A 143,677-nucleotide genomic window follows, 5' to 3' on the forward strand; every position below is an offset into this window, starting at 1 on the left:
ATTAGTATGCATAGATGGTATACTCCATCGATGCATGAATAACAGAGGGGATAATGTGCCTTTTGCTGCTATCTTCTTTTGCTGCTCCATTTTGCTTGCTTTGTTCTTGCTTTCTGTCAAAGAAATGCTAGCAAAAGCCCTCCTTAAGTCTTGCTGTGAAGACAGACTGCCAGAAAGGTAGAGAAACTTCAGACATTTCCAACACCCATGTAGCATGTGTCTTGGTCAATTTCTAGGCAGATCCTTTCTTCCAGCAGGAATTTTTTGCACCATTAGCGAACACTGAACTGAATCCAATACAAAAGCAGTGGCTAGAGGAACCGTTCTCTTCTCATTTGAATGGTGATAAAAATGCCTATCAAATAAAAGAAAGCATTTTAGAGCAGCAGGAAGATTTTCTATGCAGCTAGCAAATCATAACAAGATGCCTTGTTGGGTTCCTTTCGGAATTTACAAGAATTCCCAACAGAAAACACAGCTTAGTAAACTACCAATCTAAATCACAATATCTAGAAAGGTGACATGAAAAAGAGCAAGAGGAAGAAAACCAAAAAGGAAACCAAAGGAAGCCAGAAATAAGGCACAACCTTTCCTCCTTTTCTGCTTACTACAGTACCTTAGAAGTACCTTCAAGTTTCCTAACAGTCACATCAGTAGAAAACTGTGCCAAGAACAATTGTGGAAAACTGTGGAAAACCCTTCTATCACAAGAGAAACATAGGGTTTGCTTTCACGACCATTAAATCTGCATGCAATGCCTACGGTAAGGGTATGTTTTGTATATTCAAGAACAATTGAAAACTATTTCTGAATTGAAGGGACTGCTTTTTGTTTGTTATGAATGACTTGGCTAAATATGGCGCATGTTAAAATGCTGCAGACATGTGGTTCATTTTAGAGATGCCAACTGCAAAGGAGGGAAGCATTTTGTATGCTTAAGAAAGTCAAGTATTGGAGAGTGCTTTTGTTACTTCTTTAGAAGGTTAGAATATACCGAAAAGATGCTAGCTGGGGACTTGCAATTAATGAATTATTTGCTGTAAGTAGGTCAAATGACATGAGCTTTCGAAAAGGAAAAGTAGTCTTATTCCACCTGCCAATTCTAAAGTAGATTAATAACCCTTAAGCAGAAGATGGATATGAAGAGGGATATGACATGAAAGGTTAAGCAACACTGCTGTCAGCAAAAGGCTTACCTGCTGCAGATACAAGAGACAAAATACTATTCTGATGTAGATTTCATGTTTTTCTTTGCTGATTTACGTCCTGAGATATTTCAGGGACTCCGCTTGTAGATTTTCGGCGTTTCTCTTTTCTCTTTGCTCGGCTGATTTATGTCCTGGTGATAGCTCAGGGAATGCCACTTGCTCGGTTTCTCAGCTGTTTAGGCTTCTAAGTTTTCTGCTGCTGTTTTAGGCTGTTTAGGTCCAGGGACGCCACTTGTAAGGTTTTCTGGCTGTTTAGGTTTGTAAGGTTTTCTGTGAGCTGTTTAGGTGGCCTAGAAAGGCCCAGGGATGGCCTTGAAGAGCCGACGCTTCAAAGGACGAGGAGAGACTTCTGATCTTGTCTCGGTCTTGGTGTTTATTAATTGTTTATCTAAAAGATTTTCTTTCAGCCCGACAGAGGTCTGCACAGCAAGTCAGCCATGGGCACACTGCGAGCCCCCGGGGCGGTCACTTATCTTTATACCCGAAGTTACGTGTACAATATTTATCATTTTTCCCCAATACCTTCTACCCTTATTAACCGGTGCACTTCTAGTAATAACCAATCCCAAAGTGCCACCACCACCACAGAAGATGGAGGCCAAGAAGAAGAAGAAGAAGGACAGGACATGCCCCAATTCCTCCATCTTACTTCTTTAGACCGCCCTGTACCAAAATCCTAAACCCTGTGTTTTACACTTTAACTAACTTATCCCTTCACCATACACCCAGTGAATTCCTCCCAGTCCTCATACAGGTCTCGTCTCCTGTGTAGGATCAAAGCCCTGCCACCAGACACTTCTGGCAGCATTCCAGGACTCCCGAGCCCCCCAAGGGTGGTCTCGGCCTCTCTGCACCTCCATCCTGAGGTGCTGAGATCCCACATTCTGACACAAACATTGCTATTCAGACGACAGTAAAATTCTGAGTGACAGCAAAATTTACTCACTCATGACAGTAAAATTTGCTCACATCAAAATATGCTTAATCAATTCTTAGTGTAAGCTAAGCACCTTAAGCAAAGGGTAGTTCAAGCCTAACTGGTATTTGATGGCAAAAAAGGCAACTTGGCCTGCGTTTCTCACTTCTACTCCATTCAAAAGCTTACTCTGTCTCAGATTCCTTTGGAGGGATACCAATGCAAGCCGTGAAACTGCACGAAAATGATGATTGAAAGAAAGATAGATTAGAAAAATGGAATAAGGGTTCATGTTCTTTTCCTTCCAACTGCTTTGTTTGCCCTTTTAAATTTTTGAAGTCCTTTCTGGTGTCACCATGGTTGAAATGCAGCAAGTGTTGGGCTGTAAGCTGTCCATATTGCCAGCTTCTGGACTGCCTTCAGAAAACTTCCCACTGGTTTTGTCTAGAAATCACAAGCAGTAGAGATGACAAAGACTGCAGAAACCTTCTCATCTCCTTCTAGAGCAAGACCATGTCTTTCAGCCACTCTTAACTAGACAACTTGCATCAGTCATGAGGGAGTCTCATGTTCAAGAGCTAAGCAGTGACAGCTGTAAATGACAAAAAGCAGACTGAAATTCTCTTGGGACTCCAGCAGAGAACAATGAAGGAGGTTGAATTCACCTTCTTGGGAAGTTCTAAAATGCACGTTCACTTGAGCACAGGAGCTAAGCCATCGTAACCTTTGTTGAGTATGTCTGCGTAGACAGAGTTTCCATCACTGCAGAAGCAATGTTATTTAAGCCACGTTATCATCTCTAGCTGCTAAGCTGCACTTATTGCAAAGTATCTGCAACGTATTTTACAGGGTGGGCTTTGATGTGTAATCCCTGAGTAATATTGCAAAGAGAAGTACTTGGGCTGTGGGGTGGGGGGGGAACCGCAACTCTTAGGTTTTTCAAATCATGGTTCCATTTGAAAGTCAAAAAAGATGTCAAACCTTTCTTTCCTAGACCTATTACCAGCACAAACTGTACCAGAATTTATGACCCGTAACTGTACCGTGGATGCTCTTTCTCTGGACTATTCCTTAAGAAACAAAGTCCTCACTAGAAATAAAACAAAATTAGCCAAGTATTGGCCTGGATTAGTTCCAAGGCTCTGTACTAAAGGCCAAACACGTGTAATAATAGTAACCAGTGGACTAAAAGATAAATCAGTAGAGCATTACTCAGTTCAAAGACATCTTGTGTCCTAATGTTCTCACAGAAGACTGTCAAAACCTGGTTTTCTTTGTGGGTTTGTTTTATCCATTTAGCTGTACCTTCTACTTCTCTCCACTGTCTGAGAACATTGATGATAAGGTTGGATGACCTCATGTCAACTTGTAGAAGTAAAGAAAGAGAAGCCAGTAAAGAAAGGCAAATTTGTTAATTGCAGGTGGAAAGAGGGAGGCCAACAAAAGAAAACAAAAGAACAGTACTAATGAAATGCTCCCCTGTCTTCTGTGAAAAGTAAAGGCACAGACAAGAAAGAACAAGTGCAAAATTCTCACTAGAGAAACGCACTTGATCTGACTCAAGTATTTTGCAGTACATTTCTTGCTGTTTTCTCATGCCAAACATAATAACCATTGAAGGTGTCCCTTTCGCCGTTCTGGAATCCAGCTAGGAAGATGGCTGTGTCATTGCTGACAAGCTGCTATTCTCAGAGGTGTCCAGCTGAAAGTCCTAGATCAATTGATTTGCTCTGTCACTTTGCTATGGCATGACTTACAGTTTCAGCACCTGAACTTGCCAGCCCTACAATTCTTTGCCCCTTGAATGGTTAGATAGGCTCCTTGGCAACTGGCATTTGTAAGGACTTGAAACTATGCAGAATTTGCACCGTGAGATGATGCCAAATGAGTCACGCTGGTAGATTAACTAGGGCATGCAAGGCAGAGAGAGGGAAATGAGAGCACAAGAAGAGAGTACACAAGAAGAGAGTACAATCTCCTTTTTTCTGAAACACTGTAGAGATCAAACTGAACACAAATCCTCCTAGGGGTAGTTCTTGCAAAAGACTAAGAGTTCTTTTTGTGTTCACAGGCCTGGAATATTTAGCTTTGGATGACGGCAAAATGCAGATGACAAAACGAGGCCTTGAAGTCACATCCAGTATGAAGCAGTAGGAAAGAGGAAAGCAGCTGAGAGCGTCAACCCTGCTAAGTAGTCTCAGTATTCTTCTTGACATTAGGAGAAATTTGAAATGAGTCTCTGAAAATGACAAAGGAGGCAGCAGAAAAGGGAGCGATGACTCCTCTGGCATAGTGTTTCCTAACAGGGATCTTCAAAATGTCAAGGTTGTATCATCCTTTCAACTGAAGGAAGGTATGAAAACAACAGGAAGGAAATGGCATCAAATACTCTGGGCAGTGTACTTCTAGACAGAAAGGCCACTGATGGAAAACCAACTAAACTGGCACCAGTGCAGCAGCATTGTACTAAAGCCAGAAATGTCCAGCGCTTCGTTCTCTGCCATTCCATTCGGATGCACACAGCAGCTCTGCAACATTCCTACTGATCATCTCCTTGGCAAAGTGGCAGTGAGGGTCCGTGGTGATGCAGAGTCCCCAGGCAGATGCAAAGGAGAGCTGCTTTCTTGCAAAAACCAGGCTTTTGAAACACTCAGGCCTTTCTCATTTCCATAGCTTTAAGCCATAACAAACACAATTCAACCAACCACCATGCACCACGCTGTGAACACACGACGCTTCTAGAACTTGTTGATCTACCTCGAAGTCAGCTGCCTCACCTTCCCACAGTCCTTTTCTACTTAGCCAAAGTAACGGGCCTCAGCCCAAGGCCTTCCTTTTGTAAGCTTCTAGCTCTATGCAGCAGCAAACCACTACTTTCTTCTGTGCCAAGACTTTAGGTAGACGATTTGCATCTGCCCTCCTTCCAGTGAAACCTAATGGGGAGAGAAAAGCCTCTCAGAGATGTTCAGTCATTCCATTTTCTAGACAGGCCAAATCCAAAGAAAAGCAAGCTATGGCATTGTGTACTTGCTCTTACAAAACACCTGCTGCCCTCTGACAATCAACTAGCAGAAAACCAGCCAAACTGAGACTTGAGGAAAACAACCCTTGGAAGGGAATAACGATGTGATCAATCAAGACAACACTTTTCCAGGCTACCGAGATATTGGAAATGTCAGCAAAGGCTTGAGAGCAAAGGCTGAACTAATGGGGAAGGGGTAAAAGAATCCCAAGAAAAACATGACCAAAGGTTAAAACAATTCCAAGAAAAACATAGGCAACACACCTGTTGAAGCCTTCAGGAAATCAGTGGCCGCTGATTTACATAGGCCATTCAAGTTAATTGACCCGTGCACCGTCCACTCCTTTTTCGGCACCTTTCGGCACCATAGGGGGAATTGAGACCATGGAGTCACAATTCCTTGGATTCTGTTCTTAACTTCAGGAGAGAAGTACAGCAGCTGAAGTACCTGTTACTGATGTGATACCCAGGAACACCGAGTTGACACATTTCTATCTTGGCAAATCACAACAAGCAAGACTAAGAGGATAAGGCTGGCTTATTTTCATGACACTTTTCTTGTTTTACAGCCTGCTCTGATTCCGGTGAAACTTTTTCATTAGCTTCTCGCTAAAAGGAGAAAGTCCAGTCAATGTCCCACCCTACTGCTGCAAGTATACCATTTGGTTTGTCGATCCTAAAAATTGAATTGGAAAGTACGGAACCCCCCAGAGCTAGGAGCCGCTCCGGGGAGTCTTTCAGCAGAAGCCGCGCTCCGGAGAGCACTGTGAGTGGCACAATCGTCTTTGCGCGAAGAAGCCGCTTCTTCGCCTGCGCGAGCCGGAGACAGCGGCAGCTTCGGAAAGGTGAAGAAGGAAGCTGTACAACACTGGGATTGTGTGCGCAGCTTGCCAAATGATAGAAAACAGTACCTTTGCACTCTCCTGACTTTTCCAAACACATGAATATTCGATTGGAAGGTGTTTTGGACAACTTTCTTTCTCTTCTTCCAAAACACACGGTAGACCTTCCTGCAATTTCAGGAACACGATGGGAGATGTTTTCCGTGCTGGCACAGTTTCTCCCTGCCAGACATAGTGGAAAAGCTTTTTGCTAAGATGTAGACCACAAGAGAGGCTAAAGACTGGATGAAAGCAAATGACACCCATCTTCAATATAGACAAGTAGGAGGACTCGGAAAAGTACAAACCAGCCAGCCTTTTTTTTATCCCCAGGAAGTTGATGATGCAGCTCTTCCTGGAAAACCTTGCCAGGCACATGCAAGACGACAAAATAATGTAGTTAGCATTATTTTCCAGGGGAATTTCATGCTGAATATCTCTTTAAACTCCACTGATGAATCAACTTGACTGGTAGATGAAGGGAATATGGTCTGCCTGGGCTTCAGGGAGGTTTTTGACATTTCTCTACATGGCAGCACGCATACATACCGGAAGCAAAAGTGCAAAGGGGAGGGAACCAGTGTCTTTTCAGTGATGCTGAGTGAAAAAACAAGAGGCAGTGGGCACACACTGAAATACAGGAGATTGCCTTTGAACATCAGCAAATGATTCTTTACTGTGAGGGTTACTGAACCACGGCACAGACTGCCCAGAAAGATTGTGGAGCCTGGATCTTTGAAGACATTAAAAGTACACCCAGATAGACTCCTGGGCAAGAGGCTCTAGGTATCCTTGTTTGAGCAGGGGTGTTGGGCCTGGTGATCCCCACCAACCCCTTCGACTCTCATTCTTTCTGTGCTAGTGAATTCTCTTCGAGATGCATTTCAAGCACTTGCATGACAGAGTTCTGTGCTGACAGAGATCCAAATGGACATGGGATCTAAGTTCCTTCAGCAGTGTTCAAGAAGAATGTAAAACTCTGGGACGAGTGTCTCTTCCCTAACTGAATCCCTTTCACGGGAAAATTCCCAGCTATAGAAAGATCTTCTGATATGCATGCTTAAGACTGACACTGGCTGAGCAAATTTCTCCCTATGTGTATCTAAGACCAGTTAGGATCTTCACCCAAAGTGCTGTCAACATAGTCACAGAATGTCTATTGTTAAGAAGTGACAACTTCCATCAGAATGGCAACTATTGGTCCACAAAATGGATGAATGGATGGGAATTATCTACTTGGGTTAAAAACAAAAAGAAAGAGTTAGTCTTTATTTATCAATTTCATTGCAATATTGATAAGGGAAGAAAAAGACCTAAGTCCTTGACTTTCTTAACTCGAGGAAAGATTTTAAAAATTCCTTGTAAAAATGTATGATCACGATCAGACTTTTGAAACCGTTTTAGTTGGGAAAAAAGTTCCAAAATTGTCTAGATAGTGGCAAAGAAGCCAAGAAAATAGGAAAGAAACAAAAAGAGAGCAAAAGAGTCAGCTTCAGTGTACAAGCTCGTTCTAGAAGTGGTCTGCTGGGAAAAGGAGGCCCCAGTTGAATTTCCAATCTATTCCTGCGCTTGATTCAGTAACCGGTCAATGTAAAAACCAATCCTTTTGTACAACTTCTCCCAGCAACAAAAACTCCCACAGGCTGACACTACCATCATGCCTGTTCCAGACATATTTCCAAGAGAAATGATGATTTTCTTGAAAACCTACTTGCATAAAAGTTGCAAGATGGTGGAGGGATTCCCACATCCTCCTTCCTCCATCTGGCTTGAAAGTAGATTTGATAAAATATGCAACAAAGCACATGATTTATAAGGTAGTGTCAAATGGATGATTTGGGAATTGATCTCTTGTTGATAGTAAACTTCATATCCACTCTGTGTGACCTTTCCAAAACAAAATGTGGAGCTGAGGCATGAATCTGCCACAACAATTGTAAAGCAAACATACACACTCCCCTTCACATGCCCCCCCTTCCACACACACCTAGGCACACACAGAGATCAGCATAGCAGATCATGAACACCTTGGAAAAGACTGAAATGCTCAATGCCACTCTTGATGGGCAAAAGAGCTGGTGCAGTAATTCAAAAATGCCTGGTACAGAAATTCTGTTTAATATTTAGCTCCTATTTAAAACACAGCTTTTCATTTCATTCTATTTACAGAATATTTTCATTTCATTTGTTTCTTTAAAATTACTTAGTTCTCACCTGTTGTACGTCTAGGAATATTTTCTTCGAAAAATAGAAAAAAATAGATGATATCTCTTCAGCAGAAAACATTGGTTGATACAATTTTAAACCATCATGATATGGAAGAATTGTTCTGGTCCTCTCGAAGGTGGAAGAAGCATTTGGATCACAGATCATCTACAATGAAATACTTGACATGTTTAAGATGCTTTCAATCAATTTTGATTGTCAATTGCTTCTTCGTTGTAAACAGTAATTTTTCAGTGAAGGGAAAGTGTGTGTGGTATATCTACATGATGTGTTCAAACCCAGTTCCTACTAATGGCCAGGCTGAACTCCAGTAAATAATGTCCCGAATGATATTTTGCCGCCTTCTTTGGCACTTCATGAAATCTTACCATGATGAAGTGCTGAAACACAGAGATTTTCTCTTAGAGAGTGTCTCATGTTGTAACCCGTCCCATGGATTTTATGCTGTAATTCTTATCTCTTTTAAAATTTGCTATCTTCTGTACAGTTTTCATGAACCTTTCTGTTACAGTAGTGAAAATCACAGATAAATGTCATTTTGTACAACTTTGAATTTACCCCAAGAGCTGAGAGAAAACTTGCTCCTATACTTCAATCCCAGTTTCTTCTATAGTCCAACTTCGTTTCTCTACCATCAAGCTTCTCCTTTGTTGCTGCTCCAAGCCCCGTCCAAGCTGACCTGGAATACTTGCAGGGATGGGACAGCCACAACTTCTCTGGGCAACCTGTTCCAGTGTTCCAGCACTCCCACAGTAAAAAAGGCCTTCCTTTCATCTAATATGTGTAGGAAATCATAAATCTAGGCATAGAAACTTGGAGGAAAAGTTTTAAATTCACAATGCTGTGAATGTAGGACATTGAAATTTATCTCTTCCATTGAAAACCACAAGTGGGTTTGCGTCATTGTCTTCAAAATTCTATATTTCCTTGCAAACTCGTAAAATCATGAAAAATAAAGTGTTCTGTTCATACAGTTTAAATCTAACAACATTCAAAATGAAAAAAAATTCATTCATAAATGGTCTGCAATAATACGGCAGAGAGAAGATGAACCAGTCTGGCCTACAAAATAAAGTCAAGCATAATTTGGGAATTTGGAACACCTTACGGTGTAATACTTAAAGAAAAAAGAAATAAAATGTAACCTTTGCAAACTCAATTAGTGATGCACAGACAGAGAAAAAGAAGAAATTACTACTAGAATTTCTTTCATTCTCAGAGAAGAAGCTAAATGAATGCGTGGAAGATTGTTAGGAAAGACAGCAACCTTCTTCTTTACAACATATTCTTCAGAACTCCAGGAGACAAATCATTCAATCTATGAGGATCTTTCTCTCTGTAAAACTCCCAGAGCATAGCCAATATTCTATTCCTTTAGGGATCCTTACTGCTTTGGGCCTGTCCTAGATGTATGTAAAGGAGAAATGGCAATTTTCTTGAAAATTCATTTGCATAAAAGTTGGAGGGATTCTCCACATTCTCATTCCTCCATGTGGCTTTAAAGTATACTTGATAAAATACGCAAGAAAGCACATGATTTATAAGGCAGAGTCAAATGGATGATGTGGGACTTGATCTCCTGTTCATATTAAACTTCATATCCACTCTCTGTGAAGTTTCTAAAACAAATGATGGAGCTGAGGCAGGAATCTGCCACAACAATTGTTAAGCAAACATAAACACTCCCCTTCACATGCCCCCTGTTCCACACACACCTAGGCACACACAGAGATCAGCATAGCAGATCATGAACACCTTGGAAAAGACTGAAATGCTGAATACCTCTCTTTGTGGGCAAAACAGCTGGTGCAATAATTCAAATGCCCGGTACAAAAATTCTGCTTAATATTTAGCTCCTATTTAAAACACAGCTTTTCATTTAATTTTATTTACGGAATATTTTCATTTCATTTGTTTCATTAAATTAATTACTTAATTCCCATGTGCTGTATGGCTAGGAATATTTTCTTCAAAAAATAGAAAAAAATTAGATGATATCTTTTCAAATTAAAACATTGGTTTATACCATTTTAAATCATCACAATATGGAAGATTTTTTTTGTCCCTCTCGAAGGTGGAAGAAGTATTTGGACCACAGATAATTTACAATAAAATACTTGAAATTTTATAGATGCTTCTAATCAATTTTGAGCCTCATTCCTTATTCATTTTAAACAATAATTTTGCAGTGAAGGGAAAGTGTGTGTGGTATATCTACATGATGTTCAAACCAAATTCCTACTAATGGCCAGGCTGAACTCCAGTAAATAATATCCTGAATGATATTTTGCCGCCTTCTTTGGCACTTCATGAAATCCTAATATGATGAAGTGTTGAAATACAGAGATTTTCACTTAGAGAGTGTCCCATGTTGAAACCCATCTCATGTATTTTATGCTGTAATTCTTATCTCTTTTAAAATTTGCTATCTTCTGTACAGTTTTCACTAATGACACTACTGTAACAGTAGTGAAAATCACAGATAAATGTCATTTTGCACAACTTTGAATTTACCCCAAGAGCTGAGAGAAAACTTGCTCCTATACTTCAATCCCAGTTTCTTCTATAGTCCAACTTTGTTTCTCTACCATCAAGAGTCTCCTTTGTTGCTGCTCCAAGCCTCATCCAAGCTGACCTTGAATACTTTCAGGGATGGGACACCCACAACTTCTCTGAGCAGCCTGTTCCAGTGTTCCAGCACTCCCACAGGAAAAAAGGCCTTCTTTTCATCTAATATGTGTAGGAAATCATAAATCTAGGCATAGAAACTTGGAGGAAAAGTCTTAAATTCTTTTGATTTGAAGCACATTTTATATGAATACTGACTTAGAGATGACTAAAAGATCTTGATGGGCATTTGTGCTTGCCACTTTCTGAAAAAGTACATAGAACTTTACCAGTAAAATTATAACCAGTAAAATTAAAAATTTCATGCCGTTTTCTTTTTCCTCTGATATTCAAAATTGCATCTGTCAAATATCTGTGGTTCATACAAACCTCTCAGACACTCTCAGAAAAAGCTTTTATTTCAGACTAAGTTGTGGTTGGCATAGAACACTAGTACTAGCGAAGGTTTTTCTGGGCATCGGGGCAGCACCTTCTCATTTGATTTGTGTGCAGATTGCATTTTATCCAAACTGGAAAATTTATCCCAGCTGTGTTCCATTCATCATTCTTACTGCATCAGGCCTCAAGATTCTGTGAAACGCAGCCTGTGGACCTTAACATAGCTCATGTGAAACAGATGAGAGGTGATGGAGAAGTTGAGGGAGAGAAGAAAGAGCATATGGCCCAGTACACACACCAGAAAGTACTTCTTCATGTGATCTACAGTCTGAACAATTGTTTAGTAAATGAGCATTAATTGGTCTTATCTTAGGGCAAGCTATGACAGATCCAGAGCTCAGCTCCCAGGGGGACTGAGTGTCAGAGGCCAGCTCGCTCTCAGACCAAGGCCGCGGGTCAGCCCCGAGCAAGCAGGGAATATTCAGCTATTAGTGATTAGGCAGCTCTTATGATTTCAGCTTTGCTTGCTAGTTAGCTTTCTCCCTTGGCTTAAGGCTCCAGCAGACGGTAGAGAGAGGAGAAGCAGCAGATGCCGGCTGTTCCACAAGTATGGCTTTATTGTAGGGGTTCCGTGAAGGGTCTCGGCACTTCTTCTTCCGAGTTAGTAGGGGTACAGTATGCTACTTTTATACCCTTGGCCCGGATCCAATCCTGACCAATGGCAAAGGTGTTAGAATGACCATAAGTGACCAATAGTAGGGTTAATAAGATATTGCCTTACATGGCTATAGGGATAGGGTATAGGGCGGATGTCCCTGGAATCAGGATGCTTCTTTGTCGCTGTGTCAGCATTCAGATTCTCCAAGGGGCCCTGGACAAACCTGATTGTTTCATTATAGTTTAGCAACCTTGAAAAGCTGTGTTTGACAAGCAGGTCCAAAGCAGGTCTTCAAAATATCTGGGAGATCAAAATCCATTGAAGCAAATTCCTCTAGCCAGTCACCTTGCTGCTGCTGCTAATTCACCCTCCATACCAGCTGATCAGGCCTAACAATGCTGCTGCAAAATTATTGTGAAAAAGTTAGGCACATGTTTACAGATGCAGGGGAAAATCGCCTTGGATGATGATTCCAAGGCATAACTTGATGGAGCAAGTTATGTACCCTTATCTACTGCACGATTTCTAAGTTGGTGAGTTCACTGTCAGCATCACTTTAGAAAATAAATGTTTGATCCACAAAAAATATTTCATATATCCTGTCTACCTGCTTCGTTTCAACCAATGAATAGGCTACATTCCATCAGCAAAGGGTTTATGATCCTATGTTTCTTTAAACTGTGATCATTCTATATTTTTTTCTAAATCAGACACTGTCTATTCATAAGATTCAGATGCCCATGGTAGGGGTGTAATTAAATTCACATGTTAAAAACTGTCCTTCTTATTATCTTTTTTTAAAACTACCCACAAGTAACATCAGTCCGAGAGCTGAAGAAAACCCCTTCATTTGCTGTTTGCTAAGTATCATCTATGTGATACAAATTTTACTTGAGAAATCACACACATACATTGCCATGTAACACATCTAGTAATGCTTTCCCAACCTTTTCTTCATCATTAAATATTTTGGTGAAGTGAATGAATAGAACATAAGCAAGGGCATTTCAAGATGCTCCACAAAGAGCTGTGCTCTCTTCTCTTCTTTGCTGCTTACACTAGCACTGCGCTGCAAAAAATGAAAGATTACTAGGAAGAGTGTGACTCTAAAGAGTCTAAATTCGTAAATGATGCTTGGAATACCCTGTTAAATGACAAGATGCTCTTTTAAAATACGGCATCTTAAGGGAAAAAGTCAGGTCCGGAAAGAGCGGTGGTCCATTCTCTTCTTTGCTGCCTGTGTTAGCACTGAGCTGTAAAAAAGAAAGATTACTAGGAAGAATGTAACTCTAAAGAGTCTAAATTTGTAAATGATGTTTGGAATACCCTGTTAAATGACAAGATGCTCTTTTAAAATATGGCATCTTAAGGGAAAAATCAGCTTTAAAGATGTGTTTCCAGAAAAATAAAAATTAGAGGCATCTAAGGTCTTTAGCCATACCATTTTGAACATTGATTCAAAACTCAGTTCCTTCATATAGGAAGAAGAACAGAGGACCATAGATGCAACCCATTTGAAAATGGAGTTCTATTTGTTTCTGGTTGGGATTACTGGACAGCATTCCTTGTCAAGTCGAGGGGCTGCAGTTAGCTCTCCACTAATTTCCTTCCCTGAAATTCATCTGCATTTGCTCCTTTGTCCAGAGTCCCCATTTCTTAGTGATGGTATACTCCATCTATGCATTAGAATATTCAACTAGAGTGTGTGACTCACACTAGGTTAAATTAGCTGGAACAGGATGGATAGTTACAGTTGCTTGTATTCAATAGTCTTATTTTGACAAGTTTTCTTTAGACAATGTTGAAGCAGCACTAGTAAATAGGAAGTACAGCTTGCAGCAGGGAAAGACACTCTTCTGCTTTCTCAAGTTCCCTGTAGTTAAATAGACACCAAAAGGCTTTTTGTAGTACTGCTACTGTCTTGTAGGAATATTTGATCTAATCCTACCTTTGATAAAATTACTAATGGACTTCTTTTCCACAAGGCAGAACATTTTTCTTTTAATAATATGCTTTTTGTAAGTTGGAAAGATGAACTTGTGCACCAGTCACGTGGAATGTATTCCTACTTGTTAATAAGTTTCACAACCTTCTTTAGAAAATTTGGACTCTGTAACTTCAAGATAAGAATTCTGGGCATCTTCATTCTATTGCAATTTTTTTTTACTCAATACTGCAGCATCAGTACATGGTTTAGAATTCTTTCAACATGGTCCCAATCATATCTGAGAGCTAGACAGCAGTGGTTAGCAAGAGTGAATGGGAATAACGTCTGAACCATTTCAGTAGATTTCCCAGGAAGGGCTTGCTTTTTGCCACTGCAACTTTTCCCAGAGATATTGTCTGGTTAAGAGTTGCATCAAAGGAGCTGGAGAGAACAGCAGCTTCCGAAAGGCGAAGAACGAAGCTGCACAACATTGGGATTGTGTGCGCAGCTTGCAAACTCATAGAAAACAGTACTTTACCACTCTCCTGCCTTTTCCATTAACATTAACATTTGAATCTCACGCGTTTTGGACAACTTTCTTTTGCTTCTTGCAAAGCACTCTGCAGACCTCCGTGCAACTTCTAGAACAACATCAGAGATATTTTCTGTACTGCCACAGTTTCTCCTTGCTAGACATAGTGGAAAAGCTTTTTGCTAAGATGCAGGTGACAAGAGACGCTAAAGACGAAGCTACGGAGCTCTCCGAAAGTAAGCGCCGGTCCTGGGCATCTTTTGGCAGAAGCTGCGTTCTGGAGCACACCGTGACCAGCACAATGCTCTGTGCTCAAAGAAGCCTCTTCTTTGCCTCCGGGAGACGGAGAGAACGGCAGCTTCCAAAAGGTGAACGACGAATTTTATCTTTTATTGTCTACTTTTACCTACCACTGTGCTTATATCTACTAGAGCCAATATCAGCTTGAAAGAGCGTATTGTCATGACCTGCTCATACAAACGATGGCTCCCGATGGTTTGTTAACTGATCTCGGAGTGCAAAACACAACACGGAATGGGGATTGCAGTATTCATCCAAACAAATGCACCTTTACAGAATGACTACGGCAAATGCCTTAAAGGAATTAGTGACAGGAAAAAAATATAAAAGAGAGGGAGGAAGAGAGAGGGAGTATAGCTACCAAACATAGAAGGACAGAGTCCTGGTATTACAGCCAATGGAGTTTGCCTGGTCACATCGGGAAGATCTCCAATCCTGGTTGACTCAAGGTTCTGTTATAGTCCATTGCTGAGGGGGAAAAAGAACAGGTACAATCAAGAAGAAGTCTTTTGAAACGGGTGAGGGGGAAAAAGGTTTTGAAGACAGGTACAGATAGTCCATGTTCTCAGCAGGATAAGTCAATATCAGGAGTGAGTGGGACCCACTCTTTCAGGACTGCTTTCTATGGGAAACCAGTCTAGGTCCAGTGAACACATCCGCAGGCAACACTTAGCAGGCATCCTGCTTCAGTCAGGCCAGCACCCCTGGATCAGAATTAGGGGCATCTTTGTCTCAGTCCTTGGCAGAGGGGCTTCAATCTCCGTCCCTCATGGTGGTAGTGAAGCAGATGAAGGATTTTCCATGAGGGGGCTACCAAAGCTGCCCCAGCAAGTTCTTCTGGCCAAGAGGTGGGAAAACACCTGGGTGTTTGTCATGAAGCCGGTGCATGCATTTAGGGCGCGTTGCCCCTTGGCAGGCTCTGCTAGAAGCAGTCACTGTAGACACAGCTGTGAACAATCACTTGGCAGGCCCAAATGCTGCTCAAGGGCCTCAGGATTTTTGGTGTTCATCCACCACCGGCAGGCCAGAATTCCAATCAGGGTCCTCAGGGTCCTGGTGTCTGTCCTCGGGATGGTTGTGAGGCAAATGAGGGGAACTTCAGACCGTCTTTCACATGTATCAGGAAATCTATTTACTAAAATGGCCAAAAAGAATGTATAACATTTAAAACTGAGAAAATAAAAACCAAAAAAACCAACACCAAAACTTTGGAGCAATGCCATTCTAGAGGATGCCATGTATTTATGAGAAGTACAAAAAGCTTCTATTTTCAAATGCACTTACTAATCATCTGTTTTTCTGTTTGAAAGCTCTGGAACTTACCTGGTTCCTTTTTGAGCTAGTTCAGCTCATTAATCTGGTAAGAAAGCAGTCAAAAATAAACAGAAAAACCTATGGGGAACAGGATGTCACTTCAGCCATGTTGTTTTGAAGTGTTAGGTCAGCCTTCTGTGTTGTAGAAATATGTCTGTCATGTATGAAAAGCAACGCATAGCACTATCTTATTTTAAACTTTCTCATTGCTTCTGGTGACCTGAATGATCAAGATGGTTTAAAAACAAACAACACCCAGCCCTCTAAGATACTCCCCAAACTATTCCAATGGAATAACCTTATCAGATGAAGAGCTCACTATGCAAAAGCTGAATATGATGTCAAGAATGCGTTGTTGTGGATTACCATTGTTTGGGATCGTTTATCCCTTACCCTTCCATGTAGGTATAGGAAAAAAATTAAATTGTCACAAGGTTTTTATAGATGTTCTTGCATTTTGGGATATTAAGGATTTAGGGTAGTGAACAAATCTATGGTGAGTTTTACTATTGACTTTATTGTTTTTTCACTTTGAATTAACTGCTTTGCATTCCAGCTTACCCATCAGTATAATGAGAAGAATAGTATCTTCCTTCCTGCCCAAAAGATGTTTAATTATGCCTAAGTGATGTCATGGACTTAGACACAAAAAACATTGTGATTGAAAGGAGGTATTGGCATGCCACAAGGTAACTGTAATGAGCTATGTTTCCTCCTCAGCTTCACTCTTCTACTCTGATTGTAGAATTTTAATTAGCAGTTCCAAAACTTTGTTTTAGCATCAGCTGGTGACATATCTCAATAGAGCAGTGTCCTAGGGTGACTCTATGATGCTTGTATCCCCAGCCATCTGTTCTGTTAATGCAGGATATTATATGCTGTGCCTTCAAGACTGGTCCTGAGAGCCAAGGTGGGGAGAAGAAGAAGCACGGAGTTTGTTATCAGAGGCTGCAGTCACTTCTCTAAAAGCAACACTCCTCCACATTCTGTCCTGGACTGTGTTGTCTGGGCACGGATGGAGCAGAACAGAGTGTTCCTTTGCTTTGTAGTTGGTTTAGCTAGCTGAGGAAGAGTTTTCCCTGGACTGTTTTTTTTCTTTCCCTTTTCTTGGAAGTGTTCCAACCTGCTCCGGACTGGGGACCTGGGGAGCAGTGAGAGCTTGCACTTTGTGGCCTGCCAGGGCCTGTTCTGGTCAGCAGCCTTTCCCAGTGCTGGAGGAAATGATCACAGAGCAACCACCCACTGGAGAGACTTTCTGAATTTGTCATCTCTTCAGAGTAGCAAATGAGTTTTGTCATCTGATATTGTTCATTTTTTGTGCTGGGGTGTGCTTTGCCTGTCAAATAAACAAGTTTTTTCCACTTCTTTGAGCAAATTTTTCCCAAACTGGTTGGGGGTACGAGCCGTGTGGGTGGGCTTTCTGGAGGGGCCCCTTTTGGAGGTTTTCTGCCAAATTTGCCCTAAACCAGGACAAGTAGGATGTGCGACTTGGAGAATGATGGAATCACTTTGGTTGGAAAAGACCAAGAACATTGAGTCTAAATGTAATTAGCAGATGTAACCATCAAGAAATGTTTTGCTGTTTGAAGAGAAGACGGTTTATGTGGTAAGCTTTGCAAGTATTTGTGCCATCACAAGCACACATGTCCAATGCATTAGATGGGAATATAATAAGAAACCTCTGTAAATCAACAGAATGATTCTCAGAGTAAGATATTTGCATGTTTCATCCTTCTTCCTGACTTCTTCAGATGAATTATTTTTATAAAGTAATGATTGTAATTGTTACTCTTTTGACAGTTCTTAGTGAATTACTGACATTTTTGGCATAGGAATACCAAATGGGTTGATTCACCTAGTTTTTCAGATAAAAAGCAAGATTTAGTGTTGCTTAAGCTGGAGGCAGAAATATTTAAATCCTCCAGCCTCCTTCTTAGTACCTAATTTCTATTACAAAATCAGTGCACAATCTTGTCCCTTAAGGTCCAGCTGTCAGCCAGCTGAGCTAGCTCAGTTTATACCAACAGGGTGACATTAGTACGGCTCATGTGATGCTGCGCACAGAAGCCCTCAGTGTGCAGCTACAGCATGCAGTAATTCCATGCAGTTGGGCAATCCCAGGGTTGACTTTGGATCACCCTGATCCAAAGATCAGAACTAGCAAGATTTAATGGAGAGGTCTCTGGAGGAAGTGGCCTAAAGAAGACAGCAGAAATCCCATTTGTGTGTTTGTACATATAATTTAAATGCCATTTACAGAAAAAGATCTTCAAATCTATCTAACATTTTCTGCAAATTATTTGTCAACTATATGCATTACATGGACAGTTTCACTGAACATCTAAAATACAGCTGTGTTTAAGTGGATTGAATCAGGGTTGGGAAGCTTTTCAGGAATAGCTGACAACCAAGTCCTGCAGAAATTTATCTATTTTTTATGTCCAGATGCTTTTTAAAAGAATGGGTGACCATTTACCCACCTAATATTTTTAATTGGAAATACAAATAAAATTTTAAACTCACATCTTTTATAGCTTGATTTTTTTTTTGTTTATTTCCTGGTTTCCTGTTCAGTTATACAAATCAGATGATTTGGTAATGAGAACTCATGCTGTATAAAAATACTTAAAGTATACTTCCAAGTTTAGGCTATTTTTTTCCTGGAACTGTTTAAACAAACAAAAAAAAAAACCCTATCTGGTTTCTCTCTTCCCCACACTCATTATTTTAAATAGTATATGAAATTATATAATATGAAATTATTTTAAATAGTATATTTTGACTTTACATGGTGCAATTATATTCATAAATTCAAGGCTCTATTGTTAGATTGTTTACATAGTTTTCTGGCTCTTCTAACTTCCCACAACCGCTCTTTGCAGCTGTATATTTTTGCAGTAAGGCATCACAGGGGTCTGTGAGAAGTTTTAATGTGAAGCAGAACTAACATGCAAAATACACATACTCAATACAGAAAGTTACAGTAATGCTTAGACAGGATGAAATAGGAAATAAATAAACTTAACACAACGTTTCTAAATCTTGGAAATCTATTACCTGAACTTTGAGTCAGTTTGCAGGACTCCATAGAAATGCAAATGTGAAGTCCAAGGAATAGAGCAGAAGGTGTAGTGGGCAGGGGTACAGAAGATTGCTCTGAAGGGTGATGTAAGAAAGATTGTATCCCATAAAGACAGCAGCTGCTTCTGCTGGTGCCAACTTAGAGAATCTGTGCCACCAACCTAGTTTTCTGGGGGCATTTGACCTGTACACTCTTGAGGGCTTGCAGATGTGAATGAATCCATCCTTTGATCTTTATTTTCTTTTGAATGTCTATGACCTGATCTGGTATTTTGTACTGTACCGTATTGTTTTATAAACAGATATGTTTCAACTCTTTGAAAGCAGTAGTTGAAAGGGAGGTTGCAATTATGAGTTGGCTGTCAAAAGAATGTTCTGGTTTAAGCAAAATATCAATCGAAACATTCAATCCATTCCTATGATACAGATTCATTTTGAATTTACTGGGATATTTGCACTAGTGGTTGTACCGCATGTGCAATAAATATGACTTGCTTGGTTTCTAATGATGATAATGGTCCTCTTTGTATAACTATAAGGATCGTATCTACCATCATTATTTTTCTATTACTATTGTGCTGTAAAGGAAAAATGGTTTTGTGTTAACTAAGGAGTAAAATGCATGTATTTAGCATCATTCTTGCAGGTAGTCCTCAGTTCTGAAAATACCTCTCAGGAACTGTATCAAATGGGAAAGCTAGACAGATGGCAGAATGCAGAACCTGCCATTTAGGACCGACTACAAAATAACACCCAAGAAATTCTTCATGGATGCTGCATAAGTACAAAGACGCCATTATTTAAAGTTGAAAAATAGGCAATGTGAAATTTGTTTGGTGAATAAAAAACTATGCTAATCAAAATACTACAGTGCCAAGTGTGTTACAAGGCATTTTTCATTCCCAGCATGAAAAAATACTATTTTTATTGCAGTGCTTTTCTTTTTCTGTTAATAAGAACAGTATATCATGCTTAATAAGAACAGTATATCATTCTAAGAGAAACTGTAAACAGATTTTTGAAAACAATGTTATTTTAAAGGTTAATTCTATTCATAAATACTTGACATGAAAAAATTTGATTTGCTGTTTATCCTGAAGACTCTTAAAGGAAAACATCTTTGTTGCATTCTCTTCTCACTAGTACAGGAGCTCAGTCTTACCTGCATTCTAATGCTTTTTTATGTTCCTGATGGCACAGCTTAGACATCCTTGTCTCCATTACCATCATGATTTCCATATCAAGTGATGAGAATATTTGTTCATGACTGGTGAAGTTAAGTGTCATAACATTTATGTCACACCAATTTGAAGTCTCTTTTTCAAAAGGAATCCCTTCCTAATGAAAACCATTGGCAATAGCAAACCTACTCAACTTTTCAGGAAGTGAAATAATACACCTGCACTGTACAATTTCCTCAGGTATTTTTTCACCAGAAGAAGAAAACTTTTTTCACCAGAAGAAGAAAACTGCTGCTTTCTTCTGCTTCTGTCACCTTACGCTTACTTTATTCAAAATCGTTTTAAACCTTTGAATTTCTGTTTATAGTTAGTTCCTTTCACAGTGTGCTATAGCATATGATTTTAAAAGGCTATTTGTACATATTCAAATGGCTTACTTCTATTAAGAAATGGCTGTACCTATATTAAGAAAACAAAAAGGTGCAGTAATATTTTATCTTATACAAAATTAAAAAAAAACCCCAACTATTAAAAATTATACCAGCAAATGATGTCTGTATGGCTGTGGCAAGAGGTGTTTTCCAGAACAATGTGCAGTTCTTCCCAATTCTGTTTTTCCTTCTGATTACTTTGTACACAAATATTTTTACACAGTCTTCTAATAGTGGCATGTTATTACTGGAGTAGAGTATTGCCCTGCGAGCATTAGAATTCACTCAATTGTAGTTGTGTTCAAATTTGCTGATGGGACAAGGTTTTTTTGCTGAACATACTTCAGCAAGCAAGACAGCTTTTAAGTCATTAGATGCTGTGAGTCCCAGAAGAAGATCAATGAGGTGATGACATGCATTGTGTTCTGAAGAGAGATCGAACACTTATTTCTGAGGTCACCCCCTCTTAGTAGAGAAAGCACACAGAGGGCTTTGAAGCAGCACTTTCACCCTCTTTGCATTCACTAGTAAATCTGAGACAGAGCATGCCCCAAGGTTTGTGCAAAAATATTATTTTAGTGAAACTCTTAACCACACAATACCTCTGGGAAGATTTGCAGTGGCAGAAAGCAAGCCCTTCCTGGGAAATCTACTGAAATGGTTCAGACGTTATTCCCATTCACTGTTGCTAACCACTGCTGTCTAGCTCTCAGATAGGTTTAGGATATGTTGAAATAATTCTAAACAATGTATTGATGCTGCAATATTGAGCAAACATAGGTATTTTCCATAGGTGTAAGGGAAAAATATTTCTATTGGTAAAAATGACTGTAATTTTAAAAAACTAACAGCATGGTAGAAAAAAAATTACATCAATAGATGCCCAGAATTCTTATTCTGAAATTACACAGAGTGAATATTTTCTAAAGAAGGTTGTGAAACTTATTAACAAGTAGGAATACATTCCACGTGACTGGTGCACAAGTTCATCTTTCCAACTTACAAAAAGCATATTATTAAAAGAAAAATGTTCTGCCTTGTGGAAAAGAAGTCCATTAGTAATTTTATCAAAGGTAGGATTAGATCAAATATTCCTACAAGACAGTAGCAGTACTACAAAAAGCCTTTTGGTGTCTATTTAACTACAGGGAACTTGAGAAAGCAGAAGAGTGTCTTTCCCTGCTGCAAGCTGTACTTCCTATTTACTAGTGCTGCTTCAACATTGTCTAAAGAAAACTTGTCAAAATAAGACTATTGAATACAAGCAACTGTAACTATCCATCCTGTTCCAGCTAATTTAACCTAGTGTGAGTCACACACTCTAGTTGAATATTCTAATGCATAGATGGAGTATACCATCACTAAGAAATGGGGACTCTGGACAAAGGAGCAAATGCAGATGAATTTCAGGGAAGGAAATTAGTGGAGAGCTAACTGCAGCCCCTCGACTTGACAAGGAATGCTGTCCAGTAATCCCAACCAGAAACAAATAGAACTCCATTTTCAAATGGGTTGCATCTATGGTCCTCTGTTCTTCTTCCTATATGAAGGAACTGAGTTTTGAATCAATGTTCAAAATGGTATGGCTAAAGACCTTAGATGCCTCTAATTTTTATTTTCTGGAAACAACTGTCTCAACACGTCTTTAAAGCTGATTTTTCCCTTAAGATGCCATATTTTAAAAGAGCATCTTGTCATTTAACAGGGTATTCCAAACATCATTTACAAATTTAGACTCTTTAGAGTTACATTCTTCCTAGTAATCTTTCCTTTTTTACAGCTCAGTGCTAGTGTAAGCAGCAAAGAAGAGAAGAGAGCACAGCTCTTTCTGGAGCACCTTGAACAAATGCCCTTGCTTATGTTCTATTCATTCACTTCACCAAAATACCTAATGATGAAGAAAAGGTTTGAAAGCATTACTAGATGTGTTACATGGCAATGTATGTGTGTGATTTCTCAAGTAAAATTTGTATCACGTAGATGATACTTGGCAAACAGCAAATGAAGGGGTTTTCTTCAGCTCTCGGACTGATGTTACATGTGGGTAATTAACAGAAAAGATAACAAGAAGGATAGTTTTTAACATGTGAATTTAATTACACCCCTACCATGGGCATCTGAATCTTATGAATAGACAGTGTCTGATTTAGAAAAAAATATAGAATGATCACAGTTTAAAGAAACATAGGATCATAAACCCTTTGCTGATGGAATGTAGCCTATTCATTGGTTGAAACGAAGCAGGTAGACAGGATATATGAAATATTTTTTGTGGATCAAACATTTATTTTCTAAAGTGATGCTGACAGTGAACTCACCAACTTAGAAATCGCGCAGTAGATAAGGGTACATAACTTGCTCCATCAAGTTATGCCTTGGAATCATCATCCAAGGCGATTTTCCCCTGCATCTGTAAACATGTGCCTAACTCTTTCACAATAATTTTGCAGCAGCATTGTCAGGCCTGATCAGCTGGTATGGAGGGTGAATTAGCAGCAGCAGCAAGGTGACTGGCTAGAGGAATTTGCTTCAATGGATTTTGATCTCCCAGATATTTTGAAGACCTGCTTTGGACCTGCTTGTCAAACACAGCTTTTCAAGGTTGCTAAAAAATTGTTCAGGCTGTGGATCACGTGAATAAATACTTTCTGGTGTCCGTACTGGGCCATATGCTCTTTCTTCTCTCCCTCAACTTCTCCATCACCTCTCATCTGTTTCACATGAGCTATGTTAAGGTCCGCAGGCTGCGTTTCACAGAATCTTGAGCCTGATGCAGTAAGAATGATGAATGGAACACAGCTGGGATAAATTTTCCAGTTTGGATAAAATGCAATCTGCACACAAATCAAATGAGAAGGTGTTCCCCCTACGCCCAGAAAAACCTTCGCTAGTACTAGTGTTCTACGCCAACCACAACTTAGTCTGAAATAAAAGCTTTTTCTGAGAGTGTCTGAGAGGTTTGTATGAACCACAGATATTTGACAGATGCAATTTTGAATATCAGAGGAAAAAGAAAACGGCAAGAAGTTTTTAATTTTACTGGTTATAATTTTACTGGTAAAGTTCCATGCACTTTTTCAGAAAGTGGCAAGCTCAAATGCCCATCAAGTCATCTGTAAGTCAGTATTCATATAAAATGTGCTTCAAATCAAAAGAATTTAAAACTTTTCCTCCAAGTTTCTATGCCTAGATTTATTATTTCTGACACATATTAGATGAACGGAACACATTTTTTTCTGTGGGAGTGCTGGAACACTGGAACAGGTTGCCCAGAGAAGTTGTGGCTGTCCCATCCCTGAAAGTATTCAAGGTCAGGTTGAGCAGCAACAAAGGAGACTCTTGATGGTAGAGAGACAAAGTTGGACTATAGAAGAAACTGGGATTGAAGTATAGGAGCAAGTTTTCTCTCAGCTCTTGGGGTAAATTCAAAGTTGTACAAAATTGCATTTATCTGTGATTTTCACTACTGTAACAGAGAGGTTAATGAAAACTATGCCTAAGATATCAAATTTTAAAATACATGGGATGGGTTTCAACGTGAGACACTCTCTAAGTGAAAATCTCTGTATTTCAACACTTCATCATATTAGGATTTCATGAAGTGCCAAAGAAGGTGGCAAAATATCATTCAGGACATTATTTACTGGAGTTCAGCCTGGCCATTACCACACACACTTTCCATTAACTGAAAAATTACTCTTTACAACCAATAAGCAATGAGGATCAAAATTGATTGAAAGCATCTTAAAAAGTAAAGTATTTAGTTGTGATTGATCTGTGATTAAAATTCTTCTTCCACCTTAGTGAGGGACAAATCTATTCTTCCATGTCATGTGGTTTAAAATGGTATAAACCAATGTCTTCTTCTGAAAAGATATTATCTAATTTTTTTCTATTTTAAGAAGAAAATATTCCTAGCCATACAGCACACAGGAATTAAGTAATTTTAAAGAAACAAATGAAATTAAAATCTTCTGCAAACATAATTAAATGAAAAGCTGTGTTTTGAATAGGAGGTAGATATTCAATGGTATTTTTGTACCAGATGTTTGAATTATTATACCAGCTATTTTGCCCATGAAGAGAGGTATTCAGTGTTTCAGTCTTTTCCAAAGTGTTCATGATGTGCTAGGCTGATCTCTGTGTGTGCCTAGGTGTGTGTGGAATGGGGTAAAGGGGAGCGTGCATGTTTGCTTAACGCTTGTTGTGGCAGATTCCTGCCTCAGCTCCATCATTTGTTTTAGAAACTTCACAGAGAGTGGATATGAAGTCTAATATGAACATGAGATCAAGTCCCAAGGAGATCAATTCCCAAATCATCCATTTTACTCTACCTTATAAATCATATGCTTTGTTGCATATTTTATCAAGTATACTTTAAAGCCACATGGAGGAATGAGAATGTGGAGAATCCCTCCAACTTTTATGCAAATGAATTTTCAAGAAAATTGCCATTTTTCCTTTACATACATCTGGGACAGGCATGATGGCGGTGTCAACCTGTGGGAGTTTTTGCTGCTGGGAGAAGTTGTACAAAAGGATTGGTTTTTACATTGACCAGTTACGGAATCAAGAGCATGAATACATTTGAAATTCAACTGGGGGTTCCTTTTTCTAGCAGACTACTTCTAGAATGAGCTTTCAGATTGAAGCTGACTCTTTTGCACTGGTTTTGATTCTTTCCTATTTTCTTGGCTTCTTTGCTACTATCTAGACAAATCTGGAACTTTTTTCCCAACCAAAATTGTTTCATAGTCTGATAATTATGATCCATTTTTTACAAGGAATTTTTAAAATCTTTGTTAGAGTTAAGAAAGTTAAGGACTTAGGTCTTTTTCTTCCCTTATCAATATTGCAATGAAATTGATAAATAAAGACCAACTCTTTATTTTTATTTTTTATTTTTATTTTTATTTTGAACCCAAGTAGATAATTCCCATCCGTTAATCCATTTTGTGGACCAATAAGTTGTCACTTCTTAACAATAGACATTCTGTGACTATGTTGACAACACTTTTGGTGAAGATCCTGACTGGTCTTAGATACACATAGGGAGAAATTTGCTCAGCCAGTGTCAGTCTTAAGCATGCATATCAGAAGATCTTTCTATAGCTGGGAATTTTCCCATGAAAGGGATTCAGTTAGGGAAGAGACACTTGTCCCAGAGGTTTAAATTCCTCTTGAACACTGCTGAAGGAACTTAGATCCCATGTCCATTTGGATCTCTGTCTGCACAGAACTTTGTCATGCCAGTGCTTGAAATGCATCTCGAAGAGAATTCACTAGCACAGAATGAATGAGAGTGGAAGGGGTTGGTGGGGATCACCAGGCCCAACACCCCTGCTTAAACAAGGATACCTAGAGCCTCTTGCCCAGGAGTCTATCTGGGCATCCTTTTAATGTCTTCAAAGGTCCAGGCTCCACAATCTTTCTGGGCAGTCTGTGCCGTGGTTCAGTCGCCCTCACAGTAAAGAATCATTTGGTGATGTTCGGAGGCAATCTCCTGTATTTCAGTGTGTGCCCACTGCCTCTTGTCTTTTCACTCAGCATCATTGAAAAGACACTGGTTCCCTCCCCTTTGCACTATTCCTTCTGGTATGCATGTGTGCTTCCATGTAGCAAAATGTCAAAAACCTCCCTGAAGGCCAGGCAGACAATATTCCCTTCATCTACCATGCAAGTTGATTCACCAGAGGAGTTTAAAAAGTTGTGCAGCATAAAGTTCCCCTGGTAAATCCATGCTGATGACATTCTTTTGTGTGCCTGGCAATGCTTTCCAGCAACAGCTTCTCCATCAGCTTCCTCAGGATAAAGATGAGGCTGGCTGGTTTGTGCTTTTCTGAGTCCTCCTAGTTGCCTTTTTTGAAGATGGGTGACATTTGCTTTCATCCAGTCTTTGGGCACTTTCCTCAGTCACCATGATCGATCAAACATGATTAGGAGTGGCCTCAGAATAACATCTGCTAACACCCTTGAGACCTGTGGCTCCATCTCAACGGGGCCTGTGGACTTCATGGAATACGTACCAATTCAGTGACTGTGCCCATAAAAGTTTGCAAATTGGAATATGAATCCCAATATTACCAGGTAGATTGTGCCTGGGCCAAAGGCGGCAACTGTGGTATTTCACCTCAGAGACACCTTTAGCTGGCTGGATGCTGCAGCTGGGTGCTGAAACAAGTCCAGACTTGTAGAAACTCAGTTTACCTCAGGTGGGAAGGCTTCAGGCGATGGTGAATAGAAAGGAGACAGATGCTGCCGAAGGGTTAATATCCAGAGTTTTATTCCATGGTCACAGAGGTCTGAATCTTAGGTAAGAGCTCCAACAGAATACCGACCACATGGCCTGATTGGCCTTTTAAGCTCCAGGGCAGGGGGAGGAGAAGGGACAGGTGAGCACCAACCAGGTGGGAGGGGCAGAGTCTCAAGGGACGAGGGACACCTAGACAGGCCAATGACCCCAGGCCTGGATTGCATCCTTTGAAAGTGACCAACCACTCGAGGCCTCGCTGGAATGTTAAGCCTGATTGACAGAACTCACTCAGCAAGGGGGCAAGGGGGAAGGGAGGGAGGTAGTGCCACACCTGGGGAAGGGACTGGGAAGTTTAAAACAGGATATTGCAACACACTGCAACATTGCATGGGAGAACAGGACATATTAACAGCTACCTGAAGAGTGAGTGAAAATCTACGGAAGCAATACAAAACGACAAAGACTAGAGTTCTCTTTTAAGACAAAGCATCCTATCACGGAGCTGAGCAGCTTTAGATCTAGGGAAGCTTCCCTTCTGAAAGGATACAGAAGACATTCTTTTACCTTATTCAGTAATAAAATGGATTGACCATTCACTTGCAATACAAAATTGAAATTATTTCTAAAATTGTTGCCGCCTAACTAGACAATCATGTACTGGCTGGGTATTTCCCTAACATACAACAGCACCTCCTTGATGTCTCTTATGCATACAGACTATTCAAATTAGGTCATTTGAGTGGGGATTACTGGTCTTTGAACTTTCTTTCTGATGAATTTGGAATATTTACGGAAGCAAGGACCTGAAGATGAAAACTTCATTTCCCATCAGTGCACTTTAACATCCATGGCTGTAATGCCATTGTTTCTCACCAACTGAGTCAAGAATTTATGACTACAATGTGGATCAGCTCCAAAAGGTAAGATAAAGGCTGCATAATATTCTCTCTTGGTAAAGCTATTTATCTCAAATGAAGTGATCAAATTCTAATCACTCACTGGCCTAAAGCTACAAGGAGGGGAAGATGGACCAGATTGTCCTTCCACTGCTGTTCTCTTTGTCACCACAGTGTTTAATATGGGTATGAAGACATTCAAAAAGATAGCTTTGCTGAATTCATAAAATTCAGTCTTAAAAAGTAACTTTTTAGCAGCTGAAATGAAAAGAACAAATAAAATGCAATTAATTCCACAGAAGATTGAAATTATTATTTCTTCATTTTGCAATTGAGGATGTATATTGTTTAAGCTTGTCTTGTGTTGTTCTACAGGTTTTCTAAGTGGCACACCTTTCTTTATGAATGGACTGTCCTTTCCTAAATACTGTCATATGGAGGAACCTGCTTCTGATAAGAGCACTAGGATGTCTTTACTTGACCTTTTATTTTTACTGATGCTTGGTCCTCTGAAATGAATGTTTTTTTAAAATTGAAATGTGTTATTATTGTTCCCACGGGGTAATCCTCAGACTCTTCCTGTCAGAGCTGTCACTAGTCAGCTATTCTCCTATCTGTCTAAGTAGTTGAATGTTCTGGTGTAAAAGCAGCACCTTCTATGTAGCCATGCTCTTAGTTGCCAGTGTCATCTTGAATCCAAACACCCTCCTGCAAGGAACCGCTGGTTCTGTATTCAACTAAGGGGAAAAATCGGTCCATCCATGCTTCCTGATTTAAAAGATAAAGGTATATAAAGGTATGGTGTCCCTAAACGATACTCTGCAGTTGAACACTAATCTTTGCCGTGTTTCTTCAACTCACTTGCAAGTCATTAATGAGTTAGGGTTTTGTGAGAATTGCTTAGTTTGAAGATGATTTAAGAAGGTATGAGAACACTTTTCTGCCTCTGGTATAAGGATACTTTTCAAATCCATACAAACTTGCTGCAAATGCAAAAATCTGCATCTTGTATTGTCCTAAGTCACAATATAAAGATGTATTCTGTTCCCATCCTCAAGAGCTGCTGAAACCAGGAGGGGCATCTTTTTTCCTGTTAAGGGGCCCATCAACGCCTTGCCTCATGACTCAGAGATAACTCCCTCTGGAAGCCATTTCTGTTTAACGGGTATTCAAGGATCCACCGCATGACTCAGAATGATATTAGCCTATTGTGAGATGCTCTGCCTAGCGGGGAGGAGCGGTGTTTTCTTTTGTATTTTTGCATGTATTTGGGGTTTTCCCCCTTTTCCTAATAAATTGTATTTCTGCCTTGGAGTCTCTCACTGGTTTTACTTTCAAACCCGAACAAAAAATTTGTTGCCCAACGTGAGGCCAGAGGTACTGAGGAAATTTAGAGTTACAATTTTGTATTGTAGAAGCCACCTATTCACTGTGATGTTCAACATGCTTATATGGGCCCTATACCTAGCTCTCTATATTTTTCTCTAATTTTGGGGATTTTTCTGCCGATTATAATGCTCCTGTATAAACCAGGATATGGTGTAAAAATTGTTTTATTGGTCTGTTATGTCTATTGCATGATAACCTCCTAGGCAATGAACATCATTTGGAATACGTACTCAATTTTGTTTGCTTGTCCTAATCTAGGCTGCTATGTCTGGGGCCTCAACAATCACACCCAGCCCCTGGAGGGAGGTGTAAAGAATTCCTTTTTCCAGTCTTTCAGGCTTGACACAGCAGTTTTTGAAAATGTTGAGTTCTCTCTGGATGCCATGGGCAGTATAGTGTTGTTGTTGGTTCCTCTTTGTCTTCCCTGCACAGCCTGCAACATGCTTAGAAACAAAGCTCTACATGGTGTGGTTCAGCGTTTTATTGAGGAAGAGGAAAGGAGAAGCAAAGCAACAGCGTCCATGTCTGCACAGAATGCCAGAGGAGGAAAGAACCAAATGATGCACAACAGCATCCATGTCTACACAGACTGTCAGAGAGGAGGAAGAAACAAAAAGCAAAACAGTGTCTGTGTCTATGCAGACTGTCACAGAGGAGGAAGAAATTAAAAGTATCATCAGCATCTCCACACAGATCGTCACCGAACCAGAACAGCCTGAACCAGTAGCAGTTGTCCCCGTTGAGAAGAAGAAATCAAAGAGCAAATCAGTCTGCATCATGACTGATGAGGATGTGGCAGGACCCTTGCACCCAGTGGAAGTGTCAGAGCCAGAAATCATCACTTGCTCTCTATCCCTGGGTGAGCTGCATGACCTAAGGAGGGAATTCACCTGCCAGACGAACAAGTCTGTCCTGACCTGGCTGCTACCCATCTGAGATGCTGCAGCCAAAAGCACTTTGAAATACACAAAATATCCCAAGTGGAAGCAGGACCTTATGTTGGTTTATGAAAGAGAATGAGAACTTCAAAGAATGAGTACGGATTGATACCAACCACACACAAAAGAAGAAATGTGTGGCGCCATGAGGCATTTTCCAAAGTAGGTCATGCATCAATGACAAGCACATATTTTGCCTTCCAAAATGTGCTCTGCCACTGTGTATCTTGGCCAGTGATGCATGAAAACCACTCTAGTGCTTGCCCTGCACTTGTATTGGACACAGGGAGAGCTTGGAAGCAGCAGTAGTGAACTGTACAGCAAGCTGGGAGTTCTTCCAAGCACAGGCTCTTTTGCACAAGGAACACCCTCTGGAGAAATGGAGCCAAGGGAATAGCAGAGCTCACTTCCATTCCAAGTTTGAAATGGGCAAGAGAGCCAAAATATCAAACCACTGCAGAAAACAAAAAGAAACAAACAAACAGAAAGAAATACAACTTTTATTAAGCATTAATGAAGCTTATAGTCCTGCTTCATTAGGAGCATGTTAGCTGGTGCTCAAAATAAAAAGTAAACTAATTAGAAGCATAGCCAAGGTTGTCTTTCAGTTTGTAAAACCTTCTACAGCAAACAAATAAAACTCTAACAAGTAAAACCAATGTTGTATGGTGACTCTGAGACAAAGAGAAACCTTCAGCCCCGTGAAGAAAAGCATGGCAAAGGAAAAAGCAACAGCTCAGTGCATGATTTCCCACAGTTGACGGCAGAGGCGATAGGAACAAAAAAAATCACTTCCGACTGAAAGATTGAGAAGGAAAAAAAATTACCTCCATCTTCATTATGAATTACCAGAACAGATATGTGTTTTAGATGTTTGAATATTCTTAGTTCTGGAATTTAAAATACTTTAAAGTTGAGAACAAGGTGGAGAGTTAATCATCTTCCACAGAGAGAAATAATTTTTCTTTTTCTGGACAGACAAGTTGTGTTCCCCTTAAAATCCTGTGATCCTCTGCTGCATTAAGTTTGCACATTCTATTTGACATTAAAACTATCTTTAGGATTATTTTGTAAAAATTTCTTGGGTAAAATGAAGAAATATCAATGCAGCTGTACTTTAGACAGCAAAATATCTTTAACCTTAGTACTTGAAAGAATGATAGAGAAGGTTATTCTGGATGCAATTTAAAGACATTTAAAAATAATGCAATCATCAGTCACAGTCAATGTGTTTTCTTCAAAAGTAAAGCTTCTTTGTCTAGGTATAAGACTATTTTAAAAATCCCTACAAAATAATGATTATAGTTGCTGCTTTTAGGATTAACCAGAGGCAGCTTTGAATCTCTGGCCACACATTCATTGAAACAGATGTTAAATTTACATCATAAACTATTATCCTAGACACAATAATTTTCACACAGGGTACTTTTACTTGAAGGCAGTACGTGGAAAGCATTAGGTACTATGTTCCTTCCTTGTTTCTTTGCAAGGTAGTTCATACAGTCCTGCTCTGCTGTTGACTGATGCATATTTTAAGGAGAGAAAGAGGAGCTTTGTAAGCAAAGGTCGTATGTGTTCAGAAGAATTGACCTGTAGTCCATAACTTTTGAGTTTAAGAATATTAATTTAAAAGGTGTAGGGTTATATTGGGAAACTTGCTTCAGTTTCATGTATGACAACTTTCCCTGCAACAGTAGTGTTTATTTGCCTTTTTTCTGTTGATAGGCTTTTATGTTGTTGAGATAGCTGTCTCCAAGTACAGAGCTGCTGTGCTGCTTCTTCCACAGTAAAAATCTTACTGTCATCTTTCTTCCTGTTGCTTCTTTCAACTACACTGTGTGTGGTCAAAACATAATATGACTTAAATTATGAAGAGATCAGATGTAGCAAAGGTCATTTATAAAGATTTTTTGCCTGTTCTTCAGTTTCATGAAGTTTGTCAAAGGAGAATATTTATTTCCTATGTACTAGGTATTTCACTGAATTCAGTACAGTTACTGAATAGGGGAGTTCAGCAATTTCAGCAGCAGAAAGCTCTTCTGGCAATCCTTACCCTGCAAAAGAGAAAGATTTGCAAGCGATTGCTGCTGAACAAAACATGTCCCAGCAAATGAAATTAAAATATGCTAATGATTAAAAAAGTACAATATAGTAAATAAAACATGGTACTGAATAAAGTATGGTGAATAAAATAAAAAAAAATAGCAGTCTCTTTTCATTGGAACTAAAAATTCAGCCTTTAGCTGTGATATTCATCATTGCATTTTGTGTTTAGAACATTCATTTGAATATGATGGCAATGTTTTTGATTTTCAGGGTTTTTTTACATCTGCATCTCTTCTGTGTCTTTCACAAATAAACCTGAAGTGACTTTGAGTATTCTTCTTCAGACACTTAAAGGAACATAATGAGCAGATGTGGTAGGAGGGAATTGAATTCATCTCCATTCACAACACATCAGACATCTTCTTTCCATTGACAGCTGTGTGGTTTCAGTGTTGCGGTAACTCCTGCCCTGTCTCTGTCTGGGCAGCCTTAACTGGAGCTTAGAAGACTGTCTCCTCTCAAGGTGGTGTGTAGTTAAGATTTCAGACAGCTTTCTGGATATTCAGTATAAATTAATTTGGATCCACTCCAGTCTGAACCCAGTGAAGCTGACAATAGTCCCATAAGGAAGAAAAGGGAACACCAAACAGGACTCAATCAGTATCTGTCTGTACTTGCAAAGTGTAAGGTAACTTTATATAGCTAAGTCATCGTAGCATTAATCCTTCTTCTCTAACAGCTGTGTTCCAAGTCCCACACACAAGGAAGAAGAAAGAGCAGGTCCAAACCAAAATCACACTACTGGGGCAGAAGACATGCAGGAACCCTTGTTGCAGTAAGTCAGGCAAACATCAAAATGTTAAAGCTTGACCTGTATTTAAAAACCAATGAGAGCAACCATAATTAAGAAAGAAACTAAAGAGAAGAAGGTGCCATATCTCAGAGCTAAAGCTCTAAAATAGTCATAGTGATGATCGTCACTTTGCACCAAAACAAAAGCTACATGCTTCTGCTGGCCCAGGAGCCAGCATATAGACATGAAGATTTCTTCCATATAGAAAATGGAAGAAAGGCAGGAGTTTGTGGGTTCAGAAAAAGGAGGAAATAAAGTAAAGGGGTGAAGCATGGCAAGAAGAAACCAGAAGGAGAGCTACACAGACAGCAGACTTTATAAGGCATCTAATTATTCTGAAATAAGAGCTGTCTATTCTGTGAGAACCAAAAAAGGCAAGGACCGACTGTTGTACCACAGCATGTTCCAAAATGGCCAGCCTTCACCTCCAGGTACAGCCTGTAGATCAGAGGGGGGAAGAATCACTACTCTTTTACAGCTATAGTACAGGGTCCTTTCCCAACAAAAACACCACTACTTATCCCAAAGAAGTAGACTTTTGGCATAGCAAAATTCAAGTAACTTAAATCTGACTGAGAAGTCATGGGTCGAGTCTGAGATGGAAAGAATGGTGAGGTTGGAGGGAAGAAAAGGTACAGTAGAGGTAAGGATAAAGGAGCATGTGGAATTCTGTCAAAGTACGGTCATATGGGACCCAATTCTGTCATTTACTATTCACAACTCCTTAGTTTAGCAATTTAGATTACCTTTTTATTTCTCAAGTGCTCTGTAAACATAAACAGGTCATGACCATTCACTTTCAATTTACCATCATATGTTCAATCAATAAAACATATTAGAATGTGAGCTGACATCAAAAAATCATTTAAATGCATGCTGTGGAACCTCTAAGTTCTGCTTAGTACTCGGTCCATTAATTTTTGGTTTGTTTGGGGAATTTTTAAAATAAATTAGGTTAAGAGTTGTTTGCATATTCCTACTGTAGATAAAAAGAAAGCTAGACAAATCAGCACTGCCTAAATGAAGAAAGTGTTTTCCTTACCCTCAGATGATGAGGTTCAGTATTATTTCAAATAAACTGTCCTGGTTATCTTAATGATTATCCTCAATACTACAGTGACACCTTCAACTCCTGCTACAAACATTCACTTTCAGTCCTGTTTGAACAAATTTTCATAAACTATTAAAGTATATTTATTATATATATTTTTAATATTATTATATTTATTTTTTTAATTACCTAGAAGCTAACCAAGTCTCTAGTTTTACAGGTGAGAAGCTGAGTAGCACTTGTTTACCACTCAAGCCCCAATTAAAGTACTCTCTATGTGTGGGAAGTAGTGCTTGTGTAAGGTGTATGCAACAGATATAGCATAAGTTACAGTACCTCAGGTGATTCGAGGCTATTCAAATAATAGTAAATTCAGCTGAAAAATTAAAGGAAATTCACAACTTATGATTGGAGGTGAAGATCTAGAAAAGACTAATTTAAGTTCTGATTTGGCAGATCATCTCATCACTACTTCACAATTTTACAAATTTAATTAATTTAATTAAATGAAGAAGTGAACTTCTCTAAAGTCTCTTTGAAGGACTTGATCAAGTAAGCTCCCAGTTCATTGTTTGTCTCCTGAACAGCTGCATCATAACTCCCAAAGAGTGGTGTTGAAGCCTTCACATCGTCTCTATTTGCTTGGAGTAAAATGAGATTAAGCTCCTCTGCTACTCCTTCATATTTTTGGTGATCAAATCTGCAAACACTGGCATCATCAATGGGGTAGGTGATGCCAATAGGGTAGCAATCCCTTGGAACGGGGAACTCCACATTTTTCAGCATTGGCAATTCACAGAGAAATGTGAAAAGGTGTTTAAGTGCTTGGGATGACAGTGGGTTTCCAATAAACTTAAACTCCTGTAGTTTCTGACAAGGGCTTAAACCTAAAACCAACATGTTGACATGAGTGTCTTGGATGTTACAGTCCTCCAGAGTAAGACTCCTGAGCACTGAAGAGCAACGGCTGAGGAGCTTAAAGAATGTTGATGGGTAAAGCTCAGGTATATCGTGACCACTCAGGTCCAGGGCTTCCAAGTGATTGGCATGGAAGCTATTGGCTAAAAAGGCCATATCAGCATGGTTCAAGGAGCAGTTAGAAACATCCAGCATCTTCAGTGGAGTTTTTAGTGGGCTGCAAAATTAAAGAGAAAAATGTTTTATGGTACAAAATGTTGAAAAGCTACATTTACAAAATTTCATGCATCTAGCCACATTATGAATGCAGCCATCTACCAAATAATTTTTTCAAATCTCTCTTGAAAACAGAAGCATGTGACAACAATAGCAAGCATATTTTCTTCCTGAAATTAGTTCCATTAATTACCTCTTTCTATGCATGAGTCCACTGCACTATTTTAATGGGGATTAATTTACTAACATTCTATGTATCTATTTTTTAACCAGTTATATATTGTAAAGTGTCTGTCACTTGCTGACTATAACAGCAGATCACTACTACCATAAGAGCATTGGTAGCTGCTTGTAGAAAGCTGCAATAATTCCAGAGATTTAGATAATTTCCATTAAGGAAGGATTAATTCCAATACAAAATTAGCTTTCTGACAGGATATCTGCTTTCATTTCTAGCTGTTTTTTTTCTGCTACATTTTTTAATGTCCAAGAGGTTTAGACATTGTAGTGTTCTGGAGTTGCAAAGAGACATTTTGATGAAGAAGGATGGAAGAAGTGTAACTGAGATTTTATTCAGATATTTATGTTAAATATAAAATAGTTCTGACAAATGAAAAGCAAGAGATCGCTTTCATACTTACTACACCTTAGTGAGACTTCTCCCACAGGGTTCAGCTGGATCAAACTTAAAAACTTGCAATTCATTTCAATTGTACCAGTCAATATATGAAGTATGCTACTCACAAATTTTAAATAAAATGGTTTCTTGTATGGGAAGAATTTTAGACCAAGATAATTTGTCTGTATGAAACTTTTATCTGCCTTTTTTTTAGATGTTCTGAAAAGCTTACAATTAACTTATTACCTGTTCCAATATAAGTACCGCTCACTGGTAGTTGGATAGCTTTTTGCAAATTGCCAGTTTTCCACTGGAATTCATAATGAATATTCACATATCAGCTTAATTTGCAATACAAAAAACTCTTGTCTTGACATCAAGAGACAGAACAAATAATTCAAATCAAAGCCTCAAATGAAAATCAACTATTCCCCTGCCCTCCTTAAAATACAGTATCTGTGAAAAGCATATTTACTGACTGTTCTTTATTGGACAAACATTCACTAGATACTCTAAAAAATACTTGGAATACAGCTCACGGCCTGCACCAAAGGCCGATGCAAGCTGATTAAAACATAAGTTCAAATAAAAAATGTCTGGGTATACCCATCTCTTGTGTGGTAGCTAAAAGTATATTCTCACCAGATGGACTCTGGAAGATTAATCAAAATAGTCAGTTTTTCAAAGTGTATTAGGTATGCTTTGGCTGCTGATTCTCCTCAACACGTAATCTTTCCTAGCTTCCTGCCGCCCCCTCCCACATACATCCCAACATACACTCACTTCCCTTACTCTTAGAGATTCCTAGCTTGATGGTGGCACAAAGTGCTCTTTTTTACAGTGTGACTGAAAGCAGGATGACCACATTACCTGAGAAGTTTCTGTATTCTTCCAGTGAGTATAGAAAATGACATACTCAGCTCAGTAAGCTGCGTCATTTCACCCATCTTCTCACCAATTTTAGTAAGCGTCTGTTCGTCCGTAGCTGTGAACCTCCGCACATCAAATGTTCGTGCTGGCAAGGTCAAGGACATCAATAGAGGGAAGTGGATACAGTTGAAGAGCATTTCCAAGTGTTCCATTTCCAAGTGAACATTATGAACTATTTCCAGTTTGCGCAACAAGGAGGGATCAGTGAGCTTTATGATATAGAAGAATTTCTGCAAGGTCAGGTTGTCAGATCTGAATGCCACACAGCAGATTTTCAGTGGACAGCTGCATTTCTTCTACAGGGCCTGCACAACCAGCTCATAGTTCCGCTCTGTAACAAACAAGTCAATTAGTACATTGATACTGACTTCAAAGGTACCTGGACTGCACTGTGCTTGTTGCAGGTAAACCAGGAGGTCTGAACAAAGCTTAGAGAGCAGCTGTGTCCTGGCCCACCTGCCCATTGTCTTCTTGCACTTACAAAATTGAACTTCAACATCTTTTATACCCATCAGGTCGACCACTTTCAACTTTTTCACGTAGGGAGAAGACTGATTCAGCACATAGTCTCTCAGCCCTGTCAGACAGCTTTCCAAGCACACTGAGCATGTTCTATGGCTTAGGTCTTCCTCATAGTCCAGAGTAGCTCCCAAAAGTTTTCCAATGTTAAAATCAAAAAGTGGCCAGTTCTCTACCAAGTCGTGAATCACTTCCCCTTGCTCCAGTAAATAGCTAGCTTTGAAAAGAAGTGGAAAAAGATCATGAGTAACAGCCCCAAGACTCTTCCTGGCAAACTCGGCATTTGACACGAATGCTTCAGCGCTAATGAATCGGAGAGACTTCATTGTTGTCCTGGACTCCTTACTGTCATGGAGAGTCACTTCTATATTTAACTAAAGATCCTAGTTGCTTACAACCTCCTATTTTTATCTGCAACTGCTGCTTGCTGCTAGCGGGAGCCTGGGAAGCCAGAGTGAAGAGTCACATGCTACTTTCTATTTTAGAGCTACACTGTGAGTTTGCAGTAGTCATCTGTGAGATCTTGAGTCAGAGAGCTTTTATGCCCTCATATTTATATCTAAGATATTTCAAGTAAATATAGACTGCTACCCAGCAGGAACAGTAAGATCAATGCAGCACACATACCTGAGAATATTGTTGTATTTTTTTTATATCATACAAAAAAGCACTCAGAGTTCCACTTAAACGAATGACTTGATCTCTATTCCACTTTTTTTCCATGAAAGATGCTATGCTGAGGATTCACATGCTGATTTCAATGGGGATGATTTCCCAGAGTTAGCGTTGAGCTTCTCCTAAAGACTACAGCCATAAGGAAAAACTGAGGCACTACAGTCATTGAACTACAACAATGCCCCTCCCTTTTGTCCTTCCTGTCAGCAAGGAATAGCTGGTGCTGTTGCTGCAGTGGAAAAAGCAAAAGACTCTGATTTATTAAAAATATGCATATTGATCTAGTACTGATATCCAACTGTGACGGACAAAGAGGCTCTAACAGTTTAAAGTTAGAAAGTGTATGTTTAATTACGATTCTGGGCAGCGTCTGGGATAGCTCCCAAATGCACACTGAAATTTACAGGTGATTACAGAGTCTTTTTATCTATACAAGTATTGAATACCCAAAATACAAATGCATATTCATAACTTCGGTACATCCCATTTCCTGCTTCGTATGGTCATTAGTTCAAAAGCTATTAAGCATCTGTAGTTTGCTCCTTGAAATGGGTCAGTGGTCCCTTTCATGGGGAGGGGTCCCAAAATGAGGAAGTAAATGAAGTCTTCCTCGTTCTGACCTTTCTACCTTTTCAATGCAAATATGATAAATGAACCCTTGGTAGAACTCCCATTCCTGTTTTTAATTGGTTTCAGAACAGAGGAGGCCTACAATTGTCTTATGTTCCTAAAAGCTATTTATCAGTTTCTATATTCTTCATTATAAACCCAGCTAACCAAACATTATGTTGAAAGCAATCAATTATTAGTTAACTACTAACTCTTAACCTCATCAAGGCCTACCCATTTATTTTTATTAACTCCAATAAAGCTTATTTCTAACTAAAACTTCAGCTCCTCTAAAATCCCTAAATTCTTTAAAGTTTATGTCTCAGCTCTGCAAGAGCTCAGAGTCTTGGTGACCAGGATACTTGTTTGTGGTAGGAGACTGAACGTTGATTGCAAGACAAGTTGAACAAAACACAGCACTGTTAAAACTCTCTTATAACTTCTCAGGCAAGCATCTTAGTGCTCTTGCTTTGAGCAACAGACAGTCTTTTCTTTCCTGTTATTTAAGAAATTGTGATACTGAATGGGAACACATTCAAAATCTATCCAGGCTAGGAGAAAAACCTCTGTCACCTACCTATCACAAGAGCAGAGATGATGTTTCTTTCAATCTGGCACTTCCTCCCAGAGGACGCAATGATGGACACCTCTCTTACCTCTCATGTGTTTTGCTAGGCAGCTAGTGGGATGGAGATTTCCTTCAAGCTGTGCTGATCCTGCTTTTCCAGGTAATTCCACATCTGTTTTGCTGTGAAAAATTCACACCATGGTTCAAAGTTTCAGTCTCTTTTTTCTTTTCAAGTAAACTCCTGATGGAATATTTGAATATTTTATTGAAAGCAAAAGAAAAATCCCAAATATGTTTTATATTACAGGAAGGAACATCTTTATTAGATTGTGTCATTCTGAGGAAGCTTTTTATTTTTGCAGACTTTTGGTTTGTGTTAATTTTGCCTTCAAATAGATGAGTGGTAAAAAACATGCAAGGTGAAATACATAGAACTTGACAAGGTATTAGGTATTTTCCTTTGTTTTTCAACTCCATGTGTATCAGATGACAATGATGTAGGTATTACATTACTTTGTGCAACCTAATAAATGCCGAAAATATTAATAACATATATTAATAATATAATGTATATCACACAATATATATTCTATAAATAATATAATATTAATAAATGCTCTATTGCTACATATAACTGATCCCTGTATGACAAGAAAATTGATTGAAACTTTTGTCAGTTTAGTTTTATTGCCTTTCAAAATGGAATAAGCTAGTCATTAAGTTTTTATCTATTTACACAGTACATCTGGACCTCTTTATTTCCCAACCTAGTACATTTGGACCTCTTTATCTGTTTACCTGGTATATTTGAACTAGTGGTCCAAAAGTTCCAAGATAAAGTATTCTACTATTGTCCCAGATTTTATTAAAATACAGCAATAGGAATGCTGCCTGGTTGTGTAGGGATGGGGTCAGAAAGGCCAAGGCTTGGCTGGAGCTGAATCTGGCAAGGGAAAGGACAGTAAGAAAAGTTTTAATAGGTATTTCAGCCAAAAAAGGGAGGTCAAAGAAAGAAACACAGCTGGGAAACTGATAATAACAAACTAGGAGAAGGCTGAAGTCCAATTGTGCTGTCTCAGTCCCCACTGACAAATCTCTCTTCCCACACCTCTCAAGGCAGGGACTAGGGAAGCAAAGCTCCTCCCGCTTTAAAGATTGGGCTTTTGACCACCTAAGGAACCTGAATGTCCAGAAGTCCATGGAACCTGACGAGATGAATGCCAGACTCCTGAGGGAATTGGCTGATGCAGTTGACAAGCTACTCTCCATGACACTTGTAAATTCATGCCAGTCAGGTGAAGTCCCAAGTGACTGGAAAAGGGGAAACATTGTACTGATGCCAGAGGCAGTGACCTTGCTCGACTTCATCGAACACCAGATGTCAACGAGCACGCTCACCAGGTGGGACTCCAAGGGGAGTAGGTGCGCTAGCCCAGGGACCCCCTGATAAAGCCCAGCCAATACAATGGGTGGTCCTGGAAAAACCATCACGTGTCTTTTCCCCAGGAGTTGAATACCTTGGTAGCCTCATCATGAAAGGCAGAAAGCTCGCTCTGAGACATTTGGCCACTGAACCCACCAGAGTATACCTACCCTTCCGCAAACAGCTTCCTGCACAGTCACCAATAATATCAGAATACCTGGCCATGGCCCTCACTGGGTTCAGAGGAGATGGGGGTATGCAGCGAAACCCCCATGGACGCAGGGGCTTGTGGTCATTTACATCGACCTGCCACCTAAAGTGATTGACTGACCACGAGAAGTACCCACGGTCTTTACTGATGCGTCCTTATTAACCTCATGGCAGCGGTAATATGGCAGGCAGGAGAGCAGTGGCGGTGTATTAAAACAATGGATCCTGTGCTGCCGGTCCAACAACTCAAGCCAACCGCTGTGGCACTGGCATGTGGACTGTTTCTGGAGGAACATCTCAACATCCTGACTGACTCCATATTCATGACCAGACTCTGTCTAGCCATGGCCGGACCTGGCATGGCAGTGTCCACGGTGGCGGCAATGCTGGAAGAAGCACTCTATTCACAAAGGGGCACCATTTCTGTCATCCACATCAATAGCCACAGTCCGGTCAAGGGATTCTTTCAGGTTGGCAACAACAAAGCAGATGCCACTGCAAAAGGGCTGTGGACCCTAAGAGAAGCCCGCCAGCTGCATGAATCCCTGCATGTCAGGGCCAAAGCACTCACAAGGAAATGCGGGATCTCCGTCACTGATGCAAGGCATGTTATCGCCTCATGTCCCTACTGCCAGAAGTCACCATTGTGGTCCAGTGGAGTCAATCCCAGGGGCCTCAAGGCTGCCGACATATGGCAAATGGATTTTACATTTGTTGTGGTTTAAATCGATATGCCAACTGTTGAGGCCCCAGGCATGGCTTGCAGTGACAGTGGATACTTACAGCAGGATAATCGTGGCCACACAACACCAAAGAACTGATTCCAGAGTGACTGTCCAACACTGGTTAACAGCCATGGCATGGCTAGGCATCCCAAGGCAAATTAAAAGAGATAATGGTCCGAGCTTCATCTCGAAATCGGTAAAGGCGTTCGCAGCAAGGTGGGGAATAACTTCAGTTCATGGCATCCCATATAACAGCACTGGACAGGCCATCGTCGAGCGAGCTAACCAGACCCTAAAAAGTAAACTGGAGGTGCTAGCAAAAACAGAAGGCTTCACCAATTCCATCCCGCTGAAAGATCAAGCACGAATTCTAACAACCGTCCTGCTAGCTTTAAATCAGTTCCCAAGGGGAGATGAAGGCAAAAGTCCTGCCCAGAGGCACTGGGCCACCCAGGTGCTAGAGGAAGGCCCGTAAGTAATGATCAAGAATGAGCTAGGACAGTGGGAGACAGATTGGAGGCTGGTACTCATGGGGCGAGGGTACGCAGCAGTAAAGAAAGGCAGTAAAATTAAACGGTGCCCACTTAAGTCAATAAAACCAGACCTTCAGGGCAAAGACTAACAAAATCTGTAAAGTTTGTCTTGCAGGACTGGATCCTCAGACACCCCTGTGGCCCGTACACCCCGCTCCCAGAAGGCTGTGGTGAAACATCAAGCAGCCCGATGGCAGACCACACCGGGGTCATGGAAAAACTCAGTGAGAGGCCGGTGCAGAGAAAGACTGGGGGGAAAAAAGCTCAGCATCTTGTCCTAAGTGGTATCCGTCAAGTAGAGTTTTAACTCTGGCCAAGTTCTGGCTCTACTTGAATGGAATACCAATCAACCCAGAGCTTTTCCGGTGCCAAAGGTTCAAAGGGTGTTTTGGAGAGAGCATGAGTCCGGACATGAGTTCTCCAAATCTCTCTAGTTTTTAAGATCAAACAGGCCGTAGACTCTGGGAGAATAGGTCAGTAATGTGGTGTCAACAAAAAAACTGAGGATGTCCTGCAAAGATACCCAAAAGTCATGGTTCAGCCCTCCATGACTGATTGCCCTTACATTTTAAACAAGTTCGTGTTGTTTTTTAGGAAAACCAGTTAGAGATAATTAGCTTTAGGTTTGTTAAACGTTTACAGTCACAAGTTTTGTTACAGTTGTGTTACATTGTTTAACTTTTCATTTGTTACAAGTTTGTTACATTGTTGAAGTTCAGTGCACTTTACCGGTTACACATGTTTCCCACTTGTCAGTTTAAACCTTAGCATTTCCTATGTTTTAGCTGGTCGTAAAAGGGGGGGGGAAATGTGGGCTCAAGATATCACGAGATGTCATGAAGATAACGCAATGTCACGCTCAGGCAAAACCCCTCCCCTTTTGCCATTACTCTACTGTTACCCCCTGTTATAAATTATCCCGGTTAGCCATTAATAAACGCCATTTCTCCGTCCACCACATTGGCGTCTGCATATGCTTTGGTCCGTGTGGTAGGGGTGCTGCCACCGAGCCGTGCTCGACCTGGGACACCACGCTCCTAGCCCTTGTAGCAGCGGCAACAGGACTGTCTCAATCAATGACATCGTGGCAACCAGTCCACCCTCAGAAAATTTGCAGATGACATTAAGCTGAGTGTTACAGTTGACATGTGCAAGGGATGAGATGCAATCCAGGACCTGTAAAAGCTTAGAAGTGGCCTCGTGGGAACCTCATGAGGTTCAACAAGACCAAATGTGAGGTGCTGCACCTGGGCTGCGGCAACTCCCTGTATCAACAAGGGTATGAGAGGATTGAGAGCAGCCTTGAAGGGAAGAACTTGGAGTGCTGGGGGAGATGAGCCAGCAAGGTGCACTCACAGCCCAAAAAGCCAACCATTATCCCAGGTTCTATCAAAAGCAGTGAAGCCAGCAGGGCAAAGGAGAAGATTCTCTCTCTCTCCTCTGGAGAGACCTGACCTGGAGTCTAGACTTTCCGTATTTACCTGTCTAGGAGCCCTTACATCTTTATCCAGGTATTTCTATATGAAAAACTATCCAGATTTACCAGTCTGTCTAACCTTGTGTTGTGGTTTAAATCGATATGGCAACCAACTCCCATGCGTCTGCTCACTCACTTCCCACTCCCCAGCGGGATGTAAAAGAGAATTGCAAAACACATGGGTTGAGATAAGAACAGTTTATTAATTGAAATAAAGTAAAAAGGAAAAAAAAAAAAAAGGGCAATTAAAACCAAACCAAAACAAAAGATAAAATGAAAACCCCACCTCTAAAAAAGAGAATCACATTCATCTCCTAGCAATAGGACCATGCTGGTTTCAACATCCCAAGAGTATTCAAATTTTTCAAAATTCCCAAATGCCACTGTAATTAGCCTAGAGAAGCGGAAGATGTGGGATAATATAGGTGTTATTGTTAATAGTTCCCACCAGATGGCTCCCGAGGTTCAGAGGAATTGCAGTGCCAAGCAGGCAGACAGAATTAGGCTCACGACCAGCGGTTCTATTTCCTCAGAAGCCATTAATACAAAGTACAACAAAATTATCGCTTCAGCTCAGGCACCAAAGGTGATAAACAACACATCAGGGAACACATACTGCAATCAGCTATGACATAACACAGCTCTGAGAATGAGGGTAATAGCCCTGAGACCAAATTAGGCTTACATAGGCAAGTAAATAAGTAATATTGTTTATCACTTTCCTAAGAGTGATAATTGTAAAGCTCAGATTTCTGCTACTTTCTACAGAAAATTTCTGACTTGCCAAGCTATCATGAAGAATTTGAAAAGTCCATGACATTTGTGGTCTAGAATGTGATCTGTGTGGATGAGATTTTACATCGGCTTCATCTACAAGGAGCTAAAGAAGTTATTTTATTATGAAAGGCATAGTTACACAGGAAAAGTAATGCTAATGATTGAAAAAAATCATAGGTTTTACAGAGTATAACATGAACATCATAGCAACTATTTTACATGAGAATTAAGTAAAATAAGGGTTTTCACTACAAAAAATGCAATTAAACTTATTACAAAGAAAAAAAAAGAGTAATTAAATAATACCACACAGTCACTCATATGAATTGACAGATTTTTTTCAGCTCAGCCTTCCTCCTCTCTGTGAAAATGTTTATGTTACTCAGATATTAATCAGGTATTTGTTAAAGACTTGATCTTTTTATTCCATATTTAATGAACAATCGTCTGGCACTCGTTGCACTCCTTTCTTGTAATATTGATGTTAGGGGAGAAAGAGAAAAAAATCCAAACCATATTTTTGTGCATCTAGTTTTCAAAATAGTGTTCTGTTGTGCTGAGTTTTTTAGTTTGGATTTGGGTGGGTGTAGAAGGAAAGAGATCATCACTTTGCCTTGTCAATCAAAACCTGGAAATCTCCTTGCAGCTTTCTCACTTCCTCCAATGAAAGTCCTCCTTGATCTAAAGAGTCAAGATATTTCTCTCGCTCATTTACAAACTACAGTTTTATCTGCATAAAAATGTAAAAAATATCTGTCTCCCCATTCAGCAAATCTAACACAGACTATTCACAGACATAGGGCACAGAAATGAGATAGTTTGTTAAGTAAGTTATATATTACCTAATATATTTCTCTTTTAAGAAGTTCTGTCTCCTTATATTACAACTGAATCGGGCCAGCTGGACACATTGACCTGATGACAATAATTTTCTCCTAAATTGCTCATATTCATAGTCATAGCACTGCACACTTAATTGTCTCTGAGCAGCACTATATGTAACATCAGATAAATTCAGCTATTTAAACAGAAAAAAAGATATTTAAACCTGTTGTTTCTTTAATAAATTCCTTAAAAGTAATGATCTGGTCATAATCTTCCTCCAATTTTCATGCTTCTCCAAGACTCCCCAGCTACCAAAGGCTTTATTGGACAACAACAACAGTCCATGGACTTCCTCATCAACTTGATTATACAATTTGGTTACAAATTCCATGGTATCACCTTTAAATAGGAAGGAAAGATCAACAGAATTTATCTGATGTGGACTTTGTCAGAGAGTAAACTGCATCAGGAGGCATCAATCCCTGTTTTTTTAATGAATGTCACTGCAAACAAGTCAGTAACTACAAAATATATTACTTTATTCAAATTGCCAAATTAAAAAATACCTCCTCAGAACCACATTCATTACTATGTATAGTACATTCATTACTATGAATATCACACTCTCATTTGTTAAGAAGAAAGAAGTTCCCCTGTTTAACTGTCACTCAGAATAAAATCAAGAAAGCAACTTAATTCACCCAAAACCTCTTGGTCTGTTCAGGACACCACCTCAGCCCATAAATTTCAGGTAAATTCCATGATGCTAAAAAAATTCCTACTAGAATTAATGCCCATTTATGGAAGTAAATTTAAGTTTTACATAAATTAATTCATTGTAAAACATAATTACTGCTTATTATTTCAAAGTACCTTAGAATACCTCCTATTACAAATTAAAAAACAATAACTGCAATCTCTTCATGCAGCTTTAGCTGAATTTAAATACTAGTTAACATCATGGAAAAAAGTCATATTAAGAACAACAGATGTCTCTTAAGATGCATCTTACTTATCACTGTTACTACTATTTTTAATACTGGTTTTCTGTAAACATCACTGTTACTGACACCTTAATAAGTACTTTACTTTTCTTGAAATAACAGATACAAATAACCAACACTTACACCCAGTCCTACATGCGTTTAATAACAAAGGGATGCCATATAATGCAATTAGAAATACAAAGGATGTTAAAAATTTTTCAACAAAACATGCAGCAATTCTTCTCTGAGTATATCATGTTTGGGTTTCTTCAATATCATACACTCCATACTGTGATATGAAAAGCTATACCGAATATTTGCTGTACCCAGTGTTCATAACCCTCTTTTAGAAAGCCACTCCTGGATTTCAAAAATAAGTATTTTAATAAAATGCAAAATTTTAAATAAAGATTGTAAACTAATAATTTCATGGATATCTGCAAGATCTTATTTCTCTTGTCACCTACCAATTATATAACCATCTGGACACTGTCCTGAGTAATGTGCTTGAGGGGAACCTGCTTGAGCAGGGAGGTTAGACTAGATGACTTCCAGAGCCCCCTTTTAACCTTACCCAGTCAGTCATTCTGTGATTCTGTCATGTAGTTACATATTTACCTATTCCTACTGGTTGCTTTAGAGCTAATTTATGCATTAGACTATGTTCTATGCTTATGCAATGGCACAAGAACAGACAAATTTCATTTCAGATCAGGAGTAAATGCTCTTTCTTCCTTTAAAAAGGAAAAAAAAGTGTAAATTTCACCTTGTATATTAATTTCACTTTGTATATTAACAATAAGGCTCCAATTAATTCATGCTATTCATCTCAACAACAATTACTAGTTTATTTCAAACATTTCTGATTCTGTCAGCATTCTAAACTGATATAAGTCTCCTCACATAGTGATTGTATAAATCAGTGAAGAGTCTCTGAAAGTCTGTTGCTCTGGCATTGATCCTGCCTCACATTAACTAGTGGGAAGTCGGGGGCATGGAGTTTACTGCTTAGGAGAATTAACTGCCGACCTGAAGCTTTGTTGGTTGTTGTTTTTTTTTGTTTCCATGTACTGCCTCTTCATTTGGCCTAACCATCTACTGGGAATTAAACTGGTTGTTTTCACAATGTCACTCATCACTGATGCAACAGCCTTCCAGAAGAAACATGCAGAAGTCTTTGTGCCCTTTAAAAATCTATCCTTCTCCAAGTGCACCAGCATCCTCCTTTCTTACCAGGCTAACTCAATTGTTTCTAGATCCTGTACCAATCTTGATGTCCCTGTTGCAATAGATAGTAACACTAGAGGGTGACAGCTACGTGTAGCATAATCGAATATAATGCTGGCCACTCCAAGCAGGCTGTGATGACAACAAGGCATTTGTAAATCAAAATAAGCTACTGAGTAAGGATGAGGAGAATATTCTGGGAAAAAAAATGTTATATTCCACCATCAAGAGAAGTCTCTTTTTGATCTCTGAATGCAGGGAGACAAAGTTTACCCAGTTTTCACAGAGAAGGAAGAGACTGAAATCTGCCTGCAGCTCTTCAGTTCTAAAATCAGTATCTCAGAGTAAGGCAATAAATACTTCAGATTGCACAGACAACATACAACTCCCACTGTAGCTGAGGAATCCTGCTATGTTTCTGCAGCCAAGAGACAGATTATCTAAAATACATGATAGAAGCAGCACCTGTCGAAAACCAGGCCAAAGAATGTCTGTATCCTTTGTGGAAATCTTGGCAAAGATAGCAGTGAACAAGGAAAACACTTTCCCATTAATCTGAAATACCAAAGAAATAATGGCACTTCATACTGTGTCCATCCATAGAAAGAAACAATGAAAACTGAATAGCTAGACAGAACCTTAACTCCTAATGAACCCTTGCTCTTACTGTTTATGCTGGCTAACCATAGCTCTGAAAAAGCCTAGAAGCTGGGAAAAAATAAGCTATGTAGTCAGGTCTCCCAAAGATGTCACATTTCTGAACATTTTCATTCCAACAATAGTCTCATATGCACTAACTAGAGCCAAAAACTAGATCTGCAGCACTTTACTTCATGTCTTTTTTTTCAATAACCACTCATCCCTCAGTTACATCTCTGTATTAGTTAACTAATCTTTTCCTCTAATATTTATTTAATTTGGTTGATTTGGCTTACCTGCACAACAGGATGTAGCTCCCTTACAGTAAGAGTACTGACAGAGAGAGAGCTCATCTTTCCTGATCTACAGCTGTGTATTTTAGCTGGCACAGGAATATTTGAGTGGGTGTGGTTTTCAAACTCGGGAAGAAACGCTTTTTCATATTCAGTGGCCATAGTAATTTCTCCAAGCAGTGCACAGTGCTCCATTTCCAACTTACTAGAAAGTCTGGAGTGCTACTTTGGTCCCAGGCAGCAGAGCAGCTATATTTACTGATGCTTCACAGTCTTATCCTCATATTCATGGTACATTTCAGAGATCAGTCTTCTGTAAAAAAGGGAAGCTGAGCATAGCAGCCTGTAAGTCTTCAAAGAGTCTCAATAATGTATTACTTTGACCACTGTCTTCTCTCCTGCTTTGAGCTTACATGACAATGTGCACTTCGATATTCTGGGATGTTTTTGGATCATGCATGAATTAGAGGCAAAAGAACATTAAACCAGTGAGACTGAGCAACAGAGGACAGGTGAAGGACTGAAAGAGTTTTCCTGGAAATGTCAATAGGACCAAGCAAAGAACACAAAGAATCACAGCTCTTCCCTGATTGCAATATTTTGCTGTCTCTGGGGGTTTTTTTGGGAACCTGTAGAATGAACTGTCTTCTCATCTAGGCAGCAGGACAGATATTGAATAATCTGATACAATGGCCGATTACCTTGAACTTACTTGGCCAGAAAAACTTGTTCCATTTCATGTTCCAAGGATCAAAGAGAGAATGAAAAGATGGGTTGTGCAGGCTCACAAGATTCCCAGACTCAGAGCTGGTGGCAAGACCAAAGACAAATGCTGAAAACATTTGCAAGGAAAAAGACTCGGAAAGTTTTAAAGTAGTTCATCATCCATGTCTTTTATTTTGTGTGAAAGCATATGGTCTAGGCTTAGGCTGTTAATAAATGCTTATAGCCACTAAGTTGCACCACCAACTTACTAAAAAAGCTATATTCCCACTTACACTGTCAGCAAAAGACATCAAATGACATGTCAAGTTTAAAAAGTTTTCTTCTTTTAAAGGTAACACCTGTATACAGCTTTGTTCTCCATGAGAAACAATACACACTTCAAATACTTCCACACAACTTTCCTAATATAATTTATGTATTAACATACCCATTATTTTTCCTCTCATTTGACATACATGTGATATTTAACACCTATTTCCAATTACTTTACTGCTTCATCATACTGGGAAATTAATCTTGAGTAAATCCAAGTAACATAATACTTAATCCAGAGAGTTTAAAGTTTGTTTGTAATATTGCACATTTATGGCATCTCCTAATGCTCTTTGAATTCAAGTGAGAGCAATGAGTCACAGAGTCACAGAATGATTTGGGGTGGAAAGGCCCATAGGACTAAGTGCCATGGTCCAATTGTTTCTTGAACACCTCCAGGGATGGTGACTCCACCACCTCCCTGGGCAGTCCATTCCAATATTTGACAACTCTTTCAAGGAATAACTTCCTCTTGCTGTCCAATCTGAACCTCCAATGGCACAGTTTGAAGTCTCCTGTCCTGTTGCTGGCTGCCTGGGAGGAAAGAATGACTCCCATCTGGATACAACTTCCTTTCAGGCAGTTGTAGAGAGCAGTGAGGTACCCCTGAGCTTCCCTTTCTCCAGACTAAACAACCCAAGCTCCATAAGATGCTCCTTATTTCATTTACCCTCCATACCCTTCGCCAGCTCCACTGCTCTTCTCTGGACATGCTCCAGCACCTCAATCACTTTCATGGAGTGAGGGATCCAAAACTGCACATAGGATTTGAGGGGCAGCCTCACCAGTTCTGAGTACAGGAGGATTATCCCTGTCCTGGTCCTGCTGGCCACACACTGGCTCATATTTAGCCTACTGCCAACCAGCACCCCCAGGCCATTTTCCACTCAGCAGCTTTCCAGTCACTCTTCACCTAGCCCATGAAGCTGCATGGGGTTGTTGTGATCAAGCATTTGGTCTTGTTGAACCTCATGAAATTGGCCTCAGTCCATCAATCCAGCCCATCCAAATCCCTCTGTAGAGCCTTCCTACCCTTCAGCCGATAAACACTCCCACCCAACTTGATGTAATTTGGGAACTTACTGAGAGTGCACTTGATCCCCTCATCCAGGTCATCAATAAAGATATTAAAAATGACTGGACCAATACTGAGCTTCAGAGAACCCCACTAGTGACCACCCACCAACTGGATGTAGCACCAATAACCACATTTCTCTTGGTCCAGCCATCCAGCCAGTTCTTAACCCAGCAAAGACTGCACCTGTCTAAACCATGGGCTGGACAGCATTTCCAGGAGTATGCTATGGGCGACAGTATCAAAGGCTTTGCTGATGTTCAGGCAGACAACATCCACAGCCTTTCCCTCATCCACCAGGTGGGTCATCTGGTCATAAAAGGAGATCAGGTTGGTTAGAAAGGACCTGCTCCTCCTAAATCCATGCTGGCTGGGCCTGAGCCCTTGGTCATACAGGTCCTGTATGTGCCATGTGATCACACTCATGATGATCCGTTCTTGAGTGGATCGGAAAGAGTGATAAAGTTCTCAAATTGTCTGCTCATGGAAGTGGTGGAGTCATCATCCCCAGATGTATTTAAAAAAAGATTGGATATGGCACTCAGTGCCATGGTTTAGTTGAGGTGTAAGGGCATGGGTTGGACTCGATGATCTTGAAGGTGTCTTCCAACCTAGTGATCCTGTAATATAATCTAGTCAAATCTAATCTGATTTTGTCATCTAATCTAATATTTTTTTCATATGGTCTCCTGTAATAAAATTCTAACTGTTTGCAAGGCAAACTGAAACATAAACTCGTAAAGCTACTCAAAAAGTGTTTCTCTGAAGCTGTCTGTCCATAGATTGCTAACACCTGTCACATGCTGTACTCTGTACTTCTGCAATGCTCCCTTGTCAAGGGATCTCACTGTCTAGGCCTCCCTATTGCTCAATACATGTTTATCATCATTAAAAGTGAGCCTAAATAAAAAGTCCAATAAAGCAAAAGAAAATACTGACAATGAGGGTGTGGAACTAGGTTTATTATTTGAAGAAAAGTCTAAGTATTCATCTCTTTACATAATCTAGATGTAGGTAGTTTCTTAATGCATAACTGCTTCTTATTTACCTATTCAAGGATGTTTGAATATTAATGTAACATGAAGTGGACACAGAGCTCAGGTGGGTCAGGCGAATGCTTTAAATGTGCCACTATTTCCTCATTAAGAACGGCAGAAATATAGTCAAGAGCCTGTATTCTCTCATGACAGGTATTTAAGCTGATAATTTGCACAAAGTACTTCTGGGTGTTCAGTCACAGTCTTTCTTTTTTCCTTTTTTTTCTGACCCTGCTGTACAAAGGTTCCTACAAACTGTCACAACATCTGATTTACTGGTCACTGGCTTTTCAAACTCATTATTCCATTCCTGCAAACTGGTAGTGTTGCTAACAGCTATAGGTATTAGGAATTCTAGTAAAATCTAGAAAAAAGAGCCTATTGGTCACACTCAGTTGCTCCCAGAAAAGTAACTGCTTATTTCTTCATATATTTACCGCATGTATACCAAAAGTACCATTACCTTCCTTCATAATAGATTTTCTTTTCTTCTAGACCTGTCCAGAGTGTATCCAAATCCAACACAGCTGGACAAATTCATTCAGATTTCTTTTCAGGTGGGAATCACCAAATGATTTGGAAATTCTTGAAGATATTAATTATATGTTTCAAGGTATGGAGGAAGGTAAAAGAGGGGAAGACAACCACCTCTTCCTTTTCCACCTTATGAAATGAGTTGTCTAGAAGGGCAGTGCTTGCTTGGGAAGACAGGTTAAACTATCTCTGTTTATCTTGAACTAACTCCTGACTATTTCATGTTAGAATTAAGCATCATTCTAACATCAAGCAAAATCATGAGCAAAACCAGTTTCTGGTAATTTCAAAATTGCCACTTAAAAAAAAGTCTAAATGTTTTACAGTGCAAGCCTGTAAAAGAAATTAAACATTCACAACAGAAGGTTGTCCCCTAATGATTTGTATAGCAATTAGAATTTCTTAAAAAGCGGTATTTGTTCCAAAACAAGAAGGAATTATGCAATGTAAAAATTGGATTAAAAGCAGTAAAAAGACTTGCAGCACTGGAAAAAATTATTATCTTCTGTCCAAATTAGGTCTGTTTTTGTATCCATACGGTAATTCTTATGTATATTTTCAATATTTTGCTTACTCTTGTGTGATAAAGGCTGTTTCACTTCACCTGTTTCTTCAGCACACTTACATCTATTCTTAGACCATTCACATGCCAATGCAGCCAAAAAAATCTATTTTACATTGCTCCAGAAATGTTACCTATCCCATGTGGTTCAGCAATCACTCCAATGATGAATCTAACACAGATCTTCTTCCATTGACACTTTTGGGTGTAGTTTTTGTCCTGTGAAATATATTTCTACAGCAGACCTACCTGTGTTATGTCATGAGACTTTACAGTTGTCCTACACTTGATGCTCTCCAACCTACCTATGTCTCAAACATTTCTAGCTTAGCATTGTGGCCTCATTCCTCAGTGATACGACAAGTGGAAACAAGTTGCCCCATGAGGCTGCAGATTGGAAGTTTAGATTGAATAACTGGAAAGATTTCTTCATTGAAAAGGTTGACAAGCACTGACAGGGACTGTTCAGGGAAGTGTTTGAGTCACCATCCATGGAGGTATTTAAAAGACCTGGATATGTGATTAGGGACATGGTTTAGTAGTGGGCTTGAAAGTGTTAGATTAACAGTGGGAATCACTTATCTTAAGGTTCTTGTCTAACCTAAATGACTCTATGATTCTGAATGTCTGATCAGCTTCATTATCCTAAGAAATATAGACAGTGCTCAGGGGATTAAATTTAGGGTTGTATATTACCTGGCAGCTTGATCCATCTTTTAAACTTGTCAAAGAAGTAGGAGTTTGCTGGAGTGATGTTATAAATAATATTACTGAGACTCTTATCTAAAAAGGCTAATTGACTAAATTATAATTGCCATTTTTGAAAAGATGCTGCTATTCTTTACGCATGTCAGGTGATGGATAGAATTCACCAATTTTTAGCAAACAAAAAAAAACCAGTTTGGTGCAGGTAAAACTATTTACCTTGATAATCCCATCAACTCAAAAAATACTTTTTATAACACACTAAACCTGAGCAGGTGGCAATAGAACTTTTTTTCCCCAGAAACTACAACAAAACTGTTAGATTATGAAACACAAAGTTCATCCTCACACACACAGAGGAGCACAGAGAGACAGTGATTGTCTCCTAAACATTACAACTGAAGAAGAGAAACTGGAGCACTCTAATCAGGCTTCTTCCAGGGCTGTCACAGGAGGACAACCAGCCTCATTGTCTGCGTGGTGAAAGCCATTGAGGTCAGTCAAGTGGATGGGCTCTCTGTATCACTTGACAGAATAAGGAGAGTTATGGCCTATGGGATACATCTTGGGATTCTGCAAGACATTGTGAATAAGAGTGCTTTGAATAGGAAGCAGAGACAGAGGGAGGAGGAAATTAAGGTGTTTTGAGGGTGAACAACTCTAAGAAAATAGAGAGAAGATGGTATTTACGGGACCGGTTGCATGTGAACAGGTTGCTGGTCTGCTCATCTGGTCACACCCTTCAGTTGGTCACTGCATTCTGTCCTGTTTTATAAAAATCCATTTTTATTTCCTAGATGAAACTACTCTATACAGTAATGTTCTGAGCCAGTATAGGATGACCACAAGTTGTGTAAGCATCCTTTTTATTGTTTCTTGGTACCTTTCTGCAGTCATTGGATAAGTGAGTTTTATGTCCTTGTTAAAACTTCTGTGAATTATTTTTCTCACACCTTGGGATGTAGATCCAGGATTATTTGTGACTACACCATTTGTCATTTCTACTGCTTTTACACTGAAGGAAATTTTAGTATTAAGATGTCAGCTAAAATTGCACATTATAGAGTTATTCTTTGAAAAGATATATATGTGGGTAGGAATTAAGCATTGGTTATTAGGCAGGTGATATAGGTGTGTGTGCACCTCTCTATGTTATCTTCCTTTGAGGTCAGTTTTACCCATTTCAGTTTTCATTGTTTCTATCATGAGTATTCACAGGCACATACTCAGCACACATAAGGTTTCTCCCCATTCTTAGCTACTCACATCTTAGCAGCACTAAAGTGATCCTTCTGCTTCAGACTTGCTTCATTTTTTCAGTCATGAGTACAGCTATACTGCCTTCCAGGATCCCTTTTCTGCCTGCACACGTGTGCTTCCTGAAAGCACTGCAGTATTCAATGATGGGTCTGAGAAGCCTCTTCCCTTGTTGATAATGCTTGGAGGATCACGATTTAAAATAAACTATAAATACCTCCTAGAGCCAGTTTTTCACTTAGCTTTCCTGAAACTTTGCAGAAACTGATGAAATAATTTTCTAAGACTGGTCAGAACTTTACTTCTATGATGTTGAATTGCCCCAATCAAGGTACATAATAATAATGAGATGGCATATGTTGTTTATGTAAATTTTAAATTATAAATCATTGTTATGATTACATCTCTATATATAACTTGACAAAATATGTGCCTTTCTGTTCTATGGATGAAAATAGTGGCTTATAAAGTCAATTGGAATTCTGTCATTGACTACAGTGGACTAGAACTATACAAAAAGTGTTGCAGCTGTCAGAATGAGCCTCGGGAAATCTACCAGTTGCTGCTTTTAATGATTTGTCTTTTATAAATGACATGAATTATCAGCAGCACTCCATTGTCCTTTTAAAGTTTGATTTGGGAGCAGAAATACATACTTCTCAGAAGCCTTGAATGCAAAGTCTTTTCCAAGTGTAATAAATAAATTATTTTCTAAATCTCCAAAGCAGTGTGATTCCACCAAAGTGATACAATTTATTGCCAAACTTCTCATTATGATATACTATGAAAACATTTCTATAAAGACATTAGCAGAACAACTTGACTTGTTTAAAAATATATGAAGTAAGTTGACACCTTTTGGAAAGTACACACAAATATCTCCAAACAACAGCACTCCAAAGAGTGACAATTTAAGGCACGTGATTGTTTTGCAATCTTTGTTACATAAATCTCTGACTAGACCATGTATTTGTTAAACATAATTTCATATATTTCAATAACTAGGTTCACAGCTCAGAGAGACAGAATTCACCTCAACACAGGCAACAGTTCTCGGTTTTTTTATCATTGCTAGATCATAGTGCAGCATAATAAACATTGTTAAAAACAACTTTATTCATGGAGCAAAATATGTAGAAGGAACAAAAAATATTTCTTCATTTCATATTTTTGCAAGAAGGTAGGCCATAGTTACTTATTAAATAAATAGCAACTGTGGAATGCCAAGTTTTCCTTTTTCTTACAGAGCATGTCACAAAAAAATTTACAGACAAGAGTTTTCAGGGAAGTAAGAACTGAACTGGCCTCATCAGAAGTGAATGAGTTGTCAACTGATCATTCCAATCTAATAAACCAGAGCAAAAATAGCTGATACTTATGGCTGTATCCTCAGCAGCTCTGAATTTATATTGCTGTGATAGAAATCAGTGGTGCTTGACTGATTAAAATGTGCTGAAGAAGTAACCAAACACTTTCACCCATATGTACACATACCACAAAAAATGTGAATGTACAATGAAAGAGAATGCAAAAAAAGAAAAAATAGACAAATGATCAACTCTTATAACTTGCTTTTTTCTATTTACCCTGGTAGAGAGAGGCAATGTCTATTTATATATTGCCCTTGATAAAAAAAAGGAATTATAGTCCACTATTATGTATATTATGAGTTATGAGTACATTCTCAAATGTGGAAACTGGGGACATGAAAGTTTTTTCATCACATTTCAAACTGAGAAATTATGACAAATAAAACTTAGCTGTAGAATCAATTCTACTAGAAAACCTCTTCCAGGGGCAGAGGAGCTTCAGGAATTATGCAAGATATTCCAGATATGCAAGATTCTTCGCTATCAGAATGGCCCATTTTATCCGTCATTTGTTCAGCTGTAGTGATGCAACATACAGAACATGCCTAAGGTCCTTGAAACAGAGAGGTAAGCCCTTTGTATATAGTGTCTTTCCCTTTCTGTTGTTTGAAATGGTGTGATATTCCTCTCTTTTATAATACTACAGCCCACACCCCTCTCAAAAACATAAAGGGTCCTGCTGACTTTTTCACAGAGACTGTTATGTTTGTAAATATGGTGATGTCTATGGATCCTCTTTTCTGTAGCCTAAATGCTTACAAGAACAATAAAAACATATGATGTGATTTCCAAAATTGCATACTCTTGTCTGTGCAACAATTATGTGGTGAAAACTCCCATCTGCTGATGACAACTTACAAATGTTTCTTTGAGGTTCCTACCTTCAAGGTACACCTTTGAGGTGTACAAAAGCAGATTGGTAATGGCCTAACACGCATGCAGAAAACAGTCCACAGTGTGGTTCTCTGCAGCTCAGCAATGACTTCTGTGTCATTGTCACCAATTTGAAATTGTCACAAATAAGAAATGAAAGTTTTATTTAAAAGCCAACACCTGATGAGCATCTTGCCAATTTTGGTATTGGTACTTCAGCAGTATGCTATGAGAGGGGTAGATTTTCGGCACATTGCACTTTACCTGTACTAACATTTGGGATCAGTCATGGTTCTGTTACTTATCTATGCCAATTACTAAAATACTTGTTCCAATTATACTATCTGGAATGGTATTAATATGCTCTACTTCATCAAAATAGTATGTTCACATGTACTCAGTTTCACAAAAGCTGTATTTATATTATTGAAATTTAATGAGAGTAGCTCTGGGTGATGAAGCTTTTCAGTTAGGGACACTGGTTTGAATCATTGCCTACAACGACAACCAAACAGGCAGCTGCTTATGGCAGCTGATACCAAAAGAACCACTTCTCTCTGAGTCTGGTATCTAGAGGCGTACGTTTTGTATCTGTCTAGGTTTGTATATGGAATTTACCATCACATCTCTGCAATTTGCAGCAGCCTAACATACAGATTTTGGATACAGGACAAAGATAGAAAAAGGATGTGGGCATGAGTTTTCACACGTTGCTCCACTCTTCTTGGGTGTCTGGGTAAATCTCAGTTTTGATATCTGACACAGAATCATCTCAAACCCATTCAAAATCTGGGTAGGTAGAGTGAAACAATCATTAACTTCTATAGATAAAGTAAAATTTACCGCATAAAGCCACTGTCCAGGATCCAGTCTTAAACAATTCAGATACCTCCCTGAAGGTGACAGCTCATTTACAAATGGTTTACACTGATATTAAATAGAAAGTAGGAACACATTAGGACCACAGAAGTGGCAAAGTACTCTCCTTCTATTAATGTCATAGAGCCTTTACAATTTATACCACTGAAGATTTCAAGCCAAAATTTCAAGACTGGAAGCATCCAAGGCAAAATGGCCAGAGGACTATACATGTAGTATTATACATGTATGAGACGTCTCAGAGTTTTCACTTTCATTTATAGTCTTCATCTGAATTGGCTTTCATTGATGTCTCCATCTGTCTTCAAGATGATGTAGATCTAATTCATATGCAGTAAGTGTCTAGTGCAACCATAACTATCATTTGACAGGAAACCACGTACAAAAATAAAGGACATTCTTAATACAAGTAGGTATATACATGCACAGTAGCCAAACTGCCTCTGTACAATACTTTGAACCATCAACATCCTGAGTCTTTGTGGCACTTAAATCATGTGGCAAAATGCAGAACATATCTGAGAGACCACTATCCTGATCAGCTATTGAAAGTGATACATAAATTAACAGGATAATCTAACAGTATTTGGAAGGTGTCTTCCAAAGCAGCAATAAAAATGACAAATATTTACACTTCTGTCTGAGTGAGGCTATTTAAAATAGAGCAGCTTAATTAAGAATATTAAATTATTTGCTTCTGACCACGAAAATTAAAATTCTGAGCTAATTCTGGATGTTCTTTCTTTCCAGTACTACCAAGTTGAGGGAGTGAAGGTGAATGAAGGAAATGGCCCTCGTGGAGTACTTGATTAAACGTCAAGATTCCAGGACTTTCCTCTCCCTGGAAGGTTTTATATGAGAGTCAATATTCTACAGTTACTCAGTGACAAAATTATTCAAGAGCAGGAAAATATTTTTCTGTAGCTTGCACTTATAAAAGGCACTGTTCCATTTCAATCAGAGTCAACTTAGCATGGAAGAGACTAACCATTGGCTTCTTCTACTTTAATTTCATATAGTATAAATGCTTAATTCCATTACTGAAGCAGCATATGCAGCCTATTCCTTTAAATGTATGCATAATGGCATAATAAACCATCTCCTTGTCAAAAAACATCAAGGATTTACCATTTGAAAAGATTCTTGGTTAAGCCTTCCAAAAATAATAGATTGTTTGTAACAGTCTATGTGAAAAAATAACAAGGAGTCATAATTCCCTCTTAATATGCACCCTTTCGTTATGAATAAGAACTTAAAAATGTAAGTGCAGCAGAAAAGCTCAAGCGTTTCTGACATCACAGGACCCCACTCCCTTTCCATCTGAAGCCATCCTAGAGCAGATCCCATGAATCAATAGGTTTGCTCTCTATTTTTACAAAAGCCCTTTCTCAACTTCTTTCAATTAAGTTCTTGCTCACAGCTGTGTTTCCTCCTGTTCCAAGGAATGTGGAGGGACATGGCAAGATGCTGGAAGAGATGCCAGCTTCTGAAGCTTCGGGTGATGCAGAGGTTTTGGCCTGTGGAAAGAACGTCGGCTTTGTACACGTCTGGCTGCAGCAGACCTGTAATTCCCTTCTATATCAAGCAACATTTTCTTCTCTTGGGGCTCCTTCATGTAAGAGTCTTCCAGCCCTTCAAACATAAGCAGAGTATTCTCTTCTTGAGAATTTTCTGATTTGAAGCTAACTTCAGAACAATAACCTGAGTTTACTGTGTCTTTGTTTTTCATATCTGTACCCGATTCCCAGAAGAGATCAGGTACATTTGGGTCACATGAAGCAATGTACTCAGAGACAGCAGAAAGAGATATATTCCCTCTGTTTTCCAATGAGGAATAGTTTTGTGTCCAAGGCATTTGAAGACAAGAGGGAAAGAAGTGGAGGGGATTCACTGAAACACTTCCATTTTGTTTGAGTTGATCATCTGAAGAGGAGTATTCTGTCATTTCAACATCGTGGTCCATATCACCTAGAAAGCATAATCAAAGAGAAACATTTGTTTTCTATTTGTACACAGTTTATCTGTTAGTATGCTGGCTATTGGGCTTTGCTTTTGGCTATTTTTATGAAAGTCTTATGAATGTGGGTGGTTAAAGGTTTTTTTTTCCTGAAAAACTCTACTCTGTATCCCATTCTATCTTGGACAATCTGAAGTGAGTTAATTAAACTTCTTATCCTTGCTGAATGTCAGGCAAAACTTAGTTCAGTGTTTAGAAGAACAACTGCCTGTTTCAGGTAGTTAGGAGATGGAGCCATCATCTGGTCACTAAAGTATATCTTGAAACAGTCCTGATTCTCAGCAAAGAAATATTTCAGAAGTTTTTGAAACAAATTGTACTCTTTCAATCAAGTAGCAGAGGGTTTCACTCCAGGGAATCAATTTCTTATTGATCAGAGCCTATGATCAGTTTTCTGTATACATTAGCTAGGTAGAGAAACTTAACATTTCTACTCTTGGCTTCCAGTTTCCATTGTTTTTTAAAACGTTTTAATTGAAATTTTAGCATCATTCTCCTATTGGGAGAATTTTGTTAAGGAGATCATTCAGAGGACTGTTTCAGACAGTAATCAGTGTGTATGCTTATTAGCTTGGGAAATCTAATTTTGCAAAACACTTACTAAGAAACACAGTAGTCAAAAATCCAGTGATTTTGACGTATCAAAGATACCCACAAATGAACTTACACACACCACTTCCTAATAATAAAGTTAATTATAAATAAAGCAATTGAATGGAGGAAAAGAACAAAGGCTTGCAAGAAAATGTTCTGCAGGTCATATGTCAGTATTCTGTGACTATGTTCTCAGTGGGGAAGAAAAAGTGAAGAGAATTTCAATGTGGATAAGTGTCAAGGTGAAATTTTCCGTTTGGAATGCTGCTCATTGTTCACACTTTTAATCAGGATATTGGACTGTAATTCACAGTCCTTTAACTAATCCAGTGTTTATTTTAAAACATCATTTTAAAAAATAAACAAAGATGCATCATTAAGAAACTCAGTACTGAAACCAAACACAGACCCACAGGCCACACCTTGAACTAGCACATCTTCTGAAGGGACAGAAACCAGAACAGAAGAAAAATGGAACTACATTTTCTACTTCTTCTTAAGAGGTGTGAAATTCTTCTTATGTCAAAATGAGCAGTATTCACTCTTGGCCTGAGGTGTTTGTCTGAACAAAGGTTCATCAACCAGACACAGAATACTTTCAACTCACTTTTTTTGTTGATGCTCACTAAGAGGACACTAAGACATATTTGTGACCATTGATTCCACAAAAGTGTATTCACGATGACACTGACTTTTGTGTTTCATTGCACAATCCCTGAAGTGCCCTGTGTTCAATTCAATTACATCTGAACTGTGGACCTGACCCACCTCATAATCATGACTTGATTATGAAAATGAAAGCTGATTTTATGATGTGGAAAATTTCCACACAGCAGAAGTTAAAGGGCAACTGAGATATTAATTTAAACCCAGAGTCAATTTAATTTTAAGCCTCTAGCACATTAGAAGCAACAAGTTATTTGATGCATCAAAAAGCTAAGCCTTTTTCTAGTTTCAAAATAAGGTATGGATTAAGGTAAATTCACAGTTTAATGATAAAGCTCTAAATGAGATTTTGCTTCTCCACAATTCTGTTGTGTAATTATCCCCACAAGGAGAATATGATGCATTTTAGTAAATACAATTCATTTTAAACCCCTTTCTTATGTAACTTAATGGTACATCAGTAGTGTCACTGAATAGTTGCACTGTAGCAGTGGGGCATTTTTTCTTCCTGGACACTGGATAAATAATCTGGAAAAATGTTCACAGCTAACTCAAGCTTCTTAGCAACAGAGTAAAACAATTTTATTCCTTTTAGGGAATTCTGTTACCAATTTTATCATCTAGGACTGACTAACCGGGAAACCTGAAGCCACTTGAAAATGTATGCCAAATATTCTGGTACTTGGAATAGTATTTTCTTAGCATTTAAAATATTCAAGTGAAAACAGAGAGAAGGACCCTTATCTGCTGTAAAAGTAGCAAGGCATTGGACCGCAAATAGTTGAACAGCTCTTCTGCAGAAGGAAAATAGAGAAGTGCTTTGTTAATTAAGTCAGAGGGGAATAAAAGATGTTTAGTTGTACAAAGAAATCAGGAAAGAAAGACATTTTCTGAAAGAAGAAAAAACAGAAGAATTAGTTTACTTCTCAGGATTGATAAGAAGTCTGGTTAAAAAATAAAGGTGATAATATCTTTTAAAATATTACATATGTGTTGATTCTGGGAGAAAAGATCTGGGTCGGTCCTCTGGCCCATCTGCTAGCAGGAAGGAATCTGTTGATTTATTGCTGAGCCGGATTGGAGTGAGCCGTTTGAAGTTGTCTGGAGAATACGGGATCTGCACTCGGGCCCTTTGTGAGGGTACCACAGTGTCTTCACTGGATAACCATGGTGAGAACTTCATGTAGATACTTTGGTCATCATCAGCTGAAAATACTGGGTTATCAATTCCTAAAAAAAAAATCATAAGTGACAAATAAAAGTAATCAAAATAATTTCTTCATAATACAGCAAGATGCTTTATAAAAGGAGAAAGGCTGTTGGAAAAAATGGGCTGATATACTGGTATGTGTGTGACTAAGTCAATATACAGACCATTACACACATATATATCTTGCTTATAGCTAGACATATACTGGATTCCAATAAAGAGAAAAAAAATTGGTTACCACATCAAATTTGCAATTTTGTTAGGGGTATTTTGACACAAAAAATAAAATCCATAAAAGAATCCATCAGTCCACAAGTGTTGAGCAAGAGGAAGAAAAAAAATAGCACAGCATAAAATAAGTGCAGAAAATTCAAATCAAATACATAAAAAAATGTTAAAAACCCCCAACTTCACCAATCCATAAACAGATGAGTGTGAAATAGCTATGGCAGGCCATGAAACAGTCAAAAGTAAGATATAGGAGCCTGTTCATACAGTTATGAAGTTTGACAAGCTTTTACATAAGCATTTTGCATCTTACCATCCACTTATTTCTAGGTGTATTTATACATACTCAAACATAGAATTTGTCATGCATAAACTCCATTTAAGAGACAGTGTCATGCATAAACTGCATTTAAGGGTGTCTGCCACAGGAGTATGGACACAAGTGTTTTTCTTCACTGTAGATACCAATTACACATGGAGAAAACAGTGGCATGCTGTAAAAACTTAAACACAGAAGGGCTAAAGAGAAATACCAAATTTTATAACTCCAATCATATGATGTGGTTCTTGTTACATATAGTTATAAGCTTTCAATGTAATATTTTGGAGTCTTTCAAGGCTGGAAATCAAGAGCATTGAGTGCTCCAGAAATGCTGCAATCTGCCCTTTTCAGTGACTTCTGTAAGCCTGTAAGGATCTGATGGGATTGTGAACATAAAAGTAGAAATCTTGTCTGAAATAAGAAGAACAAAATTTATCACAACGAAGTTCCAATGCAAATGAAAAACAATTCCAGAGGACTAGTATTGACTGGTCTTGTGAGGTAAGACAATTCTAAAATAACATTTTCTGCTGCTAGAAATAATTAGTGGCTTTAAAACTGGTTTGGGTAGTCATATTCACAACTGCTGTCAGTTTCAAGTGTGGCGCTCTCCATACCTCCAAATATCCAAAAATATGTATGTTGACATTAATATTAAGCAAATGTATTTTGAGATTGAACACATAAAATCACTCAATTAAAACCAAACAAACAAACAAAAAACCAGGCTAACTCATCAGCATTTATAGTACATTTTGTTATATTTGAGGGGGGAAAAAAAATCTTTGTAGGTAATAAATATTTTTACCAGCAGGAGCATCTGTGAAATTTTGTTTTGTCACATTAGCCAGGAAATCAACTCCTTTGCCTAGATGCAAAGTCTCATAATCATTATTTTCTTCTGATTCAGAAAACTCCAAATCTAGGGGGAAAAGAAAAAAAAAATGCAATTTCATTAGAGATTTGTATCAGTTCTGATAGAAAATGCTATTTCCTGCTGGTTTGATGCTGTCATGGTTATTAAAAATACATCTTTAACAAGGATTTTCATCATGTGACACAGGTGAGCATTAGTATAATGACTAGTTTCAAACCTAATGAGGTCATTGCTGCTTTACTGCAGTAGAATAAGTTTTGCAATAGCTGCTAAACCACTTGCTAAGTCTGCCTTCCAATTAAATTTTTTTGGTGTTAAGTAGATGATGACATCTCTATGCAGAGTTCTTTAATAAGACAATATTGAATGACCTAATAATGAGTATTCAGAAGGCTCTTCCAAAGCAACGTAGTTCTAGAATATTACACTTGGGGAGCCAACCTGTACTGCTTCTCTCAGTCAAACAAAAATAATACTTAGTAAAGGATTCAAAGGTACATAAGGAAAAATATATTTACTTGGAGTTACTGAGAAAAGATAAACCCCTCTCTATTTTACTTGAGTTATCTTTGAGATCAAGGAGTTACAGGCATAAACAGAGGAAAGAACACAAATCAAAGTTAGTCCAGAAGCTTTTAACCACATTGCAGTTTTGAAGTGACACATATAATTTAAAATTTTATAACAAACATGTTAGCAACCACGGCATCTGGCAATGCCTGACACCAGTGCCAAAAAAAAATGGCTAAAACAGGAAAGAATTTTGGGCTTTATATGCAAAATCAGCTTTTGCTAGGAATAGTCTTCAGGCTGATCAGCTTCCAGTTAGACTTCCAAGCCTGATCCATGTGACAGATCTGTTCATGGAGGGTGAAGCAGTACTGGAACTGACCTCTGACCACATGTTCCTTCCAAAGCTACACCTTCCTTAAATTATATCATGCTTGCTTAGCCTCAACTCTGATTCAGACCCTTCTAAAACAGTGGACTTTAACTCAGATAAGAATGTAATCTCAGCTACTGAATTTTATATGGCTGATATCCTATTTAGACATATCCTGCTGTGATGAAAAAAAAATTAGCAGCTCTATGTGCCTTATCCAAACAGAAGCTGAAATTTCATTTATATTGTAGCCACTGCATTGTTTGGTTTACAGAATATAAATGTGATACTTTTAAAATGTGAGCAAAAAGGCCAACTAAAATTTTGCTTGTCATCCAGATTCCTAAAAAAACAACTTCTAAAGACTACATTTTAGCATGAAGCAGATCTCCACTCCAAGTTCTGAGCTATGACTCAAGTTCTGAGCTATGACTAGAAGTCCCTATTTAATGCCAGATTTGCTATGGCATATCACAAAATCCTTTAGCAATGCTTTACTGGCAAGGTAGCTGGTAAAATTCAGTAAGTAAAAACAGTCTAAGTGTCTTTTTACCTTTTTCCTTCAAAGCAAAATCTTGTACTGGATTTTCTGGAGGAATGTTTCCATTTAGTATGACACTGCTATTTCTCTGAAAAGAAAGCAAAAAGTGACCAAAAATGCTAATGTCATCAGATAACAATGGCAGCGATACCCTTTGAAATGATGAGTTCAGCAGAATAAGCCTAAAATCCATTGTAATCTTTGTTTGAAGCTCAATGTGGAGGCCACTAATTTCCCATCTGCACCTGAAGTGTGTACAGACAGAGTATAAAAAGAACCTTTTGCTCTTTTTATACTGTGTGTTCTCTCAGTTTCGCACAAATTTGGTTGAATGCTCCATGCTATCCTGCTATCTCTATCCTGCAAAATCTCCCCACAGTGTAGTAGCATGGTTCATGGTCTGTTGTTTTTCAAGTGATCAGAAATCTTTCACCCAGAAGAAGAGTCCCAAAGCATAGAGAAGTGCAGAATGTGAGAAGAAGCCCCTTGAGTTATCTCCTAGTTTTATCTCTTCTTGCTTAGGTCCTCTAAATTCATTAAGTTCTACAGGACAGAGATAAGTGCAGGACATAGGATCCATCAGAGTCTTCTCTACCCTTCCCACCCATTAGTTTGTATAATAGGTGGCTACATCTAGGTCCTTGTGAAAGTATTTTTACCCTTTTTTGGCCCCGGTCTCGTTTGTGGATTTTATTGAGCTTCTTGGAATGGTTTATTCCTAGTTTGGTACTCTTGAAAGATTCTAAGCGCTTCCTCATTGTCCTATGGAAAATCTCCTTGTCTTGTTTGTCATCTTCACTGTGCATGATCTCATGTCGACTGTACAGGTGTTTGTGCTGTGGCCAGGAAGGGAAGACAATATTCATTTACTGAGAAATACAGGTGAAAGCCCTGAATCAATGCATTCAATCAATGTCACAAAAGTGTAAACAACTCCATAAGAAAGAGTGAACTAAAGATTAGCCTAAAGGCATTAATGAAATTCCCATTTTTCTTTTTTCTTCATGAAACAAGTCCAGGATTTTTAAGTGTGTAAGAGTGGACTGTCATTCAAAGTAAGCTTCTCCCCTCTAAGTGTCTGAATCCCTTCAGTTGATGCACTTCATTAAATCCTGATCAGAACTTTTGCTGGACTCATTTCTGCATACCACTGGCCCCAGTGATTTCAAAGGCACTAGTTCTTTTAAAATGCCATGTTCTTAAATGAGAAATCACACAAAGAGCCTATCTTCCTCAAGGGTGCAGATTTTGCAGTGGGTTCTCTCCTTTTGAGTGTCACTCGCAAGTTTTGGTTCCTATTTCCTCTTAGTTTTAGATTGGAAAAGAGTCCAATGCTAGCCTCTGGCTCTCACCTCCTGCCTGGGTTTATACAGGTACTGCTGTAAGGTGTGATGAGCAAGGGTGTCCTCTGTGTCCCGTATACTTTTTCTTCTCTGCTCTAAAGCTTGCATGTCAAGGCAAACTGGTCCAGCTTTTTCTCTCCTGAAGAAAAACACAAACAGCAGTTTTTAAAATCAGTAATTGCTGAAAAGGAAGAAAAAACAGGAAGATGAGGAATGAAAATGAAAAAACAAGAAGAAGTTAAAAAAAAAAAAAAGGAAGAGTAAGAACTGGCTAAATGACAATGAGTAAAAGCCTAATGGGAAATGTGAGAAGACCATTGGTTTTTGTCTTTCAGGGGGAGGTGGCATTAATTAATTTCACAGTTCACATGACATATGGTTTGTTCAATAACAGATTGATCGAAAAAGTTAAGGAAGGGGCACTTTTTTTCCTTGCCTCTCTCTTTACTTTTTCTGGAGCAAACACAGAAATAATATCTAGCCCTATATATAACAGTTGGTGAACCAAAGGCAAATGAAACAACTCTAATGTGGATGTCTGCTTTATCTTACCAGCCTTTACCAAAAAAAACTGTGTGCAAAATATGACATTATAAATCCATATATACCCATTTTCTGTGGGAGAAAATATTAATTAAATTTCAAAAAATATTGTGATTGAAACCCCTGTAATTTGTATTTTTCCATTTTTTTAGCAGTGTTTTAATTCCCTCTCATACACCACCCCATCAGTCCACATTACTTACAATAAATAAGAGACAGAGCTTTCCACAGCGCTTGGGAGTGGAGTACTGAAATCCACATTTACCATGTTGTCTGTACTTGGAGAACGTATAAATGCCAGTGAACCTCTACGTTCTCCCTGGCCAGGGAAAGAAACAAGACATATTACAGCTGTAAAAACCTAGGACAAAATGCATATCAGAATACAGATAATTTGTGAGATTGTATTTATGCAAATGGAAAAAGAAGCATGGGAGGAGTTATATTTAAGTAACAAATAAAAACCATTTTTAGATTTTATGGTTTCTTTACGTTGAGTGACATTATCCCAACAAACAAAGCAAAGAGAAAATCTACTCCAGTCTTAGAAATTGCTTTTGAAGAAGTGAATGATTTCCTGTGCCTCAATAGATTTGCAATTTTACTTTGTACAATGCTGCAAGCCAAGAGCATAGGAACATACATAAAGTTGTTTATGTTTCAACACATTATTAGTAGCATTTTCAAAGGAAAAACCTTAAGTTTTCTGTTCTCTACTAGACTGGAAGCAGCAAATATTAAGTGGTGATAGAAGCCTACAAGTCAATTAAAAAGAGGTTATGGCATGACAAGATAAGATTTTCTTTCAGTTTTAAAATTGGTGTCATTGAAGTGAACTGCTGGAAAAGCTCAGTTTTATGTCTTCATACTTTTCCCTACACCTTAAGTAATCTCTTGCTTAGCTAATAGGTATCTGTATCATTGTGGTTACACAGGCTGAAAACATCTATGGTTTTGAATCAGTGGAGTGAAATCACATAGCAGGTCTCTAGATTTTAAGCAGTAATAATCAAGAAAAATCACCTCCCTTGCAGAACAGAGATTTTATCTAAATTTCTCCATTTTTAACTGTACTGTGTTCCCTTTACATTTTGATATTCATGGAGCAAACCAAAAACATGTTTTCTTTTGATGTGCTAACCCATATACATATCACAGCATGTGAGTTACCAATGGCATTAAGAAATACACTGTGGCCTCTGCAGGCAGAAAACTTGAGGTTAATACAATTAAATTCTGGGAGAACATTGTCCCATCCATTTTCTGAAGTGAATCTGACTTTCTTTTCAAATCAAGTTTAATGTTTCATACATACATCATACCATATCAGCAGTGAAGGTATTTTAGCCAGAACAAGTTATGAACCATGAGTATTTTAAGTCACTTGCCTTCAGTTAATCTGGGTTATTTTCATTTTTCTTGGCTTATGTTCTCCCCTCTCAACTGTAAGGATATACTTAAATAGAGACTGAACTCTCTCAATTCTTATTTATTATACAGATGCACCACAGCAGCAGAGTTGAACAAAGAAAAAGATATAAAATAATTTTTAAGCTTCTCAGTTTCTTGCAAGTAAGAAGAGAGTGAGTAGCTGGGGGAGGCAGGTCTTTACTTGTCCTGGAAGAAATAGCTTCAATTTCAATGTCAGCTTGTAATTCACAGATATTTAGTTCAAATATATATTTGCAAAGTGAAGTTTTCTTTTAATACATTCTTTTGATACATTGCTTTAACAATTTTTTAGTTGTTAAAGCAATGTATCATTGAAGAAAATATTAAAGTGAGAAAGGTGAAATTACTTTAGGATTCACAACTCATAATTAATTTCTACTGGAAGAAAATATGTTGCAAAACTTGGAAAACTTGGAGAATTTTCAATTTCTTTTTCTATTTATATCAGATCAGTAGACATTTGCCCAACAGAATTTATCTGCAAGAAACAATACACACAAATAGGATTTGAACTAAGGTAACAAAAACCAGTTCCCTTGTGTTTCATCTCCTAAAAAATTATTAAACTAACTTTTAGACATTTGTCTTTACTATATGGAATCAAAGACATTACTGGATAAAAATTCTGACTCTAAATCTGCATGTATTAGTGATCTATAAAGGCCTTCACATCTGTTTCTTAAAGATAAGAAACACTGTAATGAATCTACTGAACAGATTCTGCAATGAATTTGAACATGAGTTTCATGGTCATCCACCTTCAAGTCATTATCCAGCTTTCTTCCTCTGAGGTGTGACCCAGAAAGAATCACAAGAAAGAAAATTAGTTCTTGAGTTCAGATGGTCTGAAACCTATATGGATAATTTTCAAAATCTCAAAAGGAAGAATTTGCTTGTCTTGTTGAACTATTCTCCATCTTTCATACTAACATAATTTCTGAATTTCAACTTGTTTTCTGAATTCAATCTCCAAAATGATATGTTTCATTTGAAGAAGACTGCCTGGCTGTAGCTCATTGAAAAAAAAGAAGCTTAGCAGTACAAGTAGTATCAACGATAGTAATAGTTTAATAGTTTTTATTTAAATTAAAAAATTAACTGATATATCACCTAACTGTGAAAGTTAATTCAATTGGAGATTATGAGTATGGATAAATTATAATTTCAAAGACCACTTTTAAAGACATTCCATTTAAAACTATCCTTGATACTTCATCAGTACTGCACATTCATGGCTGTTTGAACTGAGGTGACTAGTTTCATACTGATGATTAGGAACACTTACACAAGTGGGCAACATTGCTGCACTACTCCTGCAGAAAGTCAGAAACTTTCTTCAAATCTCCTTTAAAGACTTCTCCTGTTGCAAGTCTTAAGTTTCCCAGTTTCACAACTCTTTGATTGCAATTGATATTTGTAGTATATTTTACCCTAATTACTGGATCCTGGGTGTTATGATTCCGTTGAATAAAGTTACTCTTTTCTTTTTTTTTTTTTTTTTCTTTTGTGTTACAGTGATCTGGCAGATTGAGATTAGCAGTCCCACACTTTGGCCATATATGCACATCATTTGTGATGTGAGAAGTGAGTTTCTTCAAATCAGATTTGTCATCACATAGACCCACTATCCTGCAGGAGCCAGTGTCCTGTCACCAACCCTGTTGATGCATTTAGAAAGACAACAACTCTCCAGAATTACAGTATTTTTTTCATGTAATGAATATAAAAACAAAGATATTCAGTAAAATGCCACAGAAACATACATTGAAGTAAGTACAATATACTAGCATTTGGTGATCAGGCGCAATATTGAGAACTACAGTTTCTCAAAGCAGCAATACTGACACTCAAAACACATTAAAAAAATAAATATCCATCTCAGCAGAGCTGAGATGGAAATCGTTTTCCTTTAGGCATCTCCTGCAATAGATCAACTTTTGGTTATAGTACAAATTTTAAAAAAACAAATTCCAAGTGACGCTATAATATGTCAACAAGTGTTCATAAGTACCTCAGCCACATAGCTAATTGCATCCTTCAAGTTGAGCTCATGGAAAACATTAAGGATTTGGTCCCTTGATTTTTGAGCAGACCTTCTCATCAGTATTTTTCTGAGGTATTTCCTATCAAAATTGGACCACCTGATAATTTAAACAAACTGTGTTAATGGCAACAAGCAATTTTAGTTTCAAAGTATTTTTAATTTAGTATAAATTATATTTTTTTAGCTAAACACTTTGAGAAAAAGGGTGAACAGTGGAATGTGAGGGATTTGTGTCTTGAAGCTCTTCAATTAGAGTGTAAAGAAAGTTAAGGAAAAACCTGCTACAGACTTATGCAGCTGTCACAAAGCATTTAATCAGTTCACTTACCCAACACTACTACAAGAGTGCTATGATTACAGTATCCCATTTCAGAGTCAGTAACACATTTTATACCTTGGGATATTATGCTACCTTATTTTTCTACTTCTGATTATGTTTAATTTTCTTCCCTTGTTGAGAAAGTAATCTGCTTTTTCCCAGGTGTATTGTAAGACAACCAGACCAGAAAATCAGTTCAAAATGACAGTGCCCTTCCAGAAGCTCTACCAGAGGCCCTTACTCATGCCACTGATGTGCTCTGCTCTGGGGATAGTAGCCATGTGTATTTTCAACTATTTACACTTCCAAGATTGTCTGGTAGTAGAATATCTGCCCTGTCATGTTTAGGGTCCAAAAGATTAAAGGCTGTTGTACTTTCTTCTAGCTTCCTCAACATTGCATCGAAAGGGCATGAGGCAGCTTTGGAGACTACTGCTCAGAATTACTCTATCCATCTTGCCCAATGGCCATTTGGAGTTTACAGCTTTTGATTCAGACTGCTTAAACCATTTTTTGTTAAATATTATTCACATAATTGATAACTATTCCTCTTCTCTGGCCAGAACATCTGACCTAAAGGCTCTAATTCAGGTTTCCACACCTGGACCCATTGGTGAGGATGCTAGGGGTTGCCATTTCTTTATGGAAGCAGCACTCTCATGTACATAAGAGTCCAAAAGGCAGGCTTAAGATGGTCACAATCGTCATCAAGCTACATACTCAACGATTAATCTACATTAAGCTATTCCTTCTGTTCTTACTCAAGGGGATTGCTTTCTGACATGCAAAAGGTCACATGCTAATCTGCCACTTTAAAAATGTAGCTTTATCTTTGAGGCAATATATCAAAACTGGAGACATATTTGCCTATATTATATATAGCCTACTGAAATTTATTCCCAAAAAGTAAACTACAAACTTAGACCAAAATAAAGATGATTTTCTCTCTGTAGTGCCTCATGAAATTTTTTTATTGCATAAACAAATGAAGAGCAAAAGAAAAAGGAGAATGTCTCTATAACTGGATGCAGGTGAGAAATTCTCTTTGAGTTCCAGTACAAGCTAGCTTCAGCCTAAGAATTTTATTGTTTTGCATGATAATGTTAAACCTAAGCTAATAGACTCAGCTTCTCAGAAAGCATTAGTGCTCTGCAGAAAGCTAACACAACCACATAGCTTTTGGATTGGAATTGGCATGTTGACTCAGCAAGAGGTTAGCAGCTCAAAACTGTGACTGCACCTATTAAATGACCTGACTCCAGGGACAGAATGGCCTAACTTGAAATAACAGTCTTAAGGATTTCCAGATTTAATGCCCTTTTTTCCACTTTTATTCATCCAGGTATGGAAGCGTGTCCATCACAAGGGTAAATCTTCGCATGTACTTTAAAGGAAATGGTCTTTCAGCTGAGTCATTCTGCTTCTCTCTAGATGAATCAGCTATAAACAGAGGAGATGGTTCACTATTGGTTTCAGACTAATAGGCTGAAACTGTCAGAGCAATTTCAGAGCACCCTCTGCCATAACTTTCACAGGTGTTGAACACATCCTTTTAGAGATAGGAGATAGGATAAACAGCTAGCACAGTTGTAGCTGAGCTTTTTAGTGCCTCCACACATAAATAGTGTTCATGAAATGTAGTAGTACAAAGAAAGACCAACATTAACATTCTAGGTGAAAACTTCTGCAAATAGTCAGTTCTCTAATCTTGAGAGAATGAACCCCGTATGTGGACTGAGGCACCTACAAAGGCATAACCTGAAATGTGGAAGAGAAAGGAAAGATTTTAGTTGTAAGGGGACAAAAATACACTGTTTTGACTTTTGCTATATTTCCAGTATTTTCAGTATGCTGCCTCTTTAACATTTAGCATCCTTGCTTTCGCTAAGCTCACAGGCTTAAAAAGTTATAATGTACAGATAATATTTCCTAGCAGTATTTCCAGGTTCCAAATTGGTTACTACTTACTTGTCTCTCAGATAATGATGCCCTATTTGTCCAGAAATGTCTTCTATAGCAGAAAGAATGTGATCAAAGGCCTAGGAAAGTGAGAGTGGAATTAATATCTTTACAGAAATAAAAACGCATAATTAGAAAATATCTCTATTTATTTCAAGTTGTACCAGGTGACTATGCAGAATAATTTTATGGCTGTTATAAAACTTTTTCCCCATTGAGAGAAGTACTAACTACTATAAGCTTTTCTTCAAAGGTCCTAAATTTTCTAACCAGTTCTTCACAAATTTACTAAGTATTCTTGAATTACAGAGGTCTCAACGAGAAGGTACTTAAACCCCCATTTTAACATTCAATTTTAAAACTTTTATGGACTCATTTTACCATCTCCATTTCTGCCCTATTAAGTACATCTGCCACTATTAAGTGTAGGTGATTATTTCAGTTGAGCAGTTTCCACAGTAATTCTTTTTAGATGTTTCAGGAGTTGATATTCCTCTCAGAGTAGAAGTAGGCAATATTCTTTTAATATCCAGGGTAAAATTTCATACTGAGTATATTATCTGGCTGATAGAAATCTGGAGGCTTAAAACTCTTGAGTCAAATGAAGGCAGCTGCAGGTACAATTTGGCCTTTTTCTGTGTATGGTTATAACATTTCACTCTGAACATTGGAATGATTACTGCAGAATTATACAGGTGCTAGGTTTGGAACAGCAGGATTGACATTTGGCACTGGTGAGGCTGTATCTCTAGTCCTGTGTCCAGTTCTGGGCCCCTCACTTCAGAAAGGACATTGAGGTGCTGGAGCATGTCCAGAGAAGGGCAACGAAGCTGGGGAAAGGTCTGGGACACAAGTCCTGTGGGGAGCAGCCGGGGGAGATGAGGTTGTTAAACCTGGAGAAAAGGAGGCTCACTCTCTAAAACTACCTGGAAGGATGTTGTAGGCAGGTGGGTGTTGGCCTCTTCTGCCATGTCTCAAGTGAAAGGACAAGAGGAAATGGCCCTCAGTTGTGCCAGGGGAAGTTCAGATTAGATTTCAGAAAAGAAAGTTTTCCCTGATACAGTGGTAAGCACTGGAATAATTTGCCCAGGGAGGTGGTGGAGTCACTGTCTCTGGAAGTGTTCAAGAGCTGTCTGGGTGTGGTACTGGGGGATATGATTTAGAGGTGACTATGGTGGTAATGTGTTGATGGTTGGACGGGATGTTCTTGAAGATCTCTTCCAACCTTGATGATTCTGTGATGTCTTATAGTCTCCCATCCTTTAACCTATATTTATATTGAAAAGTTATGTTTTCTTTTACTTAAAGAAAACTTTATAATGTGGTGTGAAAGTCAATTGGAAGAGTTTGTGTTTCAAAATATTCTAAAAGGGTAAAGAAATCCTGGGACACAACATTCACTCTGAATTAAAACTGTTGTCATTAGTCTGGAATTTCAGTATATAATTATTCTGTACTGGGCAGCAGAATATTTTTCTATGTAATATGCAAACAAAATAGCCTGCTTTCATACCTTTTCCAAAAATTAAACTTTTGAGAAGGAAAAATAAATTTTTTTGGACATGCTTTGCCCTAGCAATTATCAATCATTCTCCTCTTTTAGATGAAGACAAAGAAACATATTCCATCTGTGCTGTTTCCCAAGTACTCCCAGCCCCATTGAATTCTCAAGTGAAAGACCAGAACTTTCATATTAATATCCTTTCACAGGATTTAACCATAGAGAAACAGCAATGTACAAATAAGTTTTGAAATGTTTGAAGGATTTTTTCTTGGTATTTGACAACCCACTCCCTTACCAAAAAAGATATTTTTAATAACATTTTTTTTTCTCTTAAGGTGTTAAGGTGCTCTGTAAAAATGAAAAAGATACCATGAGGTCTTTTTTAAACATCTTACTCTGCCATGAAGTTTCTCATTCAGTTTTGGTTCTCTGTGTTCAGTTTTCTTCACTTTCAGCCACTGTACCAAAGGTTTGATAGTCAGTCCCTAAGGATTGAAACATGACAATAAATGCTTTGAAGTCCTCTTAGACTTTCCTCCAGCTGGTTAAACAGAAATAAAGCACATATGTGTTTTATTTGGTGGTTCTCATACTTTCTCAGTTGATTTCTATTCCTTCTAGAAGATAAAATAATACAGTACCCTTAGTTCCTATTACAAAGATTTGAAAAGACAACAGTGGAAAAATATATCATCTATAAGAAAAATATGCTAGTAGAAGTGTTTCCTATGCCACTGAATGTGGTCTTTTCTCCACAAATCAGGAGTTTGTGAACACAAGTAAATTTTCTGAAATACACTTCAAAATATATTGTAAGCTGCTATCTACTGACTTATTTTCATTTAAATTACTTTTTTTCATCCAGAAAGTACTATTTTGTTTGGATGTTAAATAGTTTCTTGTCCCACTGCTTGCTACTATATTTTAAAACAAGGGCTGAGGCTCAGCTAGATCAGCTCAATGATTGTATCTGCCCATTAAAAGCACTGTTCCCTATAGTTATTCACATGAGGTGAAGGATGTTTAATCAGATATTAACTTGGTACTATTAATACCAAGCAGGCAAGACTGAACAATTTTTAGCACAGAGGAAATTGTGTTTTGCCCCATGTGGTCCCACATAAAAACATAAAATAGGATCTTTGTTACTAAAATTACAACTTCAATTATGTTTTCAGTTCAGTGAAACAATATGCAACCTTCAGCTGAGAACTGCCTTAAGCATTCAGTACATTTTGGGGGACTCCTTCTCCTTGCAAGAAGCATGTTTAAGAAGTTAAATTACCTGGAATATAACAGTAAAAAACACAACAATGATAGTTGTGCTGACAAACAGCTTTCTGTCTTTCACTTTATCCCCATCCAGAAGTGCAACAAGAGCAAAGGCAACTGCTCCTCGTAGCCCACCGTAGGACATCACCACTTGGTCTATTATCTCCAGCTGGACGGTTCTGTAGCGGTTAAGAATCCACGTCTGTATAACCACGCCTGTAGCAAACAAATTTCAGCATGTCTAGAAATACCCTTATGGAACATCAATATCCCAGCTGTGAGTAACAGAAATGGTGCCACCAGACTGCCTTTATAACAATCTTCACCATCTAATTCCCCCTCTTATCACTGTGTTGTCCACTTAGTGCCTTCTCATTACATCCAGCCGAAGGAATTAGGTGAACATGCTTCTGTGAGCCAGCAGCTAGCTCTTCTGAGAGTGCTGCCTTCTGGCACAGGCACTCCAGGGAAAGTTCTGACATGTGCTGGCCTTTAGAAATTCAATTTTAGGTTTTCTAGCAGTGTAACCAATGATATGCACAGGGTCAGTTAACAGAAGCAGGTTAAAACAGCACTGATTTACGGAGTAAGTGTCGTACCGTTTGCAAGTCACTGAAAATTACATTTTGTAAGACAAGTCATAGTCTTATGAAGGGTTGTTTAGTTATGCTAACACTGTCTCCACACCTGCAGGTGAGATGCTGCCTGCTGCAGGAGACCTAAGGCTCAAGCTATCTCAGTGTATCCCAGAACTCCCTCCATACATAGGGAAAACAGTTTCACCACTCCTGTGATTGGCATGACATGTGATTCCCACTGCAGCAGGCCAGGGCTGTTAACCAGTGCAAAACAGTTTCTTCTCTTTTTAGAGAACTTTGAACTTGTGCCAAGAGAAGTGTCTTGTCACTGTAAGGAGGGCCTCCGGAGGAGGGGACCTTGGAAATTCTGCCAATCTGACTCCTCCAGGGAATGAGAACTGCAACTATGTAAGGCCCGATATCATCCAGTATTTAATAATTTGTCAATGTCCAAGATAATTACTTTAGTGGGTGCTTATTGCTGAATATTTACTATTTACTTATCATCACATCTGTTACAGGATTGTTAACCACTCATTTGACGAATACAAAAAGTGTCAAAGACCCAGAAAACTCTTTTAAAACACCTCAGGCACATTTGCAGTTACTGAGAGGCAGCTAAACGAACAATACTTGCAGAATATTTAGAAAAGGAGGGCAAGGAGGTAGGCACTTCATTCAGCTCAGGAGCTTCTAGAGAGAGTAAGAGCACAGAATCTAGGAAAATCGCCTGCTAGATGGATGTGTGACCTGTCATTTGAATTTAAGTCAAGGCAAAGAGGCAAATAAGCTGGTTTAATTTTTCCCAGGCGTAAGTACATACATCAAATTGCCATGTGTGTTACTCTCTACAAGTATTTCATTCTACATCTCTTTGGGGATTTTAGCAAAATTACAGCAGAACTATGTAGATGGGCAAATCATCATTGGTATTTTGAAATGTTTGCAAACTTATATAAACCCAGTAAATTGACAGTAGGTAATCTCTGCCTACCACAGCCTTATTTATTCAGTTTTTCATCAGTCCCTGAGAATTATTTCTTAAGCCAGAGAACCTGCAATGTTATTATGTATGGTCTGATATCACTGTGTGCCCAAAACCTGAAGTCAACCATAACATTAGTTTAAGACAATCTCTTTAGTGCCAAATTGAAAGAGCTGGAAGAAAGATATGGTTGACAAGAGTCACATCTTTTGTTAGGCTGCAAATTAAAGAACAAAGTCCGTTTTACTGGGAGATTTTGCCAGTACCATTTGCTGAGTCAACAAAGGTTAGCCACTGAGTGATTCGTGTTAACTGCTGGGCTACTCATGTTCTCAAACATCATCAGAAATTAAATCCTGCTATATTTTCAGCATATGACAGAACTTACCGTAGAGCTTACTCTACTACTCTAATCCAATTCCAACAATAAATTCAACTAAAATAAATGGAATGTTTTAAAAGGAGCAAAGCTAGAACTCCAAATATTTTTTGGGGAGAGGGCTAAAGAATATGTGATTGCATCAGCAGAACAATGCAAGAACAGGAAGGTCACTCTCTTACCAATAACTCTATATACCGAGATGAAGACCAGAGTCAACAGAATAAATTCCAACAATAAATTCAACTAAAATAAATGGAATGTTTTAAAAGGAGCAAAGCTAGAACTCCAAATATTTTTTGGGGAGAGGGCTAAAGAATATGTGATTGCATCAGCAGTACAATGCAAGAACAGGAAGGTCACTCTCTTACCAATAACTCTATATACTGAGATGAAGACCAGAGTCAACAGAATAAAAGCCGTATTCCAAGTCCAGATTTCTGGATCCACAGCTGAAATACCCAGGAACATGAAGATAATAGTTTCTGCTCCACTGGCTAGCATTTTCATAGTATATCTTACAGTTGTAGAAGACTGTTCAGATATGTTAGCTTTGACATATTTCTGACAGCAAATGCCACAGAAGGTTATCCTAGAAAAAGAAGCAATTGTTCAGAAAATATGTGTTGCAATATTTAATATTATTTCCATCTGTCTGTCACATAGTGATAAAAACCCACTATTAATTCCTAAGAAAAGATATATTCATGAACACTTGTGGAGTCTACCCTTGGTAAAAAGCATATCACCAACACACATGCTGATGTAACCTCAAGTGGCCTGAAGACAGCACATATTAGAACATAATAGAATGCAATTCTCTTCAGATTACCATACTGCTTTCAATGCAAATTTCTAAACCTTGTTTACATTAGATATAATCTTAAACTAATGATCTGTTTGCAGAAAGATTTTCAGAACTTGAATACACTTACTATATTATCTACAAACATGACAAAACTGAGAAGAAAGGCATGCTGGGAATCAATGGAGACTAAGAGAAGAAAGACCACAGAAGTACTCAAGCCAAAACAGGCAACATTTAGGCAAATCTTAATGTCCAGCCAAGACAGAGAGAGAGGACATAGTGACATTTACACAGTGGCTTAGAAAAATATTGCTTTAGTCTCAAGTTATCAGGAAAGATCTCAGCACAAATGGACAACTGTTAAGTCTGAAATACCATTAATAACAGAGAGGAAGGAGTCATGTCTGTATTTTGCAAAAGAGTTCTTGTGTTTTCCTCAGCAGATACTGAAAAACTTGCATTCCTTTTCAAGGCTGAATGACAGGATTGGCAAATTACAATCTAGTGCAGTGTGAACATAGTATTATCCAGCATAAACTTAATGTCATATTCTACAGTTGTCCCATATAATTTAGGTTTTTTCCTTTCAATGTTTTAAAAACCATATTCCCTTCTCATCCCCTTCATAGGCAGTAATAAAAAGAGACTTACGCTAAGATGGCAGAGAGAGAAAGCATCTCTGCTGTGAGGTAGGACAGGTAGGAAATGATAAACACAAATCCAGGTTCAATGATCCTCACGTGCTTGGTGAAACGACTGACCAATGAGAGCAGGAATGCAAAGATAATACCAACCAGTGTCCCACCGAGGCTCACCACAAAGAATGACACTGAAAAACAAAACACCTAACACAACTTAAACCATAGAAATAGAATGGTTTGAACTAGTTCTCTTCCAGAGACAGGACAGCAAATGACCAGTAAATCACAGAAAAATTTGGAGGATATGTCAAATTCATTTCTAGGCTCAAGGCTTTTGAGCACTTGGTACATGAATGTAGAATTCTGTAGAAAAACAAGGCTACTTCTGTTAATCCTCACCATTTTACTTTTATTTAAACCCACTGCATTTCTGTATACTATTTTTTCCATGTTCTGTAAACAATTGTTTTTTACAAAAAACATATTGTAGAATATGACAAAGTCACTATCAAAACATTTATTCATAAGATAATTCAATTTCGTTTCATGCAATGCTTGGAATAGGAAATAGTGACTCATTTTTCAGGGAAAATTTCTTGATAGTTACTGGCAAACATTGCTTGATGGTGATCAGTGATAGGGAGCGGCAATGCCTGTATGCAGTATGGACTTTCCTGGAATGCAGGGAGAGTATAGGCTGAAATCTGGGAAACACTATTAAATACAAAGAAAAGCTGTATATCTGTCAGGTTTGGTGTTCTCAACAACTGAACTCCGCATCAGTCTCCTCAAAAGAAAACAGATCTGATTAAGTTTCCCAAATATTCAGGAATGTTTATTTATTTATTTTCTTAAGACATTTGCCTATGCCATAATATGCCATAAGAGTGTGTGAATATGAGTAATAATGAAAAGGGCTGAAAAATAAGTTACCAATAGCATAATAGTAATATTTTGTTTAAAGTACTGCATACATACACCAATTGTGTGATACAGAATTCACTTCTACGCACCTATGCCTTTGAGACATTCAATCCCCGTCACATTTGTTTCACCTATCGCAACAAAAGAGTCAAACACATTGTACAGCACCTGGAAAGAAAAGTAGACTAATTTAATAATTGCTCCTGAATTGAGACTATTAAAATAATCTCCTTAGGAGCCTCAACATTATGAAGCCTGAAATTGAGTTTGACTGAAGGAAATCCTGTCTCAAAGAAGAATTTTATATTTTCTCAAAATAAAAGAAATGCAGTAGGCCAAGAAAAAACAAATTTTTTAAAATTAAAAAATAACACCTCACAGCAATACATTTCTCCCTTCAATATGTCCCCTATGAATAAGAAGCATTGTTACATGTAGATGTATTTTCTAAAGTACTTCTCACTGTAAAATCCAGGTATTTGAAAGACTCATTTACTCACATGTATAAGATAAATAAGATATTAAATAAGACAATAATAAGATGCTAATAATAAGATACTGAATTGAAATATGATGAATAAGTTGAACAAAAAAGAGAATATAATGATTGTGCTAAAACTTTTAAAATAATTGACTAACAGTGATTGAGCTGAAAGAAATGAATTCACCTTATCCATACCTGTGCCTAAGGAGATTTATGAGTATCATTTTTGAGACATATCAATTTTATCTGTGCTTAGTTCCTCCAGTGGTGAATGAGGACTTTACTATGGCTTTCTCAGCTTTTCTTCTTGCAGCTAAACTTGATAATTCTTATCATGTTCACCCAGTCACGGGATACAGGTTACTTTTCTTCTGTAACAGTAGTCTTTTACATATTTATGTTTAAAGAAAGCTATACCATCCACTTTCTTCTGTCTTCCAGTCTTTCATTTTCAAAGTAGCAACTCCACTGTTTCAAATTTCCTCATAGGCTATGCTTTCTACCTCTGGATCATACTTGCTCTTCTGTTTTTTCATCAATGAACAATCAAACTTTTTTTTATTTGTATGCTGTTTGTGTTCATTTCACAGTAACAAAATCTCCTTTCCTTTTGAAAGCCAGCGATGTTGATACTTGAGTTCATCAGAGGTTTATTTGAATTTTGGCAATACCTCAGAAGTATACTAATGATACCAATATCCAAGGGCAATTAGGTTTCTCTGGAAGCCATACTGTCATCTTCAAACTCATGTGAACAGTTAGACTGCTGCCAATGAACTTGGAATGCTTTATCTCCTTGGCTGCAAAAAGTTAAGTCACTGAGCCTCATGAACATCTCTTACCCTCTCTTGCAGATAGGCAGGAGCAGGAATTGTAAATGATTCAAAAGTGAACTGAAGCTGCACAGCAACCTGGTTGCATAGCATCTTTCTGCCTTAGGACTTCCTGGTCCCTGACCACTAGTACTCCACTACAAAATTATTCAGGGAAAACTACAATTTTATTCAGGGGGAAAAAAAATTGTGTGATAAGGTGTTTCAATCAAAATAAAAATCAGTAGAAGTCTGGGATTCTGCTACATCTATTAAAGCTTTTCTAAATTTAAAAAAATGTTTGCAAAAAAAAACCATTAGAAACTTTCTAAAATGTCACACTTTTTTTTCCCAAATTGGCTCTTTGTTATATATGTGTTTGATAAACATCTGATCAAAGTAAAACTAAGGGAGCAGGAATAAACACTTTGGAGAGTATTCTCTCTCTCACTGGCTGAGGTATGCATATAAATGTATGTGCATTAAAAAATAAGAGCAAAGGAAGGTTTAAAATCCCTGGAACTGATTTCATTAAGTCATGAAAGCCCTACTTAAACAGCAAAGGAAAATAAAACATGCACCCTTGAAACTTCATTTGGAGTGTCTAACCCAGGACTGTGTGTTTTATGTCACTTACCATCTCCAAATAACTTTCCTGCTCAAATATCTGATATTTGTAAGCAAGACAGAAAACACCATGAGCTGCATTGCAGTAGCCCATGAGTAGATACACATAGAGAGTACAGTGTTTCTTTAAAGGGGAAAATGCACTTCAGAAGAAATCCCCTTGAGTTACGTTGAATTTGGGATATATGATTTACTTACCACAGTTACAGCATCATTCAGAAGTGATTCTCCAAAAACAATGATGAATAGAACTTCATTGACATGGACTTCTTCAAACACTGCCAGAACAGCTACAGGATCCACAGCAGCAATTAAGCTGCCAAAAAGGAGGAAGTCCAGCAGCCCAGACTGCAGTTCACCTTCAAAAACAAAGCAAACAAATTATAATCAGAATAATCTCTGTATTATCATTAGCAATGACAGACTGGGATGTTACACATAATGCCAAATACTGGAAAATAGAGATGCCAAGGTATCAACTTGAAAGCATGTTACAGTGATTCCTTAAAAAGTTCTGCACTGAGTCATGTTTTATCCTGCAAGTTTTGTTGGATTCAGCATTGACCCATGTGGATCAAAGTTACTTCTGGGAGCAGGACCAGTACTGGTCAGTTCTTGTTACAAGACAGTTCCAGATCTAAACCAGCTTTCTATTTGTGTGTGGCATGGTTTGTCTAACTTGACTGAATTACCCCAAGATAACTGAGAACTCACAAGATGTTAAGAGGACCATACCAGCACTTTTAAAGTAAATGTCCCAAAATATTTCATGTCACAGGTCAAATTTGAGTTTTGGTTACTAAGAACTGCTACAGTGGTGATTAACTGCACTCAGTACAACTGAACACCAATTGTGGCCTCCTTACTCACTGGTAGTTGTGGTTAAGCTACTTGTTCCCAAATTAGGATTCATGCGGCTGTTAAATTGTCTGCAAATAGACCATAAAAATAGATGAAGGACCAAAATGTACCTCAACATATTTGTGTTGAGGTACATGTAGCCCCTAAGGAATTTTGGCAATGATTTCAAAAGTGTTGAAGGTACAAAACTCTGGTGACTGTGTAACCTAGTATTTTTTTTAACCTGCTTTTAGTTATTAATGTTATTTTGTTCAGTTATGCAAAGACACAAAGGCAAGCATTCACTCTCATTTTAAAAGTAGCAGAAAAAGAAAAGTAGCATAGCCACAAAAAATGCTTTGCTCAGCTTCCTAAATACCTAGCAAAATCTACCCTCCTCATGAAATCAAAAGTGGAAACCTAGTCATTGTTTTCTAGAGAAAAGATTTCTGAGCAGTAAAATTCCCCTTGCATTCATCAATGGATGGAGGAAGCAAGGTTCATGAAGAAGTGATGTTGCTAAAAATTATTTAAGGAACAGCAAGGAAGGAATGGGTTGAGAATTCATCCATTAAAACACAATGCAGAGGCCCATGCCCAAAATTATCAGGCATGATTTCTACAGGTAAAGAATAAATTCATCTAATTAAATGGTTTTGAAACATGAGTCAGCCAATGACAGTCAGTAGCCATAGCCACAGAATCAATAGTGCCTGTAAAGTACTTCCAGAACAACATGGCTACCCCTCTAGAAAGAACACTGAAAAGTAATTTTTCAAATTCAAAATGGTTTGGGCTTAGAATGTAAATGAAACAGAAACCAGATTCCAAATAGTTTTGATACAAAATGTCATAGGCTTATTTACTCAAGAAAAGAATACTTGTATGGGCAGTCAGAGGCAGGAGTAAACAACATCCTGTTATATGTGACAATGCCCAATATTTCTGGTGGAGCTGCAGATGTATATATTCTCTTAGCTACTATCTGCCAATCAGAATATCTACAAGATTTCTGTACAGTTTGTAGGGATCTTGGTATGGCCCTGAAAACAGAAATTCATAGCTTGCACAGATGTATAACTACCTTATTTTTTCAAGAAGATAAATAGTCTTGTTCACACTTGGACTTATGGGGCTGTGAACAAGGACTGAACCTATCAGTTTTAGTGTGCGAGTGGGGTTGAGGCAGTGACCTTACGACTGTGCCAAAAATTCTGAAAACTGCCTTGAACCTAAATCTAAGCAATGGTTCCACCAAATGTTGTCCTCCTCAAGCAGGCTTAAGGAAGGAACAAGCCCAATGACAATAAATATCAGATATCAGGGTATAATAGAACATAAGGTTTGAAAATAAATTGGCTCACTGAGATTGCTTATCTTTTTTATGTGTTACCAATTATAATCATTGGTACATTCTTTGAAGACTTGCAAATCTAGTAAGCAAACATTTATGAGGAGATTAGGACACATCTATAAATTCTACAAAGCACTGCCAAGAGGCCTGTAGTTTCTAAATCAGTCTTTCATTTAGAGTAATAACAGCAGTTATTTTCAATTGGTACATGACCATGGCTTCCTCTAGCTTATCAGTGACACCTAAGATATGTTCACTGGGCCCAGTTTAAGACTTCTAGACACACTCAGCATATTGCAGCTATGACTCTAGATTGTACAGGAAAAACTGTTCTAAGAACTAGTCACAACCACAATACTGCAAGTGTTAATTCTCCAGTGGACAGTGAACAGTTCACTGCAATCAGCAATTATGTAATTCTTCCTATTCTGTGGAAGCAGACTGAATGGTTAACAATTAATGTGCTAATCTTTTTATTTCAGTTCCAAATAAGGATTTCTTCATCATTATCACCTTCTCCATTTTCCTCCTGCAAATTATTATATCTCAAGGGTATTGAATGCCAACAAAGAGCTGATTTTATGTTCATTTATGTAGGAAATCTATGCAATCCAGTTTGGATTATGCATTCTTATATTGATGGACAGTACTACAAGCCCACTAAATGTCAAAGCTAGAAGTCATTTGGTTTTAGTTTATCTTAGTTTGTAGCAGATTTACATTTTTACATTTTAATGATATTACTTCTATCATTATTCACTTCAACTGTAGAAGAAATGGGATAGAAATAAATATGGAGCCATGGAGCTTCAACCAGAAGGTACTATGAACTCTTCTAGAAACTGAGCAACTCAGCATTCTCCTATCTTCAGCAAGTAACAACATAAAGGTTTTTCAGAGTGTGGTGCTTAGATCTTGTTGACCTCTTGGAGGTTAACACAATTGATTTAGTAGATTAGTAAGTCTGTGTCATGTTGATATTTTACACTCCTACTCAGCTTTGCTGGAGAATGACATTGTTTGAATCAGGGACAGCCTTGTCTGGCCTTTTTCACAGCTGGAATTAGAACCCTCGTAGGTCTTCATGGCAAACACAGGTCCCCACAGTACACAAATAGTGCTCTTTCTAAACATTAAAGTTTGCCAGACATGTCAATTTATCGTTCTCCTTATTTATTAACATCCCCATATTTATCTTGTAGAGCTTTAGCTGTCACCTGTGGTAGGGGCTGATTGCCCTGTGTAGATGTAAGCTCAGAGTTCTAGTATGCATTGTCACTAAAAGATTCTCATACTGATGAAGCAGAACATATAACTATAAAACCCAGCTTTTGCAGTTAGTCATGAGTTGTTTACAGATTGGGAGGAGAAGAATAATTTAAGTGAATTTTCCTGCTAAAATAGTTCTTTTGGGAAAAGAGTCAACTTTTCCATTTCACACGTTGTAAGGAAATCAATCCTTTCCCTTTAATGACTTATAGCAACATATTTTTAAAGTAATTATCATACATTATATTTCTGAGAACAGTTTTTTTAAGAAAATATTTTGGTCCTATTTTTAAATTGTTCCAAGCATCTTGGATATTTAATAAAGAAATCCTTTTCCAATTTGCAGTAGAAATATCCCTGTCATACATTTTCTTTCTGAACATCTGATTTTAATTATAAACGTGATATTGTGGATTAAATATGTTGCTTAAAGCACAGTAAACCTCTTATCTACCAAAAAAATGTCAAATATTTTTGCATCTGAGCTGTCTCCTCTGTATCTTCTTAAGAAAATATTACTGCTTCTAAAATAAGAGTTATAATAAGGTAGATATCTAAAATGTATCCATCATAGCTGTCTATATTACAAACATCTGCAATTACATAACATGAGTCTTAAATGAAAGTAGAGATTAAATACTGCTGTTCTGTGCCTCCTCTAACAGCCCTGTGCCCTTACATCACAGTGTAATTAAACCAAAGGTATCTTGGAATCACAGAATGGTTTGTGCTGGAAGGAACTTCTTACACCCTCCAGTTCTGGGGCACCTTTCACTAGACCAGGTTGCTCAGAGCCCCATCCAACCTGGCCTTGAACACTGCCAGGGATGGGCCATCCACAGCTTCTCCGGGGAAAGCTGTGGATGGCCCATCCACAGCTTTCCAGTGACCACAGTGACCACCCTCACTTTTTGGATTTGTGGTCTAGGAAACTGTGCGTCAGCCACCCTTTCAAGCCCCTTTGAACTGCTCCCATTAAAATGGTTTCCTTTTATTCTTTTTTTTTTTAGAAAGACATCTGCTACTTCATTCTGTAAAACTTCTATATCTTGTTACAATTTCCAGACTCAGAAAATGCAAAAGAGATGTGTAGATGGGTCAGGCATATATATCCATTCAGTAGCCACTTAATATTGGATAACACTTACTATAAATAGCACTTAATTGCATGAATAATATTAAATACAATAATAACATTCAATATTAAATAGCAGTAAAAATAACACATAATACTAAGGCTGACTTCAGGAAGACACTTTTATTTCAGAGTAACTTTTAAGGTTTCTATAACAGCAGAAAGAAACAAGCCCTTTATTGTGTATTTTTTCCAGACGTCCATTAGAGAAAGAATCCTGAGCTTTATCCTGAGAGTGTGCACACACATTTGGAGCAGGACATCACAAGAGACATGGCTTAAAGTAGTTTTTATACTTTTGTTAGGGAAGATTTTTCCCTAAAAGGTCGTTTTAAAATTTGATAAAGATATTACAAATTGCTCCCATTAAAATAATTTTTTCTGCTAGAAAGAGTTGTTACATTGTAACTTATCACCCACCTAACAGTATATACAATGGCATTCATAATTGTGTCTTCACAGATCAAACTCACCCATTATGCCAGTCAGATAGACACCGTAGAGAGATAAACCAGTTGTGGCAGCATTCCAGACTGTCCCAATGACAGCATACAAAAGGATGGAGCCAAGATTTCCAAAAAACAATCTATTTGGCATAAAATATCCAGCATCCAAAACAATGGGGGGCAGCAAATAGAAGAAAAATACAGTTGGTGTCAGGGAGAAGGAGGCAAGGTGATCTGCTGCCCATACAATGCCACCAAGGAAAAGACCAAGGACAATCAGCAGAGCACTTTCTGGAACCACCCGAGTGACTTTGTGGGACAAGTGGAAAACTGCAAGGAAACACAAAAACAGTGAGTCAGAAATGAAATGGAGGAACAATTTGAGCAACTAACATTGTTAGCTGGCAATTTTGAATACACACAATCTTTTTGCTTTCACTGTCATTAGACGCAAAAGCGTGCATGGAATGTTTGGGAAACAGACACTTATAGAATAAAAAAAAAGGAGTCGATCTTCAGATTTTATCCAGCCTATTTTAACTTACATGAAGCCAATATTCCATGACATTATATCCTTCATTGAATTATCTTCTCTTAACTAGATCTGTTTAGGGAAAGATGATGGTCGTGCAAAGCAGTAAGTGAAAGGCTGAAAAGCAATGGAGAAGTCCTGGAAATGTTACTATGGTTTATTTCTGTAACTAAAAATAAACATCCAGCCTCCTAATTATTATCTTTAAAAATTATCAGTTTATTAACAGGCTTATTGGAAGATATGATACGAAGGCTGCAAGAACTAGTTTCAAGACAACTCTTTTTAAATGTATAAATATTCTGATAATGTCACCTGCAGCAGGAAAAGATTGAAGCTTATGATGGGAGATCCCTTTTGAGCCTTTTCCTCAAGACATCCCTAATAAGGATTTCTTATAATTCAGAAGTTTTCTGAAGGAATTGAGGCTTTGGTGGTTCCTTCAAATATGTATTTGTGCTAAATGGTTCTGCAGTAGGCTGCTTTCTTTTGTATAAGGCGTCACAAAATTTGTATATTACAATAGTCTGCAAGACAAAGAATATACAGTATCTATTACAGCAAAACATGTAACAGCATGGTGTGGTCAAACTGTATAAACTAGCCAATGATTAGAAGGAGGGAAAATTACTGAGCTTCATGAACAAATCTAAAGAGACAGAGAGATGGCACAACCAGACAGAAAAAACAAACTGTTCAAGGTGACAGAAACACAACTAAGACTGCAAATACATGTGGCAACATATATTTAGAGTGCATTTGATAGGTATCAGATAAAAAGAAAATAAAAAAGCAGAGAGAAGAACAGAGAGAAGTCAAGTCTACAAAGAAAGATGGAACATAAAATAGGAGGAAGAGGCAGAAGTGTTTGATAATAAGTAAGGACGAGTGGTTTAATTTACTTTCTTGGGATTTCTGTAAGCTTGTCCTTCAGTTTATCTTAAGTAATGATGTGCATCAGATGGCCTGAACCCTGGTACTTTGTGAAACTGACCCAATAAATATGGCTTTACTTACATAGCTTTGTGTTGAAAATGTGAGTTACACTTCAGGAAAAAAATTTTAGCAAAATCCACCAAGTTTCTCCTGGTTTGAACATCAACTGTGTTGAAGATGTTACTATGCTAACACAATTTAGCTAAGAACTAGCGTGGACAAAAATCCATCATTATGAATTCCAGACTCTTAAGCCATAGTGGAAGAATCTTTCCAATGACCACGCAGAGATCTTAGACCAGGTTACTTTACTGAGAGAGCATTGTTTTTCTTCCCATCCAAGTATTTGTCCTTGTCAAACATTTACTAGTTACCTTTTAGAGTGTTTTAAGGGCCTCACTGCTAAACTGGCAGCTTTTGCCTTGGCTCCATCTACACAGGCACCATCCATCATTACAGCAGCCCCACAATAATGTGCTTCCTTAAGCTATAGAACCTTCATGGTCTCATCAGAATAGAAAACATAAAAGTGACCACAGCCTCCCTATGCCAGTAATGAGCATGAATGTAGATGTTCCTGAGTGTTTGCAGACAAGACTTGAAAACATGTTGGAACACAGCTAAAAAGTGGGATTAATACAAATGCAATCAGACATGAAAGCAAACTGCATTTAGTGAAGCTGACTTAACCATGCCAGATTTCTATGTCATTGGTGTCCTGTAATGAAGAGATGAATGACACTTCACAGAAACAAACACTGTTTTTTCTGTCAAGTTTCCTCTCTTTGTTATAAAATCCCTTGGGTTTACACTAGAAAAGAAGGAGAGAGAGGAAATTAAATGAAGAAAAATAAACTAGCTACTATTCCATGAATACAAATTGAGGCATTTAGCTTCTCAAAAGTCCTTCCCACTAGTCATTCTTGATTCCTTGAATTTCCAGTCAGTGAATTATCAACTAATTTATCACCTCACAGAGAGGGATTATCCCCTTATCCCTGAAAATGAATGTTGCTGAGCTAGTCTTACTAACCAAAGTCTGTTTTTCCTACTCTTACATTAGCAGATAAGCCATGACTACGAGAAGTTAAAGTTAAAAATTTAAAAGGAACCTGTGAAGACTTTTCAAAACTAGGCATTTGGAAAAAAAACAAAAACAATATCCAGCTAAAATTTCGCATTTTGTAGAATTCTCCCCTTTACAACCAAAACCAGTTTTGAATGCTGGGAAGCCAATCTGATTTTGGTTATAACATTGTCTCCTCCTAAAAGTTGCATTTTCCCAGTGAATCAGCTCTGTCTTATCTGTCTTGGTCCCCTTTAACTCCAATTCACTGACTATCTGTGCCAGATTTTAATACTATCAGCAATAAATTCTTCTACTCTGTTATTTTAAGAATGCAGGCCATGGGCAGGAAAGTTATTGCATGAATGGGGTCTAGAGAAGCCTCTTTTCATTTTTGTATATGGCCCAAGCAAAATCTGAAAAATCAGACTGTATTTGGTTTAAGATAATTGCCTAGCTAACTCTTCAGGCAGATAGCATACTATATGATTAACAGAAATATGTCTATAAGCATAGAAATAAATAAAAAGAAAATACCACAACTGATGAAATTCAATAAAATAGCTTTGGACTGAGATGCAATTGGAACTTAGATTAACGTTTGAGCTCATATTTGCACCTACACAGATTGATATTTTTTTTCTGGCTATGTGTAAAAAATATATTTAATCAAGCTTGTACATTATGAGTAGTTATTCCATTTGTGGAATTTGATAGAGATAGGTTAATTCCAAATTCATTCCTTAACGTTTATTTTTGTAATTCATTATTCTGAAGCAACTTCTCTGATATATTCTGAGAGTATTACAAACTCACACAGTGATAGCACTTCTGTTTTATAAAGTTTGCCTTTACTTGTCTAAAAGAGATCCAAAAACTGTCCCAAAAAATTAATAGTGTCCCTATGACAAAGTAGAACTGGAAGCTTTAATTACACCTAAATGTCTAGAATGACTAGGTGTTTCACCTGGCTGAGGAGGAAAATATAATCTGGCAAGGTTTGTAAACTCCTAATGGACAAAGAGTTTAGTTTGATTCTGATGTGAAAGAAGTTTCAGCTATCAGGAAGGAGAATAGCATGCAGTGCTGCTCAAATAAAGTGCTCTGTTACAGACCCAGAGATGAAATTGTCTACTTTCACCGCTGTTAATATATTTTAATGAGGGAAAGGGTAAAGGAAGAACACCTGTAGACAGTTCATGGCATAAAAGAAATAACTGTGCACAAGACAATTTTGTGATCAACAAATTTTAACATTTAACTTTTTAACATTTAGCATCTGGAATTCTTCTACCTATGTCTAGATACAGCATTAAAGAAAAAGTTAAACAACTGCCTCACTTCCAGTACATGCTACACCTGGTTTGAAAGTGAGTTGGACTGGCTACTGGGTAAACTGGGTTTAAATTCAAGCTGAGTGTCATCAAATTAGAAGCTTTCTACAAAATTAAGAAACAGTTGCACAGTATAAACATCCTGTGATTTTTTTTCAGATGCTTCCTTTGAGATCCAGGAAAAGGGCCTGTGGCATTTAAGCTATCTGATGAGAAAGACAAAACAAATTAGCAATCTGTTATGTGGTGGCTGGAACCACTTTCTTTTGACACAAAGAATAAAACATAGTTAAAGAAGCAAATTGACATTTATTGCCTTTTATAAATGCATTAACTTAGATTAAATCCTTCAGTGGAATTTATAGCATTCAGTGAATTATCTCTTGCTTTCTAAGGCCATCTGTGACTGGTTTGGAAGATGTGATCTAACAGAATAAGCTTTTTCTCCCTTAAAGAAATGAAGTCAGGAAGACTGGTTAAAAGAAAGAAAAAATTAATTTAAACAAAATAAAGAAGAGATACCGTACAACTCATCTTCAAGTTGTAATGTTTGTAGACACGTAAAAAGTTTTCTGAAGTAGGGTTTTCACTTCTTTTTTTAAATTATCTCTAACAAAACCTATTTTTAATCAATACTGATTTTTTCTTATCAAAGGAAATGTTTTAATTTAGCTAGAGCTAGGATGTTTTTTGTATTATTGCCAGCCAAAATTAAAAATTCAGGATAGATTTGCAACCTTTTGAAAATACACCACTGCAAAAACAAAAATCTAAAAGTACCTATTTAAAATACTGATCAATTTCAGGATTTATGCAGTCATTTCAAATGAATAATTACATTTCTATTAAATTTGATAGTGTAAATTCAAGTCTCTGAAAATAGTGAAATTATTTTTGCAGCTAGTATTACTGTTCCAGTGAATCACAAACCTACCACACGTGTACAGTACACTATGTGTCATCCAGAGAAATCAAGAACTGACCTATAATAGTGATGATAATTCTCTGATTATTTTTTTCCATGTATCTTCGGATAAAATCCAAGGACACATAAAATAATTCAGAAAATTAAAATATGATCAGCCTCTCATAGTTTCCATAGTTTCTGTGAAAGCATAGATATGAATCCACAAACATTTCTAAGCTCCTCCTATCAGGGTTAGTGGCAGGCATGAGGTCTCCCACATGCATTTTTAGTAGTGGTTCAAATATGCACTGACACTCCCTTATTAGCCTGTTTTCCAGTTTTGACTTTTTATTTTCACTTATTAAGTTGAAGTTAACATACTTCATCAAGCCATGGGTGCTTCTAATTCGAGCTCCAAGACTTGATTCTCTGCAGCTGGTGAAAACCCTTGCCATTGACCAAAGTGAGAGCAAAACACAGCAAGCTCCTTAGCACTTCTTTACTTTTCAGAGATGCAAATAACTGGATCTCCAAGGCAGCACACAATAAGATTTTTCTTAATAGCACAAGAAACTTCTTAAGACATGGCATAATAATTTGCACAGAAGAATATTCTGCCCAAAGAGAACTCTTCCCTCTAAATATCTTCCAGTAGTTGGAAACTGACCGGCAAGCATGAAATTTTTGTATCTTACCTTATGTACCTGTTCACATTCTCCTTAGCATTATAAAGGAATTCAATTCAAAAACTTTTAAGTTCTACCATTTTTGCAATTTTTCAGTGGTGCCTTCTGCAGATATATGTTATTATTTAACACCAAAAAAACCCAAAAAAACAAACAAAAAAAAAAAAATCCCAAAAAAAAAACTCCTATAGCATACCTGGAGAAAAATCTGGTTTATCTTGCCTGTATAATAGCTTAAAGTATAGTCAAATACCAGTTTGTGACCTAAATTGTATCAACTCTAGCTGGTCATAATATAGTTCAAAAGAATCCATTGCTATTATGTTGGTCCACCAGACTAAGACATGGCCAAACCCTCTAAAATATAATATACAGTATACCTTTTCAAGAAAGGACCATTTTGCTTCTCCCATGTCTAAAAGTCATGGATCCCTGGGCATGCTCTTGCTCCCTAGCCCCACACTTTAGTTGCAGCCACATAGTGGGTCACAGCTCAGACCGACCAGCTGCATCTGCCGCACCAAGAAAGAAGCAGCAGTGCTGTAGAAATACATACAGCCAATACACACCCCTGCAAGAGATTGCAGCATTCATGGTGTAGGAACTGTGTGTAGATGCTGGGATAGCGACAATTGTGTATTTTCTATGTTTGTTTGGTTTTTTTTGTTTTTTTTAGTCTGCAAACTCCTTTAACAGACTAATGTAGATTAGATTAGATTAGATTAGATTAGATTAGATTAGATTAGATTAGATTAGATTAGATTAGATTAGATTAGATTAGATTGTTTGGAGATTGGTTCTCATTAAAGTAGGAGCCCTGACATCTAAAAAGCAGCTGAGCACTCACTGTTCTAAAATTACTTCTCACTCTTGGTTTACCAAGAATCTCATATAATCACTGAGTTTAATTAGCTTCCTCTGGTGTGTGCTGTGGTCCTCTCATGACACTGAGGGCAGTGTATGTCATGCACATCACCTCATCCAGTCTAATAGTGAATTTTTCTTATAAATGGACAGCACAAAATCCTTAGCAAACTTCCCCATAGCAACAGTTTAGAAAATTGCTTAACAATAATGACCATTTTTGGTTTCATTTTTAATCATGTTGGCAGTTTCTAAAAGTAGTTCTCGTCAATACTACTTTCGTTTCTGTTTATTGGGCAATTTTATTTATACTACCAATTTAATCTCAAATTTCTCCAGAAGTTTTGCTGATAAATCTAATCTCTACTTACTCTACTCTTTACTAAGAGAAGGTTTTTGGTACCATTTCCTGTTTAAGAAGTTTTACTTGTTTATAATTCTCCTATCTTTTATTATGACTCCCTTTACTTCTCAAGAGTCATACCCACCTACTAGTTCCGCAATAAACTTCCTGCACATGCTATACATGATTTCTTTATAATCTCAGGTCTTCAATTTTCTGTTCTATCCTTGTAATTTTTGTTCTTTTCATAGTTTTGCATCCTTCAGTGCATTGACCTCAGTTGTACTGGATCTTTTTGTTAACATATCCTACACGATCCTAAACTTGACTTCCCGAGTTTCCTACTTTAGCAAACATAGCATTTATTACCTACATAGTCATAGGCACACCTTTCAAGTAATCACAGCTGCTTATGTAGCCTGCACAGAGTATCTGGGAATTCTCATTAAGAACCAAATACTAGAAGGGCTATTTGGCTGTTCATCCAGACCTTCATTGCCACACCATCATATTTATTGATCCTCATCTCAGAGGATTATTGCCCCAGCTAAGTCTGCGTGAAGGTATACCACCAGCCCTTATCACATTCTGATGAGACTTCATTCTGATTTCTAGCCTGAACTTGTTCACAGGTATTTTATGTTCCTTTTCTTTTGCAGAAGTGATATCAATTTTCTTAACTGGCTGGTTTTCCCTAATATTAATTCCTTAATTTCCTCTTATATAAGCAGAGAAAAACCCATGTTTTGTTGCTTGTCTTTGATTTTTGAAAGTAAACCACTGCTTTTCAGTCTTCAGTTCTGTCTATTTCAATCTGAGTTCACCTCTGTGGATTCAGAGCCATCAGAAATATAGATTGCCTTCTGCATGAGTCATAGTAGAAGCGGGTCAAACAGCATTAATAATTTCCTATTACAATCTATAGTTCAGTTACATCCTGGGTTCTTTATGACACTGGTGACTCACAGTCACCTTGTATTCACTTTGTACAGATGTACCTCTCTTCCCATTCTCATGTCAATTCCTGTCATGGCCTCTGAGTCAAACTGCCCTTTCTATTACTGTATTGCATACCTTCCCCTAGTATCCGAACTATATATTTTTTCCCTGTACAATAGTCAGATCTACATGAATACTGATAATGTCTGCAGAAATGAGTAATCAGAAAGCTTCAGTAGGAACGCCCACATCTGTGTAGTGGTAAATCTAAAAAAGAGCAAAACCAATGCCCTGCATAACAACTGTCCAAAAACTAAATTCTAGTGACTTCCTGTGGCTGAAAAATAATCCTCTTGTAGTTTCATACTTTTATCTCATCTTTTCTTTATCTACACGAAAACTATTTTACCCTGTTTTATTTGTAGATGAATTTAGATTTAAATTAAAGAAAAAATATCTTTCATTGTGTTTTAAGAGTGGTTCAGTGGAAGTAAAGATTCAAAGCATTAGGGAATTGCGTTTCTAGTTTGTCCAGGAAGTGTTTGGGCAGACTTGTCAGAACTGAAGCTGATCATTATTATTCTATATTTGCCTTTCTAATCTTTATCAACAAAGTGTGCTCAGTTCTTTTTTCCCTGCTCAAAGGACTGATAGCCTATTTTATAGTCTTTTGGATTCTGTTCTGTGGACCTTGCAATAACAAAGCAAGTGTTGTGAATTGATGTTGCCATTTTGAATTGTTTATATACAACAGACAAAAATCTCTTAAGAAAACAGATTTTAAGGATTTCTTGTATCAACAGTCCATAGACAGACATGAAATTATTTTATTAATCAATACTTTATGCTTTTACCCAATCTAGAAAAAAATGAGAGATTTATTGAAAAAAAATTCAAGCTATTTTATATCTGAAGAAACTCAGAGATGTAATATACTTATATTGTACAAGAGGTAAAATCCACTTTTAGTATTGGATCTTGGTACTGCCTTAAAATATAGTACATGAGCATGTCTATTAATATGATTTATACTTAATCTTGGACATATTTTTCCTAAGCAAGGCACAAAAGTCCTTCATATGGAAGGACTCATTTGAGTTTGGTTTAATCCAGCTCAAGAAACCTTGTTTTATTTGTCGCACATGTAATGGTCACCATTTACAAAGTGCACAGCATTGTAATGAGCTAATTAAGGAGGAAATTTTAGGTAGCTGGTCTCTGTAGGTGAACAATTAACAAAATATCCTAGCAATTAAAAATGTAACCAACATACAGGTCAAGGTTCCCAGGTGATAGGTCATAACATAGTAAGATAGCCTTAAGCTAAACTCAAAGAAGTGTGTGAGTAAGCAACTATTACCTCTATAAGCACTTAGAACATAATGAAGTTTAAGCAGCCAGGCACAATTTATCATAATTATGCTAAATAGTTCTTATTTGAAGGGGCAGTCCCACTGCAGTGCAAGTGTGGTAGCATTTGGCCCTTATGGAACTGAATCACACTGAAAAAAAATGGGAACAGTCAAAAATAATATTTCAAAATGAGAGCAAAGTACACATTAGAAACACCTTGAAGTATAGTAGAGGATATAAAACAGGACAGTAAAAGAATCATAAAACTGCTTCACTTGCTATGTAAAGGTATTATAATTAAACTGCAATACATTGCAGCTGCTCCAGCTTTAAAATAGTCTTCAAAGCTTCACTGAAAGTTATTGACAGACAGTGGAAGCATTGTTTTAGTTTTAAAATACCAAACTATTTTCCAGCAACATGGGTTAAATAAAGAAATGCCAAGAGCTGAGTTTCACACTATGAATTTTGATTTTTTTTTCCTTTCAACCTTCATTTTAATATGATAAATTAATTGAAACTAAGACATCCTCATGGGAATGTTTTGGCATCCGCTCATAAAGATAAAAAACTGCACGGAAATGGGTTACTAGTAATATAGGAACCAGTTGTTCTGTTGTATAATAAATTGTGTAAGGATGTACCAAAGCCTGAATAAAAACCAGAATTAGTTCTCCCTGATTGAGGTCTACAGTAAATGAAGAAAAAGAAGATGAGGAAGAAATCATTTAATGAATACCAATAGTAGGCTGAAACTCTGTAAATGTCCTTATATGGTAGGGACTTTGTCTTCCCCTGTGCTGCTTCCAGCAAGGCATAGTAAGGATTGTTGCTGCTAGGAAGGGCATGAGGGACATAATTAAACCCTAAGGGCTAGAGCAAATAGCTATGAAGGCTGATGCAAGTCATGGGGTAGGAAAGTACTTTTTTTCAGGCAATGGCAGACTGGCTTGCTTCCTGCCCCTTACATTCCACCCCAGCAAGATTTTAATTAATACAAGTGGAATGGCATGGAATTACAGTGGAAGTATTCCTGATTACAGCAGTAAATTAAATGAGCATTATGGTATTCAAATTCCCTAGTGATGCCCACAGACAAAATAAAAAAAAAAAAAACAATGAAGCAAACACATATGTCAAGTAGCTCTTGCTTAAAACTGAAAATATGGTTTGAGAGAATTAACAAAACATGCCAGGCTATTTTCCATTGAAATTAAATACTACTGCACGCCCTGAAAAGCTTCAAAGTTTTGCCAGTCATATGTTGGAGGAGAGTCTCCAGCAGCTTGATAAGAGAAAAGTTTCATGGTGGACTACAACTCCTATACATAACTTCAGAAACTCAAATATACTGTTTATATGCACCAGAAATTTGGTCATTTCAGATTTTCTAGGTGAGATTTTTAACCAAAAAGTTAGAAATACTTTTAAGATAAACACTCCCTATTGACATAAGTTGTCCAGAATGACAACAGATGAAGTCTCTTCCCAAGCTCAACACAATTCAGCAGTGCGCACTCACAGCCTAGAAATCCACTTGTATCCCAGGCTGCATCCAGAGCAGCGTGGACAGCAGGACAAGGGAGGACATTCTGCCCCTCCACTCTGCTATGGTGAGACCCCACCTGGAGTTCTGCATCCAGCTGTGAGGTCCCTGGCAGAGGAAAGGGCATGGATCTGCTGTAACAAGTTCAGAGCAGGCAACAAAGTTGATCACAGGACTGGAGAACCTCTGCTATGAAGACAGAATGGGACACTTGGAGTTGTTCAGCCTGGAGAAGAGAAGGCTCCAGGAAGACCTCATAGCAACCTTACAGTAGCTAAAGGGGGACTGCAAGAAGGCTGGAGAGGGACTTTTCCCATGGACACACAGTGAAAGGCCAAGGGGAAAATGGCCTTAAACCAAAGGAGGGTAGATACTAGGAAGAAACTCTTTGGTGTAAGGATGGGGAGGCACTGGAACAGGTTTCCAGAGAGGTTGTGGACTCCCAATGCCTGGAGGTGTTCAAGACCAGGCTGGATGCAGTTGTGGGCAACCTGGTCTAGGGGAAGATGTGTTTGCCCACACAGGAGACCTGGGACAAGATGATCTTTAAGGTCCCTTCCAACCCAAACTATTCTATGATTCCACGATTCTCTAATTTATTAGGGCTTTGGAAATATCTTTGTAGAGCTTTGAAATGGTTTATGATCCCAGAGCTTTTTCAGAAAATGGAGAAGCAAGTAAAAACTTTAGTCTTTAAGAATGCTCTAGACATAATGTGTCACTTACCTGTTTCTCCATGTACTATTATGGAGAATACATGATGGAATTTACTTCATGACCAAATAGCTCTTTTAACATTACTAGCACTAGTCAGAAAGAATATGGTAGATAACTGAGCAAGGTGATCAGTGGGAAAGAAAGAGGAAACAATTCTCATGTTACAAGAGTTACACAGTACTCTGTCTATTAAGAAAACACCATTTTCACCAATCAAGTCTGTAAGTTTCTGGGTTAGTCAACAGAAAACAGAAAATCTGACCTGCTTTGTTATTGAATGCACTCATTCCTGCCCGTAAGGAAGTAAATTTGCTCAGAAATCCAGATATGTGATTTATTTTCCCTTGGACTTAAGAGCAAGATGCATTTTAATTTATATCACTCTGATTTTATCCTGCAAATGGCTCTGAGATATTGCTATCATTCAATGTGCTTTAGCTTGACTTTTGATTTTTGTCCCTACAGTTTCTCCAGTTAAGTAACACGTTAACTTTCATACCTTCATTATCTCATTTAAGAGGTGATGTACGTGATGGTAGCAGAAGAAGGAACTGTAGTTTAATTAGGGTCCTTGTACTGCAAAATTTAGTACCTGGAAAATAGCTTTGATGCTTTGAAATGCAGTAGGAAGGTGGTAAGACAGCTGGTTTTTTCAACCATGCATTTGTGTTTTGTAGTGCATGTGCAGGCAAAATGAGAAAGGACAGTGTGCAAAAAGAAGTTCACAAGGCGATTAGTTTAACATTACTTTCCACATTTGAGAAATAAAAAGGAAAGGAACAAAACAACTGGCTAAAGCTGTATTTGAAAGCTAGCTCACAACTCAAATATTTTGGGTACTTAAGATGACTGTGTATTACAAGGAAAAAGAAAGGTAGAAACCAGAGACAAATCCCTTCCTTAGTAAAAAAAATCCCAGAATGCCACATACCTAGACTAAGCATGATTCTATTGTATGATATATAGTAAAAAGTCATATCAACATAGGATTCTTTTCATTGTAAAATATAGTTAGATCCCTTCCAACATGGGAAAGATTTTGCATATATTCCCAAAAATGTCTGTGCAGAAATTAAACTTTGGGAGCAGTAAGAATTCAGTATGAAACAAATATTACTAAACTATCCACAGTAGTGCCTCTTTTTTACTTTTATTACCACATATATAAGAATTAAACTTCAGTTGAATCCTAAAGTAGTTACAATTTGAAGAGACATTTGAAGGTCATCTACTCCAATCCCCCTGCAATGAGCAAAGACATCTTCAACTAGACCAGATTGCTCAAAGACCCATCCAACCTGGCTTTGAATATTTCCAGAGACTGAGCATCTATCACCTCTCTGGGTAATCTACTCCACTGTTTCACCACCCTAGTAATTTCTTCCTTCTATGTATCCTGAATCTTTTAGTTAATAACCACTAGTCCTAGTCCTATCCCAGCAGGCCCTGCTAAAAATTCTGCCCCAGTCTTTGTTTTAGGCACCCTTTAAGTACCGAGAGACAACAATGAGGTGTCCCCAGAGCCTTCTCTTCTCAAACAACCTGAATGCTCTCAGCTTGTCTTAATAGGAGAGGTGCTCTCACCTTCTGGTCTTCTGGGTGTCTTCCACAGGACCTGCTCCAACAGGTCCCTTTCCTTCCTGTGCTGAGGACCCCAGAGCTGGACACAGTACTCCAGGCAGGCTCTCACCAGAGCAAAGCAGCAGAGGGAGAATTGCCCCACTTTGACCTGGCTGGCCATGCAGCTTTTGATGCAGCCCAGGAAGCAACAATAAAATAAAGCAAGGAGCAATACCAATGCCAGAGCAGTAAAAGAAAAACAGTCATTGATTCTTACATTATCGTCCACTCCTCACAGAAAGCCCTTGTCAATACCCTGACTCCCCTCTGCCTCACAACCCAGCCCAGAGTGGGAACCCTCCCAACCTCCCCAGAAAATGACTTAAGGGATACAGAATCACCTCCTTGCTATGCCTCTCCTGGCTGCTGCAAAAATTAATCCTGTCCTGGCTGGATCTAGGATTCTGTGTTTTAGGCACTAAAACAGAAACCTTACCATTGGCAGTAGTACTTCTTCATCTCCCTATAATCAGAAAGCATTTATCACATGATGGCATATCGACAAGATTCTACTGACTTTCAACACATTGGGGTCCTCCAAAATGCAACAGATAACACATGCTGGAGCAGGCAGCAAGAGGAAAATGTAAGACCATTCTCCTTTACATTTGCATGGATCTTTCCTGACACAAGCACTTCAGTACCGCCACAGAAGTTGAATTTCCACTTGCAGTGGCAGATTTATCTTGGACTGCTTTTAATCTTTACTCATAAATCACAATAAACAGAAGGAAACTTCATACTTCCTCCTGCCGTTTTTACATCCTCATACTTTCAAACACCAAACAGCATTATTCAAGTGAACATGCCTTAAAAATTATGATTTTTAGTAAGATCAACTGTGCAGTGTTCCTTAAGAACGGCTAAAGAATTAAGATGCCTTATTGAGTGCTCGAAAGTAATAATTTTGGTTCAAAAAAAATTTAGCTTATCCCTTAATTATAATTTTCTTCAGTACAAGTATTCAAGACATGAGAACAACATATTCTTCTGTTTACTGAAAGGCTAGGGTACATAAGGTTCAAATAAGATTAATGTATTGTGCACTAAGGAATTGCTGCTCTCCTTAAGTCCACGGTAAATATGAGTCCTTTTTTTTAACCTCATGTAAATTGTAATAACCTCACCCTTAAATCAGAGAATGTCTGAAAATTGAATTAATTTGAGCAGAGGAGGGGGAAAGTGAATTACAAAATCTTACTTTTCACTGACTTCAGTGATATATCTATCATACTAAAAAAAAAAATTGAATTTTCTTAATTTATATTCTTCATTTCTAACAAAAAATTTTGGAGGATTGACTTTTTTTCTAAATTTTGTCACAGAGAAAGTAATAAAACCCGCCTTCCTTTTCCAGGCATTTCTATTGCATAACAAAGTGTAAGTTTTCACTGGTACAAGTTTCAGACTCTATTAAAGATGCTACACAGCCACTTAGATATCTGGCCTGAGTGGGACACTAACCTATCTTTTATTCTTGCTTTGGATCATAAGACTTTGCTCCATGCAGCAATTGGCAGATCCAGCTTCAAATATCCCAGAAGATTTATAGAATTTCAGGGAGCAGGTGGAAAAGTGGCTCCCTCATTTGAAAGAATACTTAGCATGACAGCGAACTGAAAAAAAAATTATATTCAGTAATTTGATGCCTATTCATCTTCTCTAAGAAATGTTGCCTGTACAGTAGATACACTGTATTCCATAGGATAACATGGAGAGCTACTGGATGAGTCCTCTTGAGGATAGATTGCCCAAGAGCAAAAGCAATCTCCTTGAAGCTCTGTAGAGCAAAGTTCCAAAAATCTTACATTGCTAACTCATGATAAGACATTATGATTAACAGAAGTCTTGATAGAATCTGTCAGGCAGTAGTTTATGACAAAATCCTTTCAATGAATAGAAAATATTTTAACAGAAAGCCTTTAATGACAGCCAAATGCTTTTCTTTGTGATACCAAAGCAACAGAAATTGAGAAATTAATTAATACATTTATTTGTTTGTTAGGCTTTGAATGTAAATATGGAGATTCCTTCTGCAGTTTTTCTTGTTCTTTCACAATCTAATTCCAATGTTTTTATGCTTATGTAACAGCACCCTCATCTGTAGCTTCCATTCTGCCCTTCATCTCATACCTTTTATCGTACTTTTTCATTCTTGATTAGGGCACTGCTCAGTTCAAAAGTGTTCATTTTTTTAGACATAGACTATCTTTCTCAGTTCATTACACCAGAAAGATTGTGCATGCAACTTCAAATACTTTTTTGCCTATAAAGTTATTTGTGATTTCTTTTCTACATGACTTCTATGGTAGCAAGTGAAACAATGGAGAAGCATGAGAATAAACACAGCATTTAAGCAGTAGTTCTACTTAGAAAAAAAGTATTCTCCACACTATTCTCCACTAATGGTCATCCACAGCAGCTTATCTGACCAACTGAGTCCAAAATATCTTTATCTACGATTCAATAATGCTTCTCGACAAAATACCAGTTCAATAGTTGCAATGTCCTCCTATCCAGAGTCAGAGTTTTCACAGTGCTTTGTGAAGTTAAATGAAGTTAGCTAAATGAGTATAATTTCTGGAAGGAATAGAAGACCATTATGGCCATAATTTAGGGTCCTTTTTTTAGAAGGACAAAGGCAGTCTTCTTGAGAAAAGCCCATTATAAATGGACAAACTGAGACAAAGTTGCAAACTGCCAGTGCTCCAAGTCGAAGATGCAGAAGTAATAGCTGCATAAGTACGGAGAGCCACAGAGGTGTGCTTTTCTGGCATACAGCTTGTGTGCAGGAAAGGGATTAGTAGGAAACGGTATGCTACAAACACCACCTCTGAGTTTACACATGTTCCTGCTGACTCATTTAGCTGCTGCTTGAGCTTGGTACTACCGGTGAACAGATCTCACTGCACGTTCCCATCAAGTAATAATGATAATTCTCATTAGAATATAAATTTATCCTGGGGAAAGGCTTGGCTAAAACAAGAGATGAAACTCACAGTGTTTCAGGTAAGAGAAGGCAGAAGGGTGAGTGATATATGAATGAAAGCCATTCATAACAGAAAATTGAAGCCACTCTAATCAGAGAGCACCTATCTTAGAGGAGAGATAAACTATTCTGGTACTTTGTCATTCCTTTATTGAATTCATGATGGCATGATCATGTGGCTACTATATGACCACATTGTATTCCTCTCTTCTCTGTAGTGTGCAATTTTGTGCTAACCAAAGTGTACCAACTGCATACACAAATGTTGCTTTCTTTGACCAGGTAAGATGCAGATGAAGGCCTATCCATGTATGACCATTGCAAATCCAAGGTTCTGCAGATCTGACAGAGTAACTAATTCGGCAAACAGACTCATGAGGGACAAGAAATTTCCCAGGAGTCAGCATGGCTCACTACATGAAAGTGCTTGACCAACCTGTTAAAGTGATGCACATGGAAGATGAGGGGAGAGAAGTGCCTGACGAGTTTCTAATGAGCCGTCACTAAGGCCTTCGACGCTGCCTCCCAGAACAGCCTCAGGCTGTTGCTGTAGGGGTTGGATGGGCCGCTCTGGGATGGATTGAAAACTGGATGAATGGACAGACCTTGAGGGTGGTGATCAGTGGTGCAAAGTATAGTCGGAGGCTGGTAACTACCAGTGAACCCCGGGGGGTCTGAACTGAGTCCAGTCCTGTTTAACATCTTCATTAATGGTCTGAACGATGTGGCAGAGAGCAATTCAGCTATTTGGCTGACGACACAAATTTGGAGGAGTAGCTGATAGGCCAGAGGGACCTTGACAGGCTGGAGAAATGAGCTGACAGGAACCTTGTATAGAGTTTGGCAAAGAGAAGTGCAGTCCTGCAACTGATGAGGAGCAACCCTCCACACCAGTATATGTCGGGGGCCACCCAGCTGCAGAGCAGCTTGGCAGAGGTGTGAGGGTGGCCAAATACTGGCAGAGGCTGCCCTGAAGGGTTGTTGTAAATAATCAAAAGCTGTCTGGACATGATCATGGCAATGAGCTGTAGGTCACCCTGGGTGAGCTGGAGCATAGGACCAGGTTGCACCTTCCAATCTCAACAAGCCTATGACACTATTATTTTATGATTCTGTGAACTCCATAGGAGACTCAGTATCAAACGGTTTTCCCCCAGTTCACTACTGTCCCGAATTCATTCCGAGGGCTAAATAGGATGGAATAGCTTAGAGGCAGAATTATTTCAACAGAAAATCTGGGTATTTAATTCAAACCAGGTCTTAGAGCACTTCAAACTCTAGACTGTGCACAGACAGAAGAGCAAGAATTCAAAAACTGCTTCAGTCATTCTAGAATGAATATTTTAACCACTTAAGCCACTAAGTAGCATTTATTAACTGAATTTCCTAAGCATATATCTAAGCTGCCAAGGTCTGAAAATTTACATCTAGATATTCACCAGTTTGGTATTTCACTGAAGTAGGATTGTAATATCGCCAAACTATATCTATATTTAGTTTTATGTAAGATCACATAACAACTCTACCTCCATTAACAGTACAACTGTTAATGTATCATTAACATAACATTAACATAAAGCTATCTTATAATAACTGGTATCACCTAGTCCCTGGAATATTATTATATCACCAAACCATCAGTTTACAATCTATTTGCACCTGGGAGATTTTCATTGTGGAATCTCACTGTCTCAAGACCTTTATCGGTTTCTTAATATTTAATATTTTCCTCAAAGCTTAACTTATGAAACTGGCTGAATCCATAAAGATACTAGTTCAAACTTCCCCCCCCCCCATTTTTAAAAAGCAGAAATAACCATAACCATATGTTTTTGAAAAATCAGTCTACAATCTACACTGAAATTTTTCTTCCCTGGTATGTGACTACTGCTATTTTACAATTGGCTTTGGCAAAAACCAAGGCATTTTTTCTTTCAACAGATAAACGTAGAACTTCTCTCCTAGACACATTTTAATGAATCCAGAATTACTGCTTCTATTTTCGTTTAATGGAAGGAGAAAACCCTCCAGATCCAGCTACTTAAAACCCCTGTTATTGTGCAGGTCTTTCAGAATACCTTCCAGTTTTCTTCTTCCATGAATGAACTTAAAATATTCGTGTCTTAATTAAGTGTTTCCACTTGATGTCCTGCATTCCATCTTGGTCAGCTCTTCCTTGTCAGCCTGTAGTTTCAGTATTTATGACTTCACAGTGCTTTACATAGCAGCCAATTGGGTATCAAGTCATTCCTTCCACAGGGGTAAATACTCTGCAAATTGCTTTACAAAAGGAAACAAAGTATTGCAACACAGCAAATCCACCATGCTCTGTGGTTTACCAAGACATTTTTAATGGTGTCTAGTTTTAAAGGCTTGCCACTTGTCAACAAACCAAATAACAATTAAAGACTCTAGTTGTTCAGGCCATTAGCCTAACTTCATTGCTGCAGGGAGGAGAGAAAAATCAGAGACATTTTGCTGAAAGAAAAAAGAATACTCAGATAAGAAATATTCTTTTTTTACTTGGGACTCAACATTTCATCTTGGAACAGAGTGAGACATATGATACAGAAGAACTAAATAATACACTAGCCCGTTAATTCAGAGCAATTAAATCTCAGGTAAATAGGAGTGGGAACTCTTTCAGTTGGATTCCAAACATTTCTTAAAGTAAACTTGTGGTAAAACTACTGATTTTGACAGGCTTCTGGTTGTACGTGTCAAACAAAGTAATAATTCAGGATTTCCAGTACCAGCTTCCCTACTAAGCATCGTTAACACACAAAGGTCCACAAGAAACAAAGGGGGACCTCAGAACCTTTCCCTTGAAGAACAAGTGTACACCTCCTCTATACACCCAGAAGGTTTTTCTGCTTGGTCTTATTCCTTGTGGGGCTGTGGTCTGCTGCATTACCACAGAAGAGATTTACAGTTGCTTCGGGGGTTTGTAGATCACTCTTGGTAATAAGTGGCTTGAGCTCCGAAGACAGTAAATCAATGGTTTCAACAAACCTAAGACCACAGTATTAAAAGGATTCCATTGTTCTGCAGAGAACGCCGAGCACTTTGCACACAGGTGCCTGAAAGTAATTGATGGCAGAGATCCTTCCTTAGGTATGCATGCCTGAACTGTATTCAATTCAGGGCCATTCTCAAAATGCCATTGTTTTCTTATGTAATTCACACAAGTTGCCATTGTACATTTGCTATTTGCCTGGGCATGTAATCTGAATCCTGTCAAATTATACTATCCTGATATCTTCTTCCCTGCTCTAAATAATTAAGACTTGAGACTTGTGAGACTTGGAGGGGGAGGGGGAAGAAGATAGATGTGTGTTACAGGGAGACAGGAAGTAGAGGAAAATTATGAATAAGGCACAAGACTAAAACGGAATTTAAATGTGGGAATAGGCAGTCAGTTAAAAATATGGCTCACACATTATCACTTAAATATATGGCTCACACGATTGTTCCTAGCATTGGAAAGGCAAAGCAATTATTCAGTTTTGGAAATATTCTTTTCAGATGCCTAAAACTTATAAAATGTTAGATATAAAAGGTAATTCTTTTAAAAGATAAGAGATTTTACAGTACTTAACATTCTTAGTTCACAGGTATTTTAAACAGCACGTTGGAAAAGAAAATACAGCATCATACAAAAATGAAGACACTGCAGATATGAAACAATTGCCAGCACAATTTTATAGTGTTTCTGTGACTATCTGGGGAGAAAATGCATATGCCTCTGTTCTAAGTGTGCTAACATGTTTCAGCTTCTACTGACTTCACAATAAAGGTAAAAGAAGCATTTTCCCCTTCTTATCTTTGTCAGAACATGGGGGAAGACAGCTAACTCCAGACTTCTTAAGTCACAATGTAAAGACTTTTTCCATATTATCATTTGCTAATGAAGGCAACTTTTAACAAGATCTACAATCATGAGGAGGTTTTAAACTTTGCAGGATCTGGTGATATCATCACCTTTGAATCTCTGACTCCATTTTCAGTCAAATACACCCAGTAAAATTCTGCTAAGCACCCTTCAACATTTTTTCCAACTATGTCATTTACTGAAGAACTGCCAACAGAAGAGCTAGTCTCACATTTTTTTTATTTTATTAAAACAATACCCTAAATCACTTTCTCTACATAACTGACACTTTTCAGTAGCTAGAGTGCCAGGAGGAGAAACTTTGGAGTCAAATGGGCTTTTGTTATGACAGTTTGCTTTGGAAGGAGGGTTATTGATTTCTTCAAAGAAAATATTGCCTCAGGAGTCTAAGTTAGATGGGTGGTTAGACCTGCCTTTCACTGTTCCTTCCCCAGCCCATCCCTAACATGCTTAAAATTCTCCACAGCAATTGTTTGTGTTAACAAAATATTCTAAAGTGCTCCTTTCTCAGGGTAGTTTGAGACAATGTGAAGGAGCCCAGGCATGCAGCAACTAGACTGTTTGTGGGGAGCCATATCTCTAAGCTTAGAGATGCATTGTGCTCTAAAGCTCGAGGTTCTCCTGGGGTCTCAAGAGCTGATGGACTCAACAAGTCCATCTGACACAGTGTCTTCACCAGCCTTCTCCTATGTGTTTGCTCACTGTTATTGAATCATTTCTTCCCCCTCCTACAAAGCACTGTGGCATTCCTGAGGACAGATTTACCAGCTGCCCTGGATTCAAATTTCACTCCCACTTTTTAATTTCTTATATAAAAGCCTTCAGAATTTGTATGCAACTACACAGAAATTAAGGGGGAAAAAACAGCTTTTGTGGCATTCTTAGACTCAGCATAACCTATACCAACAAAAATGGTTGGCAAGAGGTTTGACTAAGATAATGAAAAGGCTGTGTATCCTTCCTCATTCCTGTTCATAGTCACTTACTCTCCCACTATTTCTTCCAGTTGCTTATCTGCATACACTGAGCAAACCCAGGGGGCCAGACAGACAGAAAGGCTGCTTTGAAGGGCTTTTTTTTTTACTTTGGAACAATTACCTAATCTTCTGTAAAAATGTTGAAAAAATGTTATAAAAATATTAGAGTACAGAAAGGAATTTAAACTGCAAGAAGGAATTTCACGATTTCCCCAATATAAACTCCAGTGAAGATATAAATACAATCTCTCTGTGTTTCCTAGGATTCTGAACAAGGTAGAAACATGTATTGCATATCCCTCAAGTAGAAAGCATACATTTTTTTTTGCATTGACATGGTCTGAGAAATACCATCACAAAATTGTATACAATGTTCAGTGTTAAAAAAATTCTTCTCAGCCATTTTTAACTTCTGAGCTCATTATTCCTTCCCTTCTTCTACTTCCAAAGTTTTCTAATCTTCCACCTGTTCCTACCTCTTTCTGTGGAGACTTTCCTGCTGAAATATTTTGTGTCTTCTATGCATCTATTTATTCAAAGTTTATTTCCAAGAGTTATCAATGACAGACATATAAGAAGAAGAGCACATGGCCAAGTGAGCTTGGAAAGAATGTGAGAGTCTGGTCAGCGTACAGTGTCTTCTATCTTAAACTAGAACTATACTGTGTGAGTATGTTGTTTAAAAATGGTACATCCTTTACCTACAGCAGGAAATATTTGTACTGTCTGTAGCTAAAAATGCACACATGTGTGCATTTGGAGGTTATTCTTTTTCAGTGGTATTGATTATTTCTTCTGGAGCATTGAGATAACCAGGACGTGGACTCCTGAAATCCACTAGGAGGGTCCTCAGCTGTACCTCATGTACTTCTTCATGTAGATAAGATGATTTTCTGGCTTAGATTTACAAATGTAAGTAGTTTATTGGCCCTATCCCACAAAGATACTCCTCTGTAGTGATAAGACAGCCTACCAAAAGAAGAAATAAAGATCATTAGCCAAAACAGAACATTGTGAACCTTAAGAATGTTTCATGTGAAGTGGAAGAATGAAAAGTTGGAGTATCTCAGATGAAGAGGGTCAAACTAAATAAATTGGAATATGTTAAGCAGTAGACCAAGATGCATCAGAAGTTTCATGGAAGGCACATATTTTTTTATTTTCTATAATGCATGAAAGCCAATTGTATGAAGATTCTTTTCCACAGTTTCATTTGGAGCAATATTTAGAGTTAACCAGTAACTAGACCAAACTAAAACTAAAAAAGCAGTTTCCTTTTCCAAAAGCCCAAAGCACTAGTCACTTCCTCATGTATTGGGATACTTATGAGAGTTAACACACAGTAGTTTATGTTGCAGAATACCTTGTACACAATATGAACATCAAGCCCCAGAAAATCTGCAAAAATCTCCTAATACAAAATGCTTCCCCCAGTCATATAATATCATGAACTGAAACTTGTTTTTTTACTAAAACCCTGAAATTCCACACAAATAAAACAAAACAAATCTAAAAAAACACCGAAAGCAACAAAAATCCAAATAAGCACTAAACCAGTAATGCTATTCCAATCCAAAAGAAAGCGAAGTATTCTCATACACCTTTATCCCCAGGTACCAACTGCAATTCCTAGAACACTTTCTGCTGACCCAATTGTCTATCACCCATCAGTAAAATAACTCCCAATCCCTGTAGCCATGGAGAAGAGAGCTTGCATGTGTAAGAACAGCTCCTTCCCTGCTGAAAAACCCACAGCAAAACCAGCACTTTCACTCCACTACAACTGACCTGCTTCAGGTAGCAAAGAAACCTAAGGATAGATGTTCTGTATTTTCTTTCTCGGTTCTTTTCTGTCTGCTTTTTGAATATGTAAACTTTCTTTGATGCAGCACAGGACTTTTGCAATTCAAAATTTTCTCATAGATTTCTGACCCGTTTTCCAGAACCCTTGACACACAAAGGCAGACAGAAGGCTGAAAAGTTATTTTTTTTCCGTTCCCTTTCTCACAGACTTATATGAACACCTTCACAATTTCTTCATTAAGAACAGATTTCTTCATGTGTTGAACAGTGAGTGTACATTCTTGCTTTTGTCTGTGTTATTTGTAACTGATGGAGAAAGCAGAGACACTCACAGGCTCTCAGGGGACTACAGCAGTTATCCACTGCTTCTCCAGAAATTATGTCCAGAGAAGTATAGGATCAAAAATACAAATGTGAAGAGAGAAACATACAAAGCTTGAGAGCTCTGGGGAAGAAAAGTGATGGAGTCAATGATAGGTATGATCTACTAATAAGTGACATGCTCTGTGCAGCTATGAAAGAAGTACAAAGAATTTAAAAACAGAATCAGCACCACTCGGCTCCTGACAGTAAGTGCTTTATCAAGAGTTTATATCAAGGACTTCATGGTAAAATAGCTCATATTAAACTCAACTAATCTCAATCCAGGCAATTGCAATTTAAATATAGTACAATCTAACTGTCCTGTTCTTGGGTTCAGTGGCTTTAGACACAAACTGATATGGTTGTGCACCACTAATATTACACTGTACAACTGGGCCACATGTACAGAACAGCAAAGCCTAAATAGCACAAGGCCTTAATAACTGTACTTACTTAGAAGACTATCTCAAAAAGAAGGTTCAAACAAGCAGCCTGTTTATTACTTTGTTCAGTACAATTTTATAGGTACTCAGTGTTGTCAGTTATTTTCTGTATATGGTTTCCCCAGCTTTTTAATTGCTATAACTCATCAATAAAAGTAGATTAAAACAAAATTGTCTGTTATGTAAACTGTGATGTAGCAACTCTCTGAAGACAAACTATTTGCATAGTGTAGTCAAACAGGTTCAAAGAAAGGTATTTAGTTATATATATATATGGTTAATCAAGTAAAAGCTAAGATGCAAATACTGCTGGAAAATTATGTACAATATCACCCCAACCTCTAACACACTCCTTTTTAAAATACTTTATTGGAGTTTGGAGACAGCATTTTCCATCCAGGTCTTAATATGCTTCTCTTATGTGCTGGACAGAATATACTCAAGTATACCTTTTTACATCTTTCATTCTCTGCGGCATGAAAAATCTATGGGATGTGATTCTGGTATACCAAATTAGTATTAACAGTACAAGTCCAGAAAATCTTCAGTAGGATTTTCAGCTGACCTTGTGAGAGGAGACTGATTATAGAAAATATTTATTTTAAATTAAAATGGTATTTACAGTGTCAGCCAAACTGGAGGTGTGTTTTTAGGCAAAAAGTCTGAAAGTAATAGCCTTAATAAAGTAAAATGCATTCTAATTAAACATTGACTTTTCTCGTTCCGCAAACTGCATTATTGGTACAAGATCGCTTTTGGAAAAAGTCACAAAGTTCAGAACACAAGAGTTGGAGCATTCATATAAATTCACTTAAACTACACCGAAGTTAGGCTAAGTCCTGGCTTTTCACTTGTTCCAATTTCTTGAAGAAAATTCTGGGTGGTCTAAAGCTTGTATTTTTTTCAGCTACATGAGATGGTCTGATAATATGTGTTGCCTTTCTCTATAAACGATGCTCTTTCACTAATCCAGCAATGCACTTCAAAGCAGAAAACGCTAAGTTCATATGTGCAGTTTGCACTGGTTAGTTTTGATATTACGAGCTGATTTAGTTAACAATCATAGGCAGGAGAAGAGCATATCATAAAGTGCGATAGATAGAGTGTAAGCAGTAAGACCCGATTTTTGTTTCACTTTTGCAAAAAAGTTTTTCCTGGGAGCAAGGGGAATGCAAGGTCTCAAGGAATTGAAAGGGTTTTCAAGGAGTCAGATGCAGAAGCCACAGTCGTGGTCGGTGAAAATGAACCAGGTAACCCTTCGAGGCTGGTGAAAATCACACTGCTAAGCACTGCGTAGGGCAGTATTATGAAATCAGGACAGACTGCAGTAAACCCCCTGAAAACGGGTCAGCGGACCTATGATAAGCTTTCTTCATTTACGTTGGGTGGGAGAAGGGCAAGGGGGGAGGGAAAGGCAGAGGACATGTATTAATATGTAACTCCAGACTCACCGATTTTGGCCAAGCTGGCCACAAGTATCCAGAGTGCAATGATATACGGCTCCTTGACGTGATCCCATTTGAAAGAGACGATGGCAAAGCTTTCGTTGCTATTTTTATGGCTTTCCGAGCTTCTCTGTCCCAGCACCGCTGGGAGAGCCATCAGCCCCAGGAGAAGCGCCACTCCAGATACCGGCCTCATCTTCAAGCCACACAACAAAATCCTGCTTCCCCTTCCCGGAGAGATCCCGCCTCTCCGGAGGTCCTTGGGGGCGAGGTCCTTGTCCCTGCGCCCGACGGCTCAGGACGGCGGGACAGCGGCGCGCGCGGCCGAGGGCGGCAGGGTCCCCTCCTGTCCCCTCCTGTCCCGTCCCGCACCGGCTGCCCCAGGCGTCGCCTCGCGCGGGGTGGCAAAGGACGGGTCAGAGGCTCCGCGCACACGCAGATGCTTCGAGCTGGGGTCCCGCTGCTCGCCCGCACCTGCCTTTATCAGGCTGTTCCCGATCGGGCGGAGGCGGAGCCTCCCGCCGCTCCTGCAGAGGCTGCCGTGTGGGGATGGGGACGGCGATGCCCTGACTGACGGAGCACCCGGGGATCGGCGGGCAGCTCCGCAGGCTCTGGCCTGTGTCCGTGCGGCCCTGGGCTGCTGGGCAGCGAACAGCAGCGGCCCGGAGCTGCTGGCGCTCGGAGCCGGCGCTGGGAGCGCTCCCGCGGGTAATGTCCTAGGGGAGTCCGGCGTCCGTGCCCGCACCGGAGCCGTGTGCGCGGGACATCCACAGGTCTCCGTTCGGGCGCTCTGGATGCTTTTGTATCGGCCTCCCACCCTCAGCCTCGCTCTCCCGACAGGTTGTCACAGAGCAAACGCACTCTTTTGCGCTTCTCAGCCTCGAGTCCCCTTCTGAGCTCGATCGAGCTCATCGAGGGCACAGCAGCACGTTCCTCAGACCAGCTTTTCCTTCTGTCCACCAGAGAGCACCTCTTCCCACGGTGCTCCGGGAAAGGACAGCAGCGTGCAACATTCGGCTTTCCACTTAGGTCTGCTTATAGCTGCTTGTTAAGATGTACTGTATTAAAAAAGCTATGTGGCTTGGTTTACTTTTTCTTTTTTTTTTTTTTTTTTTTTTTTTTTTTTTTTTTTTTTTTTGCTTACACCGTGAGAGCTTTTAGGAGATTCTACTCTCTCCCTAAAGCCTGTTAGCCTGTTTGCTATCTTGCGTGGTTCATGATATCACGGGACCATGGTGCTGCAGGCAGACGGACCCATGATAATCATCACCTTGCAGTAAAAGGACAGCAAAGCATCCTGTTCCCGACGGGCAGAGCTGAGGGCGCCCTTCCACACGCCTCAGCAACAGCAGCAGCAACTCCACTCTTGTGTGCTCCAAAACAATCTGTGTGCAGTCCGCTCCTTCTGTGATTTTCTGCAGAAAAACACTACCTTTTTGTTTTCCTAACATAACAGCTGGTTTTATTAGAGGTAAAAAATGAACAGGACTCCTTTAAAATTATTGGAAGACAAAGAAATTATTTTTTATTATTTCAATCACTAAGGAGAAAACCCACACACTTTTTCATAGTCATCTGTCCTGCACAGACACTCCATAAATAAATTAGCTGGTTAATTAAATCTATAAATTTCCATGGCATGTTATTGTCATTATTACCTCAAAGCAAGTGCAGGCCCCAAATTGGACCAACTGTCTTCAAACAATGAAACATCTTGCAGACTTTCTTTCCTTCTTCATTATTTAAGTGAAAGGGAATTATGTGGGAAGTTTTTTAAGAGGGAGCAAATCTGAAGACAGAATTGGCAACTCTTTTTTGGAAGCATGACAGACAGCAAAATATGTCCACATTCAGTAAATGTTGTAGACAAAGACCTGAAGAATTCTTCAGTATCTAACAACAAATTCTATCTACATTTTTTATCTTTTTCAGAGCATGACTTGGGCACTCAAATGTTGTTTAGAATTTGCTCCTAAGTTCTGTGAATGTTCTACAGGTGGCTGTAGCCAATGCCTAACATTTTTGTGGATAGCCAGTTGAGAGAGAAAACTGTAGCTGGAATTAGGTAGCTGCTGATCATCCATGTAAACTGTTGCTGAGCCCCGTGGAGAGTATTAGTTCCTAGCCAAGAACATGAATTCTGTTTGCTACTATTAGGAGAACCACGAACTTCAGTGGAGACAAGATGTCAGCAGTGTTTTCACTGTCACAACTTATTCCAAGTATGCTCATACCACAATTAAACATTTCAGCTGCAGCTAATGAAAGGGTACCAGTGCTGCCAGTGTTCCATCTTATATTCATGATTTTTCCCAAATCTAATTCCAAAAAATGCTGACTGATTAGAAAGAACCATGTTGTCCAGATGGTTATTATTAAATGTGTCTTAGATCAAGAATACCTGCAGCAGGGCTAGAAAAATGGGAAAGCCTTCTCCAGTAGATCCTTTCTAGATATAAGCAAAGGCTTGGAGGAGCACCAGTTAAGATCACACCTCTGATTGCCTGTAGACAATGTTCTGCCCATGGCAACAGTAACCAAAGTTACATGCCAATTCTGAGTTTGCTGGTGGAAGAAAACAGTATTAAGGAAAAAAAGTTGTCAGTACCATCTTGTAAAAACAAGGTTTAAAACACTGTTAAAATGCCAACACTGTATTTCTTTTAACAACAAGAAGTTAATAGTTCAAAGTGCACTTGTGACTGCTTGGAATTTTTTTAAGTTGACAGGGTATCAAATGACTGTAGATATCAGGGAATTGTGGTGTGATTCATTAATATTTCAGCAGGACACAGAGAGGACAGAAGAAGGGACTGACAATCGTGAATTTCCTATAGGTACACAAATACATGTACAATAAACCAAGAATCCACTGAGTATACATGAGTTCATGTACAAAATATGTATTTGTACAAGAATACAGTTGCATATATGCATTTATTATCAGAGTCCATTTTCCTGTATGTTCTTTATGGAAGCCCTTACATAGTTTCCAATAACCGACTCTGTATCAGTAACAAAAACCATTGGTTGAGTATCCTGCTTGCAATAAAGATATCATATCACACAACAGCTGATGCTTCCTGACTTCCAGAAAGACTGCAGAAGGAAAATTTCTACTTACGGAAGAAATAATGATGTTGTGTCCTGAGCCTTCTTTTTTTTTTTTTGGCAATTGACTGAACTCCAGCATTGTAATTTCTGGAAATATCATGTACACAATGGCTTAAACAAAATAATTATGAGTATCTTAGTATAATTGTTATACAAGTATCTTATATAACCTTCACATGACCTGTGTCCTGTAAAGATTACTTCTCGGCAATTTTTTCAAAGCTGAGGTAAAAGATGATTTCAGTTAAAAAAACTCTAAAATTGTATCAGTTTTCTCCAAAAAGCACACATAGTATTTCAGTTATGCTAATTTTGATGTAAAAGCTACAATTAACTTTTAATATTAACATTTGCCAAAAATCTACTTAAGGTGATATGAAATTGAGAAGCACATCTCTGTCAAACTGAGAAATCTCATGAAACGAAAACTAAATTAATAAATAGCAAATATTTGGCAAGTGAAGTGTGAAAAATCTCCTGATGCAACATAAACTATCATAAATCACTTATTATCACTCCCGTCTTTCCTCAAGGAAATGCACTTTTTTTAATATGAATATCTATTACTATGTAAGCAGGTAAAGATTTGAATGGAATACAGTTCCAGTATATAATTTTATGCCATAATGCCAACTGTATACAAAGTTAAATAGAACAATAATTATTGTGAATGGAATTGCATCAATAAAACAGCACAATTTGGTGAAAATTAATGTAGATGAATGGAGAACCACACAAATTTATAGTGAATGTACTTGATTCAACAGCTGACATTTTGCCAACCACTCTCCAAGTGAAATGAGTGCCGCTGTGCAAGTGTATGCTGCAAGGAGTTGGACAAATACTGTTGGACTAAGTGATGTTGCATAGCACTGTGTTACAACATTATAAATATGAACCTCTGAAATTACATTAGAAAGTATTTATATATTATATATATATATATATATATATATATATATGAACCCACACAATTATTACCAGTTAAGGTGGATAAGATGAAGACTAGTGTGAGAACATGAGAACAAATTAATTAGACAGGTAGTTGGAAATAGATTTGGCTGGGAAGTAGGGTGGAAGAGGAAATTAGCTGAATTCTTCATGACTCATTTCAAGACAAGACTCACTTTAAGGATAGCAAGGATTCTTACCAGAACCTTCATTTTTAGCCTAAATATTTTTTGAAATTGGAAAATATTTTAGGCAGATTGTGAGATTTTTTTGGTGTATTGTTGTTGCTCTTACTGTTTTTAATGAACCTCAACACTTAGATTAGAAGCTAATCTAGTAGGAGTAGGACAGTACGAATGACAAACTGACACAGCCTAGAGCCTTCATTGAGGAGAGTCCTCCCCATAAGAGATTATATCTGTGTGAGCTCTCAGTGCCATGTACAGTGAAAAGGAAATGGGACAGAAAAAGTTCTTACATATAACCAGACAACTGATACTTTTTATCATCTATGTTTAGGAAAAAACTCCATGTATTTTTATAAAATGCCATGTGTATTAAAAGTACTCTTTATTTCAGTTCCAGTTTCAAGGAATATTTGTAGGGTTTTCTGTGTTGCTGTTTAGGTGGCCTGGAAAGGCCCAGGGATGGCCTTGGAGAGCCGACGCTTCAAAGGACGAGGAGAGACTTCTGATCTTGTCTCGGTCTTGGTGTTTATTAATTGTTTATCTAAAAGATTTTCTTTCAGCCCGACAGAGGTCTGCACAGCAAGTCAGCCATGGGCACACTCCCCAAGCCCCTGGGCGGTCACTTATCTTTATACCCTAAGTTACGTGTACAATATTTATCATTTTTCCCCAATACCCTCTACCCTTATTAACCGGTGCACTTTTAGTAATGACCAATCCCAAAGTGCCACCACCACCACAGAAGATGGAGGCCAAGAAGAAGAAGAAGAAGAAGGACAGGACACGCCCCAATTCCTCCATCTTACTTCTTTAGACCCCCCTGTACCAAAATCCTAAACCCTGTGTTTTACACTTTAACTAACTTATCCCTTCACCATTCACCCAGTGAATTCCTCCCAGTCCTCATACAGGTCTCATCTCCTGTGTAGGATCAAAATCCTGCCACCAGACACTTCTGGCAACATTCCAGGATTCCCGAGCCCCCAAGGGTGGTCTCGGCCTCTCTGCACCTCCATCCTGAGGTGCTGAGATGCCACAAATATTCTTCTGTTGTTTATTAGGACTCTTGTAGGCTTGCTATTAGTCAAAGATGGCCACAGAGATTTCCACCTGTAATAGTCTGCATCTTCCACACCTTCTGTCTTGTACTCACTTCATTCCCATGTTATTGGCATGCCACTCGTATATTTCTCTGTTCTTTGTTCTCCGTGTCTCTGCTGTCTTTCCTTTTCATGCACATTTACTGTTAGTACTTACCAAGAATCCCTACTAGGGAGATTTAAGGAACACTCAAAATGCAATTTGTGTATGATGTTTCAACCCAATACTTAAGATATGATTGTCTCTCTATCCCATCCAATTCAGCTTTGTAATTTTTCACCACAAATACCCCTTCCAGGTACTCACATCAGCCTGACCAAGGCAAATGTTTATACTAGACACAAGACACAAGTGATTCCTCTAGCTATAGTGAGGTTGTCTTTGCTATCTTTAAAAATCATCCTTTTGCTTTCTGCTAAAAAAGCTGGGTGGAGACTGGAACAGAAATTATAACCACAGATTTCAGAGATCCAGGGGGGGGAAAAAGGAAAATAAAGGTGCCCTTTGGCATTGTTTCTGTGTACAGGTATTCAGCTTCCTGTAGCTTAACCTGAGAGGAAAAGCAAAACAGATTGATTTCTTAGGAAAACTAGGAAGACTCTTAAATAACAAAAGCAGCTAAGTAGATAATTTCAATTGCTAACATGATAATTTTACACTTATTTCTTAGGTTTATAAGTCGGTTCTGATGTTTCTTGGTCTTCATTTTTGTCTGATCTATGGAGAGGGAATCTTTCCTTTTCTTGATTCTCCATTTAGCATGCCTCCCCTGCCTAGCTAAATGTGTGCATGTTCACATGAAAAAGCTCAACTGCTTTCACCTAAGGCTGCTCCAGATTCAATACACCATCCCCAGTGCTCCTGTTTTGGCAGGCGCATAGACTGATTGTTCAAAATCACCTGTGACTCCTGCAGGTGGAGACACCCCACCAGACTCACCAAAGTGTGTCCTGCTGTGCCTGCCCACCATTAATTGTGTGCTGAGGTCCACTATCTGGCAGCAGCCACTGCCCTGCAGTGATTCATGCTTGTTTCAACTGCTAGGCCATGGAGTGGACATGGGCAGTTTAACCAGTATGTGAAAACCAGCCACATGAATAAACTTACCTCCTTATTGCAATCCAAAGCTAATTCCAGCAGAAGGTGGTCTTGAGAGCACTGGGCTTGAGGGCACTCAGTAACCTGTGAGGACAGGACTTCAGCATCTTGGATCTGATGATAGTTTAAAGCTACTCCTACCTTTAGGATGCTTCCCAATGTCAATATGCCCACCATAAGCCTCCCCTCTTTCATTGCACATAAAGGAATTTTCCAGTAAAATTTTTCTAAATCTCAAGGCAGTTGAGATTTTGTGAGCGCAAAATTTCATGTTTTTTCCTTATCTAAGGGGATAAAGGGAAAAGTGAACCTTGGCTGAGGAGCAGCAATAATCTTGTAATAATTAGCAATTCCTTTGAACTTAAATCACATAAATCGAAGAGTCAAATAACTAAATTAATTACAATGCCAAAAAAAAATCTGCCAACACAATTTATGGCTTAAGGTATTGATTATGGCAGTTTTATCAACACAAAAAGACATAAATGGCACGTGATAATACTTGTTGTTGACGTGTTCTTTAAAACCTGTTGCTATTTAAAAACGATGCATTAGATGTAGTAGATGTATTTTTGTTAGTTAATTCCAGTTTACTAAAATCCAAATATTTAAGTGGAACACATATATTTTTATGAATCTTTCCTTTGGAAGTCTTCACATGATCAGAATGGTATTCCTGGCTAAAGTCACAGAGGAAGGAGAAACTTCAGAACTGACAACATCAAGAATCTGCCTAGTTTAGTGCAAAGACAACCTTGAATTTCATATATTTCAGGTGAATGCCCTGATCATGACTCAGAAGATTTTAACATGCCTCTGATTTTATTTTATTCTGCAACAAAACAAAAACAATTGCTGAAACTTCAATGTTTGAGGAACAAAACAAAAAAAAAAGAGTATACTATTCCTCCAGTTTGGGTTAATAAAATTTTTTTATAATATTACACAAATAATCACTGAAAGTTATAATCAATTTGGAGAAGTTTGCAGGAGTTATTTCAAATATCAATTTTGAGGGAATTCTGTACTTGTTTTGCAGTCCACTGGACAGTAGTGGAGCAGAATGAGAAGAGATGGTCAGTCTGTCACTACTGGTGTAAAAAGTGACAGAAATTCTTTGAAGTCAAAGGGCACTCCAGTTTGAATTGAGGGAATCTGAAATGGATTGCTGGTTATCTCACTGAAGTTCCAAAGGCCACAAGGTGCAGAGTATACTTAGCATGTACTTCCACATTACCAAAATAGCAGTCATAAACTAACTGACTAAGGCAGTAAATGGATAAGTAATCAAACAGGAAAAGGGATGTTGTCCAAATATGCAAAATAATTTGACAATATTATATTGTATAACTAACTACATCACTCTGCTATGACTAATTTTTTGGCCTCTGGAAGCCTTGATTGGAAATATTATTAGTGAATTTTCAAGAATACTATTTAGAATCAAAACATGATAACTTTAAAATGAAAACAAGAAAGGAAATGATGAGACTGTTACTCTCATGAAGCTGCACAAAAAATTAGACAGTGGATCTAGGCCTTGTCAGACTAATGTATTTTAAACTGCTGTTTCCTACAAAGTCTTACTATTGAAAATACAGAAAAATAAGCTGAACAGTTGCAGAGAAGTAGTATTAGTTTCATCTCCTAGATGAAAATAAGAATCCATGTAGTAAAAGCATACTTTGGGAAATCTTTTTAAATTTTAACTGTTGTACCACCTCATTGACTCTGTTTGATATGATGACACTGGCATGTATCCAGTTTTGGGAGCTGCTGGAAACTTTGTTCCTGGGACCAAGAATTCAATCCTATCACTTGGCCCCTGGGTGCACATTCATACAGTTTTCCTTCTATTTCCTTTTTGGACCTTTTGATAAGCCATTTCTCACTGCAGTGCTGAAGTGAGGTGACACTAAAATCAGAGGTAATTGTTCTCAAAGGCCCTCACTAGCTTAATCTTGGTTCAGGACATCATCAAGTTTTAGGGACCTTACTCTCATCTTAAAATTTGAGAAGAAACCTCATAGAAATGTAGGTAATACTGAAGAGAGATACATGATGATGCTATGAAGAGAGATACAGGATGAGACTATGAGGACTGCCCTGGTCACTAAATCCAGTCTCCTGGGACTACAGGCACCACGTTGCGTATTTCCTGCATACATTTGTCACACATTGCCTTGGAAACCTAATCTCAAATAATTTCTGCTGGCTAAGCATATTAATATAATTTCTAGCATAAACTTAATCAGAAAGTTCATAACTTATTTATTCTTGAGTATTGTCCTTTAACACTGTTTCTTCTTCTGTTGTTTTTTTACCCTTTAAAGAGTAAAAATACACTTGAAAAGAAGTATTAATTAATCCTTCTTGAACAGAGCCAACCAGGACACACACAAATGAAGTTTTGCTAAGCTTTATAGGCTGGCAGCAATACTTCCTCATCACAAAAATATGGCCTGAACCACAAGTGAATGGTATTTGTTTTCAATTGCTACATCCCAGAATTTTTTCACAATTCTCACCCTGAAATCCAATAATATAGGCAAGTTCTACTCTTTTTGATGGATTCCAATGAATGAATCTATAGCTAGCTGATTATTGTATTGCTACTGTATATCTTTCTTTTCATTATATTAAAATTACCTGAGTCCTCAGTATCACCATGTCCTTTCAATACAGCCTTCTTCTATATGGATGGGCACTCCAAACTTTGCATTATCAGCAATCAGTTGTGGATGCCAAAAGCACTAATGAAAATAGGAAACAAGATGGGCCACAAATTGTAGGGTTGAAGTATTCCTCTTTGGGCCTTCCTCCAGCCTGATTATCCTTCTGCTTTTTCAATAGTTGTTGCCCCCACAGATCCTTGCAGTCTACAAAAAATAGCTTAGCACCTTGACAAGATGAACACTGAGAATGTGGTGTACCTCCATCAAGCTGAGGTAAATATTGACATGTCCTAAGCATATTCTCTGCATGAGTGGGAAACCAGGATCACACCTGGGCATCAACAAAATTCTACTTTTCCCTGTGCCTCTTTTCTCATAAATATCGCTTAATTTTTCCTTCTCTGAATCCTAGAGCTCTTAAGTGTCTATCAAAGCAAGCATCAAACATTATTTCAGAGATCCAGATAAATTTATAGACTTACTGTTCTTGATATTAATATGAATATTAATACATGTCGCAGACATCTTTTCATGAAAATCCTTTCATTAGGATTTTTCCTGCTGAAGCTGAGAAGTTTCAGCGACAAAGTGCAAACAATGGCTATCTGCTGCTGTGGAATGCAACAAGTGGATCTGTAATTGGTCTCCTGTGGATGTTTGGATTTATGGCCACTCACGGCAAAGCTGGGTCTCGCTCTCTGCCAAGAGACAGATCTTTGTAATCATCCTTTTCTATTCTATTCTTAGCTAGCCTTCTGAGAACTTTTCCTTCTATTTCTTTTTAGTATAGTCATAATGTAATATATATATATCATAAAATAATAAATCAAGCCTTCTGATCATGGAGTCAACATTTTCGTCTCTCTCTCATCCTGCAAACCCTTGTGACCACAGTCACAATGACAGAGTAGGAAACAGTGCATAATTAAACTTTTCATTTTTGCTTCTGCTTATTTATGTTTCACTTAAATTTTACTGTGAAAAGAGGAATCACTGAGAAGTACAGCTAATGTCCCTTATTGAGATTCAGTAAAATAATTTTAAAACATTTGGAACTATGATCTCAATATTCTATGCGCTTTACTTATTTCTCCTCTTAAACAAATTTAAAATTTCCATAATCTATTTTTACATGCCCAATTTTACCTTCTTTTTAAACTGCTTGTTTGAGAGAGGCAAAGAGACAGGGAGAATGCCACTTCAACAGTGCAGCATTCTGTATCTGAAGAAACCACACAAGCTACAAGTTTTTACTTCCCTATTGCCTTGTACAACTATGACATTCCATCTATTAGGTCAGGCAATAAATCTGGGTTTATTCTAAATCAATTTGCATCACCTTGCATCATCATATTCTGTGCCACTAATGTTGCAACAACAATCCTTATCCCACTCCTCCATGCCAGAGCAGGGATGAAAATAACCATGGTCATGTTGAGGCAACAAGGTACCTTCTAAAGTAATCCAGTAAGCAAGATCAGGATCTTTAATGCACCATAAACTGTTGTCCCATATAGATGTGAATACCAGCTGCATATTAAAGTTCTCAGTCTTCAGCTAATCTCTTTGAAACCTCAAGGATCACATATTTGTTAATCAAAGGACACTATTTGATTTTCTGGCCCTACACACACAGACATCTCAAATTGCTAAGAGAAATTATGATGTCCCAATGTGCATGTTGTGTTCCTTTGGGAATGTCCTTATATACAACCTTAGTGGCATTAAAATGCAGATATCAATATGTAAGTAGTGTAAGATAAAAACGTATCTCTCTTCTACATCAAAGCATATGTGTTAATTAATTTGGATTAATTACTAGTTACAAAACAGTGGATAAGGGCACTGCATCCTTGACTACTATGGGCTGATCACCAAATCTAAGGATGAATGAAACTACTTATCATATAATCTCTTTATTCTGGTATATACAGTCTTTAGATAAGATTGAATACTTGGGATTATCAATGATGGTAGATCTACAAGAAATATTAGTAAACATCTCTGTTTCCTATTTTTCTCTTGAACAAATGTGTTTTCTTTCTCTCACATAATAAATTGTGGTAGATTAAATTTTGCTATCTTTATATATAAATAGTTTTATCATAATTTAGCTGATATTAATATGGGACACTATTCCTAAAATCATATTTCTTTTTCAGTTATATGAATGGAAATATGTTTGTAAGGATTTGTAGGCTGTGGGAGAGAGGAAAGAGGAAGAGGCCCAAATGTATTTCAATGGAACTACATCATTAAAATTCTTTTAATATTCTCTAGACTACAAGCTACAGAGAAAGAAGTCAATCCCTACTATCAAAGCAGCTTCAAAACCTGCTGGCTGCTCAAAATTGTAATAAGAAGTGGAAAACAACGGTCAAACAAAACTCCAGGAATAAACACACAGTTTCCTTCCAACAAGAAATACCAGGGGCACCATTATCCCATTCTTGAAGTCCTTACTAAGCAACAGGAACTTGCCACTATAAGAGAACTAGGTGACTGGTTTGAGTCAGGGTGACCTTTCTTATATTCTTATATTCTTATATTCTTATATTCTTATATTCTTATATTCTTATATTCTTATATTCTTATATTCTTATATTCTTATATTCTTATATTCTTCTTATATTCTTCTTCATATCTCATTTAGCTCTAGCAGTGGTGCTTATCAGTAACATTTAACATGAAGATTCATGACCTAGAAAATAATCTAACAAAGGAAAAAGAAGCTAAACAGTGTCAGTTTCTCATTACAGGGGAGGTTTCTGAAAGGTCAGAAAGTTTCTGAAATAGAAAGCAGTAGTGTATGAGCTATACAGTTAAAAAAAAATGTAAATCATCAGTAGGGGTTGAGTCTAGAAAATGTTTTGAATTATTAAACATTACATAAGCAAGATGAATTTTTAATAAAAATAGGATGCAAGCAAGATGAATTTTTAATAAAAATAGGTTTTAATAGGCATTAAAACCTGGAGAGTTGTAAAAAAAATTAAGAGACAGGATTTATATTTACAGACTAGAGCATTCAGTGATTTTATTATTTACTTGAAATAATGTGACTCATGCCTACAAGAACTGATTAACCTCTGTGCCACTCCTATCTCTAATTATTAGAATCGGAGTAACAGACTGAATGATTTTTTCCTGTTCATGAGTTTTGAGTTTATTATTCTACAATTTCACAGAATATTTCCTTGTTCCTGTTATTGATAGGAAGAACAAAAGATTCTGCTGTCTTGTTTCCTGTGTTATTCTACCACGTGTCTTTAGCATATACACTCTTACTCACTTTTCTCTTAAACCATATAATGCTTTGAACCTTTTCTTTAGATGTGAGTATTTTTGCCATGCTTCCCAGATTCCTCAGTGTGGCTTCATTGTGAATTACTACACCAATATTTTGGAGTGGGATACAATTTAATTTAGCCTTATGTTACATACCTCACTAAAGTTAGGACCATACTCAGTTCAGCATTCCCTAATCAATGGAAAGACACAGGCAGTCCATAGGGAAACTCAGGATACTCCAAAATAAAAAATCACTTATTTCTGGAGATGCCTCTTAATGTCTAAAAGTAGGGTTAAGTGGTCTATTTTCGTAATTCAGCTATCTTGATGATCTCCTATTACGTGAGAAAAATGTGGATTGAAGTGAAAGATAGTGAACAAAATATTCCAAATAAGATTGCAATTTCTCTTTTTCTTCTCCTTTTCCTATTTTTTAAAACAATTCTAATTTCTTTTACATGCTTGCCAGGGTTGTTTAATTTGTTGGTTTGGGGGGTGTTTCTTGAGTTGCCAAGAAATGATTACATAAAGCCTGTCCAGAAGATTATAAGATTTACTTCAGAATTTTCTGAGTGGTTCCTCACAGTTATGTCTTTCCCCGACTAGTTTCTGTAACATAATGTCACTTGGATATTTTAAAGTGTATTAAATTGGAAGTTACTACAATTTAAGTGTTTTTGAACTTAAAGCATCTTTAACCAAGGAGTGATTGATTTCAATAGGCTTAATTTCTACTGTTACAAAAGTTCTTAACCAATTGCTACAAAGAAAACCATATCAGTTGAAAACTTGAAATAGAAAGCACTATTTGCAAAGCTAAAATATCTTTGCATTTTCATAGTTATATAAAAATTACTTGTATTTTCTTTTGAACTGATGAGAGTATGATCCTATTTTAGATCAAATAAGATATTGCTTTAGTTTGCAAACTAAATTGTAGTCGTCAGTAAACTCAAATTTTGGCAATGTAACAAGTGCAACAACAACAAAGCCACTTCTTGTTCTTCCTTGCAGCTTTGAGTAACTTCCCATATATCAAACACAAAGCCTAATATAATCTTGGTCATTCTTCTCCCTCTTGGGGGTCTTTGTAAATTGTATTGCTTTAGGAAACTGAATACAGTAACTACCCCACCAAAGATATCACAGAGGAGTGGGAAATACACACTAAGCAAAAAGATCTGTTTACCTGTGGGACTTCTTTTTCCTCCTACATGTTATCCCTTTGAAGCTATATTGTTACCTAGCATATTTGAAATGTTTTAGAAGAAATTGAAAGCTCCCAATCAAAAGAAAATTCACACTTTACTGTTATGACATTTCCTCAGAAAAAGTGTTTTATTGCACTTAATTTTATACTGTATATATACACACATACACATATATTCCATCATAACCATTAAAATACTTTTAATAGAAAATACGTTTGAAAGCAGATTGATAGCTCGTGGCAGGAAAGAAAATTCTGCACTTGGGACTCTGTGAAGGCAGACAGCAGTATTTTTGCTTGTAGCCTTTGGCAATCTTTTGCTTGGGATCTTAAATGCATCTAGAAATTAGGGCTTTTCTCTAGTGGTTACCTTTGAATTTCCATTAAAAAATAACCCATGTCATATTTAACTATAAATAACAAAGATGCAAATGGTCAGCATATATAAAGTAATCATTCTATTGAATTGCCCTAGAATTTTTTTTAAAACAGAATTGTTTTTTATTCTTTTCCTGCCATGACTCTTAGCTTTTTGGTATCTATTTATAAGATAGATTCTGATTACAAACTTATACCTGAGTAAGACCCAGATTCCATTTTAATTTTCACCAGCTGTTTGTAAATATTGGTCAGAAGCTGATTTGCTCTGTACTGAGTTCATTTTTGGCAATTAAAATTGATTAAGAATCAAAGTGTTCCAGTGTTATTCCATTGGATATAGTTGAAAATGAAGTTCTCCTGTAATTGATTGTAATACACAGGAAAATAAATGAAATTTCACTGATCAATAGGAACAGTAATGTTTGGAAAACACACTTCTGTTATATTAATTCCAAATGTTGATCCCCCAACACATATCACTTAATTCTTACAATTTATGATAGGCCTCTAATTAAGTACAACTCGTTATTCTGGTACAGTTGTATATGAAGAAATAAGCGAGCTAAGATTTAGCATAATACAGAATAAGTTAATTTCAAAATGTTGCAGTCCAGACTATTAAAACAGTCCATTCTGAAGCAGGTGTGAAGTACAAGGAGTTGTCAAGTTCCTTGAAAAGCAGAGTTTGCTTACTCTTGTTTACATTTGGCTGGAAAAGGTCTGACATTCTCTTCATTTACATGTATTCTCAGAACCTGAAGCTGTAAGGAAAATGCCCCAGGTGCCTTGCAGCCACCCAAAGAATTTAAAGTCCGGTAGCTTTCTGTTTTCTTCAAACAAATTAATAATCAGAATTGACAGGAATAACAATTTCTCTAGGCAACCTGTGTGGGTATCAAAACCTGTCCTCAGGTTAGACCCCATCTGCAGGCTGCCCAGAAGGCTCAGACCAATGAAACCTACACTAACACTTCATGATCCCCAGAGTGCAGAGGGAGATTAGACTCCCAGAACCTTCAGTGCCAAAGGAAAAAAAGCCCACTGACGTTCTTCATTAAGAAATCAATATTTTCTGACAAATTTTTGTTTCACTGTAAGGTTTATTACTAACTGTAATATAAAGAGGATTTATCAGCGAGTGAGAAGTGCCTATGAAACTTCGTGAAGAGATCCCAGGAAAAGAGAACACTGCATGTTCCTCTCTACTAAGGAAAGCTGAGATCTAAGTTTATTCTTTTGCACCTCCTCACACACTGAAAAACCACAGCACATCACCTATGAATAGTGAGATATCTCTATGAGATAGGGATGCAGAAATGATTACAGTGTCATTATTTAACGATTCAATAACTACGGTACAGTAAGAGCTTTACTGGCGTTTCAGGTTTTGTCAGCCTGCATATATGGGATTGACTGAATATAATTATCCTCTCTTTCATACATCCCAGGTTTTAGAGTAGTTCTTAGCATGAATGACCCCAGCTTTTGCTGTCAAGATGTAGCCACAAGATGCTCATTTACAAAATTTTAAGAGTGAGAGGAGATACAAATGAGAGAAAGTCAGAAACCTGGTTTTCAGGTATTAAGGGAAGGTACAGTATATGCAGCGTGAGTAGAGAAGAAAATTGGAAAAACCTGAGATGAAAAACAGGGACATGATGAACACAGAGCAAAAGAAAAACATTTGCTTGGGACAGCAGGAAAATGGCCTGAAATAGGAAGAGGTGTGTGTGGTGGCCTAGGGACCATGGTTCTGGCACACACTTCATGTCTTGATGACTGTCCATAATTTGACCTCACTGGGAAGCAGCTTTGTACTGATTCTTGTACCTGGAATGGCTCTCTGGCCTCTCAGTAGGTCATTGATGGTAAACTTTGCAGTGTTAGACGCTGAAGCTGAGAACAGAGGCAGACACAACAGGAAGAAATGGTTTTTGCCATTCTCTTCCTTTCACTGTAAGGTTTGTGATAGTGTTGTCCAGTTATTACAGTTATATCCAGTTTGTGATAGTGTTGTCCAGCTGAAGGAATATATCACATTATCAAACTCTGATGGGGGATAAAACAAAAAAACTCTTTATTTTTTGGTAGATTTTTACTTTCTTTGGTTCTTTTTCTTTTACTTTATTTGTCATTAATGTAAATGAGGAGGTGAATATCTCGGCAGATTTGATGAATCCTGCTATCCATGCAAACTCTCTTCAAACACAAGAAATACTTTTAAAGGTGTAAGCAGGATTCAGTAATCCAAAACTAGTCTTCTACTAGGAAAAGTTGTATACTACCTCTGATACTCTACAGGAAGAAAACTCCTTCAAAAGTCAATACATACATATTTGATTCTTTTTATATTTATTTCAACCTACTGTAACTTCATTATTTTCAAGAGGGTGGATCAACATGCTGTTTTATGCTTCTGTTTGAGCTACACAAGCAGGCTTTGCTGACTGTTTCTTTTACTGCTGTGGTTCTTATCTACCATAGCTCAGGAGCCCATTAAGAGCTATTAAGGAAAGCAAGAGAGTTCAGCCATCCCATTCACACACATTGTATTTTGTGAATGGTTTACTTGCATTTGAGATTTCTCAGCTGGTTTAGTCATAGCCATGAGAACACATCTTTAGCAAGAATTGTTGTTTAAACTCCTTTTACCTGCCACTCCCAGAATAGTTCAAACTGCATATCTGAGTACAACAGCTATCCAACAGTCTGGTCTTGACAGGTAGACATTTTTTGGACAGAAAAAATTACCTGAGTAAAGAATTTCTAGACAAGAACAAAACAAAACAAAACCAGGACAGCATCAAATATAAAGCAACAATGAAAGAATGAATTTTGTATTATTATTAAAAATTGTAAAACTGATAAATTAAATTACAAAAAAAGCATTAGAAAATTTAAATTATTTTTTCTTCTACTACTCACTGATCAAATAAAAAGGTGTCTTACAGCATAAAGAATAGCAAGTACAGATATTTGCTGGTCACTGTTCACCCATCCATTTCAGTCTAATGTTTTTTCTCTTTAAAACTAGCTTAAATTCTCTTAGGCAAAGCCTGCACTACGTTTTTGCTTTTCCAGAAACAAACTTTGATGCTCCTGAAATTCCTCCTATTCATCTGACATCTCCTATTTGTTATAAATTATCAAATCGTGAGCCAAAATTATAAAAAATTTAGCAAAGATTTATTAATTTGTCTGCGAGACTGAATTTTGGTCTTTGAAACCACCACAGCCAAAGATACAGTGTCGAGCCTGGGGTCGACATCGGGTGAACCTAGATCTGACCTCCAGAGTGTCAGTCTCCCCCTCCGTTCACAAATGCTGCTTCTTGCAGCTAGGTTTTATACAGTTTATTTTGCCCAAGGCAAAGATGACCGAATTTCCTTTGTGCCTCTTCACATGCATCGATGTTTGTTTCCATGTGCAGAGCTGGACAAAAGCTGGGTTCAGGTGTGTAGTCAGCGACAATAGGCTCCAGGAAGCCATGTATTCAGATGTATCAGTTTGGCGCTGCTGACAATCTTGATAGATGCAATAGGCAAGGTGATAATTGCTCTTGGGTGGCTCCAGACAACTCGAGAAACTGGTGATTATCACCCTGGAAGCTTCTATTCTTACTAGAAGGCATGGATCCTTATCTTAACTTGTGTCCTGGAACTAGTTGAATCTAAATAGACAGCTGCTCCTGGCTGGGGATGGTCAAAAGTCATGCTTTTGGATTTCACAATATTTTATACCATACATTAATAGTATGAATTATCCCTACCATATATTACATGTTCATCATAGTCAAGTCGGAATTTTGAAAAATAGCAGTAGATAAAGAAATTACTGTCACTGAAGAAAGAGAGGCATGTACATAGTCTGCTACAAGAAAAATGAAATAGCACTAAGAGCAGTTCACTTAAACCTTTTTCAGTGGTAATGTTTCCCACCTGTGGCCATAACAGATTAAGAGATCAAATAACCACAATTTAAGTCAATCTATCTTTTAAAATAACTTTAGATTAATATTATGGAAGTAATCTAACTGGACTGAGATTTTGCGTGAATTACTTCAAATAAAATCTTTTGGCTCCAATAAGCCTAGACAAATAAAAGCACTTTGATGTTGGTATTCATGTACACTTAAACCTTTACTTAAAAATAATGTGTAAGAGTGTGTTGATCTATTGCAGGTGTGCTGGGAGAATCTGCAACTGAGGAGGAGAAATTTTTTTTCAAATTGCAGAACAGCAAAATACTGACAAGTGCTTTTACATTTGCAAAAAGAAAAAGGAAAAACATGGTTACTGTCAGAGAGACAAGCCACACGCTTGCTTTAGAACACTGTGATATGTAATATAATTAATTCATGCTGTATAAACAGATATGTGTGAGTATACAATATTGTAGGAATCATGTTTTAACCTCCCCAGCCAGGAACAAAGCTCTATTCAAATTGTAACTAATTCCTGGCAGCATTGAGATAGCATCAGACCTGTTTAAGGTCTGAATGGAACCTTCCTGGACCATCAGAGATGATTTCCTTGTCTCCTGCACCTGGGAGATAACATGAGGGGCCTTCCTGGCCCATGATTAATTGTTGTGTCCCAAGAATTTCACAAGATTCAGTCTCTCCCTGATTGCATCTGGGCACTCAGGAACTGATACCAACTTATTCAAACTTCTCCTGTGTGCTCAGACTTCTGTCTACAAACTGGGACCCATCTTTGTCTATTTCAACATATGTATAGAAATAGATTTGCATTCGAAGAAGTGAATAGAAATATGCGGTCATCTATGCCTCAGGCAGAATAAACTGTATATAAACTAGACGCTGGAAACACTCAGTGTGAACCTTTGAGGGGATGCTGTCACTCTGTCAGATGAACCTCTGGTCTCAGCCAGCACCCGTACCCGGGACTGACGCTGTCTTGATTGTGGTGGTTGCTCGAAATTCTATTTTTTTTAATTGACCCAATAAATTGTTGTTAAATTTTTCATAAATTTGACTATCAATAATTTGATCATTTATAACATCACCATTTAACACCAGCAGAGTTTCAGACTGTAGTTTCTGAATCTGTTTGTGGAATATGAAAGCAACTGCCAGTGTTCTGCATCTCACTGGGTTCAGCTTCCTGAAGTGAACCTTCACCCTGCACTGCTCCAGGGCTGCTGCTGTCACTTTCTGGCTTCCAAGGCTGAACAAACTGGATGAGCTAATGCTCCTCAGAACTCTCACTGTATCCCTGCACAATGCTGCTCAACACATCTGCTTCCAGCAATGTTGGGTGCAGACAGAACTGTACTCCAGAACAAGCAGAGTCTATTTATTTGGGTCCTGTGCTGTATTTCATCTCTAGTGCCCATGTATCCTACTCCTATGAACCACTCATTAACAAACAAGTGAGAACTACTTATGAACATCTATGGTTGTCTTTATACTGTGCCCAGGAGGAAAACACTTCAGTGCACTATTTCTACAGGAACAGAAGTACACATACACCAGACAAAACACATTACTGCATTTCTTAAAGCTAGTACCCAGACCCTTGAATAAAGATCAGCAGATGCAATGTGTTCTTTCAGTACCCATTAGTAACTGGTCAGTAAGTTAGTAACTTGCCAAAGGAGGACATTAAACCATAGTGTCTTTGTTGTTAAACCACGTTTATCTGTTACTAAGGCTTGTGTGGAGTGAATCACTTCTAAAAATTACTCCCATTTTGTAGAAACACATTCTTTCTTGTGACAGGATTGTTAACAGACAATTAACAGCTTCTTTTTGTGTGGGCTTCTGCCATCATTTCAGCAAATCTGCACAAACTGGTATGCAAGATATACATATTTGTAATTTACTCTCACCCTTTTATATTTGTGGGCAGACATGCTATAAAGAGCATTGGCCAAATGGGGGTATTTAGTTGTTTAATAATTATTCTGGCATCAAAGTGAGACAAAAGAATAAGAAATTGCTCTCCAGCTGCTGTCATTGATGGTAAATTCATGGATATTCCCATTAGGGACATGTCTCTGTTTGTGTATTGTATTTGTGCAGAGTTGTTTATCACATCATTATCTTCTGTATTTCAGGACATGGGAATATTAATATTGCCAATGATTCAGGGAGTCCTATTGGCCATAGCCTATCATTAACCAGGGGGAGCAAAGGGCCATTTTTATGACCTTTGGCTCCTACCTGGGAATCTCTGAATAAACTAACTGAACATGGGGAGGCTTAATAACAACTCTCAGGAAGTTATAGGATGCTAATTTTCATATTGGTTATGTCTATTTATAGCCTGTAAGTTCCTTAATTGCACACTATCAGAAGACATGGCATTATGTGAAATTCTGTCCAGCTTACTTCTCAAGAAAACACTTACAATGTGCCCCAAAGCTTAAAGACTACGCCTGGTAGAGATGTACAAACTGAAAAATACAGACTATTAACTCCACTGCTTTCAGTGACCATCAGCTTAGGACACCCAAATTGCTAGTGACACTGCAGATATTAAGATGTAGGACTTCCTAATGCCTGCCTCAAACTATACAGTAGCTTTGAAATACAGAATAAACAGGAGAAAATGAACCCTGAAGCAAGTCAGATGCCTATACATGCTACCTAGTTTCAGGCAGACATATTTTTACACAGTAAAATTCCTATAATGTAGAAATGCCCCACAGAAACCTTGTAGAAAATTATGGCAAAGAAGTAATTATTACTGAATGCTCTCAGTAACAAATAGAATGGGAAGAATGCATTGACATTATGATTTGGCCACGCATACAGTCAGTCAAAAACTCCTAGAAGGATTTCCCCCATAAGTGATGTATTAATTAATGACACTATACAATGGTACCAACATATACTACATCATCCACATTAGCAGCCAAATTAAAATCTGAGAAAACATTAGAAAAGTCAAGCTATTAAATTATATTTAGTCTTCACAACCACATACATACAGGAAGCAGAGCAGAATCAAAAGCCCATCAACAAAACATTGAATGTTTTATGCTTTTATTTATGAATCCTACAGAGAATATGTCTTAGAAAGGGAAAGTTTTCTGCAGCTCAGGTTACCACCATCATATTGCATCAGTTATCTGCCTCTGATATTCAAAGCTCAGCCCACTTCTGGGAAGGCCAAAGCAGCCCAAAAAAAAAAAAAAACCAAAAAAAACCAGTGAAACTAAAATGTCATCTGCATCTTTACCAAACTAGCGCTCCAGAGGCCACAGCATTTCACCTACAACCAAGTGCAATGATGCAAAATTGATTCAGGAATATATGAATACTGGTCAGGCTTTGCTTTGCACCCTTCCAGCAGAATACAGGGCTACCAGTCCATTTCTTGGCTGACTGCATACAGCTGAGAGCAGAAATAAAAACCTGGATTTGCTTCCAACAGATACCCTTGGGCACAGCCCTAAGCAAAGGTTGGTGCCTAATCTTCCAGTGGGAGTCACAGGAGGTAATGTGTCCCAGAACCACACCTCAGGGGTCAAACTTAAATACATTATTTCCTCATTGCTGAAGGGGGGTAATAATTTACTCAATCAGTAGCATTGCCCATCATCTTGCAGCATGTGCGATGTGAGGCTTAGAACATGCTTCTCTTCCATGTTTTCTGTCTGTCCCTATGCTCTGAGAAGGTTGTGAATGTTGCCATGGAAGGTTGCCTGTACACAGAAAGGAATGCAAGTGTGGAAGAGACAGTCTTTCTTCCACAATTACTTTTGCAAGTGCCCAGTCCAGATAAGTCACCAGAGAACTGAATCTCCGCCTGAATTTATTTAGACATTTTCCACAAGAGCTGGCATTTCTGTATGGTACATATTCACTTTTTCCTTATTTTACCTAGCTGTAGGCAAAGGAATAGAAGGCAGTATTTATACCCTGGAAAAGGCTGATCAAATAAGGGTTGAAGAGAAGAAAAGCATACTTGCTCTGCTCCTTTTATTTGCTTCATATAAATAACCTCAAAAGAATTTATATGTTGGACTTTATTATGTATAAAAATAGTCCAAAAAATAGTTTGCCATATCTAAGGAAGAAATAATTATTGAAAAATTAAAGAGAAAGCTTATAAAAGGTTGCATTATCCACTCATGAAATAGTTGAAATCCTAGAAGTATTGATTGTATTGATTTAACTAAGGTTTTTTCCAAACTTAGCCAGATACCTTAGCATCTAGAAATTTGCCTTAGTTTTTGTTTTGTTGGTTCCTTGTTTGGTGTTCACTTTGAAACTCATCAACTCATAAAAATTCTCCTTCCATGAAGAAAAATTTCCATCTATTTTACCAAAAGACAGCGAAGGTACTTCAATTTTTTCTATTAACCTGAATTGAACTGGTTTCTCTGACTTGCTTCTACTACTCAACACCTGCCACTAGTTTTAGATTTTCTCATTCTCCTGAACTGTACTTCCTTTACCGACATGCAGAATGTGTTCCTGGGCAAAATTTGCCTCAAATATAATGGGATTCAAAACTATCATTGCTTCTAGTCTCTTGTTTTAGCCTACTTGGAGTACTGCCTTCAGCTCTGAGGTCCTCAGAAGAGAGAAGACATGGATATATTGGAGTGGGTCCAGAGGAGGGCCATGAAGATGATCACAGGGACAGAACACCTGTCCAAGGAGAAAAGGCTGAGAAAATTTGAGCTGTTCAGCCTGTGGAAGAGAAGGCTTTGGGGAGAGCTTGTGGCAGCCTTCCACTGCCTAACTGGGGCCTACAAGAAATCTGGAAAGGGACTTTTTACAAGGGGATAATGATAGGACATGAGGTGATGTCTTTGAGCTGAAGAAACATAGATTTAGATTGGATATTAGGAAGAAATTATTTGCTGTGAAGGGTGGTAAAGAACTGGAATAGATTGTCCAGAGAAATTGCAAATACCTTATCCCTGGAAGTGTTCAAGGCAACCTGGTTAGCGGAAGGCATCCCTCTTTATAGCAGGTAGACAGAACTAGATTACTCTCAAGGTCACTTCCAACCCGAATTATTCTATGAGTCTTTTAAAGCCCAAGTAGTTTCTGAAATTTTGGTATACTGCTCTTATCTTACCTAGGTGTGCCTCCCTTCAAGATGCACTCTGTTCACTCACAATTATACAGAAGGTTTTAGGCCTTCCTTGTTCTTCGTATTGATCCCTTTCATTCTCTTCCTTATTTTGTTATTATCCTTTGAAATTTGAAAATAGTTGATGAGCTAAATAATACAGAGGGGGCATGACATCTCAAATACAATATGGCAGGATGTGTTAAAGTTCTAACCTAACAATACAACAATGGAAAAATATATGGTCTGATATTACAATTTAATTTCCTTCTAAAAGGAATAGAATTGTTATGAATAAACCTGGCTTCATTTAGACATATATATGTTCATATTTGTACCAGAACAAAATATACTTCAGACTGACAGAAATTGCTGTTTTACCTGTCATACAGACTTCACAGCAACTGCATAACCAGTACAATTATGGTAATGCAATAGATATGGAAAGTTATATATATGTATAATAGTTATGAAAGGGATTTGTAACCAATAGGTGAGGACAGGCTTTATAATTAGGTAGTTTATGATCTTGGTTTTTTAAAAAAATATTTCTGTAGACTGCTGACCTCCATTAACAAGAATCAAGGAAGGACACCTTTTATTTATTTTCAAGGGCTTACCAACTTAGCTGAAGTGGGAGAACTTATGAACCTGGGCATTGCTGGAGTAGGACCATTCTTAAGAAATGCACCTTTAATTGATCCAATTCTGAAACTTTTTAATGTCTCAAGTAAAACACTGACCTCTTTCTGAATGTAAAATGCATACAATACATTACTATTGTAATTCATGTGCAATATAGAATCATAGAACAGTTTGGGTTGGGGGGGGACCTTAAAAACCACCTCATTCCAACCCTCTGCCACAGGCAGGGACACCTTTCACTAGACTAGGTTGTTCAGAGCCACATCGAACCTGACCTTGAACACTGCAAGAGATGAGGCAACCACAGCTTCTCTGGGCAACATATTCCAGTGCCTCACCATTCTCACAGGAAATAATTCTTTCTAATATGGGGGAAAAGTCCCTCTCCAATTTTCTTGTAGTCCCCTTCACATAATGAAAGGCTGAGCAAAGCTTGCTCTAGAGTTTTCTCTCCTCGGGGCTGAACAACCCCACTTCTCTCAGCCTGTCTTTTTAGGAGAGCTGCTCCAGCCCTCTGATCATTTTCATGGCCCTCATCTAGACTCACTAGCACTAGTTTTATTGTGCTCATATCAGTGACCAGAAAAAAAGTACAAAATAGTCTTTATTTTGGTGTCTAATTCACTTCAGGTATAAATCTAGACACCCAAAGTACAGGTGGATGAGTGGAATGTTCTTCCATTTATTTGTCTTTCTCCAAGCACCTAAATTCTTTCCCCATACCAGACTCGGTGCATGACTGGAAGCAGTAGATTAAACTTTGCCTGATCTGATAGCACACAATGGACTGGCAACCTTGAAACCAAGATTCTTCCATTAGGTAGATCATCATATCCCTGTTCAAATCCCAGTAAGACAGAATTTTCTTTATTCACTTGCCATCTTGTGATGAGCAGATGTCAAACTCCAACCACTAGTGTTCTGCTTTAAAGTTTCTCTCTTACAGAGGTGTAAAAGGGAAAATATATTGTTAGGCTATAATCACTGTACTATTTGGGTGTCTTTTTTTTGGGGGGGGGGGAGGGGGGCAGGGTTGTTAAGTTTAACTACCTGAAGTACATGAGTTTGGATAAGAAGAAGAAGTAGTAAAATTCAACACAGAGTGTACTGAATTGACAGAATATAGTGCACTAGGGAAGCACCTACAGCTACACTTATGCTATGAAAAATGGCTTGGAGAAGAGGTTAGGCCAGAGGGAGAAAAGATTGAATAAAATTATAAATATTATTTTGTATTTTATGCTGAATGTATGCATTATGTTGTCTGCAACAATTAACGTGTTTTATTGCTGACAATTGTCACACTGCAGGGAAGCTGGATGTCTCCATGAAGGACTAAGCTTGAGAAGCAGTGGGATGGCAAATTAAAGCGGTGATAAAGGAAATAAAGTCTTGCTGGCAAGAGATCTTTTTCTGATCTAAGATACTGAGAATCCGGGCTCACACAGAAAGTGAAATCAGATTAGGATTAGATGCATCTTCATATTTTAAAGATAAGATGACTTAAAAAAATTCTTTGCTAAACTTTTATTTCTGAATACCCAGACAGGCTGTCCCTAAAGGGATTTACCTACAAGTACTGGAATTTGACTTGTAATTCCACCAATGGAAACAACAGCGTTCCATATATTCTTACCTGGCTATCTGCCCTACAGGATACAAGATCACACCAGTACACAGTGGGACTTGGTCAGGCTCAAACAGATCTGTCCAGCACATTTCAACATAAATTTACATCCCTCTGTAATATCTGCCTGCTCTTCCTCGCTTGCTAGTAATTTTTATGAAGTAAGGTCAAATGTCCCAGAGTTCTACTTAGATCATCTGTCACTGTCCAAATGTCTCACATGTAAGGGGAAAACATACTCTGTAAAACAAACCTTATCTTATAAGCTCATCATGAAAGAAAACCAATAAACATGAGCAACAAGAGCTCAATCTGATTTGTATAGAATAGTCCAACACAGGAATTCACTAACTCATTACTTAATTAATGAAGTTTGTAATTCAGATGTTCTATAAATCATAACTTGTAACTCATGCACCTATGAACAAAATAGTTACCTAGCTGATGGTGAGAATGCTCATCCTTCCTCCCTTCCATGATGCAGACCCTATATTCCACCAAGAAGCATGAAAACTTTGAAAGCCCAGTTGCTGCTGGATCTGATCCACCTCAAATTTTTGAGGGGTAAGCTGATGTATTTATACCTTGCAGTTTGGAAATCTGGTCTATTTCCATGGATTCTGAGGAAACTTCCAGAAAACTGCTAAGGCAAAGATTCTGCAGGAGATCATAAGCTGTGGGTGATAGTGGTAGCACAATTACCTTTATCCATTTCTGCCTAATCATACCCTGCCTACGTGTTGCCCTCATTCTGAGCTAATTGCACTGCTCCCAGCATGGCCTTAGCATGAAGTCTAATTTTGGCTGTGTGACAGTCAAAATTTGAGCAAGATTTGAGTGAACAGTCACACTCTATTTTGACACATTTTTCTGATAATTATTTTGCTGTCAGTGGTTGGGCTACTCAAAGAAAGGTCTACATATTTCTCTACTTCAGACATAAAAATGATTTGTGAAAAAAAATTAAAAACAAAAGTTCTGGAGATCATTTTTAGAAATGAAACTCCAGCAGACATTCTTTCTTTTTCCAAGCAATTGTATCTACTCTTTAGAAACAGAGTCTAGCAATACGCAGCCTAATGGCATTGAATTCATGCCTATTTTTATTACCAATTGGTGTTGGTGAGTGCAATACTTGCAATGCTATATATAGTAGATGTAGATGAAAATACATAATAACTGAACAGTTTTGTGTAACTTTCCTCCAGAAGAAAAACTGTTCAAACTGGCCTGTTCTTAATACTGATTGTGCCATTCTGCAAATTTGTTTTATAAATTCTCAAGCATGCAAGTTAAAGAAATGAGAAATGTGCATTAGAGCATGCTCTCTTGTCTCTGAAGAATCGTTATTGTACTTGCAGTCTACTTCTATGGCTAAATATGGGGTTTTATTAGAGGGAGCCAAATTAATTTTTTTCAGCACTTGAGAGATCTCACTTACTTTTTCCACCATTTTCCTTGTTTAATCACACACTTTTCATGTTCAGTTAATGCTGGCACTTGTCTGCTTACACTGTGAAGATATTCAAGGTAAACACACATAGTTTTGCTCAGTTAGTGAATTGAGTCATATTAGCATGTGATCAAACAAGTAGTGCCAAAAGCTGGGAAGAGGCAACTACACAATTGAGAGCACAGAGACAGAGATATCAGCTGCAAGGTGATGTCAGTCTAGACACACACACATAAACACACAATCTCCATGAAAACTTACTATTACTGAACTTCTTGTTGTGGGCAAAGTTATTACTGGAGTAAAGCACTGTGGTGTTGTCGATTTTACTATCACACATCATGGCTACATTGTTTTTGTATCAAAAAATCTTGTCTAGATTTGGATAGAATTTGTTTCACTTTCTTTACAACAACTGCCAACAGCATTCAAGTCGACCCTTGCTAGTTTGAATACACTTCATGCAATCCAGTACTGTGTCAGTAGTTTTTTTCCTAATAAATGGGAAAAAAACTTGTAGTCATTTGTGGTGATTATAAAGAGCTTAGGTGGGGAAAAGCAGAGGGAAAGAGCTTTTATTGTTAATGGGACAAACTGTCAAAATAAATATTCAACATAGAGAAGCAGAGTTACACAAAACCACCAAAGCACCCATCATCTCCCTTGGCTTATTAAAGAAATGCACATAAAATAAAACAGTTAGTAAGGTATTTAGTGAGTGTGTCTCCTGAAATATCGATAACAAAATTTTCAAAAATAAGATAATGGGCTAAAACTCTTCTTTTACCTTCCCATATGACTTCTTAAAACTCAATCCTCTCTAAGGGCTTGAGGTCAAGGTCAATCTTTTATACCTTTAAAGTGCTATATATATCAGAGTGTAGCACAACTACTGTACTATTTTCAGGGCAAAGAGCAGAGAACAGAGCTGTGCTGAGTAGTGAGAAGATAGCAGGTTGCAACCCCAATAAAATTAAGGTAGGCTCTGCCCTTCCAGAATTGTGATAGCTGAGTCCATGCTGTTCCTGGGGAAGAAGAAGAATTACTTATTTACCAGCACTGACATGAATAAGCATGTTCCTTAAGAGATGCATTCCAGGAAATATTTGAAGTCTGAAATTACAAGCAGATTTGGATTAGTTATGGAAGGTTTACACTTTTATCCCATATCCTTCTGATATATATGCTCAAAAAAACAAGATGACACAATATGTAAGCATTGCAGTATAGAATACCTCTCTGCAGCACAGGGTACAGACTTTCCAAGATATTTATTCTAACTGAAAACTAGTTGGCCAAGGGGTCAGCTTTATGGCTACCTCAGTGTAAAGCTCTGTTGTTGTGCAATTGTTCTAACTGCAAAGGACGGAGAGAGAGTGGAGTCTGAGCCAATGTCAATCAAGGCTCATAGTTTTGTATGGCACTGAGCTGCCCTCTGTAGACACACCAACTTACTCAGAACTAGCTCTAGCTTCATGTGTAAAGCTGCCCTCTGTGATGGAGACATACCCAAAGTTTCAGGTTTTGGACAGAAGGGCCTGCTTTACCATCCAAATAAGGTTCCACTGCACAGCACTGTTATCTGTGGGAGCCTATTGCCCACAAACGAGCCATTTATTAAGTACACCATGGAAAGCACCATGTTGCAGGTTCATCCAAGCTTGCTGTTTGAAGCAGTACAACCCAAGTACTTAAAAGAGTCCTAAGGGAGTCAGGGACTCATTACACGTGAGAGAAGTCATGTTGCATGCATTTACTGGTAATAACCAATTATTCAGGCAGCATTAACTTACTCATAGTTGAGATAAAGCAGATAAGTGGATGGGCACAGCATTTCAAAGGAGTTCTCATAGTCCACTAGCTCAGCACATTACTTGTTCTGGTAAAATACATGAACCACCAGTCCAGTGGAAATATGAGCAATATAAACCATGGAGGCCTGAAAGTCTCCTGGGGAGAGAGCAAAAGCAATCCCCTGGAGAGATCACCTTAAGTTCTGGGCATTCCACATAGCTCAGGGTGAGGAAAGAACCTTCCCCCATGGTGGTCTCCAGCACTATGTTAATTTGTGCCAGTTCTGTTCTCTCCATTGGCCCATTGGCCTTCCCTATGCCTTTTACCCTTATATGTTCATGTTCTAGTAAATTCTCCACTCTGTGTAATCCCATTGGTGTGTAACCCTGCCCATCCACCCTGGCATTCCCTATTAGTCCCTTGCCTGTATACTGCTTCTGAGCCCTCAGACCATTGGATCCCTGATGCTCTTCTCCACCCCCTCATTTCCTGTGTTTATACCATGGATCCTCCTTTGCTCCCTCTCTTTGGCCCCTGGACCCCTTCAGTGGTGTACCCTAATAAACTGTTGTTGGAACTCCATGCCTGGACCCTCCTGTGTCTTCACTGTTGAGTTGCTGCCTCTGTGGGTATGTGTATGTGCTGGTGCTCTCATGGCTCCTACCCGCTAGCACAAGACGCTCTCGGGGAAGATTGTGCCCACCACCACTGCCGACCACAACAACAGACTATAATCATGAAACTGATAAACAGAGAAGCAAAAGGAGAAAGGTGATTTTAAAGCAGCCCCCCTACCATTACAAGCTGACAGAACTGTTGAGTAAAATCTGAAAAAAGAGGCCCACTGTTCCTTGAAAAAAAAACTTGGAAACTTTGATAGAATATTTAGCAAAGGATATTTCACTGTGTTCAACCGGAGAAATCTTGATAGTCCTTGTTGCACAAAAGAATAATGTACAGGATACAAAACTCACAACAAGCTGAAAACAGAGATACTGTTGTTGGTTTTACTGCATATTAAATGTGCCATTTATTAGCAGGAATTCACACTAAGAGCATTCAAGGAATATGCAGCTAACCCCAACACATATTTTGGGGTTTTTTTCAGAAGGCATTGTCCTGTGAAGTCCTATAGCATGGACTTTCAGGAATTCTATGGAATTCAGTCCATCAATATCATCATATTCAGATGTGTAAAGTGACTTGTAGTGTTTTAACCACCTAATAAAAATACATTTCCATGGGAAATCACCAAGTTAATACAGATTTACATCTCTTCACTACTGTTTAGCATTGTTGCTAAACTTTATGATGAAGAATTGAAAAGACAACAGAAACACCAGGAAAACCACATCAGACCCAGATTTTGGATCTATCAAGCACACTTAGGAGATGTTACATAAAAGGAAAAATAACATGTTAGAAATAAGAGATCAGATTCAAAACCAGTCAAGACATACTCAAACCCCCATAATATCATGTCTAAAAGGAAATACATCAACAACAACAACAACAAAAAGTTTGCCAGGCACTAACACACAAGGAAAGACATTGCTCAGGTTAAAAAAATTCAAGCACACAAGCAAAGACATAGCATCAGGTTTATAAAAGTTATTGTTTTATGCAGGACAAATAATGTATATTATGTTCAATATATTTTAAATACCATCTCCCAAAATGATGCTTTTCTCTCATAACTAAACTGAACTACAAGTAAAAGACATAGGTTATCTTTACACATTTGCTAGCCAGCTGTTTTTTTTACTTTACTAGAGAGTACATGAGTTACATGAGTTACTAATAGTTTTGAAAGTCTTAAGGTCACTTTCCATTTTCCTAGATGAATTGCACAATACTGCTTACCAACACATGAATGAACAAGAATTTGAAGTTCTGTTTCATGATTTAGATTCTAGCACTGGCAATAAAAATAAAATTTAAGCTTGAGTAATAAATGATTTTTAAACTTGAACAAATTATTTCTTGCAAGGCTATATGTATGCCATGGCTTATAAATGACAAGCTTCTTGTATAAATGACAAGCTCTTCTGAACACAAGCATTTTCCCATTCACCATCTGTACGCATCACATCATGTTTTAGCCAAATTCACATTACAATCCAATTAAAAATCAAAGTTTTAATAAGTGATCAATAAATAATAAGTGTCTGAGTGATTTGTTTCTGTCTCTGCCTATGCCTATATTTCATTTAACATAAAGTCCCTGGGATAAAAAATGTCTGTGATTGCCATGATGAGCATACTTAGACCCTGGGGTTTCACAAAAAGAGAAACTGAACAATACTCATATCTTATATGGAATTTGTTAATACATTGTGGAAAGAGATCTAAATCATTATCATTTGCAAATCAAGATACAATGACATAAAGAAGAATACCTAAATTCACTGGCTACCTCAAAAACTGAGGGCAGACAAGCCCTCCTCCCTGTCCCAGTCATTCCTTATGAAACTACAGGTCCTAAGGAGGGATGGTTGCAGTCAGGATGTGTCTGTGGTCTTAAGCAATGCAGAAGCATAACCCTGTCATTTAATTTAATGCAGGGCGTGTGACAGGAATCCCTGTTACCAAATGCAAGTGAAACTGCATCCCTCTGCCATTACTATGCACCTTAGGAGAGCAAGCCAAGGTATTCTGGTAAAGTTTTATCAGCTGACAAACTGTGTCTAGAACAGGAAATTGTTTTTTACTTTTTCTATAAAAATGCAGTGCTTCAGCCAGCTTTCAGATGTGGATGAATCCTTTGAAGTCTGACCTTAAGTATGGAAGCAGAGGTGCTCTGTCACAGTACACACAATGGGGAAAAGCTAAACTGTCTAAGTGACCTACTGACTAGCAGAGCTGTGGGATCTCTAACAATTGCAAGAGATAAAACAATTTACAAAAAAGCCACCATTGTTCTTGGTTTGCTGATGATGTAAACACAAAAAACCCCATCTGTAAACACAGAGAAAGGATTTCCCGCAAGTTAGGTGGGGTATTCAAAGCTTGCATCTGAAACAAAAATGAAGAATTGAGCCAAAAATGGAAGAATTCTTAGGACCTTTAGACTCTTATACAAGGGGATGTGCCTGTGTCTCTATGTGCATATCTGAGTAAAATCCTAAGTGCTTCCTACCTCTTAATTGTTGCAGAGGTTATAACAGTGTTTGCACAACAGCAGTTTCCTGTTTCTAATATTTATGTATTTTCTTTTTGAAAGTATTAAACTCTGGAGCAGGTTTTACAGTCTTGGTTTTACTGTCTGAATCACTGAATGTGCTGTCAATTGTCCTACTAGACATTAGTAAATTATATTTCTGGTACTAGCATGTAAGAACATATTCATGTTGATATTTTAACTAACATACACTGTGGTCTCAAGAGAATACCCAGTAACAATTCATACAGCTTGCAATGAAACCCTCAGATCAGCAGAAGCTGGTCTGTGCAGACTTGGCAATGATTAAATGCAGTTCATGTGGAAGTTTAAAAATTTTTCAAGATAGCTAAATACATATTAAATTGAACATACATATTAAATTGTACTTTAGAAGGCCTTTTAGTAAACGAGAATGAGAACTTCCTCAAATACATTATTTTATAAGATGACAGCATAGTAGGGAAGAACCTTATTTAGCAAAGATGGCTATCAGTTCCCCCTTTCTCAAATT

General features: G+C 38.0%; 2 protein-coding genes across 3 annotated transcripts; both read right to left on the reverse strand.

Moving 5' to 3' along the window:
* Positions 1-33,786: 33,786 nt before the first annotated feature.
* Positions 33,787-37,637, reverse strand: LRRC14B (leucine rich repeat containing 14B). The gene is given in 2 exon segments (XM_059484516.1): positions 33,787-35,244; positions 36,733-37,637. Coding segments are annotated over 2 exon segments (1,542 nt in total). The 3' UTR covers positions 33,787-34,607.
* Positions 37,638-61,867: 24,230 nt separating this feature from the next.
* Positions 61,868-111,615, reverse strand: SLC9A3 (solute carrier family 9 member A3). 2 transcript variants are annotated; one of them, XM_059479219.1, is made up of 16 exons: positions 111,426-111,615; positions 86,692-86,994; positions 81,819-81,979; positions 79,787-79,865; positions 78,784-78,961; positions 77,696-77,916; positions 75,396-75,598; positions 74,506-74,595; positions 72,616-72,686; positions 70,296-70,425; positions 67,036-67,151; positions 66,299-66,428; positions 65,606-65,782; positions 64,959-65,034; positions 63,454-63,567; positions 61,868-62,115 (listed from the first exon to the last, which is right to left on the reverse strand). In XM_059479219.1, the coding sequence occupies exons 1-16, from the start codon at positions 111,613-111,615 to the stop codon at positions 61,868-61,870; spliced, it is 2,487 nt and encodes an 828-aa protein (XP_059335202.1). The 2 variants fall into 2 exon arrangements, with proteins under 2 accessions (XP_059335202.1, XP_059335210.1); XM_059479227.1 differs by having other exon boundaries at positions 74,506-74,568; positions 111,426-111,612.
* Positions 111,616-143,677: the final 32,062 nt, after the last annotated feature.

This window comes from Ammospiza nelsoni, chromosome 1 (assembly GCF_027579445.1).
Source record: "Ammospiza nelsoni isolate bAmmNel1 chromosome 1, bAmmNel1.pri, whole genome shotgun sequence".
Taxonomy (NCBI): Eukaryota; Metazoa; Chordata; class Aves; order Passeriformes; family Passerellidae; genus Ammospiza; species Ammospiza nelsoni.

Excerpts from the sequence above, each read along its gene's own strand:
- SLC9A3 (XM_059479219.1), bottom strand. The coding sequence starts at position 111,615 with ATGAGGCCGGTATCTGGAGTGGCGCTTCTCCTGGGGCTGATGGCTCTC. Across the intron at positions 77,917-78,783 it reads TCTCTCTCTGCCATCTTAGC|GATAACCTTCTGTGGCATTT; the intron begins GTAAGTCTCTTT and ends TTCTTTTTCTAG. Across the intron at positions 72,687-74,505 it reads ATGAGAAACTTCATGGCAGA|GCCTTTGATCACATTCTTTC; the intron begins GTAAGATGTTTA and ends TCACTTTCCTAG.